This window comes from Crassostrea angulata, chromosome 7 (genome assembly GCF_025612915.1).
Source record: "Crassostrea angulata isolate pt1a10 chromosome 7, ASM2561291v2, whole genome shotgun sequence".
NCBI classification, from domain to species: Eukaryota; Metazoa; Mollusca; class Bivalvia; order Ostreida; family Ostreidae; genus Magallana; species Magallana angulata.
In genome coordinates, this window is record NC_069117.1 from 10,315,069 (window position 1) to 10,440,308 (window position 125,240).

The 125,240-nt window shown below is 34.2% G+C and overlaps 5 protein-coding genes and 1 long non-coding RNA gene across 17 annotated transcripts; 2 read left to right on the forward strand and 4 right to left on the reverse strand.

Annotated features, from left to right (window-relative positions):
* Nucleotides 1–6,862: 6,862 nt before the first annotated feature.
* On the reverse strand, nt 6,863–7,359 carry LOC128192546 (uncharacterized). Its single transcript, XR_008244554.1, has 3 exons — nt 7,303–7,359; nt 7,126–7,198; nt 6,863–6,951 (listed from the first exon to the last, which is right to left on the reverse strand). It is a non-coding gene; the product is annotated as an uncharacterized LOC128192546 (long non-coding RNA).
* A 168-nt stretch (nt 7,360–7,527) lies between these two features.
* Nucleotides 7,528–8,827, reverse strand: LOC128191610 (uncharacterized). Of its 2 annotated transcripts, XM_052863767.1 has the most exons (5): nt 8,621–8,827; nt 8,336–8,410; nt 8,177–8,233; nt 7,876–7,971; nt 7,528–7,694 (listed from the first exon to the last, which is right to left on the reverse strand). In XM_052863767.1, exons 1-5 carry the CDS (start codon nt 8,639–8,641, stop codon nt 7,626–7,628), a joined length of 318 nt encoding a protein of 105 aa, XP_052719727.1. In that variant the 5' UTR covers nt 8,642–8,827; the 3' UTR covers nt 7,528–7,625. The 2 variants fall into 2 exon arrangements, with proteins under 2 accessions (XP_052719727.1, XP_052719726.1); XM_052863766.1 differs by lacking the exon at nt 8,621–8,827 and having other exon boundaries at nt 8,336–8,614.
* Nucleotides 8,828–19,294: 10,467 nt separating this feature from the next.
* On the reverse strand, nt 19,295–64,695 carry LOC128155525 (ovarian cancer G-protein coupled receptor 1-like). 11 transcript variants are annotated; one of them, XM_052817279.1, is made up of 4 exons: nt 64,466–64,694; nt 55,200–55,298; nt 43,797–43,854; nt 19,295–20,890 (listed from the first exon to the last, which is right to left on the reverse strand). In XM_052817279.1, exon 4 carries the CDS (start codon nt 20,884–20,886, stop codon nt 19,690–19,692), a length of 1,197 nt encoding a protein of 398 aa, XP_052673239.1. In that variant the 5' UTR covers nt 20,887–20,890; nt 43,797–43,854; nt 55,200–55,298; nt 64,466–64,694; the 3' UTR covers nt 19,295–19,689. The 11 variants fall into 11 exon arrangements, with proteins under 11 accessions (XP_052673239.1, XP_052673237.1, XP_052673247.1 ...); XM_052817277.1 differs by lacking the exon at nt 64,466–64,694 and adding an exon at nt 60,985–61,121; XM_052817287.1 differs by lacking the exon at nt 43,797–43,854 and having other exon boundaries at nt 64,466–64,695.
* A 4,967-nt stretch (nt 64,696–69,662) lies between these two features.
* LOC128156818 (MPN domain-containing protein-like) lies at nt 69,663–79,285 on the forward strand. Its single transcript, XM_052819122.1, has 15 exons — nt 69,663–69,738; nt 70,219–70,442; nt 70,691–70,837; nt 71,410–71,514; nt 71,822–72,003; nt 72,286–72,320; nt 73,027–73,177; nt 73,827–73,923; nt 74,119–74,191; nt 74,388–74,464; nt 74,597–74,765; nt 75,213–75,283; nt 75,559–75,648; nt 75,766–75,858; nt 76,198–79,285. Exons 1-15 carry the CDS (start codon nt 69,735–69,737, stop codon nt 76,282–76,284), a joined length of 1,605 nt encoding a protein of 534 aa, XP_052675082.1. The 5' UTR covers nt 69,663–69,734; the 3' UTR covers nt 76,285–79,285.
* Nucleotides 79,286–87,620: 8,335 nt separating this feature from the next.
* Nucleotides 87,621–92,835, reverse strand: LOC128156079 (peptidyl-prolyl cis-trans isomerase FKBP2-like). The gene is made up of 4 exons (XM_052818071.1): nt 92,353–92,835; nt 90,814–90,965; nt 89,639–89,769; nt 87,621–87,947 (listed from the first exon to the last, which is right to left on the reverse strand). The coding sequence occupies exons 1-4, from the start codon at nt 92,598–92,600 to the stop codon at nt 87,780–87,782; spliced, it is 699 nt and encodes a 232-aa protein (XP_052674031.1). The 5' UTR covers nt 92,601–92,835; the 3' UTR covers nt 87,621–87,779.
* Nucleotides 92,836–108,318: 15,483 nt separating this feature from the next.
* Nucleotides 108,319–118,736, forward strand: LOC128155278 (homeobox protein Mohawk-like). Its single transcript, XM_052816906.1, has 5 exons — nt 108,319–108,682; nt 111,446–111,771; nt 115,518–115,925; nt 117,832–117,889; nt 118,120–118,736. The coding sequence occupies exons 1-5, from the start codon at nt 108,600–108,602 to the stop codon at nt 118,208–118,210; spliced, it is 966 nt and encodes a 321-aa protein (XP_052672866.1). The 5' UTR covers nt 108,319–108,599; the 3' UTR covers nt 118,211–118,736.
* Nucleotides 118,737–125,240: the final 6,504 nt, after the last annotated feature.

The following is a 125,240-nucleotide window of genomic DNA, read 5'->3' on the forward strand; positions in this document are numbered from 1 at the left end:
AGAACAACACAACTTAGGTGTGAGCCAGACGAGCTTTGCGGGCAGCTGGCCTTTAATGATAATACATCATCGATATCATGTGTACATAAAGTGTAACAAAAAATATAATTCCCCATGAATGACGTTAAAAACCGCCCAGGAAAAACCATAGATAAAATATTTGAAAAAAACGATGGAAACCTGTGTCCGAACGCAAGTGTAAATAACGTCTAGGGGCGAATTTCGGACTTATTCATACATTATTATAAATATTATTATTAATTACGGAATGCTATATAATTCACTAAATATAGTGACATCAAAAAACTTAAAAAAAGAATGTAAGCTTCGTGCGCTGAGTGAAACTGGCTAGAATGACCTTTACTATTACATGTAACTCTGACCTTTTATACTGGCCTTCCTATGGCCCCGCCCTGTATTCCTACGCGAATCTATTCGAACACGTTAATATCATACAACCTTTTCCCGCTATTCTACGAAACGCGGGAAAACTATAGTATAATATACACTTATAAGAATATTTCCAACACATTAAGAACAACACAACTTAGGTGTGAGCCAGACGAGCTTAGAATTAAATGTTCAAAAGTAAGCAAAGTATGAAATATTATGCGATATAGTTTAAGTACTGAAAAAAAACCCAACAAAACAAAACATGTAACCTGACTGTCTTTTGTTTGTTATCATAATCCCAAATTTTTTGAAACTGAAAGTCTGCTTTCTAAACTGTCTTTTACATAACCGTCTTTAGACGAATCTGATGCCCATCGTCCGTGCTTTTTCCAACATCGCTCGTTTACGTTGGAATTTGCTGCTGCTGTCGCGCCTCCCGTTCGTAAGGAATGAAGACCAATGTTGACATTTCCCATAACGGATTTAAGTTTTGATAACATGCACTCTCTTGCTCGTGTGTAACTCAGTTTTTTATTTTTGTATATTAACTTTAAACCCTCCTTGGATTTAAACACGGACTTAAACAAAAAATGATCAGAAAAAATGTCTATATTTCCTAGCGATATATAACGTTGCAACATTTTTACCGGACAAGCCGAAGTAACACCCGCTGAAATTAGTATTTCGTTTCCTTGTCTATATTGGTCAGTTTTGCTTTTGTTGATGAAAATTTTGACGTATCCATCTAAAAATTTAACATCTGAATAACGAAGTGAACTTAGTTCCTCGTAGCTGAAAAACCTGCAAAGGAAAGTAGAATCATGCACATATCACGCACTTCCAACAAACTGGAACTATCTGCATAAATATCACACAATAATACGAGGTCTTTAGTCGTGACGACTTCTTTTTTGATAACTTTGGCTTTGTTGTTGCGTTTGGAAGCTTCTACTATATTTTTAATGAATGGATGTTCTGTTGGATCCTCATATCCTAAAATGGAATGCGCCCACTTGATAGCGTACACAGCACTGGATATAACATGAAAAGAACATCCGATATTCAACAAATACGTTAGATAAAGAGCGTCATGCATGAATTGGCTGGAATAGCTGATTTTCCTTTGTTCGTAATGAATTTTGACCACCTATTGAATGACGACATAAATTTTTGCTTGTGTTTTCACTTCTGGATTTCACAATATATTCACACATTTTTTCTGCTAGAGCTGCATTGTCCGCTGATGATGTGTCGATGCCCGCTAAAAATAAACTGTTGTGTACTCTCTGTTCAATGTTTAGCTCTGGAATAAAAAATGAAAAAACTGAACAAGTTGCATTTAATATCTAAAATTCCAAGCGCAATGCTACCATGTCGAACATTTTATGACCCCCAAATATGCCGTTTGCCCCTCTGCCTCTTTCGGTTATCAAAGAATTAAGTTTTTTCACGCCCTTAATGAAATAATCCCACTTTTCCGCTTTGCACAATAATGGCCAAAACGGGGCCGATTTCCACTGAGGAATAACAAGGGTACCCTTACCCTTATCCTGTTTTAATTTATTTATTGTCTTGCAAACCAACCTTGGTGGTGGAACTAACCAGTTATTATCGTTACCCCAGAATTGCTTAAAAGCGTCTATCCCGCTTGTGTTTGGACACCACCATCTAGAGTTAAATTTGGTACATTTACTATTATAATCTGTAGCGAACCTATCACAAGTGTGTATGCCCCAACATTCATCAATAATTTGAAAAACACTGTTTTTTATTCCCCAGTCGTCACTGTCAAAACACCTGCTAAGTGAATCGGCTTGAATGTTTTCTGCCCTTGGTAACCACTGAATGTCAAAAATGATATGTAAATTCTGTAATTTTTCAAAAATTGTTACAGCAATTTCATGTAAATACGACTTTCTGCTACCGACTTCCAAAATTCTGCAAACATTTTTGCTGTCGGTATACCATGTTACTTCTTTACCCTGAATACTTTTTCCTATAGTATTCAAACACCTGTTAATTGCCTCTAGTTCCCTCCAGATGGAACTTTTCATGGATTCCTCTCCAGTCCAGAGGCCTACTACATCTGAGATCTCAGAATTTTCTACATAAGCTCCAAAACCTGAGTCGGATGCATCGCTAAAAATTTTTAGTTCTGAAAGTTCTTTGGAAGTCTTTATTTCTTTGCCATTTATAGATCTTAAATTAATCTTCCAAAATTCTAATTCTTCTAAAGTTTGCAAACTTAAAATCAATGTAAGAATTCCAACTGAATCTTGACAATATATCTTGATAAAGATACATAGTTTTGAAACTGACCGCATTTCCTATAGCGTTTTCCATAGATATGATTTGACCTGCTATACTAGCAATAGATTTCACCCGAAAATGCGAGCACCCTGATTGACTTTTCAAATACACTTCTTCAGTGCAACTGAGTAGCTTCCTAACTCTCTCTTGGGTTACTTTTAAAATACCGTTACTCATATCCCATTCGAAACCTAACCACACAATATTTTGTTGTGGGAACCAAACACTTTTAGACTCTGCTATAATGAAACCCAACCCTGTCAAGTCGCGTTTGATAACCTCACTGAGTGTAGACGCTTGATCAAAATATTCGGCCCCTGCTAAACCATCGTCCAAGTACATAATGACCCGATAACTCAAAGATCTCCAATACTGAACCACCTTTCTCATAAGTTTTGTAAAAATAAATGCTGCAGAAGAAATGCCAAAAGGTAATACGTTGAACACAAAGTATTTTTTATCCCCTTTCATCTCCCATCGAAAACCTAGATATTGTTTATGGTGTTCAAAAATTTCAATGTGATGATATGCTGATTTTAAATAAAAACTTATCAAAAAATCGCCCATCTGAAAAATTTTTCAAGCAGTTTTGACATCTTCCATTCTGAAAACGAAATCGTGAATACAACTATTGATATGCCTGCAATCTAACATCAACCGAGGTTTACCTGTTTTATTGAAAGCGAGTGTCAAAGGATTCACAACAAAAGGAACATGCTTGACCTCTGTTACGCAACCTTTATCAATGAGTTTTTGAATCTCAGAACAAACTACTTTGACATTATCCCTAGCAGATTTATTGTTGTCTAAACACACACTTTTTGGAATAGTCTTAAACGGAATTTTGTATCCATTTTCAATAACGTCCAAAATATACTTATCTGCTTGTATATCTACCCATTTAGTCAAATGACCTCTCAAACGTCCAACTGGACTGACATTTTCATCTATTGTGGCCACAAAATGGCAGACATTATTTTTATTCTCTGAAAAGTGCTCACTCATGCATGCATGTAAATCTTTGCTCTGAACAATACACATACTTTGAACATTACTAGCTAAAGTACTTAACTTAGAGCCTGTCTCTTTGTTGTTGTTGATGGTGGTGCAATTCTTTGCCCAATGACCGGGGAAACCGCATTTGAAGCATGTTCCCGATTTTGTTTACTGTTCTCGTAGGACTTGGGCTGGTTCTGCACGCTGCTGGCTCGCTCCGGGTATGGATTGGTACGCCTGGCCGTCCTCGCCTTCTGTATCCTCTCCTCCTTTAATTTCTTCGCCGCCCTGATTTCAGCTTTAAAAATTCGTTTTTCGTCCCCCTCGTCTGACGCTAATTCATGCTGTGTATATTCTTGCACTGTTCGCCAACCTGTTTTGGAAGAGTCTGCTAATTTAATTAACTTTTGTCTCTGATGAATAAGCTCTATACCTGATTAAATGCTGTTAAAGGCGATTTCTGGTTCCCCTTCGCTTAAGCTGGTGTTGGCTTCTATCAATTTTTCTCTTACGCTGTTGTTGAATTTGTACTGTGCTTCGTTTCCCTTCCTCTTGAAAACGAACGTCTTGTCGTTTGTTGCCTGAATCCTGGACAATTGCTGTTCGTGTTGCTGTTTTTAGCTCACCTGAACCGAAGGTTCAAGTGAGCTTTTCTGATCACCTGTTGTCCGTCGTCCGTCCGTCTGTCCGTCCGTCTGTAAACTTTTCACATTTTTGACTTCTTCTCTAGAACCACCGAGCCAAATTTAACCAAACTTGGTACAAAGGATCCTTATGGGAAGGGGATTCTAAATTGTTAAAATAAAGGGCACAACCCTTTTTAAAAGGGAGATAATTACGAAACTGCGAAAATTGGGTGGGTGTCTTAAAAATTTTCTTCTTAAGAACCACTGCACCAAATATGCCAATATTTACACCAAAGCCTGTATATATAGTGAAGATTCTAAATTGTAAAAATCGCGATCCCCGGGTCAGTACTGGGGTCCCAAGAGGGGTTCAAAGTTGATTAAAAAAGACAGATTTAATATAGAAATATATGGGGGGAAATGTTTTTAAAAATGTATTTACAAGGACTACAGTGCTAAAATTAGTGAGAATACTATAAAAGTACCCTAAGATAGTGTAGATTCCAAATTGTGAAAACCATGATCCCCCGACTAATACTACGTACGGCTCCAAAATATGTTCAAAGTTTAACATAGACTTATATAATGGGAAAATGTTTTTAAACTCTTCTTTTTAAGAATTACAATGCTTCAGTTTGTGAGATTACTATGCAATCATTCTAAGATAGTGCAGATTCTAAATTGTTTTAATCATTTTTTATTAAAAGAAGTATTAAAAAAAAAAGAAATTTCCATGATAAGTTTATCATAGTTAAATTATATTATCTGGAAATACATGTGTATGTTTATCGAATAGTTTATTGGTTTTTTTTTTTTTGAATTTCGATCCCGACATCAATTACTCACATATCAGGATCCAAATGATCGGGATCAAAGATCAAAAATTCAAACAACTTTAAAAAGGTGTGGATCTTAGTGTTTACGAAGTTTTGATTCACAAACACACAGTTAGGAAAGATAAAGGAACAAAAGATAGAAAATGGTTATGGAAAAAAAGTAGGAATCATTGATAGACTTCATCAACTATATATAGACTTTCCATGTTTTTTGAGTTTAGTCTATAAGACAGATGATTCATGAGAATGCAAAATCTAACATGCCTAATGTCCTCATCTCACCTGCAATATTTTTATTTTATGAATCGATAAAGAAACTTTTAATGATTGAAATACAAAACAAATGCCAATATCATCTTTTAATTATTTAACGAATATTTTTCAATTTTTTCAGTGAAATTGGATTTTTTTTTTTTTACTGCAAATGGGTATTTAAGAGCTTAAATTCAGTCTCATTTGATGTGTAAAATAACTGAATAAAAACATGCCAAAGATAAAATTGTTTCTTTTTTTATGTATTGTTTAATATATGGCAAAATCTTGAAATATATGAGTTTTACAATATTTATTCAGAGTTCACTTCATAATAAACCCTTTCGAAATAAAATGATACAAGGACTGTTGTTCAGGTGAGCGATTTGTGGCCCATGGGCCTCTTGTTGTTGTTTGGATATCTTTTGCTCGAATGAAGACAGTTTGGAGTCCATTATTTCTGAAACTCTTTGTAAGAATTCGTCATTTGGTGCCGCCATGCTGCCCGCGATAAAAGAATGTAAGCTTCGTGCGCTGAGTGAAACTGGCTAGAATGACCTTTACTATTAACTCTGACCTTTCATACTGGCCTTCCTATGGCCCCGCCCTGTATTCCTACGCGAATCTATTCGAACACGTTAATATCATAAAACCTTTTCCCGCTATTCTACGAAACGCGGGAAAACTATATTCCCATTGGTTCTATCTAGAATGCAGTTCGCAATTCAAAATTTAGAATTCATATTTGGGGCTCGAAATTTTCAGGGGCATCTACTGGTGGTATACCACTCCACCATGGAAATTTGGTGAGGTGGTCTTCTTTACTTTTTGAAATTTTGGCCTTTTGGCAATCGAATAGTGAACTGCGTTCTGGAGCGCAGTTCACAATTCAAAATTTAGAATTCATATTTGGGGCTCGAAATTTTCAGGGGCATCTACTGGTGGTATACCTCTGCCACCATAAAAATTTGGTGAGATGGTCCTCTCTACTTTTTGAAATTTTGGCCTTTTCGCAATCGAATAGTGAACTGCGTGTTAAAACGCAGTTCGCAATTCAAAATTTAGAATTCATATTTGGGGCCCGAAATTTTCAGGGGCATCTTCTAGTGGTATTTCACTACCACTGTGAAAATATGGTGATGCAGTTTTCTCTAGTTTTTGACAATCGGGTTAATATGCTAATGAATAGTGAACTGCGTGTTAAAACGCAGTTTGCAATTCAAAATTTAGAATTCATATTTGGGGCTCGAAATTTTCAGGGACATTTACTGGTGGTATACCACTGCCACGGTGATTATACGGTGTTGAATCATCTCTAGTTTTTGAGGTTTGGGCTCCCATGCAAATGTAATTCATTTTCCCTGAAAGTGTGGCATTTGAAGATGTATAGAATATATGTAGATGGAAGATTAGTATTTTTTAATGAAGACAAAAAACAAGAAATCGAAAGCAGGAAAAGTGCTCCATGTTTATTTTACACAGATGTTTCCGCGGAAAATCTCCTCTTTTATCTCTTGGCGAATGAGACTCATTTCCTTCTGGAAAAAATACAGGACATGAATCAATTAATAATATCTATAATTTATTTCGATGTTGATTTTGATACGTGCAACGAGAGTAACATTTCTGTATGAATTATTGAGAAGTATAAAATAAGTTAATGAAAATATATATGCGTGTGTGTGTGTGTGTGTGTGTGGCGTGTGGCATACCCGTTTCCTTATCTGCGGGAGTTGTAAAGCTTCATTCTTCGCAACTTGGAGAATATACGGGAGGTTTGAATTTCTTCAAGAAAATTTTAAGCAAATTAGATTTATTTACAATTCTTATGACAAACTTTCAAAGGAAACAATTTACAACAGAAAATAAATAGCATGACAGACTCAAACCTGCTCTAATGCTTTGTTCCTCGATGCCACAATTTTATGTCGAGGCAGGAAGCGTCTGAAAGTTTTGATAAAAAACATTTAAAAATAAGTGCACCTAAGAAAAGCAAACTGTAATGTTCTGTTCAATTTTAAAGTGAATACCATGTATTTAATCGTATTTGAATACCATTAAACTATTTGCTTATGTAAACAGTTGTGATACCAGAACATACCACTAGTCCCCAATGTGCAGGTTTGTGTACAGGGATTAGCAACACACGTTTGTGTTCCAAATTGTTTACTTTTCTGACCTGCATAACCCCCTTTTTTATACAATGTGGAACTCAAAAGGAATCCATGAATGTTGTGTCGTTTGTATATGACTGTATCATATACAAATAGGAATTTACAACCTGTTGGAAAATAACAGCTTACTGTTTGAGACAGCTTTATAGTCTGGCTTTAGATAGCAATAATACAAGAAAACATTATTAAAGCATCACAGTTGTAATATATTAGATCAAAGTTGTAATATCTTATCAACAGAAACATACATTCATTTATACAGCAATAGGAATAGACTGTATGATTTACCTGGTCGGTTATCCAATTTGAGCCGTCCAAAGATTTTATATCTTCAGCATTCACTTGGTATGGGCCAATCAATGCGCTTGTGAAACCCTCTTCTTTCTATATTATATAATTTTGTTATGTACTTGTATATAAAATTATAATGTCATTACGTATCTTATCTATGCTTTGTGCTTCGTATTTCTAATTTGTCAAAGTATAGATGCATTTATATCAAATTAACAGCGGTGTGCAAAAATTACCTAAAACTAGGTTAATATGTTCATTTGCATATAGTTTAAGAACATTTTACTTTAAATCTTACTTGCACAAAATCTCTGTTATCTTCTAGATCCTTCCCTTCGACATCCTTTCCAGAGTTCTTTAAATCAAAGAATTAATTAAAGAATTAATATCTACTGATAACTTAAAGTTTAAAACGCAAAATTCAAAGATCATGATTAAAATTTATTTGTACTTATACCGAAGATGCATCCATTTCTGTGAACTCTTTTTCTCTTTCATCTTCTCTTTCATACATCAGAATGTAGCAGTTTCTCTGAAATTTAAAACGAAAATTCTTAAAAAGGTAGTTCCTGGTCATATCTTCAATTCGTAAACTACTTTTAAAATCGTATTTCCCTGTAGCATTTTTATCATAATTGGATACTTATCATACATTTATGATAATAAAAATACAGGTTATTGGAGTCTTCAGAAAATCAAAAATAGAATAAGGAGGTTAAGGCATAGAATATCTAAAACTTACTGTGACAGCTGGGTCATCCATAAATCTCTCAGGTTTTTTACGCACATCAGTATCGTTACAAACAAACCAAGTCACGCAGTTCACTATTCAATTGCATATAAGCCCGATTCTCAAAAACTAGAGATAACTGCATCACCATATTTTCACAGTGGTAGTGAAATACCACTAGTAGATGCCCCTGAAAATTTCGGGCCCCAAATATGAATCTTAAATTTTGAATTGCGAACTGCGCTCCAGAACGCAGTTCACTATTCGATTGCGAAAAGGCCAAAATTTCAAAAAGTAGAGAAGACCACCTCACCAAATTTTCATGGTGGCAGTGGTATACCACCAGTAGATGCCCCTGAAAATTTCGAGCCCCAAATATGAATTCTAAATTTTGAATTGCGAACTGCGTTCTAGATAGAACGCAGTTCACTATTCAATTGCATATAAGTCCGATTCTTAAAAAATAGAGATACCTGCATCACCATGTTTTCACAGTGGTAGTGAAATACCACTAGTAGATGCCCCTAAAATTTCGGGCCCCAAATATGAATTCTAAATTTTGAATTGCGAACTGCGTTCTAGAACGCAGTTCACTATTCAATTGCGAACTGCGTTCTAAAAACCGATTGCCAGGAAACTCTTATAATACACATGAATTACATTTCTCCAAAATAAGTCATAAAAACATATTAATCAGATAAAAATATTCAGAAACGTTTTCTCACTATTCTATGGGAATAGACTTGTTACACTGAATGCTTGGTGAGATAATGAGACATTGACATCGACTCTGTAATTTGAACAGAATAATTCTAAAAATAATCTAATTCAGATCTTATAATTGACCAATATAATCAAATATCTGATCATCATAAAATTACATACAATTGATTTGAGAATCAATTTATACTATGATAAATAAACTAAATATTGATATTTGTAATCAATAATATATTTCATATTAAAAAATATCTTTTATTACATTTCATTCATACTCATTAGTTTGTGATCATGGACTAATGTTTTCTGCAATTTATAGGATAATCAATTTTATTAATAGTACATGTAAGTGTTATAGGATATTAATATTTGAGTTAACTTACCAGAACATAGCAAGTTCTGGTCCTGAATTCAATTGGAGTCAATAAATATGTATTTAATGTCTGCTCTGGTCAATGTTCAGACAAAGATCTGACTCCTCCATCTCTATTTGGAAATACCTTGATTTTCAGCACAGAAAAAAATATGTTGCTAGAGGAAGAGAGTCTTAGATCTCAATACGTATGAAAGCATAGCTATCCTTAATCGTCCTGGAATCAAGTTGACAATAGTCAATACAGGGACGTTACTATTCATCTTCCTTCCTGAAAGGAACTTTGTTCGATGAAAATGGAGAGTGTGGTACACCTAGCTATTAGTTGCTGAATGTGGATTTTCACTTCATCGATCATTGCTGGTGAAATCCTTCGATACGTCTATTTGAATTGTGTTGTATCGTACAACTCTATCCGATGTTTTACCTTATTTGTTGTTCCTATATCCGTAGAGTTGGTAGAAAATATATCAGGAAAAGTCGATATCAGGAAATGACGAGATCGGGTCCTTGCATTGATGCTTTTCTTCTTACGTCAATCTGGAGATATCCTGGTCTTTTCAAAGATGCTTTTCAGATCTGGACTAATAGTGGAACTCTCAGGCAACATGGTATTCAATATCTAAACAAGTTCGAGTCCACACAAACCTTCTCATTATAGCACTGCAACTACCCTTGTGATAACGTTGCATATCTCCACAAGAACACTGGAGTTAAAGAGATGAGTGATGTTTAGATCTGTTTGGATAATGGATTTCTAAGTAAGTTGAAGCATGACAAAGACCTTTTGGTATGATAGCTTCTTATCTATGTATCTCTTTCATTAGGTTGAATAATAAGTCTCTGTCACAGCAGATTTTATGATGCAAAGTCTAGTGCTATGGCGATACAACGTGCTTTGTCTCAATGCTATACACTTGAATGCCAGATACCATGGTGTATGCAGTTTGGCATCTTGCAGATACAATGATTCTGGTGCCAACTAATCACGAGTTACGAGGGCCATTCAAAAAGTTTTGCCCTTGCCAGTATAACATTGAATGTAGAGCCCATAAAACACAATTGTTACGAATCATTGAATTCTTTATCAACCACGCTGTCCTTGCAGATACAGAATTGCTTGAGTTTTTGAAGATTTGTCAAGCTTTGAAAATACAATAGTGATACTCTATTGTTTTATCATGGGAAAGTAAGTACAACAACAGAAACAGGAAGCTACATAAAAGCCTTATTTAACTTTAAAAGAACAGCAAAGAGAAGACAACATTTATGGAGACCTACAACCACCATATAGAACCGTTTCCAAGATGTTAACAATGGGAGAGAACGTGTTAAAGATGATTTACGATACGGAAGACTAAAAGCGATTTGTAATGCAAAAAACTGCTGAAAATGAAATAATTAGTAAAGAGAGAGGGAAGATACACTGTTAAAGACTTACTCTAATTGTAGGAATATCAATGGGAACAGTTCATACAGGAAGATTTCTGCAAGATGAATACCTCATTTACTGAATGAGAAAGCTTACCATGTTTCATGTGCGAAAAAATAAAAAAAAGTCTATTTAAAAAAACGAACAATCGACTATTTTCAGTGACAGTAACATTAGATAAAACGTGGGTGCATTATGGTGCAAACTCCTGGCCCCATTTGACTGGAGTTTAAATGAGCCGTCTGGTGAGCAGACTAACATGGTAGCACATTGCTTTGTGTTCATTCTAGTGTTGTTTTTGTCGCAGCAAACACAATTCTGATTACTTCGGCAAATTTGCTTGCAATTCCCATATGTGCTCTGAAATCCCTTTAATTCATGTTCAAATACTATAGTAGTCCTAAATAACTGTTTAATATAATATTATATCATTTGAAAAGTTTGCACTAACAGATAAAGGGCTATTTTAGTTTGTCTTGCATGAGCTTAAAATCCAAAAGACATGTATTATGAATGATTAGATAAAAATGTTATCTGAAACTAACTTGCTTTTTTAAAGAAAATAATTTCTAACTTGTATTATTTAATTTTATATTATGTCCCAATACCTTGTTGGCTGTCCTCTTTGCACAGTGTCTCTTTGGGCTCCCACCATCTTCGCTAGATAAGGGTTTCTGATCCGCACCGCTCCTCACGAACCCTTGGCTGATCGTATTATCAAAAGTCGGGGTTTTTTGTTATATGATCTCTAATGCTATTTTTTGAATAGGCCAAAAAATGAAAGATTCCACACTTAAACGTACCTGGAGCAGAAATGGCAGCCTCTTTTGACATTGATATTGACAAGTTGGAAGAACATTTTATTGCCCAGTGTGTTCAATAAATGGGAATTATGTGAATTGTTATATATAGATCGAATTCTTTAGAAGGGTGTAAGACTTGGGGAGATATAGCCTCAATCTACGAGTGCATGCCTCTGTTGATACACAATCAAGTTACATACTATTGCACCATTCAATGATAAATGCATCATGAAGGCTCAACCAGAAAGAGTAAAAAAAAGATAAGCGGTTGGAGATATTCGTGTTAGAGACACTAGTAAATAAGTAGTACGAAAACATTGTCCATTAAATCAAATGTTTTGTATTTTTTTTTATTGGTCGAACGGTTTCAGTAAATCACAATCAAAATCCAGGAAAAAAACCCCGATTTTTGATAGCACGATATGTCAAGGGTTCGTGAGGAGCGGTGCGGTTACTCCCTCTGGATCTTGCTTTGCTGCCACGTCTCTTTTGGCTCCCTCTTCATGTACTACACACAATTTTACCACTATATGATATTAATGAAATCACAGATAACTACTGTCTTGTCTCTCTGTATGTACAGTCTTATATCTGTCTTCGTCAAAAGTAAGACAGATCTGTTAAATAGCGATGACTTGTATTAGTTTGAAGAAATAATATGTATATGGGCACCAAAAGGTAAGTTATTATAAGTGCAATATAGAAAGAATGCTTTTACTGATAAGCTCTTCTTACAAAATAATGAAAAATTAAATAAACATGAAATTAAGATAGATACTAAAAATATAAAAAAAAATATAATAAACAAATTCTAGCATACAATACGAATGAAAACTTAAAAAAACCAAAAACACAAATGAAACATTTTACAATACAAATGAAAATTATCCAGTACATATGTAAAATTGTACAATTCAAATGGAATTTAAATAATGCAATTAAACAAAAATTTATACAATGGAAGTAAAACATTACACAATACAAATAGAAATTATAGAATACAAATGGACATTACATAATATAAACGGAAAATTATAGAATGCAAATAAAACTTATTCAATACAAATAGAAAAAATTGAATTTTGCAACGTTTGACATGCAATTATTTCCCTACATGTAACTTTTTGAGCCACTTACCCTTGTTATACAGTATGTTTCCTGGAAACGATAACCAAACTAGAAAGCAAGTTTCTTGAAACAACATTAGATGTAAAAGATTGTGCCACTAGACCTGTAGCGTTTATTATACAAGATCCATATGCAGTTACTGCTCTTTCCACAAGCTGAGTAGTTTTGCAATATTCGGCATTATTGATGACAGTTATTACTGCAATGTGATTTCATGACGTCCTCTTGGAATTAAAAGTCAATAAAGAAAGCTTTTAATGAACCATTTCGTATCAATATTTTAAAACAATACAACATTTCACAATTTGTAATGTACAATTCAACGAGCAATGAACTCTCGGCCGATTCATTAGCTAGCTCGTCAGTCGTAATGAGATCATGTTGACAGTGACAGCTTTTTCCGACCTAACGAGTCTACTGAATAATCACTGCGACAGTCCACGATCAGTCGCGCTAGTGGGCGTGTATACGGAAACTGACCAACGACACTTGGTCCGTAATGAACAGCTTAGAGTCTTTAATTTTGTACAACTTAAAAAAAAGGCTCCATAAAAAAGTTCTGATTGTGTTCTTTGTTTTTTTTATTGTATGAATGTAAATGACAGGCAAGAGCAATGGTCGCGTATTTACAACTTATTGTTTTATACATTTTTTAACAACTCTGATCTCCTTTATGGTTTATTTTGATCTAGCTCATTTGAACAAATTAATTTGTTAACTAAAAAACATTTGGGTTTTTTTCCTGATTGCCAAGTTTTGCAATGTGTTTGGGTGTATTTGTTGTATCCTGCGCATTTCACACCGATGGAACCGAGGCTACGGTACGTTTACCCCCAAAAATGTATCAGAATTTTTAAAGACCCGAAACATGTCCTTGCGTTTGGAAAAAGGGATGTTTGATAAACAACATTAACTTTGATTTTGTTGCTTTTATTTTTATCAACTTCTGACCTTGTGGTTACAATTTATACAATGTAAATATGTTCCTGGGAACAGATCCATGCTTTGATCATCATGACTTTGTTTGTTTACATCTTTCAGAAGCCATCTGTTGAACTTGAAAGTCGAGTACAGTTGTAGGTGTTATTTATCTATAGCAAAACGAAGAAAGCTACCTTGGGCCAAAAAGAAATGCTTCTCTCAAGTTCCTTAATATTTCAAAATACAGTAGAACGGTTTTAGTTCAAAGTATTCCCATTGTAAAAGATTTTGGACTCGTTAGTCAATTTTTTTTCAAAGATTTTCGTAGCTAATCAAACTGAATGTTAAATGTATCTGGGAATACATGTAATATATTATGACGGAACAGCAAAGTAAGAAAATATCACTATTTCAAAAAAGTTCTTGTCAAAATAAGTTTTGATTTATGTAAATAGTACCCAAAGTCAAAGAACGAATGTGCTTAACTTAAAGGAATAAACTAATCTTACATGAGGTATAGCGCCCTATTACCATTATTTCGCTACACCTGTGTTTGAACGGTAAGTACCTTAATTTACTAAAAATAGATACATGTACGTATATGTCGCTGAAGAATTTTCGAAACCTAGATACGGTCTTATATCATGATGTCAGTAACGCGAACCACAGAATTGACATAAATTCAGGAAACCTGTATCGAGAAATGAATATACAGAACTCTGTATAAAGTCAGTTGATATTCAGAACCGTGATTACTTCTAGCCAAAAAAAGCAGCTGAGTGTAAACAGAAGAGATTTGTTTATATTGGATGTGCTCACACTCACAATTATTCATGAATTTAGTAATATGTATTCGGTCGAAATATTTTGGTGAACATTTCTTGTGATTGTTGAAATATTACAAATCAGACAATTATACCGTGGAAACGGAAAAACTACTTTAAATCATTACACATTACCTTGTCATCATTAGCTAGATACATTTAAGTAAAAATTAAAGGTTTGCACTCCAAGCTTTATCATTTTTCTTTACCATTCACTGGGAAACAAAGCCGGTTACACCAAAGATTTTAGGTGTTAAATAACTTACAAAACAGATTTTAGCATCAGAAAATCAATCATCGGACATGAAAAAAATAACATTATAAGAATAATCTATCCTTGTGACGTATTTGGAGTAAAAATTTTGACATGAGTTTGAGTAAAAATATACATCATGTTTCTTATAATTAGACGTTTCACAAACTCTGGGCCCGTAAAACATGTTCTTTGATTAGGTATTTGTCTCTAAACTTTGCTACACGTCTGATGAATATTAATGTGATCCGCCATTTGTAACGCCTCTGCGCATGAGTGCGGGAAAACTTAGTATTTAAAAAACACGATGGAAGAAAAGTTTGTTTACAAATTGGAATCACGTTTATCATGTTTTAAATTAGATAATTCTTATATCAGATGATACCCGAAGCATTATTTTTCCGTCATTCATTAATGTAGAACGATTTAAATTGCTAATTATGTGTAATAAAGATGAAACACGATTTTAGCATCAACGACACAATAAAATGAGTGAATACCCCCTCTCCTTGAGGGATGCATGTACTGAAAGTGTTTATTTATTCTTTATTCAAAAATTCCTCTAAACGAAAATCCACTTGTGGTTTATAAATTATGAAGTAAAAACATAGAACACAGGAGCACGTTCGAACCTGACTAGCAAACTAAAGCCCCTACAACTTCATGAGAAAAACTTAAGTTTAATTCGGCTTTAATTCCTATAAGGACCGTTTGGATGACTGGAAACCAATTTGATTTACCCTTCTAAATGTTTTTCTTCAATTCAATCTGAATTAATTTGGTCCCACTGGTACGCAATGGGAGGTGTTTTGTTCGGACTCTGTTGGGTCATTGTGTATGAATACAACAGAGAGAACCGTGCGGTAAGCACGGCACGGAATCGCCCGGAATCCGTCCTTCCAGCGCTGAGTTTATACAATACAGACGTAGTCCCCGACACGGAAGGCGCAAATTAAGTTACAAAGTTGCAAATTGTATCTGAACATTGTTAAATGATAAGAATATATGGCTTTCGTTTAGGCTTCCGTTGTACAGAGCTTCAAAGCAATGGACGGTTAAGCTGATAAAGCGTGTTACAAGGGTTCGTATGATACGGACTATAGATAAAGAGATTTCAAAATATTTAAGATGAATAAATTGTGTCCCTTTATTTGATATTATTCAACATGTTTTTGTGTAGAATTAGCTGATAACGAGATGGGATGGCAATCAGGAACAATCGAGAATTTAATTTGTTCAATTTTCCCGTTCACGTGATTTTTTTTCTCAGACGACATTCAATATGGTAGACGCCGGCCGGTCAAATTTAATGTTAGTCAAGAAACCAATTATCTAGGGAGAAAAACAGGCAAACGAACATAATGACCAAATACACCTTGGTTTGTGTGTGTTCTCTATCATAACATCAAAAGCAGAATGCTATATTATAATAATATGCTATGAGAGCGTAACAGTCTGAATCAAAACTTCGAAATACTTCTATTATTTTGTAGAATAAATGTTATTATTGATAAAAAGTGTGTGAAAGTCGTTTTGGCTGGAGTTGACCTGGACCAGGTGGCCCTTCACTGTAGCCATCACTGACATTCTGTTCATGTATAGTTATATGTAATGTAATCGGAAACACACTATAAAGAGTTATACAATTACAAGGGCACAATCAAATCGAGGCAAATAGTTACAAGGTGCTGAAAATTGTTTGTGGGAATTGGTGTCCGGCAGTCGGATTGCTTGATTTGTTCCGATTTTCCTCCGCCTCTGCAAGAAATCATCTGTCTGAAGTGGTTATTGGCCGGAAATATAATCTTGCACTCAAGATTTTCTGTTAACGAAGCCATCGTTCGTCCACACTAATGGATCTGGTTTCTGCTAAATGACAAGGGAGGCTTGTGGTCGTTTAAAAAAGCGATAGGATGACAAATCGTCTACCTAAACCCACGTGATGCTTGCTTAGATAGTCTTCGTTTCAAGTGAAGAATTGCAAACGATATCTTTATCTGAGAAAAAAAACCCTCACAATCATCGCCAACTAAGGGTAATAACTAGATGTCATTCTTATATCTCAATGATTAAGTCACATGTATATCCTTTGTATCCTTTACAGAAGAGTTAGGGTTTGTTCTGTCAACTGTGCAGAAATATTCTTCTTCAGGTGTTAAACGTCGTCCTCTCATCATATTGCATTAACATTATATTATAACATGCACGTACATGTATATTGTGAAAATTGTATCAGGTAGACCCTTTTGTTTCGAATTAGGTTAGCATTTAGACATATCAAAATTAATGCATGTATATGTGTTTGTCAATCAGGAAAAAAATAGTACTTCCACCGTTACTGTAAATTGAAGAAAAACGAAGAAAATAATTATCTCTTTTTAAAATTACATCGATAAAATGATATGTTGTAGCCAACGATTTCTTCGATACAAGTCAGTAAGAGTGTGTTGTTTTTGTCTGTGATTCTCACTTCGTGTCAATATTATCAATTTCGACTCTTTATGGCATACCAGATTTAATTTAGTAGGGAAACATCTAAAGCCTAAACAATAAGTGTCATAGATTGAAGTCAAATCTTGTATTGATCTCATTTCTATCCTGTTGACATTGTAATTATCTGATATGTTGACTACTTAAATCTTCAATTAAATCATCATTCAACCAATCAATTATCTTACACTGACTCTATAAAAGTTCAAACAAATGTGACATTTTGACAAACAATACGTGGCACTGCACAGAATCTACTGAAAAATAATCGAAACAAAGTTTTATCTTATACAAAATATCTCTAACCCGCCTATTTCATCATTCTTTATGTTTTCCTTTTTAACTGGTACACCAATTAACAAACATAACTCATTATCGTTCTGAATGGTAAGATCTCGTACTTTTATTCAATGCCCGGGTTTGAATATTCGCATTTCTTCCACTTCATTAAAACCATATTAATACAGTAAAAATTTCTTTTTTTACTTTTTACTGATGAATAATGCAACATAATAAGGTATTTAATATTGTAATGTATTGTGTATCATTATTCACTTTCTAATGAGTAGTTCAAGACTTATTCTAGAGAGATAAAGAGATGAGTAATCATAAACATGGACGCTGTTATACTGTAAACCTATTACATGTATATTTAGCGGCTACGATATTTGACCGAAAATCATTTCTCAACAAGTTTATAGATGGGATTAAATTAGCGGGGTTTTTTTTTTCAAAACGTGCCTATTTTTATACATACATGTATATGAATGGTATTTAGCAATGAACTTGATTTAGCGGAAGTGGCTTTCCGTCAAAAACGCTAAAAAGAATACACAGTCAAATGTACAGTAAAACACGGTTATAGCGAACACGCTTATAATGAATTGACGCTTACAACGAAGTGACTTTCATTCCCCGTGACTATATTACATGTTGTAAACTTGACGGATATAACGAATTACGCTTATAACGAAGCAAAATCGCCCGTCCCTGGTGCTTCGTTATAACCGTGTTTTACTGTAATACGTTTACAGATCCTTAATAAAGCATTTATCGTTGAACAAAAATGCCATCAACTTTTGTACATGATGATGTTTTGCACTCCATTTAATAGATTTCCTTTCATTAAATCGCTTGATCAAAAGTTATAAAAACGCGAAATCCCTGTCATCCATGTAACTAGAAATTAAGCGATTTGAGCTGCAACTTTCATGTCGGAATTTTTTACTGTAAAATTGTAAATTACTTCTAAATGACTATAAAGACTATGCTTTATAAACTTTTTTGGTCATATTTCTGTAGTAAAAGCTACTTACAGACCCATTTAGCAAAATTACCATTCTAGTATTGTCGTCGTATACAAAATAGTCATTAATAGAGAAAAAAATCATTTCATAAATTTATACAGCTCATATTGGTTTAATTGCAATGTTGAGCTTATTTTTAAAGCAGGCAATGATAGCATAAAAAAAATTAAAAGGACCACATTATCTTACACATGCACAACTTTAACTTTAAATTTTAAGTAAATATATATATATATTGTTAATATACTGCATAATTACCGTAATACATGTCCGATTTAACACCTTTTCAAAAACAACGCTGTATTTTGCAAACAACCGTAATCTATTAGCTTGATAATCCTTGGTTTTTATCGGAAATAGACGCGTCTCATAAATCACACTTCATCCACGTAAAACATAACTCTGTATCGTAAATAAATGAATCACACACATCAATGAATGGCTTAAGAAAATTCATTCACTATAAATGAATGTAAAATATGACATTTGAATCATAGTTAGTTAAAAATTAAATTATATATTACGATAATTAAAGTAATGTAACAAAAGATTAAAATAAATTGAAAGTTTTCAATGGTTAGGGGTATTGCACGAATACATGTAGTTGTTCATTCTGAAGAATATACATTATTCGAAATTACAATAATGTATCATTATTTTAGATTTTCTATAAACCGTGTCATGTTTTCATAAAGAATTAATATTAATAAACCGGACATGAATAATAAAATGACAATATATAAAATGTGTTACCGTAAAATATAATATTAATTATGCATAAGAGGGTGCCATAAAGGGAAAAAAGTCTGAAAAGTTTAGAATTGAACACATCACATTGCTGTACTGTTTTCGTGTTTGTTCGTGTTGTCTTTTGTTATCATTATATACTCAGGCCTGTTGGCCGCATAGTTTCTTCCCTTGTCTGATTTGATGATATTGGCATTGTCTGTGGTCACAAGGGTATATTCCGACTTGCTAGTTACTGTATTCTTATCTTTCTCTGATTTGAAGAATTTCCAACAACATAGTTTTCGAACCTCCTTACGGAAGCTTTCGCCGGTTATATAGTAGATGAAGAAATAACAAGAATAGTTGGACAGACATAACTCCTCCACGATTTTTCTTATTGTCATGTACTGTAGGTATCTCTTCCAGACTGGGTCTGCCGCCATGGTTTCCATATCAGCCGTTTGTCCGGGTTTAATTACTCCTTGTAGTGCAAACACAATGGACGCCGGAAGTAGTGTACATATCAGGTAAAAGGAAACCGACAGAAGTGTGATGGTGGACGTATGGCCGCCGCATCCCCGCGTCTGGTGGGGTAGTGCACTTTGATATGTAATTCTCCGAATTTCTTTGATCACCAAAATGTTTACCACAAGAACACAGACAGGGACAAACATGAACAATATCAGCTCGGTTGTTAAGGTCCAAATCTTTTCAAAGTTTTCCACCTCGTACGGTGGATAACACATTCCCTCTTCCGGATGGTAGCGCCAGATGTAGGTTTGTAGAGATGCGATTTGCAAAGAAAAAATGAGCAAGCCAATCGAGACAAGGATGGCCCGTTTGACCGTACAAAACCTCTCCTTCACAAAGGGATGGTTCACGGCAATGTATCGTTCCACTGTAAAGGCAAGAACGAGGAGAGGAGCGTAGTATTGCGGTACATAGATCGCCATGTTGAACACCTCACACATAACTGACATCCGGGTGTAAGAACTCACTCCCCAAGCGTAGTTCAACTCCTGGATAATGTGTAGCAGGAGAAAAATGGTATGAACAATTGATAACACTCCGACATAAATGGCAGACGAGTTGTTCTTGCGCATTTTTCGGCTGAGCCATATTTTGGTTGTGATTGGATTAGCGGTTAGTCCTATGATATAGAATATGGGTGAAATGACGCGGTCTATGATAGAAATCTGGGGAGCCAGTTGATCAAATATTTCAAAAAATCCTGGTGATAATTCACTGTAGTTCATTGTAGTTGATGATAAATCACTAGAATACGTCGAATTCTCCATGATTCTGAAAGATAAAAAACCGCTTAGTTTTGGTTTTGTTAACTAATGACAAATTGATCAATTCTACCAAATCTGCAAATCAAGAAAGGTCTTGATATGATGTTTCTAAATGCAAAAATGAATTCGTGGAAGTTTCAAAACTCCACATGACAAAAACCTAAACAGAGATTGGCAATATTCCCTTGGTATTCAATAATTAATTGCTATATTGTTCAAACCAATTGATAATGCCTGCTTATTGGAAGAAAGGATGTTAAGTAACCCCAAGATTTACATTTTTCCCACACTAGTAACTACCAGAGTTTTCACACAGCCACATTGATTTCTGCGTACAACCACATCTTAGTTATTAAAGAAAAGCTTAAGAAAACTGTATGCGGCGTAAATGAATATTGATAACGCTGGTCCTGAATTCATACCCATATTATTGGAAAAGCTTTGTAATGTTTCCTGACATGCAATCTCAATTCAAGGATTTTTGATTCTTTAGAAAATTCCTAGCAACCTTCAACAAAATACAAAGTAGCGAGGAAAACTCAGTCCGTTTATTCATGAGCACAAAATTATCGAAACTCTCTTCATTGACAGGACATCCTTCATAAAGCAGCATGTTAGAGAAAAACCGAAATATATCCTTATATAAACTGATAAGAAGTTTACGACTATCAAGACACATTCAGAAAACACTGAATTTCTGTAACATCTACATGTACAATGTACAAATGTATATCGGTTGTATATCTACATGTAAAGATATTTGGAGACAACCCTACATGTAGTTCAAATACTGTTTTATCAAAGAAAACTTGTATGCTTGAAAATGCTTACATGCGCATTAGTGTAACATAAATAAGAATGTTAAAAGTTTTTGGAGCACTATCGATAAAAGGTTGTCTGTTTGAGAAAGTAATGCCGATATGAAAATTGTATCGATGGAGAAACTGACGTTACTGCATGCAACATCGATGAATTTCTAGTGAAAAGAGTAATCGTAGATCTTTATGATTTAATTACTGTCACATTAATGAGATGTAGTATATTTTAAAGCCATTGAATGACATCATTAAAAATTGATTTCGAGGCTCTTTATAGTCAAAAATTCCAATCGTTGTTTAATGATTAAATATCGTACAAGTATTATTTATGAGTGTGTTAGATGTAAGAACCGGTACGAATTTGACTTTGACCCATCTCCAAACGTAGTCATTCATACTGTTCGCATATTCATTTTTATTTTCACAAGAATATATCCCCCCCCCCCAAAATTACATATTATCAGCTGAACACCCAATGGTTGTTAGTATAGTTTGGATATTAACCGGTATATGTAAAAAAGAAGACTAAATATATTACCGTAACATCGATATGGTGTATATATCCCTGTATTAGATTACTGTACGGCCATCGGTGTTAAGTGTATTTTGAGGCCTTTTTTATGTTGCGGGCAAAACACATGTTACATGGGTTTCTGTTTTAGAAAAGTAATTATGACGGAATTTAAAAATTACGTCATAAGTTTGATTTGAACAATTTAGTAAACATTTGATTATCATACATCTCTATCTATTACTGTATGATTGCCAAGATTTGTTGTGTTAGTTTGAATGATAGCGGTGACAGTCAGTGAAAAACTGAATTTTCACACTTTAACCTTTTTAATCAGGATTCACGATTTAAAATCTGAGAAGAGAGCTTCCGTTCATGTCAAAATGAATTCCAACACTCTTTTTCATATAAACTAAATCGGGATATTGGAATAATCTTGTTATTGATCATATTGAGAATTAATCTAGAGAAATGAGGTGGGTCTAGGTTTCACGAGTACTTTTTTATTACTATGTACCGGTTTGTGTGAATGAAAAAATGGGGAGCAGCGGACATCTATTAGAATGGGATGATGCATTTCAAGATGGATATCGTCTAACGCATAGCAACGCTTCATTCACGTCAAATAAGCCGTATAATCTTATCAGCATCAATAATGAGGGCAAAATTATCTCTCATTAAATCCAACAATAGTAAATTTATCATTTTGGTTATCTGTGAATGACATTTTATCAAAACGTTTTCAGGATGGAGATAATTCGGGTAGGGCGACCGTAGTTTTACTGGTAATCTATTGGCAATTGAAAGCTTTTACAATCGGCCCTAATAGTTGTAATGGAATCAAACTTTTCCAAAAACGGTTGGTGTCGATATTAATTGCTCTTAAGTATTCATTTACACATTGATTTTTCGTTATCTTTTTTTTTAAAGTAAATATTTAAAAAACTATTAATTTACATCGCAAACAAAACCTCGGGACATTAATTTAGAAAAAAATATAATGAAGTGTGATCTCTTTTTTTTGGTAAAACCACGATGGAAAGATGTTATTTATTAATCATTCAATATTAGCTGGATTTATGTTCAATACACATGATAAAAATCCATCCCTAACAAGTTCGAGTAAGTACACCGGATAATGGACAAGCTATTACTACATAGTTATCAGTGCTATTTTGTATCGCTAAAAAAGGAAAAGGGTCATACAACGAGATTCTCTCTCTCTCTCTCTCTCTCTCTCTCTCTCTCTCTCTCTCATTATGAAATAAATCAAACTCTTTAATTGGAACTCAAGCACAAAAATACTCGACTATCGTGTTAAATATTTTTGTTTTTGTAGTTTATTAAAATGTTTGGAGAAAAAAGAATCTCAGGAATTTTAAACACGTGTCTCACTTTAAATGTACTTTTAAATGTTTTTAAATACAAATTCACATTTATATTAAATGTGAAATTTTATAACATTACAAGCTTTCCTCTGAAGCATTTTATCTTGCAAGCTAGCTAATGCATGGAAATAAAATCAGAATATGATTCACTGGAAGGTTTTGTTTCGTGTTTTTTATCCACTTTTTTTTAAGCTCCAAACAGTAGTATATTATCACCGAGCCACATACTGTGTACGATTTCCTTAAAACTTTATGCAAACAACTTATTTATCAATGCGTTGGTGTGCTTGTCAGTTAAAGTGCCTCATTACTCAAAGTTTTCTAAGCTTAAATGATTAATTTATGCCCAAGCGTCTGGAATATGAAATTATTAACGTGTACTTCACAATTCATACACTTTCTCACATTCCTAATTTAAAGAAGCATCTGCCGAAAAAAAGAGAAAGATTTTTGTTCCAAATTACCCTATTTGCGTTAAGTCTAGACAAAATAAATTGAAATCAACTGTAATCAATGTCATATCATACAGAACACCTACAAGCTACAAAATACAATAGAAAAAGTATCGGCAAAAAATGTTAAAACTGTGAAAAACATTGAAAGGGAAAACATGCGAATCAGGATAAAGTAACACCATACTGTCCAGATTTTCCCGGCTACATCGCTCCAAGCTTTCTCATTCTCCGATGATGCAATATTTAGTGGGAGTTCTGGATTGTATAAAACAATGCATTGTGAACAATTCGCTCTTTTGTTCTAAAAATACGAATGAAATCGCAAAGTGTCATCGGTCGTTGATTCTTGTCTCCAACACACGAATCTTGCTCCAATTATTCTTGGAACTTTTGAGGATCCAAACAAGTTGCCAAATGTTATCATAATCTCCTTATAAAACAAAATAGAAGGTAACAGAATACACGTGCATCGTTCTGTTGATTAGCATTTCATCGTCAGTCGTTAATATTTAATTAATTATCCATTGATACAAAGCACAGGGGTTGTAGTTTAGCCGAATTCTAAAGACATTGAGATATCGGTGAGGTACCGCTTTACATGGTTCTTATTTACAATTTCGATTGATCTGCATTTTGTAAGCTCATAACCATTTATTTTGGCTATTTACAGATCTTACATTTCTGTCTTTGCTGAAATATTTTTCGGTGCGTTCAATTAATGAAAACTGTCTGTTGAGCTTTACAACTTTCGTTACATGTACGGGTGCATGTTCAAGGAAAAAATTACACGGCGAGTCTTGTATTCTTGTTAATAAATGCACCTAACGGGTACATCCTTAAAAAAAATATTTGGATACTTTTCAGAAACAATTTTTAATTCATCACAAAGGCGTATAAAATATATCAAAGTACTGTTTGCTGATTTTGACTTATCTTTTCTATAATCATTTTGTAAAATTAAATGTATGCTAAAACTATTTTTCCTTTACTGAACGGAAATCATCCACGAAAATTTTGTAAAAAGCAAGCAATGTTAGAAAAAGGAAAAACAAATAACAACTCTGTTTCACGAAAGGAGTTTTATCGTTAACATGATAAAACAATAAACATAGTCTAAACTAATAATCGAGCAGAATAAAATTTAAACGCATTAATTTTTTAAGCAAGATAGAATAACATAACTTTTCGTAAGGTCTCAAATTTTGCGTCTAAGATTCTTACCTGATTCCAAAATCAGAAAGCAAAGTGAGGGACTGACAGACTTGTGACACCGAGCGTTCGCTCTCTGTGTGTTTCCTAGCAGGAACCAACCAGATCCAATGATATATAGAGTTTTGTATTGATCTGACTTACCAATAATGCGTCCACATCTGTTTAGTTTGCCAAACATCGGTAAATCGGAATGCAGTATTAAAAAGTAAATATTCATTGATACTGTTTACTTATTTACTAAGTTTTCAGAGTATCACTATGTCACTTTGTGTTGCACAAGAGGATTCGGCAGGTACTTATAAGCTGAAATGTTCGGGTGGGGGCTATACATGTAGTTGAGATGAGTCAACCCCCGGGAAAGACGAAGCGATTTGTACATAGCTCTAGAATGACAGAATCTATAAATCTAATGGCCCGAGATTCATTGCTAGGTAAACAGTCTATAAAAGGTTTGTTTAAAAAAACTATTATCTGTATTACTTAACTAGTAAAAGAATTCAATGAAACCTGTTACATTTAAACTTCGGTTTATCAGATAGCAAACTTCATTAAAAGGGAGCTTCAATACAGAGAGAGGTAAATTAATCGTCTACGTAATTCAATACCCATAAATTGAATGTAAATTGTCAAATTAATTTAATGAAATTAAAGTTGAATAAAAAGCATAGGGCATAAACAAACTTACCTCGTCGAAAAACTATCATTCGAAGCACTGAATCGTTTTGTTATCTTTTAGAGAGAGAGAGAGAGGAGATAGAGAGAAAAATGTGTATCAGGTGTTTATGTTCTCACACATCATTTAAGGCCCAATTATAACTAAACAGTTGGTCTCTGTATTATCTGGATTTATCAGCTGATACAATTTCAACACTGTTTAAACACCGATTGTTTTGTGTAACTAAATATATATCTTTGTAACATGCATGTACTATCATCATAATAACATTAGGAAACATGCACCACGTCTTTCATATCTCGGCATGTTATGATTGAAAAAGAGGACTGTCAGTTATTTCCGAGATAATATAACGTTAGGCAGATTAAGGTACTTCAATACACCGAGACTTATACTTTTTAAGACACTACGTCACAAGATGGCGATTTAAATGTTTTGTTAAACTGTTTGTATCAATCGATTCAGGTGAATATCGTCATAACTCAGTGAACTGCAGATCATGAGTTCTTATTGTGAGAGTGATAGTGGGGTGAAGCAAGAAATGTAACCGTCTTTCATAATTATCTAGGTATATTAGTGCCCTCTGGGTCAAGGTCAAACTTGTACGAATGACCTCCTTTACAGTCTACCGTGTGTCTAAGGTAACTTTGGCATCACGTGTTTATTGAGTGTGTGCATGCGTCAGATGTTTGGATTGAACTGTTTAAAAAGATGTTTTAAATTCTTACATGTACATCCATTGACTAATTTCTCACTTGAGTATATAGAAGGAAAACAGATTGTTGTTTATCATATATGAAATAACTGTTTATGTACTTTTCTCCTATGTCAGCAATCCCTCTACCCTAGTAGAACCTTTTATTGTTTAAAAAGCCCTGCTATGTTAAGAATTTGTCTAACAAAATATGCATTCATACTAAGATATTCTCGAAATCAATATATCTTATTTTAATATTTCATTCAATAATTATCTTTCACAAACTACTTAAGTTACGGAGTTGTTGACATTGTCGTGATCGCGGAATTTCATTTACTCATGTTTCATCTTGTTTCATTTAAAGCTGATAGAAAATTAAACTAGCAACAAAGGAGCACCAGTACTCTTCGTCCGTATTCTAATTAATTAACCACTATCGACAAACTTTACCCTTGCAGACATTGTTTTCAAACTAAAGAATTCCTAGTATTCAATTTATGTTTTGGGCATTTTGCTTTAGACAACAAGTCTATATTTGAGACAATTCGTATGCGTTTTCCTAATCGTCTTTCTCTAGTCCAAACTTCGGGATGATACAAATAAGAGAAGGTTATATATGTGTCTTGGAGATTGGTCCTCTTTGGAGTCAAATATGCCTTGAAAAAATTGCACGTGATTATGCATATTTTCTACACAATAATAAATATTAGTTAGTTCTACAACATATTTTGGGGTAATCACAGACGGATCAAATTTAGATAGGGAAAATCTGGCGTCAAAAATCTGGCTTTGAATATACACCTTTGAAGAAAATATTTCTTAGAAAGACGAGTGTCTTGAATTAATAGGAGCCAATATACATTCTATAAAAACAAATCAAGTGCTTAAAGAACCTCCAGAGGCGCTGGTTTTTATCATTATTATTTTCCTCCGATTTCCTCTGCATCAAAGATGCGTTTTTCTGTTTTGATTTCCGTCATTAGTGTCGGTATTAAATACAACCAAGTGAGAATATAATTCAAACGCCAACTGGGAATCAAGATTGATTCAACTCTATCTGCCATAAAACAAGAGCGTGTAGATTTAAGTAGCTGCACAACTTGGTAAGAAATGTATGCATTATATAGTCTCAACGAGGCATTAAGCCACACGAAAATCTCAAAACGGAATATCTACTGACATATTTCATAGACAAATCTGTCTATTGAGAGCATTATTAATATCCACTAAAACTTGGTATTACATCTGTGTTAATAAATGCGACTCAACCCACTGGGGGTTTATTTAGTAGTAACCCCATTCGTCATCTTTTTTTAAACCGTGCAAATACCTGAGCTGTTTCAAACTAGATTGTTTTATAATCATAAACTGAAAGTTATCATGATTTCATAATTTACAATATTTTCATTTTATAGTGAAACCACCGTAGATGCTATACTGAAACATTCGAAAAATACAGTAAGAAGTATGTACAACATTGAAGTCAGCATACACCAAGAACATAAACCATTTGTTAAATCAAGTTACTTGCGTCTGAGAGAGAGAGAGAGAGAGAGAGAGAGAGTCTAAATATATTTTTCATTAACAGATTAGTGAATGGTCAAACGCTCCGTGTCGACACTGGTGTTGATTTAAAGGGACTTTTAATTTAAGGTTGGTTTAAAAAAACCTTTAAGTCGCTTTCTCGATCGCAGTAAGAATTTTCGGAATTCGCATCTAATGCTAAGTATTTTTTCATATTTCGTTTTTATATTATCATACGTATGTTTTATTTTATGACACGACTAAATTATCATCATTTAAAAGGATCTGTGAATAGCCCTAGGTTTTCGAACGCTTGGGAATTCATCATTCAAAAGCAACGTGGTGAAAAAAGCAAAATCAAACCGAAACACAGCAGGTCTTCGTTACCTTGTAATTATGATTGTGTTTTTAGTGTAGAAGAAGCTGAAATGAAAGAGAGTGGTGCGGAAAATTAATGTAAAATTTATCAAGTTATGCAATCTTTTCGCTAGCTGAAGCTTTTTGTTCAATTTACAGAAATTTATAATAGAGCTGCCGTATGTAACCAGATAGGGATGTGCAAATGACCTTCCAGATTGCGTTGCGGTAATGTATATTAAGTTCCCAGTCTTTATTAGATTAATTGGCAGTCTAGTGAATCGAAATTGTATACGGGAGGAGAGAAATCAAATGCAATGCAATTAAGGCATCAGAGGGTTTATTCACAGATGTCCTGAAAATAGTCCGGAGATCTGATTAAATCAACAAAAACGGCTTTATATGGTTTGATTGCAGGAAGTTGCTATTTGAAAGTGGGTTTTAAAAAGTGAGCGTGCGCATTGGGGTTTTTCGATCTTGTTCTCGCTTCTCACTTCTTTCCCCTTTCAAATTCTCAAATTCTTAAGATATCAAGAATATTTCAATCGGATAATATCGCAATCAAAAACATGTTATGGGTACGATATATTTTCCGGTAAAATCTTAAATCTTTGTGATTCAATCGAGAGACTCGGTTTTATGTACATTCTAATTATTCTGATATTCAATTTCAGTTTGGGCTAATAAGCAAATGGTTACCGATCTGCATGGCCAAATTCTAGCTTTAAGCATAACAAGTTTCCTTCAAGTTCTTTAAGAAAGTAAATCCACTTAAAGCCAATTGCTTCGGAAGTTAATATTACTTCAGGCCCCTGTAATTTGCTTTGTTCTGTGGTTCAGAATTCTAATGTGTGAAATACCAAGAAAATCGTTTTCAATTTAGCATAGTATTGCTCAAATCAAGGATTCTCATTGGTTTCTTTTTAGCAAGCGTGTTGGATTACGGGAATCTAAGCTCATTAAGGGTTCCGCAAACGATAAATTCCTGCCGTAAGCAAAACTTGCGTGGGTTCAATTTGCATTGAACATCAGTTGGTGGCGAAACAGAATTTTCTGAAATTTGATTAACGGGGTTGAAATTTTAATTAAAATCTACAGGTATCCGTCATAGTATCGTATTGTATTCAACGCTAAATGTGTTATTTAAGTGGTGCTGACACATTATTAAGGTCTTCCGTTTCCAACGGAAGACCTTTCTATTATTGTGCGGGAAAAAAATTAAGATTATTCTTATTTTTCTTTTTTTTTTTTTGTTTCCTAGACGCGAACTTTGAGGCTTCATATCTTGCTCATTTCTGAACGGTTTTTGCTCAAATTTTCAGGGCTAACGTACTTGACAAAATACTATCTTAAGCAATTCATAAAATGTAGAATTCCCTTTCCGTTAAAGAGTTATTCCCTTTTAAATTTTTTTAGGGCCTTTTGTTTCCAGACAAAGGCTCCGAGACTATGATAGCTGGGAATTGGAATCCAACGAATTTGAATAACAGAGACATTGTAGTTGTGCACATCTGTTTTTGTTTTAAGATTACGTTTTTTATTTAGGAAAAGGTAGGGGGTCAAAAAACAGGATTCAAAAAAGTGCGAAAAATCAGACATGTTTTCTTTTATATCTTTTAAACGAAAAATATTTTGATAAGACATGTAGAATAAAAGTTGTGCAAAATATCAAGGGCTTTCATTCGACACCAATAAAAAAGGGCTGGCCCCTTAAATTAAGGGCCAATGGCCCCTAAAAAATTTTGCTTAATAACTCAAAAACGGTTAGGATTTTGATATGGCTGTCGCTGGAAAAGTTGTTTGTTGGGATCTCGTGAAGGTCGTTTCAATGTTATTTTGTAAGTGATTTGTGTAGTATGAGTGTAAAAAGCTTTACATGTTAGCATGTACCTGTTTTTATTTGACAAGTTAACGAAAGACTTTGTGCGTACAACTGGCATGAAGTTACCGCAGAAAGTATGCTGGTTTATACAGGAGGCATTAATTCATAAGAATTTTTTTTTTTTTTAGAATACATGCTTTTTTTAGGAGTTTAAGTCATTGCTGTTAAGTTTTTATAATGCACAATCCTTAAAACGGGATTTGGAAAACAAATCATTGTTTTTCTTTTCTAGTAAACCACAAAATATGGAATTAAAAAAATCTATGCATTACATTTTCGTTATTAACTCCATGCATTTAAAAATATACCTTGAATCAGAGCTGTGTGTGTGTACCATTACGTAAGCTCACCCTCGTCCGCGGCCGAGAAAATCGGGGCACGATAGTCGCGGCTTGAATACCTAGCGGTCAGCGGTTATCTAATACACAAGAGTTGCGTCTCTCATAAATGAGTTTATTTATCCGCAAACTCAAGAATTGTTTTCGTTTTGATTACACATATTTTTTTATGAATTAAACAATTTGGTGTCAATTAAGAAATCGTTCAGTTAATTAATAAAAGCAATGTCATTCTCAATCTAAAGCAATAATAGACATAGATCAATTATGGGTTTTAAGTTTAAAATAAATAACTTCTATTTGATAGAGTAAGGTCATTATACGGCAATCATTTCAAAGCTTCCTGGATTCTGAGCTGTGCGGTTCTGTGCGTTGTACCTTTACGTAATCTATCGTTCACCCACGGCCGAGGAGATCAGCCACGGCTGCACTACTTAGGCCAAAAAAAATTAATCATTAGTTTCTCGGGCCAAAATTTTGAAATTTTGATGAGGCAGGCAGGTTTTTTTTTTTCTTTTTTTTTTTTTTTTTTTTTAAGACAAAATTTACAATGACGTTAACCCATATTTTATGATTTATTTGTGTACTCATCAGCAGATATTCATCAAGCTGATACATTGGCAAAGTTTAAATATTTGTTTTAATTTGTTCTTTTTAGCTGTTTCTGTTTCCTTTTCAAAGGTTGAGTTTTTGTAATTGAACAAACATGACAAATGGTTTGTGCCCCTGCTTCATTTTGTGGCCCATCTTTCCCCTCCACAGTAACAACACAAGTCTGAACTGAAATAGGGGAATTTCTATGGCATTTCACTAGTTGAATTTGCCATATAAAAATTTATCAAATAAAGCATTCATTTGGGGTGTTTTCTTATCAATCTCCAGTGCCTTGAGGACAGAAATCAAGAAAAAGTAAATTAGTCATCATAAAATTCTCAAACAATACAATTGTCCTTTATTCCTGCTACTAGGCAATATCACAGAGGCCTCAATTTCTTAAGATAACAGAGAAATTTCAGTGGTAGTGTTAACAGGGACCAACCTAGAGCAAACTTTCTGAAATTCTCCCTCACAGAAAAATAGGGAGAAATTTGAAATTTTGAATTAAAAAAATTAAAATCTTATCCATTTTTTTTAAATATAATTTATTAGGTGTATTCATACATTTTGTAGATGAATTTTTTCGTTATTGTTTTGGCTAAATGACAAATGAAATCAGTCTATGTGTTTCAGTGTATTTTGGAGGTATTAGTCCAACCCTTTGACCCAATTACAACCGTTATATAGTTGGATCTGTTTTATTTTAAAGATAACTGTAGACAAACGGTTTTAAGATTATCTTAGCACGAACTTAGCAGAGTTATTAACGAATTACTAGTTACCAACTAATTGTATTATCAGCACCTAAAGTTATAAACATCGGTTGTAATTTTCAGTGCACAGTATGAGAATGCATCAACCGTATCTATAACCTCTAAAAATAAGACAGTCGCTAGTTATTAATCACAACAGGATTTAACTTAGGCTATGAAAATGTCTTTTGAATTAGATGATTATCACTTTATTGCTTTTGGGGTTAACTTTCACGATCGTAAACTCAGAATACAGGGCAACTTCAACCTCTCTTTCTGAGGAAATTCTGGCGAAGTAACCGACCATAAAGCGAGTACTTATATTTACATAAACTTTTAGTTAGCCCAAGTAGCCCCCTAGGTTGGTCACTGGGTAGATGTGTCAGATAAAATAACGTTTTTTACTGACAGAGACAAGCCTTTATTCTGAGCGTTTGTTTACATTGATTTTATAATAGAGAAAACCGATATTGATAAGATATGAAAAATCCGGAAAAATAACGATAAAAAAGTTTGATGCGGCGATGATTTTACTGATGCGGCGGTGCCTGAGAAACAAATCATTAATTTTTTTTAGCCTTAGCGGTTATTTAATACACAAGATTGGCACACCGAGACGCACACTTCCATGCATATGAAGGTGTTTGAGTTAATATAGCCGTAAATACAAGAACTGTTTTAATTTTATGTCATAAAAGTTTGTTCATTTTGGATTTATTTAATTAAATTTGAGTGTAAATGAATATTAATGAACGATATTACTCCATGCAAATCGGAAACATCGTCAGACAGAAATTAATGGTTGGTTTGTTTATGTAAAATATTTTATAAACTGTACAAATAATGTTTTAAATCAACAACAACAACAACCCCTAAATATTAAACATTTAAATGATGATCATCCATCGCACATGGCTGAGGAGATCCGGCGCGAGTGGACAAGTGACCCGCGGTCGGTTCGTGATCTTCTACATGTACCTTATCACGCGCTCATGTTTCAAATTTTGCACGGACACAACTATATTTTGTTATGTTTTCAACTATTATATTGGTTTTATATGAAAAGATAAATTTATTTTACTTGTATAGTTGATTAAGCATTGATGTATACGATAGCGTACAAGGTATAGTTTAAAAATCAAATCAAATTATAATCAAAGTTCCATGTTACATGTTTGCGGTAGGTGCTAGCACGATAAAAGAATGTCCTGAGTTGAGGCATTCGATGATTATTTAAAAGAATATTCACATGAGTTTTAAACAACTTTAGATTAGATTCTATCGGTCATATATTAATCACTTCTGTAGTTTTTCTACATGTTCGTTTCATTGTGGAAGCGAACTCATTGCTGCCCCCCCCCCCCCCCCCCGCTGACAGGAGCTCGCGCTGTATTTTTTTTTTAATTGGCGAAAAGATATCAAGATCTGTCGAAGTCATTTTTGGTGGCTTCTTCTTATGTGTAACATTTTGTTTCACTTTCCCACCCGTTTGTTTATTCGGTCAGTCTGTGTTAATTCAATCGCCACGTGCGACCGAGAATCGTGTGTCTCTTCAGCGCACACAGCTCAGAACATATATAGCCCCGGGTTATCAATTGTTATGTAATTGAGTGACAGTTGAAATGGTGCGTTTACTACATAAAATAATAAATTAAAAAAAATCATCCAGAAAAAAGGTTACCGTAACTCAATAGTCAATACCAAAAATAAAATCCGTATGATTACAAACTTAAATCGGTTTTTCAGTATTCGACGGGATTTGATTTTTCTTTTAACATTAGTATTTTTATTGGTTTCAGAGAATACGATGTAAAAATACAAATAGTAAATAAATCTGATATTATTTACATTGATAATGTTGAAAAATATTTAAAATTAAATTAGTCACATTCGTTAGAAAACAATGTTATACAAACATCCGATCATTTTTTCCTATGTCGTATCATTTGCGTAAATAAATATATATGGTCTGTACATATTCATGTAGCTCAGAAAAATTCAAATGATTTAACAACAAAGAAAGTTGTAATTACTATTTCTGATTTTTTTTTCAAAGTAATTTAACATGGTATTGAAAAGAACAAGAAATAATAATGATTTAAATTTTTGACTCAATATTCGTATATATTACCTATGAATCGTATGGTTCTTGGTAATAAACAATACAATACAATACCGGCGCTCCTTACACGTATAACGGCGTACAGTGTATAGATTATCATGATCTATTTGAATTAAGTACCATACGTAAAGATTCCCATAATGATTAATTGCATGACTCTGTAGATTGTAGGCAAATCCCTGTGCGTTAATTACTTCTAAGACCTCTTGTTTTCCGTTAACAGTGGTTTAAATAATTAGAATAATTACTTGTAAAAAATATCTAGAATCGGGATTCCAAAGAACTTACTTCCTGCAATTCATAGAAATGATCAGTATATTTTCTTTCTATGTTTACATTTAATTTTGTTCAAATAATTAATAAATTTTCTATCATTTAAATTGTGTGCTTCATCAAATACTGATTCCGATTACCTTGAAGTCATTAATTTTTCCATTGGTTATTGACCAAAAAAAAGAGACGCTTGACCATCCAATGAAAACAAATATACAGAGTTTGATTGACAGGTTCAGTCAGGTCTCACCCGATGTCTTGTAAGTTAAAGTTGATTAAGGCTTGTTCCAACAGAAATCATGTTTTGCTAACTGTATTTAATATTTTTTTTTATTTTTAGCGAATTTTAATATTGTACAGTCATTTTACCGGTAACGAATCAGTATGCGGTTTCGTCGTGCATGCAACTATTACTATCGGAATTCCAAATGTTTTTATTTTTTGTTTAAATCGCGTTTCTTTGTCCTTCTAAATTGTAGTATCAAACTTCCGAAAATATAAAGGATGAATTACGGAGACAGTAATTTCAACACCCTCTCCATTTTCCTAGTTTCGTATTCGTTTCCCAGTATCGAATTAAGCGCCCTTTATCACTTCTGACCGAATATTTTGAGGCGAATTGATTTCAAAAATATACTAGAGGTACATGTTAATGGACTTATAAATGAAGAAGGAAAAACAATTGTGGGAATATGTCATTTAAACAAATAATATGATCTTTATTTTTATCATACCGTTTTCCCGTCAAATTGAAACTGGACTTGAACAGTTTTCATTTGCGTTACTTTATAATATTGAGTTTTCATAAAAACACTTTATAATAGTAATTGATGATAAGTAGTTGCCATTTTCCTTTGTTTTTCCCGTATATCTATCAATATATGCAGCCAAATAATACTTCTGTCGCAATGAACCGAAACTAGGAAAACTACACGTGGTTCAATCTGATACTGGCAAATACTCGTTACCGGTAAAACGACTGTACCAGTACTGAAACATCGTATTAAAACGTTATATATACATGTACTCTGTAACTAGTCGTCTTTTAATACATATACATGTACCTTTCTTTTGTTTGTTTAAAATAAATTCAATTTTGTAAAAAGATAAGTATTTCATTTCTTCTAGATTTTTTTTTCATGAAAATACATACAAAAGAGTTTTGCCAATCACAAAGAGTTTAAAGTACATGTAATGTAAAACACGGGCGCCATTTTGAAACAAATTGTCAGAGAGTTCCGAATGAAATCTGATGAACGTTTCACATGGTTCTCGCACGCTTTGCTCGAAACGATTTACACGCTTTGTCCGAAACGCTAAACGGTTTACACGAAACGCTAAACGATTCACACGAAACGCTAAACGGTTAACACGAAAAGTTTCTTGCACGTAAGTCACACGCTTTTTTGGTGTAGTAGTACGTTTCAGGGTCTGTAAATTTTGTCAGCATGCAACAATTCTAAATTGCACATTGTCTTAAAAAATTTAGAAATATCTAAATAAAGAAGTTATCTTAGAGGAAAGGTTACATGTTTTGTAAACGGGTTCGGTTTAAAAAAAAACACAATTCCTGACATGACACATGAGTACATACTGTTTATAACAATGCTTGCTACCCTCTGAAAATTTAACTCGCCATTAAATATCTCATTTTTTAAATAATGTTTGTTACGATTACATAAACTGTGTGCGACAAATAGTTTTCCTGAAACATTTTCTTATTTTCTTTTTCAAAACACGTTTTATATGCCGGCTTTCAATCACAATACGTTTTTATAACAAAAGCAGAGCTGAAAGTTTAGTAATTATAATCGTTTGACACCATATCACATATATTTTCAACTCGCAGCAACAACGGAAGACCTACTCGTGGCTTTGCCACGAGATCTGCTCTAGTTCGTTCACTGTTCGATAAACACTCAGAGAGATAGAGACAGACATACATACAGACAGAAGGTTCTAACAGACAGACAGAGAGATGGACATAGACAAAAGGTTCCAACAGACATACAGACAAAAGATTCCAACAGACAGACATACAGACAGACAGAAGGTTCCAACAGACAATGAGACATACATACGGACAAGATATTCCAACAGACAGAGAGACAAACATACAGACAAAAGCTTCCAGCAGACAGACGGACAGATGTATTAATATGGCGTATGATGATTCAAAACTGAAGAAAATGTATGAAATCAATGAGTCTTACAAATAGACGCTCTTTTGTATCATTTGAGAGTTTCCATTTGTAACCATTATTTCATGTAAAATTCATGTTCTCTCCATTCTTTGCTCTAAAAATTTTCCATTCAGATAAAAAATAAGATATTTATAATAAATCGCGGTGAAAAATGAATTTATGCATTTACGTATATAGTTCGTTAATTTATGCTTTTATATTTATATATTATTTGTGTTACAATTACATTTACAAAAATGCGCGAGAGACCTGTGCGTCAATATTATACAGTAAACCCTTACACAATATCAGGTTTATTGTCAGAAAGTTCATTAGCAGCATTTAGTTTTTGTTGACATCTGAACACTGGCAGAGCCTTGCAAGACTCGTTAGCAAACTCGTTACCGAGTAATTGACATCAATGAGTTCCACAAAGACGTCACATGCCGAAGTACAATTTGCGTAACAATAAAAAAGAGTTCCCCGCTACTTTCCATCTTTTGGAAGCATTGTATCCGGTGAGCCACGCATCTTTCTCATATGTTTCATTACTCTTTTTTAGAATAAGAACTAAGTGCTTTCTATTGTGTTTGCTGGAATGTTAAAAAAAGAGAACAGATATGGGAGATTTGTTCATTTCCGGCTTCAAACAGGTGCTGTTAGAGTTCCATCTAAATGTACAGCCCAACTTGACTTCTTCATATAGATATCTATGCATGGGATTGTAGGCATGGGAGAAAATCAATTGTTTTAGACTGTGGACATCGTCATTTCCACCTACTTTTGTGTTAGAAATAGTCTTCTGAACTGTAAATGCAAAGGACTTTACCCTCCAAAGATTGAATGATATACAATGTCCTTCAGCTGAAATTAGATCTTTGAATCTCATTGAGGAATCTTTCATAATGTTACTTTGCTAGAACTACAGTAAACAGTCACAGTACACTTTACAATTCTTAATGGTTGGGGATCAGAAATGTCTGATGCAATACTGGTGTATATATATACTAGTATATATATGAAACAAATGAAGGTTTTTCTTCTTATCAAAAGCCAACTTGATTCTGATAGATCTGTGTATGATTAATTGATTAAAGTAACTTTTCATTCTTGTATACAAAATAATGTTATCAGGTCTTACTTGCTTTCCTTTAGATTTTAAATTAATTACACATACAATGTTGCAATGAAATTGCGGAATTAAATTCAAGGCCAAAACAAACAATACACAATTCTTCTATATAAACCTTGACATAGTAATTTGAATGCATTAAAAATAACCGAATCTTTTCAAAAAAATCCACGAGAAAGTTCAACTTAAAAAGAAAAGGAAGTGGCCACTTTTATTGACTCACAGAGAACTTTTTCTCTATTTTACACTTGGAGATATATTAACATTATGGTCCGTGTCATCCGACCCTGCTTTATTTATGCAAGTTTGTATTGTAACGATGAAGCTGAATTTTGTTGTTATTGTTAAAGCGCATCAACAATCATTCATTTGCGCGAAGTTATTTATAGATTTTGTACTTTGATAGATCCTGCGTGTCACAATTGACGCCTATTTATCTATTTGTCAAATGTTATCGTCATTTTCGCTAAATGTCATTAATTGTTCTGGGTTATCTCATCCTTTTAAAATTTCAGTCGTATATTTTTCTCTCTGAATAGAACTACGGTACATATTCTTGTAAATCACGAAAAGGCAAACCGAAAAAAAACCTCACTAACACGGGGATTTCATGTTACACAGGAGACAAATGTTGTAGAAATGTGACCTGTTAATGGCAAATTACAACTGCAATTAGCATTTCTTTGATATCACAGAGGAAATTATCGTGCAAATTTATACAATGGAAATGAAATCAAATGTCAAACTTATTAGAAGTGCCTTGTTCAACCAAACTATTCGATATTGAATAATTCGACACGGGATGTTAAACCTCCACAGTGACACCCAATCATCAAACGTAAAGATGCAGAACGAGCGACATTAAATAACATTAAGCCTGGATTTCTTGTTGTTTGAAATGGGTTTTCTTTCGATATCGTACAACCATTAATATATTTATGGACAGATTTTTCTTGAAAACAACCGAAAATTACAGCGATTATCATCGACTATTAACAACACTCGCAAACAACTTGAATTAGTTATCTTTTTTGGGGCAAAAAATATGTGATGCAAGATACATCGGCGATGATAACCGCTAAAAAAAACTCGATCTTGTTAGAATACACAATAAAGTTGATCAATTTTTATAGTCCCGTTAAAATCAAAATAAAGAAAAGAAAAATCGATTTCTTGTTATTCCCCCAATTTAGTTGAACAACTTCAAATATATCCATAAAACAGAGGACGCGAATCTAAAGATAATTTTCAAAGGTAACGCGAATGAAAATCTTTAATTATCATCAAATAAATATCAGCATTATAATTTTCGGTAAAAAAAAGAAAAAATAAATACTTACATCTAACAGAAATAACTCGGGTTGTTTTTTCCATCCGAGAACAGAGAGAAATTGATTCCGGATTGTTCAACTAGAATATGATGTATGCACCGCTGACACGGTTTCTTTGCGCACCATCAATAGCAGTGTTATTTAATTCGATAAAACGGCTTGTGTTACAGAAACCTACCACACTAGCACAAAAAGAGGGGAGTCCCGTATTGATGGGGGGTATCATGCGTTGGACTCACGCAAACTCGCCACTCGTCCGAATCATAATTTATTTTTATATCGGGATTAGTTATTGTTAAATGAAGGGGAGGGGGGAGGAAAGAGAGATCTAAATCACCAATTGAGGTTGATTTACTACCGGTAAAAAATGAACAATATCTGCTCATTATTAAGAGACGCATTTACTTTGGCATTTAAATTTTGTTTTCATTACCAGATTTAAACACTTTTTTTTTGTTAACAAAACGGCCTGGGCGTATTAATTATTTTCCGGGTAACTAGCTTTCTATCTATACAACTTAGTAATAAAAAATCCATCGAAATGAAAAATAAAAATTATTAAAGATTATAAAAGTGCACCGGGTGTCTCGCTCAATGAATTCAATTTTTAGAGAGAGAAAAAATAAGTCATTCATATCAATTTTTAAAGAGTTCTATATCGGGTGAAAATGAAAAAAACTGATGACACTCTACGAGAGTAAATGAATTATAAAGTTTAAGCCAAAAAAAATGATCCTTCGGATTTTCCTCAAAAGCATTATACCGACATACAGTCAATATCCTCACCAAGCTTTCGTTCAAAAATATACCTTGATCATCTTTTTTGTTTTAGAACCTTTTTAGAAATATAATAATCCATCATATTCAAAAGCTATATAAACTTCAAAGCTTTGTTTCATGAAAAAAAGAGACCACGAATGCTACCGGGTATTTTTTTTTCAAAGCACTGAATATATGTTGGTTTAATTGTTTATTCCCCGTATTGACAATATTCCTTGCCATTTGCACATCAGTCATGCGTTTTGATGCATTCTCTTGGATCATCGTAGAAGTATGAAAAGATGCGAGACGGAATGTGACTTTGACATCGCTTCATTAGTCCTTTTTTCACTCTCCCTCTCTCCTTTTACGTTCAAGCAGTCAAGTGCGCTTACTTTTATCGCGCGTTTTGATCATGTAGATGTAAACCTATGCTTTTTAGCCGAGTATATTAGCTTTCCGTGTTTCTGAACACTAACGTATTTACAGGAGCAAAGATAAAAAGCAAAATTTTTTTTCAAACCTAAATATTCTATGCTCTACAGTCTATTATCAAATTGATCCTTTTAGAAAGGTACAAATTCATAACAAAATCATTATTTGACCTGCTTTATCAAACTATTGTTTTTCAAAGCATCTGTTTTATATTCTACTCAAAGAACAATATTTGAATCTGCTTTACCCCTAAGAAGTATACAATGTTTTCAGCGTGCAGCTACACACATTATTTTGTATCCAGAGGCTCGCTTTGCTTATACAACAAATTTTGACATTTGAAATACAAATTGACTGCAAATAACCGTGACAATTCGTATTACATGTAAATAATATAAACATTGATACTATACAATATTTCGTAGGTGAAGCCATAGTCGAGAAGGTTGCGTTGCGCTTCAGATATGCATTCCATGATTAATGTTGCAGGTAATTTTATATGCTTATTACAACAGTTGAGAGTAAAAAATCATGGGCCCCAAGAGCGAGGGGGAGGAAAATTCGTTGTTTTGAAATGCGATAAGAAAGTATTTATATACCCTTGCAAAATTTATCGCGTCAATTGGAGAGTGCATTGGTTCAAGTTTCGATGAAACGAAACGGCTACGATTGCAAAGGGAAATAGTTCTAGAGGGAGACAAGGGGAAAGATAATAGAGAGCTCGTTCCGAGGTTGATAATATCAAAGTAAAGCTAGTCAGGGTTAGCGTAGAGGTCCTGGAAATACTGGCTTATTGGTATGCAATGCGACGTTGATTCGACAGCAATGCTTCAACGAAACAGAAGGACAGCGCAAAGATTATACAGCGCGTCCGGATCGATACTCATTACCCAAATATATGCTGTCAAGACATATTTATTTTGGAACAATGTTATCTATTTTCTCGAGTATATCAAATAAATCACAACTCGTTCTTTGGGGACCATCTCTGGGCGGTCATACGTACATTATTCGCATGAAGAATCAGTCCAGCAGACTGTCCCCGAGGCCATTGGTCTCGCCTACTATCGCATCGTACATTATCAGAAGCAGTGGTCAATTCGAATCATCACCGGAAAGGTTAATAAACAAACGAGTCCATATATACTGCACTAACCCACGTATTAAAAGTCCCAAGTTCAACAAATGGCATTGATTTGCATTCTATGGCAACGGAATTGAAAAAAACCTTGACTTTCCTTTGACTTAGAAGTCTATAGTGAAAAACCTGTTTATAATTTTGTACACTCCCCTCCATCTCCACACTCATCGATGACTTGCATGATTAAAGAGAGTACTTTGTCACGTCGAAACCAGCATAAGCATGTATAAGGGGAAACACGTCCCTTTATTTCGTGTAGCCAAAAGTTCACGCCCATCGAAGAACTGATTGAATCGAATATAATTTTAACTATTTTAAATGTTTTGAGCGCAGTGCACCCAGTTGTTTTGTTACAAACATGCTAAATCCTTGACGGCTGTGGATGAATTGACATTAACGGTTTGATAGAATAATAGAAAGTGGAGTTCGAGTTTGCGTATTTTTATGCTTAGTCTGGGTCAGTTATGACATAACAATCCTGTTTACACTATCATTGGATAAAATCATCTGAAATCTTGTAAAATCAAATGTGTACACTAATAGCCTTCTTATGAAAACGGTATCTGATAATCAATAATATTGAAAGTAAACTCTTATTTCGTACACGCATGTAGAATATCACAATTTTTTTTATATAGTACGAGTTGAAAAGTACAGCAAAGGGGCTTACATGTATTACTTTCCATATACATGTATGCCACAATTGTTCTTATTTATCGTAACGCGCGACTTACATGTACATGTATATCAGCTACTGAATACATAGGCACAGCTCAAATATTATCAAAGCAATCGTTTTGTAGATCAACATCCCATGCAAGATCAAAATGTTGTAGATAACAATTGTAACTAAAAAATACATGAAGTTTGAAATGTAAGATTTTACGATACAACTTCAGCTCTGCATAATAGGAAGAACTTTCCAGCTTTAGGCCATTGAATAAACAATGCGTAACCTTTATTGCATGTTCACTCTCAAAAAGTCTTTACCAACATGTTGTCTTTCCGAAAGTAGTCTTTTGGGGTTTCACTCGAAAGAAAAATCATTGTCTTTTATTTTCACAAAAGAATGTCAAAATGAATTAATAATAATTATCATCCGACCCACCGACCGTGGTTTCCCCCCACATTTCATGTGTTTGATATTGAACTAAATACCCTACATGCTATAATGCATTACATCGAGTTAAATTCTAAACAATAGAGTAAAATTTACATCGTTCTTGATACCGATATTCTTACATTCTCATAGTAAAATGCTGCCAAATTTTTCTCGTTACTTTTAACTAAAAAAGGAAGACAAGACAGGAGGTTTTATCGTTATGGGGTCGTTTTAACTTCATGGTGGATTTTTTTCCAATTAAGTTTCAAGCCTGACAGATGGAATTGCTAGAGAAACGCGTGTCTGGGATATGAAAGAATTCACTGTCTCCCGGGTGGCGACGTCATCACACGAATGTCAAATCTCTTTAACAACATCATCTCGTGGCAGTTCAGCTATCGAATATCTTTTATTTTGCATTATTTTCTTAGGAATTCAATCATTTGCACACCAAGATTTATGCTTTCTGAACATGTTTCTCTCGCTATCAGCTGTCAATAGGAGACTCTTTCTCTCCTCAACAAGTAGAGTTGTCACAACTTATTACAAACATAACAACTTTTTTGGCTTTTGCGTAGCGAAGCATTAGAATGGGGTCAACAAGTGACTTATTCTTGAAAGGTGTGTACCATATTTATTTGGTGTTTTTATTGAAAGGACCCTGACAGGTCGCATCTTTATATTGATCTGCACCTAATAACAGCCAAACACAGGTAAACAATAAAAAAAAGATAAATTCTACTAATACATATCATACAATTTTCGCAATTTACAGGTAGAGAAAGTACGCGCCATTACATTGCATTAATATACTTTATGGCCGATCAATGGAACATTAAAAAAGTCAGCAACTTAACTTCATGACATTCATAAACACAAAGTTTTTTCAAAGATTATTTAATAATAAACATGGGTGTTTTGATTTACAGTATGCATCAACTTCCTGGTTTAGAAAATTCATAAAATTGAATATTAACTCGAATCTCAAATTAAATTGAATGTTAATATACCAGACTTAAAGCTGTGTAAACGAAGCATTTAGTGGCAAAGCCTGGTAGATTAGCTTAATTAACCAGTTATGAGGAATTACGCAAGCTGTGAACTAATTCAATACATAGTTTCAAATCAGCTTACCAAGATATCGAACCAGCGAGGCATTTGCCAAAAACAAATCAGAGGTATTAACTTTCTTAAAGCCAGATGTTGTAAATTGTTAGTTTTTGCTAACCTTCTTCGAAGGATGGAACACCAACTAGTCACGACTCGTAAGGTCTATCAGTCTTGATCTGCAAAGTAGAGAGAAGAACTTATTGTTGGGGACACGCTGAGGAACCCTATGTTATCTATTAGCTTTTTTGTCGTCTACACATAATAGAAAGGATACATTGATGTATCTCTAAAATCATTGCAAGCTGTTATTGACAAAAACAACCTTGAAAAATTGAGAAATGTTGTCATTTCTGTAAAACTATGACAAGGGCAGACGTTTTTGTTTTCGGGCCATTCGCCTGTTCCGGGTTAGGTTGTTAGGGTTTTTCCCTAAGAAAGAGACAAACAACAAACCACTGCCGTTTTCAATGATATTATATGTTGAATATTTTTTTTAAATTTTTATCAAAAATAATAATGTCATAGCAGCATAATGTCATAAGGGTGAAATATGAATGCAAATGCACCAAATACATACATGTAGCATTTACTCGAAAAAATAGCAAGCACAGATAGTAGCTATATTTCAAAATTTTGTACGAGTCAGGTGTTTTGTGTTCAAAATGTTGCTTGGCGAAAGTTCCTCTGAAATAAACATGGTTTAATTGCTTGTCGATGAAATTGATAAAATGTTTAAAAACAACGTTCTCTACAGTCCAGGATGTAGAATCGTACATGCCATTCATAATCTCTATCGAATCTTCTAAAGATGATGGAGTCTTTCCGCGAAACCTTTAAAACCCGAGAGGTTGCGAATAGTACTGTATAATTATCGTAAATTGTCTGGATACAGATCGAGACAGATGTATTCGCGAGTCCGGATTTCGCACACGTCGAAATGCACAGTTAATTAAACCCATCTTCAATAATAGATTTACTGAAAAGATAGAGGAGACTGCTTTAACAAAACGTGACACTGTATTCAAATAGGCAGTCTCGACATATACAATATATACAGCATATAATTGAATGATGCATTTTGAATAATTAATAGATTTGAGTGGAACCCAAGTATAGCTGTGTATAATTTTTAAACTTATCGGAAATAGATTTCAATTCTAGAATTAAAAATAGCAATTTGGTAATGCTTTTAGGATATCTATGGTATAGGTTTTCATCATCCCAATCACATTTCTAAATCTTGCACAACCATTTGACAAGGGATCCGAATTACATTTCGAATAAAGAGAGATATCAGATGTTAACAAAATTAACATTTTACTCGAAAATGAAATAAAAGTTCTAGTAAAATGCTCAGCTTTGCATGTTGAAACAAATATTTAACATGGATTTACACCAACTTGAAAGGTTTTCTACCTAGACCGGTGCTTTCGAAAATTTCAAGGTCACCTCTCATTCTAACATAACGCATAGTTTTGGTAAAGGATTAACCAAACTTGGCCTATGGAAAAGGAAATATGCTCTGGACAAATAAAAATCGGACTTTTCTCTGTACATGTATGAAATTGGTAGAGTAAGTTTTTGACAGTACATGGGTATATTGTTTTATAGATTCCAGAACTCTACGTAAACAAATGTAAGGCCAATGGCATCAATGAGGGAGCAACGTATGCCGCGGGCACAGTTTTTTCACCAAAACCAAACACTGCTAAATTAATCCCTGCAGCATCAGTTTCTTCCTGGAGGGATTACTGTTTTTGCAGCAATGCCAAAAAAATTCACCGAAAACGAGTTACTGGTATGATTGACTGAAGAATTATTTTCTTTCCCTTTGAATAAGATTGATTGCTATACGTATGAATAACCCGTACATGTTCGTCTTATACCTGGTAAGAGTGGATTTGGACGTCCACATACATAGAGGATGAACTTGATATAAGAAATCTTTTTTAAAATCGTTACATCAAAAGGGCTCCTCTGAATTCGTATATTTTTTTTTCTTTTGACCTTTAAATTGAAATTACATGCTCACTTTCGTTTAGGTTCAAATTTAGCGTTATAGGCTATGATATAATTCGCATGACATAACAAACTTTAACAGTAAAATCGCTTAACTTTACAAACATATGCATGGATCCAGAGCATGTTTAGCCCCCCTCCCCCGCAAGCCCTTTAGACCCGTGCATATATAGATGTCACATATCAAATACAATTTTTTAAGACTTATTTTTATTTCCATGTAAAGCTTTTTGACGAATTTCATTTTATCATGTTTTCGTGAATTTGTTTTCTTACAACATCTGATCATTGTGATCATAAGGATTAACATAACAAGGTGTCAAAGTAAAATGTTGAATAGAATCGAAAGCACTGAAGAAGGCAAGACCAAAAGAAACAATCAACAAAGTTAAATATGTATTGTAAACAACTTAATATATTGGATGTTTGAAGATCTTTTTTAATAAAATTATGCATTAATTAAAATTTATGCATGAAAAAGAATGTCATTGATTAAAGGTTCGGAATCAAATCAAGACAGAATATCCATATCACCATTAGTTTGAGCATGCGTGTGATGCATATCTTCGAATCTTTTAATTCGTTTTGAATGTACGATATAATCGAAAATGTTTGCATGGCAAACAGCTGGATTTATCAAGAGAATTGTGATCAAATCAGATAATAACAATAGCATTTTATGTCCATTCATATTTAACTGAAAGAAGTCATAACTTTCAAATTTAGTAATTGGACCCAATACTAAAATGTTTACGTAAATGAATCTAACTCCTTCTTTTTTAAAAACAATTACTGTAAAAATTACGCCACATCTTGGCGGGCCATATTGCTTCAATTGATCAAAGTTTTGTATAAAATTGCTCACAAACACAAAGTGAAGGATGTTGCACGCAGAAAGGTTGTATTGACTTATCTATATGATCCCTTTGTCATCTGTATCCTCTGACGTTCACTAAACCCTAAAGCTCGCAATCAATTTGTTGAATAAACAACACATCATCTTACGGAATATATTACTGTCATCCTTATTATTATAGTCTTGGTAAAATTTGATTGATAGCTTTTCGCGCCTGCTAGAGAGCGAAAGAAATTCCAAACCAAATGTCGACTTTGTCCGGTTCTTGAAAGAAGAGGAATTACGAATAGTAAAGTGTATTACGCAACCAGCGAGTGTGCGATTTGTAGTGTAAACATCATGCTGATTATGTGCTGCAAGTTGAGAGAGTTGTGGCTCAGATGGTGCAAGGTTCAGAAAAGATTTCTTATATCGATTTGTATGAACGGTTCATATTTTTCTGTCGTGAGTAAAACGTACATCAAAATCCCAAGCCAATCATTGTGTAAGCCCTGGCCTGTTTTCAAATTTTGTTTTTGCAATTCGTACACGTGCTGTAGGAAAAAAAAATGATTATTGAAACATTTTTATCTACATATTTTCTTTTTTTTAAACGCATGAAAAAAAGAAAACTACTAGTATTACCAAAAATAGAACACTATTAGCATTACAAAAAAAATCACAGATGTGATAAAATGCAGAAGTAATGCTGGAACACAAATTAATAATGAAAACTAAAGGATATCTCTATCTTGCAGTGTTCTTCATTCATAACCAGATACGATATGCAAATGATAAAGCAGAAACATTGTCTACGACAGGTGTTAATATTACGATTTAGTTTTATTCAATTCCAGTAGCCCGGACGTACAATATTCTACTTCCAATGTATAGTGAAAGATAGATAGACGCGACTGCCTGAAATAATCAAATATGGTGCCAAAAATTGCTGTAAAGATGACAACTGGGTGTACGCAGTTGTGAACTTAATAATTCTTTGGGGAGTTTCTTTTGTCGATAGCTGAATGAAACCACAATCCGCTAACGTAAAAATGAAAGTCACCAGTAGCGGAATGGTAAGCACCTTCCTACTTTTATGGCATACTCTAAAACTTGAAGTAGCCACGATGGTGTTGCCTGGCCCCTGCATCGACCAAACCTTTAAAAATAACCTCTTGGCCTCAATTCAAATACAAAAAACCCATTATAACTCTGTTATTTTAAAAGATTTTCATTGATATCTCAATGAAATAAGAAAAAGAAAATGTGTCGGCTTTTACTGTTTGACAAATCTTTCTATAAAAAAATACATGTACATCTATAATGTCTGACTGAATGAATATTTATTTTAGTCCAAGTTTCATAAACAATGCCTGTGGCATGCATTGAGAGTGAATTATGACTTATACTTAATGCAGTATAAATGTTTTAATTATACAAATTATGAATGAAAAATTAGGAGTCTACACTCACACAGTTTTTTAACTTTAATTAATGACTTTAATTGTAATGTAATTGATAGATCTATAGCTCTAGAAATGATCGTTAGATTTTTTTGGTTGCAAATTAAACAAATCTTTGAGATCAAGCTTTGCCAAATTTAAAACCGAAAGCACAGCCAATTTTACGATCAGGTTGTGCCGATTTTAAAGCCAGGCTGAGCCAATTTTCCATGCCAGATAGTCCGGATTTTAAGATATGCCACCTCCATTATAGATGATTGCAATGCAAATTGTGAGGAAGCGTTCAGTCTACAATGCAAGTGTATCCGCCACGACAAGACAGCTACAGATGATCCCAGTTTGATTTGTTTAGTGTTCTACCCCAAATTAAAGAAATCGACAAACCGGACTCACTAATTAGTCGTGCAATGATTCTGAAGGAGACCGAGGGCAATAATTCTGAACATTGGCGACATTTCCTTAATTGAAATCTGGACTTTATGGCTTCCCCCGTTGCTTTGGACTTGACATATAACAGTCAATCAACGGGTGTTGCGACGATTTGAAATTGCTTCTACATATACTTGTAATTAGGTTGTTGAATAGACACTGGTTTGTACTATCAGTTATGAAATATTTAAATCATCTTAATAAATACCGAAATATATTTGTTTATTTGTTATTCACTTGCCATCAAACCTCTGAAACTATGTCAGTGCCAGGTAGGTATCCTTGCACCCATCAAAGGTGCATTTTCGGTTTAAAAAATGATAAAGAAATGTCTCATACGATAAGCCCTTTCTTTGAAAATATTTATAATATCCCTTGTTATTGCTCTGTCTCACATCGCGATTTTTTTTTAATTCCATGCTGAAATATTTGGCTTTCTGTTGGAATGCAGATACGGAAGGATATGAACAAAAATACTAATGAATTCTATATTCCCGAAATTTACACTTTCCAAAGAAAAATACTTGGCCGAATAAAAATAATAAATTGGATTTTAAGCAAAACTTTTAAAAATATTTAGATACATGCATGCATCCCTTTAATCTTGAGAATTATTTTTATAAAGTTAATCTCCACAATCAGGTTAAAAAGTATTTATTTCTTAAACAGACGATGGTGTTATTTCTTCAGATTCGAAATATTTTTACAGTCAGTTTTGATACATGATATTAGCAAAGTACGAAACAGCAAACTCTATAGTTTATCTATAAATCAGAAGAAAAACATTATGTAATACAATGCGTTTCCCCTCTACTTCTGGTGTTTTTCAAAATCATTAGAAACATTAGCAGCCGGAATAATTGATAATATCTTGACAAATATCTCGACAAACTGAAATTCCCTGTCAGCTTCTCGAGACGGGGGTCTTTAGATGTTAGGAATAACCACCAAATTAATGTGTGTTTCTCAGTAGGATGGCAAGAAAAAATAGAAATAGTTAAAATTAAAATGAAATTAGACCTCTATCGGTTTTTTTCGGTAAAAAATGTGACTGTAACTTTTTTGGAAATGAACCGTTCAGATATTAATTCTTCTTTTGACTTCAAACCAGTTGTGTGGTCACTAATTCACCCAGTAGTTTCCTATCTAGAAGAAGCAATGGATTCTGTAGAACATATGAAGCCTTGCACGTATTACAGCTGTTAGAGAATAGCAATTACTAGCACAAATGAAGGTTACTTATTTAATCAATTCATGCTTGCATGGGTAAAACAGTTATCAGTCAGGATTGCCCGAAAGGTATTTTCACGAGAAGACAAAAACTAACTGTAATTACAATGCACTGTATGACTACTATCCTGCCTGCGTTGTGTAAGAAATACCGATACTACTCATTTCATTTGTTGGACACATCACAAACAACAGTGAAACTGGTGAAGACTCACATTTATGTATTTTAACAACACGTTGGTGGTAGAGCTGTAGAGTATAGAAAACATGATGCTGGCAAATTGTCCATTGCTGTATCTTAAACAAAGTAAAATAGTTTTTCTCGAGGTCAAACATTTCTTTGAAATTATCGAAACTTAATACATAGTGTATCTGCAGCAACTCCACCACGGATGGGGTTTTGCCAATAGTGTTGATTAATAAATCGTTTTCTTTTAAATTCTTGCACTTTTTGGCCGTGAATAAAGCTATAAAATAGAAGCTGCGTTTATTGAGCAGATAATTTCGGGGGTTTTGTTTGTTATTTACTTGTTTTTATTCTCCGATTCATTCATGTTATATGCTGATGAAGCGTAACATTATAAAGATTTGTAAAATAAAACTGTCCCATTCCAACTTCAAAGACAAAACATTAATCAAAAGAAAATGTGATGACGTCATAAGGACTAACCCTAAACCTTTTTTTCTCCATCATCAAGAGTCCGATAGATGACATACAATCCAACAAAAACAAGGATATAAACCAATACATTGATGGATGGTCTGGACTTGTAGATCCCACTAAAGTGAATGTTTTTCTATTGTTGAGAGAGAGAGAGAGAGAGAGAGAGAGAGAGAGAGAGAGAGAGAGAGAGCGCAGCTATTTTCTTATCAACATGCCTTGTATCCCTTTTTTGCAACATTAGCCGTGATTTGCGTCGATACATCATACCGGCTAATGGTTAATTTTAGTTATGGAATGTGTATCCCCCAAGTAGATAGCGGGAATTAGAATTTATGACAATACAATATGTCTATAACAAAAGATTTTTCATTTCTTTCTCGTTCAGTTAACGTTTCTGAACGCCCTGACCGCCACAGTGTAACAGTATTGTGACTCTGATGAACTGACAAACCAGATTTTTCGATCTATTTCATCAAAGCTTTGGCAATTGTAACGGTTTTACACTAGCTAAAATAGCTGATAACCTCATCTGTGAGTAAAGCCCACTTTACAAAATTTATCGTTTGCCCTTTACTGACCAACTGACGGACATGTATTTATCACTTTACTTACAACCTGAGCCATACTTCCTTTTAGAAATCCTGGGTCTTTTTTAAATTAAAATATTTTGTGCAACTTATGGCAAAATTTCCCTACCTATAAAAAATAAATTCCAAAGTAGTAATGCTTCAACTTGAGGTGTTGAAATACAATTTAAAATACAATTGTAATACAGTTTATATAACTATACACGTTGTGTAAGCATTTAAATGATAGCATGAACACAATATGGATCGAGTCTCATCCAGTAGGTGTCGCTATCAAAAATAGATATTTTATGCCCAATATGAATGATAATCAAATTAAGTGTCGAATCGCAAATGCATTATTTATATGTTTTATTTGTCAGTGTTAACATAACAGGAAGTACGTAGGTTGTTTTAATATTCTCCAAATGGTGCATTTACACACACAGATATATTAATACACCATCATGGATAATGTGGCTGATATCACTAAACCCATATTTTTATGAGTTTTACAAATTGGAAAATTTGGTTCAAATCAGGACACTGGGGATGATGCATTCCAAAATGGGTTCGAGATAGCCGAATTGAAATATTGCGTCCGTATTTTGGTTATCAAGATGACTCTCTTTCAAACTGATGATAAATGACCCCGCTAAGACAACTGTTCGCCTGACTTAGTATCATCTCAGTTTTGTTTTCCATGTTAACATTTACCAGGATGCCCTCATTGCTTTTCCATCGGGAAATTTTAGGTTTACAATTGATGGTTAAAATTATGGAAATTCACAAACATGCACAAATGAAACTATTAAAACCTAATGCTGTTGCGCCCAGGCGCTCTCTAACCTCACAGAAGTCATTTTTCTTCCTCCCTACGTCAGATCGAGTTATTTATCCTCTTTTAATGGACGGTCGGTGATAAGATTCGAATGAAACAATTAATCTGTTTTCGTGTTCGAATGTTTATAATTATTAAATGACCAGTTTGATAACCTTTGCTCTCAATCTTTCTGTGTCTCAAACAAAATTGCTAGAAAAGATATCACGTTTTTGCAATTAGACGCTGGACATAGATACAGAGATTCCGTACTGTGGAAAATTGCAGTAATTGGATCTTTCCACTTCGCATCTTTTCTCCGTTAAAAGATCGCTGCCATTCATTTATGCATCACACTGCCCCTAGTAAAGAAAAATACCAGTAAGCTGATTAACTTGTTCAAGTAAAAACAAAAACCCTGATAGAACCTTTTGCAATTCTCTCTTGAGATATAATTAAGAAGTTAAATCTTCACCTATCCAAAGAAGTGGAATGGTGCTCTCTTAACACCGACTGCACTCGAACTTTTCACAGTTTTTCAAGTAGAACAAATTTACGTGATTCTATTGTGTTAATTTAGAGAATAGTTTGCTTTGAAACATCGCAGAAAATAGTTTCACACTTAATATTTTATTATAAACGACTAATCAGTATTCAAATTTCTTTTGAAGTTTGAGTAGCGTGTATTTAACCATATATGAGCAGACCTTACAATCAAATTTCATCGCCCCATTTAACGTTTTAATAATTCATCTTTCAACTTTCAAAATTATTTATTTAAAATATGCGTCATATAACCATTCTTCAAATCAGCAGGTAAAAACCCCGGAAGCATTAAGATCATTTATATGAAATTTTAATTAATTGCAAATCTCGAACAATAGGAATCTAATTATTTCAGGTACGTCCATATTGCTGCTGACAAACGCCCATAGTGGGCCTGAACGAGAAAGTATGGCTTGCTATTGAGTGTATGTTTTCATTTAAACAGAAATAAGTTGCACTGTGTAGAAACAATGTTATATAAGTAACTTCCTCTTTACATTTTTCTTGTAGACTTGAGATTTACTGAATTGTTTTCCTTATTTTAAGTACATCTTCTCAAGTATCATAGCGCACTCTTAAAGATATGACATATTTCAAACATCGTGCACTGCACAAACAATTCACATTTAAAGGGGCATGGTCACAATTTTGATCAATTTCAATTTTGCTGTATTTATTATTTACAATGCTTTAGGAATGTATTTCTAATGATCATGTGAAATTTGAGTAAGACGTAGAGTTATGAGCAAGATACAAGGCTCACAATTCTTTGTCATGTAAACAAGGCTCGTGTCCTGTTTTTGTTTACGTAGTTTCAATATACCAGTAAAAAATCTTTTTTGAGTGAATTGTCTATCTTCTTATTCATTTTAAGCATAAATTAACAGTTCCTATCGTTTCACACATTCATTTTAGGTCTAAAACTGGAATAATCACTTCAACATTCAAAATGTAAACAAAAGCAATGTTTACATAGCAAAGAATTGTGACTCTGTAACTCGCTTATAACTCAACGGATGATACTCAAATTTTAGTTGCCCATTAAAAATGCCTTACTGGAGAATTGTAAACATTAAAATCGGACAAATAATTGTTGACCAAATTTGTGACCATGCCCCTTTCAGGTTCAGTTTTTGTGATGAATCATTCAGCTTAGTATAAATCATGATTTATAATGCGAGCAAAAGCATTCTGTATTCAAGATTTTGAAAAAAAGGTTAAGTTTATTATAAACTTAGTAAATTTTATACATCGGACAAGGTACGACATCCTCCCTCCCCCCCCCCCCCCACACACACGTGCACACACACACACACCCAGATGGACACCATAGGCCTGTTTGAAAGAGCGAGCGCTCGCCAAAATTTGTGTTCCAGGTATATGTAATTCTGTGTGGGAGGTTTGAAAAAAATAACATTTCAATGCTAAAAAATATCGAATACCTTGCAATTTTTGAAAGTCTTAAATTTCCACCAGCATGAATTCTTAACGCTTTTAAGATTGTTTTTTTTTTTTTATAAAACTTGATAAATGCAGCTTATCTATTAACGATTTGCAAAAACAAATCATTGTCAGTTTTTCCTTTGCTAGACAAACATACAATTATATGCGGGCTATATACAGAGGCATTACGGACGAACGTTTACTCACCATATTAATTAATGAAAGTACATGTACATTACTTTTGCTGGATGTTGGATGATAATCAAATTATCGAAAGGTCTAGAAAGGTGCTTTTATACATAATAGAGTCACATCAGGAACAGTTTTAAAAAGACATAGTCTGTGCTTATAACTGATGAAGCAATTTCAAAGTGAATGGGACAATTATATCGATAGCAATGTAAACAGTTCAGCATGTCCTCTACAAATAAATCATAACTAGAGGACAGTTTCAAGTTGTTGCACAGATGCGTCTTCATTCAAAAATCAAAGTACAAATTCTACAGCAATTGTATCCTTCAATATGTTTTTTCTCCATGAAAGCCAAGTTTCGCCGTAAACAAAATCCATATATATCAAAATAACTACTTGTGTCCGCATTGCTGTGTATTTGAGTTTTAAACGCGATTGATGAACTGCATCTAAATAGTTATGCCGAACAACTATTTCATTCCAGTAACTACAAGCATGGCAACATTTCTTTTTTGATGAAGATTACTTTTAATAATGACAACCACGCTATAATACTTGACATTAATTGGAAGACATTAGCAAAAGGCTGTCTTAACTGGACACTAAACGCTCATGTTTTACTTGTAAGTCAAGTCTTAAACAGCATCGAGTGTCAGACGTCGTTTACAAATCCATTAAATGCATCGATGTTCGTGTCAGGATCGGTTGAAGATTGTTGTTCAATTTTGACATTTATCCTTTTTCTCTCTTGGAAAAAACACTGGATCTCAATACGACGATTCGGAATTGAGTTTCCTTATCATTTATTATTCATTTATGTTATATGTGTTCTTTTTGTAATCGAATTTTTTTTTTAATTTAATTTGTGTTCATACAATTTAAGCAGGACTCCGATTTAACTTCCTTGAAAATAGGAGTCTTGTTTTAATGTTTGTTTTGTTGTTGTAGGTAATTCCCGCGAGAAATGAAGCAAAGCTAGCGATGTTGTGAGAATACAGCAGCTCTTCACATATATTTAGTCAGGGATCTCTAAACAAACGAGTGTTGATGACCAAGTGGCCCTTGAAAACATAATACAGTAAAACACGTTTATAACGAAGTGCCAGGGACGGGCGATTTAACTTCCTTATAATTATAATTCTTTATATCCGTCAAGTTTAAAACGGGTAATAAAGTCACAGGGAATGAAAAACACTCTGCTGTAGGCGTCAGTTCATAACAAGCGTGTTCGCTCTAACCATGTTTTACTGTACACTCCTATGATACAGTATGTTTTACCAACATTTTTTATTAGCATATCAGCAGCGCTCTTACCTTGTAAGCAGCTAAGGAAAACGAAGGATCCAATGCAACTCAGGAGGGAAGAAATTTGACCTCAAAAACTTTCCCTAATTATTTCCGTTTCGAATTAAACTGAAAAAAAATATACAATAATAATCATTATTTTGTTTCTGTTACTGTTGACCAACTTTTATTCGCGGCAAATTAATTTAGCGCTCTATCTATGATAAACATTTCTCTGTTTCGGGAATCCGACCTTTAGAAAATCTGAAACCAGCATTAGACTCGCTGTATAGCCGAATCGAGAATCCTCGTAAACATCACATTTCCCCACACAAATAAACGTTGTTTTCAGTTCCGCAGTATTTATGCAGGAAGGGATGCAATACTCAAAAATATGATTTAAAAATGAATATGATCATCAAAACAAGGTCTTTTGACTTAAAAAGACGCAACCCATTAAAACTCACTTGCCTTGATAAGAGGAAATGGGAAGTAAAATAACGTTTGATCTTGGTTATGAAACTTCAGGATGTCAATACAATTTCTGTTAATTACAAAATCTTTAGATATTCCCGCAATCCTATATGGTTTATAGCAACGATTTGAATATTTTCGCACAAGCACTATCTTTCGTGAGGTAATTTGCGATAATCTGTTTCTGGGGACGATGAAATATAAATGGGCAACATAATTGTAAGTAGGCCCTTGTTCTAATATAGCAATGATCTTCAATATCTTCTGACAAAATATTCAAGTCTTTCACAATTTGATGTCCCGTGACCTGCTTCGCGATAAATGGAGTTTGTCCTTATCTTGCCTTTCTTTTACATAATGATACGGAGATGCAAATTGGGGACTTCGCTGGTGCTATCTCATGAAAATATGTGTGTTCGTTAGTAGACTTCCGGAAAAAGCGATAATTGCGTCTCATGACGTAATGGCTTTCTCGGCATAGTTATGCTGATCCAATAAAAAATTATAATAAAAACCTTGGAAAAACAATCAGTAAATGCCTTTATATTAACATGTTACACAACAGTGAATATTCAGCCGACTTGGGGCTGATCTTGATAGCGTAATTTCACTAACAAGTTCAGTGCAATCATACTATCATAGACTGTTCCGACCGCTTCCTGCTGTTGTTTCAGCTTTCTGCTAGCGACTTTGACTTTTGTCAATATGACACGGAATCGATATATACAAAGAGCAAGAATAATATTATCTGTTACAAATGTATATATAATGTGTATATATAATAAATTGCCTTGTAAGCTGTTGACAACACCATTACCTATCAGGTGTATACAGTCGTACTAAGCAGGCTGTAGTCTTCAATCTCCTTTATCTATTAGAGTCAAATCCTGCACAAAATGTCTACATCTGTCAACTTTTTAAAAATTATCATTTATTTTGTCTAATGTCCATTAACAAGAGTTAAAAATCAATGCATTGAAATACCCGAGTTCAAGTTGTCTCCCTTTTACAAACTTTCAATGATTTATGTTTATCTAAAATTTTGGCCATACATTGAGGTTATATATGGCGTTAATCTATTTACATATGAAATTGAGTTCAGATTCGTAATATATAAATATATTTACATTTTCCAGTGTCTTTGCCTATGATAACACTACGTATCGATTTTGTACTATATAACCCATAATACAAATGACGCCAAATCGAGGCGCCAACGGGGTTTGCTTATTAATATTTAAATATATAATCGTACGATTATATAAATATAAGTAATAAGGAATCATTCTTTGAATATTATGAGATGATAATTTCGGTCGGGGTGTGATCAAATCTATCATAAAGCCCTTCGGGCTTTATTGGATTTGATCACGCCCCGACCAAAATTATCACCTCATAATACTCAAAGAATGATTCCTTATTCCTTATATATATACAATGCCATAGTAGTTTTGCTCCTATATCTTTATATCTTATATCTTGCTTTTGATCTTGCTTGTTTGAACGGGAGATAGCGTTTTCAGTATCACTACACTTAGCGCGGGAAGGAACAGCAGATACTAAACTGCTAAAAGTGTCTAAATTTTAGTTTCGTAATTTTTCTTCCGTACTTGCCTTCAAAATATTTTTGATCTTTTCTATAAATAACACTGTGCACGACAATAACGTTGCATTTTTGCACCCGCTAAAGATGCAGTTTCGGAAAAATTCATATGTAATAAATGATAGTCCGCTGTCTAGAGTGTATATAACCACTTTTGCTTTTAGTGCGTTTTACCTGACGGGTGAGATATTTACCTTTAAAATTTATATCTCATAGGAAAAGGATAATTCTCATAGGAGAAATGATTCACCTACAGAAAATATTGACAATTTTATAGAATTTTCTAAAAATCCTATATGAATTATATTTCCTTTAGGAGAATGGTATTTCCTTTTTTTGAATTTGATTCAGACAGGTAGTTTTCCTGTAGAAAATTAAGATTTCCTATCGGACTTTATCAAATCCTATCGGAGTTGAAATTCCTATTGGAAGTTTTTGTATTCCGATAGGAAATTTCAAATCTCCTATAGGAATAACGTTTTTCCTATTGGAAAAATTATTTCCTGTAGAAATTCAATTTTGAAAGGTAAATCTCTCACCTGACAGGTGAGAGTCGGTGAAAACAAAGGTGGTTGTTAACTCTTTAAGCAATGGTTTATCATACTGAATCACTTTACCATATTAAAGGCGGAGTTATTCAAAATTTCGGTTTATTCTGAATCGGAAAAAAACAAATGAAGACACAATATCATTCTAGGCAAGTTGTTACATGAAGTTAATTATTTCTTACCTACCTTCACATGCTTTAAAACTTTAGAAAATCATATGAAGTAAAATTTGGTGTGTTCGTGCGAAAATAATTTGATTTCTGTATTCATGTAATGGTATGGTGAAGTGAATTCAAGCCTTGGCCCGATCCCTCTATATCGACCTTGCCTTATCGTCGCAAGACCTGGACAAATGTTTTTTTTTTTTTTATATAGTTTTTTTAGTTCCTGGATTAGGCTGAGTTAAGTATAACCAAGATCACTCGTTAAACAAAGTGACCAAGAGAGAAGAAATAAAGACACATGTACATGAACAATCGACGCATCGGCATGCATGAAACGTTCTCGATGGGATATAAGCCAACAAAACAAAAGTTGGCGAAACGAAATGATTATATTGATTCGCGGACAATGAGAACTCTAAATATTATCTCAAATCAAAAGTTGCAGTTGAAACACTGCGTATATTTACATGTGTAATTCCTTTGCTCTTGTAATATACAAATTTACCTCAAACAGGCTGAGGTAAGTGAGCTTAGCGTCAGTCTGATAAAAAATCCTTTTAGACAGTATATAACAGGTCTGATATCCTTCACCTATTGGATTTTCAGGAAAGTGAACAAATTTATCAAATAAAATAGTTTAAGAAAATGTATTCCTCATACACGTTTTTTAAAAATATCAGGTTTTTTGGCTCTAACGGGCCTCAAAGACTCAAGATTTTTTTAACATAAAAAAACTGTTTTCGGCATATTCAATACAGAATGATTTAAAGAACCCCTTAGTATTAAAAGAGGGGTAATTTATATCATGTCATTCCTTGAAGGTTAAAGATGCATGTCCTCTAAAGATTCAACGATCTTCAAATTACATGTTTTAATAATTTGGCCTTCATGTTGAAATAAGCATTTATAGATATTTAAGATCTGAAGTACCATTTGATAATAATTAATTCAGAGATTTGGGCTCTTATCTGACATCAAAGTCAAATGTTCTTCATTTCAAATTTCCGTCCAACCGACCAATGTTAAAGAATGTACAATCTGTTACGATTGGTTCAAATTGGAGTATTTTCCTGGTTTGCTATTCGGTTAACCAGAAACCGTATAATCCATAAACACTTGGTCAAAAACACATATAAACGATAAATTACGCAATGCATTATTGATTGATTTGTAATAAAATGAGAATTCTATCATTCTTTCATCGTCTACAAGAGATTTCTCGACCCTTTCATCAATACAATGATACAAACCTCTTCAGAAGCAAGGCTACAAATGGCGAGAAAAATTATTTAATTGCGTTTGTTGAAATCAGGACAAGAAATCACAACATGATAAGAGGCAATAAAGTAGTATTTATCGCCCTCAAGGAGTTTGTCTAGATTTGTATTGCCCTGTTGCACCTTTCTGCATCTGTTTACATCCGTTCAAAACAGGTGCTTATTGCGCAGTTGTGCATGGTTTTGTTCCGTGTAATACATATTGCATAATTCTTTTGCACCTAAAGTTGATCTTATTAGTCACGTTTGAATTTTTTACTCTATTAACTGTTTCATCCGGGTTCAAATAATTATTCATGCCTAAGACATTTATATCAAGCATCTCTTATTTTGTCTCATTTTGTTAAAAGACATGGTGACGCACAAACTCGTGATTTACTAAATATCGAATTTTAACACAATTTCCACATATTTTATATATCTTTAAGATGAACCTGTGATTATGAGAAATTACGGTATTCAAAAATAAATAAATCGAATTAAAAAAATGAGAGAAATAGAATTGTTCGTTGGGTCAACACATAAATATAAGAGTTTCCCTTCCGTTCAATAGCCACGCAAACGCAGGGGAATGTAAATACTTCAGCGTGGCATATATCATGAGCTAATGGCCTCTCTATGAAACCTGATTATATATTTATAAGGTGCACTCTCTATAAATACATATCTATTGCTACAGACACTGAATAACTTAAAATTATAACTCTTTTTCCAATGCGTCATTCCCACATTTTTAGACAGCAATCGCAATCACGTGACACTCAAAGCAATGTCCAAAACAACTTTGTTAAGACATGCAATTCAGGATGAGTTTAACAACTTGTAAACTCATAGGTGATGCATACTTATAATGCGTAAAACCTTCCGTATAGTGAAATTTTGCATATTTTTTTCACATTGGTCAAAAAGTAAAACATCTTTTTAAGTTTTACAATACTTCTACCTTGTTGCAAATAAATGTATGACTTCACTGATTTTAAAAAAAAAACATAAACGCAAAATGCATACTAGCATTGTTAATTCTCAGTGACACATATGTATTTTTAAAATGTATATAATTGTATCCTTTATCAGATACATTGTATTACGTTGCTAATGGCACTGAACATCATAAACCGTGCATGATGTTACCTGATTTTAAATTGATAGGGAAACGCAGGTTACTTCAGATGTCACAACTGCAAGATATGTGTTCAACGAAACATTTAGTTGTATGTCTTTGTGTATATTTAGAAAGGAGAGTTTGTGGTAAAGCAAATTAGCTAAAGATGTTCGATGTGCTCAAGATTTCAAATTATCCAAATTGTACATGACCTTCAGACAGATGACATTGAACAAGACGACCTTGAAAATCATGTACATCAGAAAAACATATATTTGTCAAATTAACAGAGAGGAGGACAAACAAATAAACAAAAGGTAAATGATTCGATCTTTGGTCACAAAATGTTACCCCGATATGATCAATAAAAAACAGAGATGTCGAAAGTTGTTTACTGGTTGGTTGGTATTATGTTAAGATTTAATAACCTATTTAGTTGAAGTTTAGTCATATATCACGAAGGGATTTGTATCGTTACGCTCAATGTCTTTCTCATGATGTTTAGTTAAAACCCGTGTCTAAATTAGGAGCAGTCCGTTCTAAAGTGGTCTCTTAATTTGTACCATAACCTAGTCACCACCTCACGATTATTCACTGTTCGGATATTACTATTTAATCTGTAAAACAATAAAAGAAACGTAACGTACCTTCTAATCAGGGATGACAACAGATGGAGACTAATAAGAGCTCTCTTTCTGTCTAGCTCCAGGTTTTAATATAATGCATTCCGTGCTCTAACTTCCTCGTTTGGATGAAATAGTATAAAGTGTGGACTACAATGTGAAACATCGAGTTTCAGTTATAGGATTGTTTTTAAAGCTATACAAGGAGACATGGCAGTTTAGTGTTGCTGCAGAAATACGATATTTGAAAGCTGTTGGGTTGAGGGTTGGCCTTTCATACAATTGAACATATCCATCTAGTTTTATTTGTAAATTATTTATGACGCAATACAGCATATCTATTCGAGTTTGTTCCAATGTCCATTTTTAATTATCTCTTGCTCTGGTTACAATTAGATTTTTAAGGCAACCTCTCGCAATCAAAAAGATTGTCTTGTTTTTCAACTTAAACATTGTTTAATCTTCCAACCAATGGTGAAATCGTTTTGATTTCTGGGTAGGCCATAGAAATTTCAGTTAAGTTCGATATTTAAACGACATAAGAAACTTCTAATAACTTTGATGAATACAGTTAGTTTCCTTTGCGAGTGCAGTTTTTTGGTACCATTTTGCATCCAATACACCAGTCATGATAATAAGGACATTAAAAACATTTCAGCTGTTTATATCACTAATTGGCGCTGTCGCGTATTCATATTTTTTGCAATTTGATATCTCAAAGGTCAACATGTTAAGAGGAAGAACGAATGGTCTTGGGTTGCTGAGATATTGGTTGTATGATAACGATTGAATGGTAACCAATTTTTACTGTTGATGTTTTTAAACTAATCATTTGGCTAAGTAGATTTATATATGGTACATCGAAACAGTTAAATTTGTATCTAAAGCTATATTCGGATCAGTGCTTTACCACAACCGATGAAAAGACCATCTTTAGCAAAAGTGACAGTTCGTAAAAGTATATTTGATCAAGCGTTGTTTCCAATCCATTCGAGATTATCTTACTCATTTAGAGGGAGATACGTGTAAAACTTTAGGTAATCAAGAAAACATTGCTCAAAGAGAGGTAACATTTTAATATGCCAAAAAAGGGGGTCCATGTTGATAAAGTACCATTAAACCAAAAGACCCGTGGGCCACATTGCTCACTAGAATTTTTCTAAGTGAGTTATAGTGTCTCTTTCTACATGTGTATATATTGCATAGAAATTGTTAAACTTAGGGAAGGGCAGGATTGGGGAAGTGGTTTTAAAAATTGAACAAACAATATATATGTAAATCCGAATAGAATGCTTGATGTTGAACTTTAAACTCCTGCTGGGGGGCCTCCGATAGGTGATCATGGTCTGAACAATTTAGTGTTTAATTTGATAATAAAAATTTCCTGTTTATTTGTGCAAACAATTTTTTTCTGTTATTAACAGTGATGTTTTTGCATCAATGCGTGTACAACTAACCATTACATTATGAAGAATATTAAATTTAAAATATCAACCCAGTCAAATGTCTCTTTATAAGTTTATGAGGTTAAAAATTTTAACATATTTTCTGAATAAAAATTTGCACAGACTCTACTATTTAATGTCTAGTTTCAGTAAACGTTTTTGGATTTGTGATAATTTTTGAAATTGTTTTCTTTAAACGAAACCATGTAATGTTACACTAAGCTTTCAATATTGAAACCGTCCTAACATGTTATGGTTTAGTCATTTTGCTTCAAACAATGGTTGAATAAGAATTGCAATATAAATCAAATAGGTTTGAACCCCCTATGTTTTCCCTTTTGGAAAACATTATCGTAGTAAATTATAGTTTTTGAAGGTGGTGAATTTTGAAAAAAAATCAATTAAAAGGCTTTAAATAAGAAATCAAAGAAAGAAAGGGATTTGGTAAAAGATTATTCAAGCGAACAATGCTTAAGTAATAATGTGTGACAAATTACAAAACCATAGGCTTTGAAATAAATGTAGTTAAAAATGCTACGAATGAGATCTCGATCTCGATCTCTCTCTCTCTCTCTCTCTCAATCTAGCAAAAACAACTGATGTACATGTATTACGTCAGTTGTTACAAAAAGGAATACTGTATTAGTATATGTAAATTACCTTAAAAGACAGTCGTTTCCAAATTGTCCCTTCGCAGCCTTACAAATTCGATAAATTCTCTCGAACATGTTATTGTTATAACCTACTCAGACAGGCTATGTGCAAAAGAAAATAAGACATTGCAAATTCCGCGCAAAGTTTTTAGAGGTTTTTCGCCTGCAATGAAAAGGCAAGAAATTATCGTTTCACACTGAAGATCAATCGCATGTTAACAAAAATGGATAGAGCTTTCTTTCATTCAAACTTATTACTTTTTAAGGGAAAAATACAAAGTCATTGCAAATTGGTGATCTACCGATGCGTGTGTGTTTTTCCATATTTCAACTTCCAGTACACAGGTAGAGAAGAGAGGCTTTCTTCTTCCTAAAGCGCAGTCGATCGTTAGCTAATTGTTTTATTCCTTGCTATAATGTCTGTGTATTACTGCTCATGCAATAAAGCCACTCTTCAAAGTTGCTATTTATGTTCGGAATAATAGTACAAACGAACTCTTCAGTACTCACTATAGTGCGGTAAACTTGCATCTGAAAGTTTCAAAGACGCAATGCAAAGAGATCAATTCACATTTCCTATTATACTCTGTAAGGTTGAACACTATCTTGGATCAACAAAAGGCACTTTAGTTATTTATAATTATGACCTCTGATCTGACCTTGACATTTTCCAACTGCAGCAATACATTTTGTCGTCTGTTTATTTAATTATTTCTTCCTGTCACATATTTATCGCAGGTGACAAAACATACCGAGACGAACCCCTCTTCTACGTGTACCTCCTCCAGAGAGAGAGAGAGAGAGAGAGAGAGAGAGAGAGAGAGAGAGAGAGAGAGAGAGAGAGAGAGAGAGAGAGTGTTGTGCGGTCGAATTCTCTTCCAAATAAATTAAATTGCTAATAATTTTGTTTTGACGAAATATCTGTTCTACCCAGTCTTAATTTGAGGATGAATTGTGACATATCATGCGCAAAACGTTTTCCCGGATACGTGGTCGAGTGTTTTCCACCTTAACAAGTCAAGATTGTTTGATGAGAACAATCCTTTCTATGGAAATGTTGCACTGTTTAAAAACTCCAAAAGCACGAGTCGGAAAACAGTCATTATCGAACGCCTGCTGTCTTTAAGTCTTCGGCTAAATACTGTGCAGTGTCTTAAGGCCCACTTGAATTTTTTGATTATCGATTTTTTTTTAAAATGGACCTAATAAATGTGGTTATTTTTTCTTGAATAAACATAATTGATAAATATAAAAGTACAAACCTTAAAGCTTTTAGGGATGTTTTCAGTAAATGCCAAAAACTCCACAAAACAACACTTGATGTATCACCCAAAAAGAAAATCGCTTTGAGGCAAAAAGGGGACATAGAAATATATCAGGGTATAATCATTAAAACTTCATACTCACCAAGCGGAAAGTAAAATCCAACTCTTAAACTACCAGACGGTAATAATTCCATAATCTCGACTCCGGTCTCGAAAGTGGAGCAAGCGATCTTTTTAAGCAAAATGGATTCATTTTGATGTTTATCAGATAGTTTTATACAATATTATAAAACACGAACTGTTTGGCGCTTTCTCTTGTTTACTGACGTAAGCTCCAAAGATGAGCGGCCAGGAAATTTCTGTCGTCTTCCATCATTTCTTCTTTCTCTCTTTTTAACGGTTGGCCACTTTCCAACAAAAATTTGAATATTGTGTGTAATAACGACACCTCTCCCTCTCTCCTCTCTCTGTGAAAAGATCACGGGTCCCTAATAGCTCACAACCTTTCTTTTTCCTTGGTAGTTGACAATGATTGAGGAACTCAAGAGGTTTGTAATTGATGGTGATTTTGATTTCGTCTGTTAATTTTGTTATATTTTTATTCAAAGGAAAATTGGATGCTGTTAAAATGTCACAGGATGGGTTTTCCGTTTTATTTTTACCACCTTTTGACGATGTAGCTGAAATAATTGCCCATGATTCTGTGTTTGTATGCACATGTTGAAAGACTTAATTTGGCTTTTTGGCTTTTAAAATACTGCTTTTTCATTCAAAAAACCAATGGTTTTGTAAGTTAAAGGGTGGGTAACGTGAAAGGGGGGGGGGGTATATTAAAAGAAACATTTTATAGGTTTTCTTTTGATTCAATAGTTGTATTGAGAGTTTTTTATTTGAATTTTCTATGTCTTACTCTTTATGTCTTGATGCTCTTGACATGTTTCAAGTTACAAATGTTTAACATACCAATTTCATTTTTTCTGCTAAAAATTTGTTTACATCGTGTAAATAAGCACAATAAAAACAAACCTGAAATAAATCCCTTTGGCGTGGTTTTCGTCAATATGATTAAGTCGTGCATTTATGATCAGAAAGAAATTAAGTTGTTGTTCTAACACTAATTGCACCTCACATAAGACGCAATATTCAAACTCTCTCTTTCTCTCTCTCGTCATTATTTTCCTCCAGGAACTTTTCTTAATTATTCTTCGGACTTTTTGTGAAAACGCTAAACACTAATTACATGCTGCATGGATTGGAATTTTGAGCATGCTTCAGATTTATTCCCCTTGATTCATGATTATCCCCCTTGAATTGCTCTTTCTTTCCTTAATCACCCTCCACTTGCTGTTTAGATAACAGACTTTTATGATCTCTGTGTTTTATTTCCAGACTCTGCGTCTATCCAGTGGGATAAATCTTTTTCTTCCCACTCTTTCGTCGTATTCGTCAACAGTCTCAGGGTTTATCGTGGGGAATTTTTATTTCTTTCGGTCAAATTTAGCCGAAGTGGCTGCATGGGTCCGACTCAGAAATGCTCTGAATAGGGTCATTTTCTTGTCTTTTTCTATTCATATGAAGGAGATAGTGACCTCTAAGACTGTTGGCACTCGTCTTTATTGCAGCAATAGTCTAAAAAGAAATATCCGCAAAAGCTCATTCCCTTGGTCCCTCTGTCTCATTATGAGGTAAGCACTCCAAGACAGGGCTTTTGTTAATGGCAGCAATGACAATAAAAGCGCGTTTGCATTAAGTACTCGTGCTTTTTATGCCCTTTGACAGTGATTAAAACTTCATATAATCTGCCCTAGCACTCGAAACTTGTCGTAACCACAGATTAATTTTCGTCTCAATATCTGATATGAGTGATATCCTTTACGTACGTAAGATGGTGAATATTATCCATTTACGATGTCTTCCCTGTATGTTGGTGTTTTGTCAATAACAAAAACTGTGGCAATGTTGACACAGATACAAGATACGGTCATCTAAAGATTATTATAGATCTCTTGTAGTGACAAAAGTGATTAAGATCATTGTAAGATGATCTAAGATTTATCGTAGTGACGAACGTGATGTCTAATATCTGTGGCCCTGTCCTTTACAAGGAATTTGAATCTTGAGATTCAAAATTTGTGAATGACAGTTAGAAATGAATATGTAAAACATACATTAGCACTGTTACCTGTCCTTTACAACAATTTAGATTCCTGATGATCAAAATTTCATGACAATTTATTTTTGCACTAAGAGTTGAACTTTTTAACTTTACCAGTTTTATTTAGTTTTTTAGAGTTAATTGTAAACATAATGTTACACAATATTGACGAAATGTGATGCAAAAGAAATAAAATTGTGTCAAATTAAGTATGATAGAGGGATTGATCGTGACTATATTTGTAAACAAAGCACTTCTGGTAAAATTAAACAGATATATATATTTGATTATATGATTAAAAAAAAATGGCGCCGCTTGCAAAGTAATCTTTCAAGTTGGTGTGTTCCAGGGCAATAATTTTAATCTTACAACAGCATATGTTATGACACTTAAAAAAAAGATTCCTGAAAATAGTTGTAATAGATTAACGCCACTCAACAAATTTTGATCAGCCATGGTTTTATATGCCTTACTTAGTATAAAAACTAATTCTTTATGTTTTAGAGACAATCGGTTACCTAAGTACATTAATTTTGTTTGCGGATAACCAGAAATATCAGTCGAAAGTACAGGTTATTTTCATCCTCATGTTTAATTTTTGTTCACACTGTCCAATGAGCGATATAAAAAAATATGACGAAACTGCCTACAGCTTTTAAAATTGACTGTGTTCGAATAACTACATGTACATGTACATGTACATGTATTATCGCTAGAAGATTAATCAAGCTGGTGAAGAAGTATTTTGGGGTTTCTTAGCCACAAACGTGCTGTTTCTCCAGTAACTGACGTTTGATTTTGTTTTGTATCAAAGCTTGGAAGAGATTCTTGTTTCTATTACTTAGACATTTTCCTTAGCGCTATAAAATCGGGATTTATAACACTAAAATTACACCTCGTATATTTTTAAGCATGTAGTCGTAATTAAATGCACTCAGACATGCCTATATGATTTTTTTTACGAAAAAAAAACTTCTTGTCGTGTAGGCTCGCGGAAGTCAAAGAAACGAAAAAAACTCCAGTTTATTTTTTCAACACAGGGGAATGCTATCCCCCGATGAACAATATATGCTTGATTTGTTTCCAAAATATTCGGTATCCCCAACATCTGCCACAGCTCCCCGGCCGCTTGGTTTGTTATTGTTGAGATAACGAAAGGTTTCGTCTTTTTTGTAGGCAGAGAAGAATTCGCTGGAAAATTGGTTTATATTTATCTTTCTATCAAATTATGCAAATTCTCATTGGGGTATTCACTTCATGCGGCGAACTGCATTTAGGAAAACTGTACAAAAACATTACCCGACTTCAAACAAATCATCGTTTCACTTGAGGATAATTGTAATACTTTACATGTATCCAATATCTATAAAGTGAATTATTAAGATTTTAACTATTTGTAATTTTCAAGTTGACTGGAGCATCATCATTTGTGTGCTAGATATCATACATGTGTATTTCTAGATTATGGTAAACCATTTAGTTTTTGTGTCAATGAGGTTTTAAATTATTTCAGTATAACGATATAGACTCAATGAGTCCCTTTTAAGTTTGATATAAGCACTAATTAATTAATTTAAATGAAGATGTGGTCACCGTGGTTTAAATAAATGTGGTGCACTATAAAAGTGTTCTTCTTTTTAACCACATAACCATGAATATCTCTTCTTTTTTTTACATAAACTTCCTTATATGTTTAGTTTTGCATATTATTATAAAATTCAATTAAGTTCAATCATGACCAAAAGTGTCAGAAAGTGCCCCTAATGAGTTTACAACCGGGGGAAGGGGGTTCAATCTCGTAAAAAAAATTCTGAGGAAAGAGGGGACAAAACTGTTACATTTCATACAAGCATGCTATAATGAATAATTTTAAGAGTTCTGCAAGGAGGTTGTAATTATTAAAATCGATATGGAAGCAACCTCATTTGAAGGATTTTTTAATTATTTTTTTATACTGTAATTGTCTGGAGATATAAAGGGGCAATGATTGGAAAGGGCTCCAATTTACAAATGTAAAACAATATAAAGAGAAAAATTTCTGAAGAATATAGTGGCTAAAATTTGAAGATGCTCATTCGGTTTAGTCGTGAAATACAATTTTGAATTTAATTTTTTCCCATTAAATCTATTCAAATATGGTATATAATAATAGAAGTGTGACGAATTTACGGACTTGAATTATTTTTTTCAAAACGTTCAATTGTTGGTATACAAAATGATATTTTTATTGTATAGTGGGTCTTCTCTCCACGTTTTTTTTAATTAATATTGAAATCAGGTTTTTTTTTCCATTATAGACCTAATTCAGATTGTGAGAAAAATATGGAGCACCCCCCCCCCCCCCCCCCCACTTTATAAAAGAGAGGCCTTGAAGTTCTAAAAAATGACACTATTTGGAGGTTTTCATATAAGTCAACATATTCCGAGTATTGAACACATTTGAGGGGTACAAATCGATGACATGTTAGTGTTTTGAATAATTTTGTCCAAAAAATATTATATGTTCTTTGTATTTAAGTAAATAAAGTGAGGTCGGGGGGGGGGGGGGGGGGGGGGGGGTCTGATATGCAGTTAAAATATACACAATACGCAATGCGAGACAATCCAATTCCACAAAAGTCACCCAGGCCAGTTGTACTGATAAGAAAAACTTGAACTCAACTTATTGAATACAGACACTTGATTCTGGTGTATACAGATTTAAACAGATCTATACGTTGGGATGGGGTGGGGGTGGGGGGGGGGGTGCATGCTTCATGTGTTTGGAAGCCATGCAAGGAGTGACACGTATGTACATTATAGAATTCACATGATCAAGTTAAAACATCATGGACTCTTATAGATTCTTTTTCTGGTCAATAACAACTTAATGCACAAACAAGCATGACATTTCAATTTAATCAGGATTCATTATAACGGACTAGATTTTATACTTTTGTTGGAAATCTGCTCGAGTATATTTACGGATTTTAGGAAGACATCGGAACGCTACAGTTTTTTTTATAATGTGTATGGCATTCAGCACGGCTGTTGATCCAGTAATTTTCCTCATAAATAGGGAGATATCCCCAGATAAAAACTCATTTAGTTTGATTTCAAATTCTCTCTCTTTTCTCCTCCGCAATTATAACACCCCCCCCCCCTTCCCCATCTTATATTTTTTGTCGGGTTTGGTATTCTTACCGTATAAACCGGAAGCACATGTAAACAAAGAAAGTTGTTTACAAATTGAAAAAATTGAACAAGAACGCTCAGAATGGGTAAACTCTTATTATTTCTATTTGATATAACCTAAAGATTTTATTAATATGTATTTTTATACAATTTCAAACTCACAACAATGTCTGAACAGTATAAAGATAATACATTTTGTTTTCATCCAAAAAAGAAAATATGTACTTGTAGAAGTTTATGTCTTCAAGTCTGTAAAAAAGTCTTCAAGCCAGTAAAAAATGTCTTTAATACTTCACACTCTTGCTTTTTTAATCTGTCGTTATATGTACAGTACAACTGACTTACACTTGCTTTGCTATAGTAATTGTCAGTTGGCTGTTTAGATATTGCTTTAGGACTTTTTGTACAGTATTCAATCCTAAGTTTTAATTTTTCATATACTTTGATTTCAGTAAATACATTGATGATTGAACTACATTTAAAAAAAAAGGTTTTTAAATATTTCATGATACAAATTGATTTGTTGGTAATATTTACATTACACAATACATCTGTATCTACTTCAGCCCAGGAAGCAGTTGACCAGAAGAAAGATATGGATGAGGAGGATGAAGAAGATCACGATGAAAGCATGGAAGATGATGAGGATTTGTCAGAGGAGGATATGGAGGAAGACAAACAAGGGTCGCTAGCCAAGGCAGCCATCACTGGCCGCAGTGTCACATTACAGATGCTAATATCAGAGAAAATCATTGAACCTGGCCCAGCATTGCTCTCTCTGAAGTACCTGGTAAAGGACTATTGTGTGCATGTAACAGTTACAATCTATTCTGTGACAGGAACCCTTTATTGATATGATACAGTGTACCATCATGAGTTTGATATGACGTTTTTGAAAATGCCTACAAGTATAAGTTTAGCTGCATAAAATTATATTGTCTGTAATTTGTGTTAAACTATGATTCCAGGAGTTTTTTGAAATATGACTCTACCAAATGAATCAACTTTTGTGTTTTTACTTGTTTTGTTTATTTTCAGGGACGAAGGTTCATTGCTGACTTACTGCCTGATGGCAAAATTCAGATGCCTGGAACAAAAGAGACTTTTACTTCTCCCAGTGCCTGGGCCATTCACTGCAAGAAACAAGTCAACCCTCACAAAAAGTCAGGCTGTGGGTGGGCTTCTGTAAGCAGCTGGCATTTTTTTGGATTAAATTTCAAAACCAAGACATTAAACTATAAATAATGAATTCTATACTTTACTTGCATACGTGTATACTATTACAATGAATTAATATATGTGTGAAATCGCGAAAAGCACATCACGCAAATTTTAAAATCTCGATTTTATTTTTGGGACATATGTAAACTTCACGAAACTATGATAAAATTCGGTTTTCACAAATTCATGTTCCTGCGATTTGATTGAAAACAGTTGAATCATGGAATTGTATACTCACGGAAAATAAGCAATCTACAGTAACTGAAAGGTGCGGTTTCAAAATCCCTATGTGGGCATATGGTCTTTAGTGTTTTGTGTTGCAGCCTTAAACATTAAACAAGGCTCTTTATTCACATTCTCTCAGTCCACCCAACTGAACATAGATACTGTTTTAGAAAAAATATCTTCCCATTCAGAGTGAAGTTATTGATTCTCATTAGCTAAGAACCAAGCACTTAAACCAGTGTAAGCTCCTAAGTAGAGTATTTAACATAAAAGCTACACACCAGTATATTTATGTCATACTTATTGGGTAGGTGATGTACAAAGAACGAAAGCTTGACATCTGGAAGGCAGCGTGGTTTCGTAAACACAGATCATCCAGTCCCGCACGTAATAATCCAGAGACTTCAAATTCCCAGGTAAAGAAATAAACATTGTAATGCGTATTGGAAATACACATCTTATAATTGTTGAAAAAATGTTCTATATATTTTCAAACTTGTTATCAGTTTCATGATGCCTCAAGGCAGATTTAAGTGTTAAAAAATGGAAAATTTGAGTTCCGCTCTGTCAATATGCTAGTTTAATAAAATTTACAAATGTATGCTCTATTATAAAATGTTTATCTTTAATTGTTCACATGTTCACATAAGGAGCATTGTATAAATTGAAGTTAAATGTATTGTGTAAAAGTGGTCCTTTATAGAAATCTCCTACTTTTACCAGTCTCCCAGGTCTCCATGGAGTGTACGGGAGGACACAAATGATTCCCGCCCAGAAACAAACGGAAAACTGTCCATGACACGCTTGGCTGAGGAGAGACTGACGGAGGATTCTCAATCCTCTGGGATGCCCCGCCCCGCTCACACCAGTACACCCAATCAGAATGGAAAAACGGAGGCGAAACGGTAACATATTTCACACTTGTAACCTAACTTTGAAATGTTTCTTTGAAATGTCATGTATTTAGTGTCTTTTTTTCTATCAAAGTCAATAATTATTGCTCTGTCAATATTGACTCTAGCGTACAAGAACCTTAAACTGTGGTTGTGTAACAGTAAATAAACAGATATACATGTAGTAACTTTCACTTTAACCAAAGTTGTTTCCCTTTGTGGAGTTACTACCTTAACTTTCTGTGGCTATGACTGAAAAATTGCTTTTATGATATGATTTTGTGTACATTCAAGGCTTCATGGTGAAACTGTTGGATTTCAAGAGGAGGGTAAGTCAGATTTTATTAGTCCAATTTCTTTATAATATATATACAGTTGAACTTTGATATCTCGAACACTGATATCTCAAATACAATGAATATAACAAAGTGATTTGGAAGTCCTAACCACTTATTTAAAGTATTTTTCCCTCATATCTTGAATACCCAGATATCTCAAAGTTTTTAAACAGTCCCTTCTAGTTCGAGATTAGGAAGTTTGACTGTAGTTAATCTATTTGAGACATTCTCTGTTTCTCAACAAATACAGTAATTGTTTGTTATCCAAGAATTCAGTCAGTATGTCAGAAAATGTATAGAAGCCCGATAGTGTTTTCTGTTATATGCTAGTAATTCCTTATTTTCTGATTGTTAGTACATGTACTTAATAGTTTTAACCCATTCAGTATTTTAACACAAATCTATACTTTTTCTATATGTTCCATCATAGTTCAGCGGAACAGATACGCTCTTAAAGTATGTAAAACACGGAACAGTGTTTGGATTTTTTAACAGAAAGATTACAAAACTTTCAAATTTGATAGTGATGGAAAAGCAGACAACTAAATGTTATTGCATATTCATGTACCGACAATTTGATACAAGTACCTGTTCAAAAAGTGACCTTTATGCTCCAAAAAGATACAGATCGAATTTCATACTGACAAAATATTGTGGAAGGAATATTGAATGATATGCATTTCTGTTGACTTTCCAGCCCTGAATTTATCATTAAAGACACCCAAATCTCCTCCAAGAAGAGATTCTCGGAACAACTCTGAGTCTGAATCATTTACCGAGAAAAATAATAACCACAGCGAGAGACAGTGTATCAAACACGCCTCTCTAAAGTCTCGCAGTCAGAACATGTGAGTAGCAATAGAGCGACTTCTTGTTACTTATATGGAAGATCTTTCATAGGAAAAGGTGCTTTAATAGGAATTTGAATTGAGAAAAGAAAAATGTGCAGTCTGTATTTTGATTTGGTTTTATAATCCAAATTGTCTATCTTGACCTGGGACAGTGAAAAAACCTTTAAGAAATCCAAAGATTCAAGATAAAAAGGTTAAAAAAAACCCAGTGCATAGGGATTTTCATCAGATCTACCTAAAAATTTTAAGATATGGTTAGTTTAGCTATAAACTATTATTTACCATAGTAAAGAAAAAAAACATAAAAATGTAAGAAAATGCCAAATTTAAAATGTAAAACTTTGGGTACCGGTATTTTCTTATATTTTATATAGAGATCTCCTTCTAAAGAAGATCAATACAGTCTTAAAATGGCCACGACCATCAAGCCCTCTTAACTCACTTTTTAAATGTCCATGGTATCTTAATTGTTATTGTTCGTGGTTCTGAAGTTCATTTGTACATGTACTTGCAAGTTTTGTGTTTCTGTATATTATTGACTGAGTCATGGTAATGTACATATGAAGGATGACATTCCTTTATTAACCATATCATCCAATATTTGATGAAATGCCTCAAAGATTTAAATGTTTTAATCCATTGACAGTGATCCTCAGACCCTTGTTGAATGTGAATCTTTCAAGGAGATGGAGAAAGTTCAGCCTTTCACAGTATCTATTGCCAGCAATGCTCTGCTACTGATGGTAAGCGCTAAACAGACTTAATTACAAGACAAGGGCTTGCCCTGCTAACATGGCAGGCTTTGTCTCCAGAGTAGACTCTCAAAATATTTTTTTTATGAAAATAAGTATCGAAACAGTTTGAAAATGATGTGCTCATTCTGTCTTTTAATGATTTTTGAGGCATCTCTGCTTAATGCTAGACCTTAAATTCTGTAGGATTTCCATTGCCACCTGACTACCAGTGAAGTGGTGGGGTACCTCGGGGGGAGGTGGAACCAGAAGACACAGCGTAAGGATGATTGGGAATAGGGCTTTAGGGCCCTTGGCTTAAAATAAAGTTTTGGAAAAAGTAGAAAAATACATAATAATAAAAAAAAAATGTGTGACATCCTGAAAATTTTTGCATAATTGAAAATGGTTTGCTGTTTGATTATTTTGCTTCAGAATCATTGTAATTGTGACTGTTTTTGTTGCATTTTTTGTAGATTTAACCATTGTTAGTGCCTTTCCATGCAGATGTAGACTTGCCGATAGCAAGAAGGCACCCATGATTGAAGAAGAGGTCAGATTTGTTCATTATTCAGGCTTCACTCAAAAATGTTTCTGGACCTTCATACATGTAATACAGAATTACTGAATTTACATTTTAAAAAATTGCTTGTTGTTAATAAGTGTTTATATTTGAACTGCACAGATCCGTCAAGCCATAAGTGCCTCAGGCCTGATTCTTGTGGGGTGGTACCACAGTCATCCCTTTTCTCAGGCCAGCCCCTCAGTCAAGGACATAGACTGTCAAATGTCCTACCAGCTGTGTATGAAGGGCTCCGGCTCCAACTACTTCCCCTGTGTAGGAGTCATCATTGGTGAGCAGTGTTTACAAAACATATACCAGATATTTATTCTTAGATTAATCATTGTATAGGGATAATTGTTGAAGAATCTTAGTGTTAGCTGTGGAACTGAAGCTCTCCCAGAAAATCAGACTGAGTTCATAGTAACTTGATTTATACAACATGTACTGTACAATTCATCAGTCAGAATGAGGGTGGGTCTTAATATGAAGTCTGTTGTGCAGCAAGAACTTTTGGATCATTCATACTGATGAGTCTGGTTTAAAGAATATTAGAAAAGAAACACGAAAGTGCTTTCTACAGTGGACATGTGTTTCAGTGAATAAGATTGTGTCAATAATCTTTGGCACACAAGAAGCAATAATATCGGTAACTATCATGTTATTTTTGCATACTCGATTGTATTGTTAAAAGTTTGATAGGATATGTTATATTATTATAAAATTTGTACACTTATAGCTCCTTACAACAGAGAGAGGACAAAAAAAGAATCAGCTTGCAGAATGTACATGGTCATGCCGCCTTTAGATGTAAGTCTTTAAACACATTGTGGATTAAAGAAAATTCTTGATATCAATCAACCCCTTACACCTTTAACATTTGTACAAGAAATGTACATGAATTAAAATTCTCTCATTGCTTGATTATTTTTACATTTACAAAATGATTCCAAAACATTGTAGTTCATGATAAAATATGTACTTTATTTTCTTTTCTTTTGGAACAGCAGTGGTCAGTGCTTTATTTTTTTTTAATTGCGAAATTAATAATAGATATAACAAACAACTTTTGGTTTCTTCATCAGGATCAGCCCTCTGACTATGGCATTCCGATGATCGTGAAGTACTCCTTACAGAAAAATCTCTCCGTGACAGAGGAGCTACTTAGTGAAATGGTCAGGACCCTAGTAATACTAAAGCAAATTAAGTCTCTATACTCATTTCACTATATAAAAAAGGACAATGTTTGAAATTAATGAACTCATGATAATCTGTGTTTACATGCTTTACAGAAAGCTGTGACTGATTTTTATCATGGTGGACCAGATTGGATAAAGTTTCGACAGTCTTGGCAGCCCACGCTTACCTACCTAGACAAATTAAAGGTAAAAACAGGATGCATGTTTTATTAAAGGGTCATGGTCACAATTTTGGTCAAAAATTATTTTTCCTATTTTAATGTTTATTATGCCTCAGTAAGGCATTTTTAATAAGCATCCAAAATATAAGTGTCATTCGTCAAGTTATAAGCAAGTTACAGAGCTTAAAATTATTTGCTATGTAAACAAACCTTTTGTTTACAATTTGAATGTTGAAGTGAAAATTTAGACCTAAAATGAATGTGTTAAACATTAGAAACTGTTTATGTATGCTTAAAATGAACAAGATGATAGACAAATTATATTGAAAATTATTTTTTACTTTATTCTTTATATATTTTCCAGGGTTCCCTGGTCTCTAAACTCCCTGAAGATCAGATGGAGAATGGAACATTTTTGGAATTTGTTCAGCATTTAATTCTAACAAAGTAAACTGAAAATGGTTGGACATAAGCTTATGAACCAAATCCGAGCTTCATTTGCAACAAGGTTAGAAGGACTATGCAAAGCACTGTGGAAAATTGCTATTTATTGAAAAATGATTGCATGAAAATGAGGAAGGTTCAGAACTACATTCTGCAGATCTTGATTATGGTGATATTATAATTGAAGGAATAGCTTCCAATCAAAATTTAAACTTTTGTGTTGTATGTAAATGTTTTTTATTAATTTTGACATGCATTGTGAATAGATCTGTCTTCCTTTACACAATCAACCAATAATATTGTGATAGTCTCAGGTCATACAAAAAGTTTTTGATTTTCCGTTAAAATGGGCAATTAAACATGTACGGTACTTATACTGATAGTTCAAAGTTTGCTGTTTCTCAATATCATTGTCTTTCTCTTCATGTGTTTAAATGAATTGGTCTTCTATGCAAAGAATATATGAAAAGTGTTCAATAAGAAGATTTATACCTGATTTATAATGATGATACATACATAGAACATTTAAATAAAAACAATTATACATGAGATATAATTATATGTACGATATACCCAGGTATGACTATGGCATACAGGAAATATCTGTATTTCGTGCAGTCAAATATATTTATTGAATTATGTTTTATTTATTAACAGCCATTTCACGGCAAGAAGTAGACTTAGGATAGTACCGGTAAATATATCACAATTTAGAGTGCATCGGTTTCATTAATAAGCTACTTGAAGTAAGGAATATGTACTTAAATATGTAATATCCCTTTATACATGCATAATCATTATTGTATGACTAAGTTTGAATCAAAAAACGTCTTAAAACCAGATTTTGATATTCTTGAAATTAATGTTTGTTGAGTGTACATGTATTAGTACATTTTTTGGACAGAAATGAAATGTGCACTTTATGTGTAGATTTCCTTTAGATCTGTGTTATTGTTTTCTGTTTATATATACCAATAGACTTAGTAGTGAGTTTTCATTTTTTAACTTAACTTTGTATAAAACTGACTATTGAATGAACTTATGAACTCACCATTGAACCTATTGGGAAATGCTAATGGCTGAGTGGATAAAATCAATCTACTGATGAAAACATAGTGTATTTATAGACAAAGTTTCTATTTTGCTACTTTTTAAAAGTATGACTGTAAACTATCAAGGCAACACTTAATTCTATTGTTAACAAAGGCAGCAGACATTTACCTGGTATTCAGGTTTTTGGAAATAGTTTTAGAGGTGATATACATGAACCAATGTGTGATTTCATTACTGATTTCATCACTGAGATGTTAACTACGTTTCATTTTTAGCTCACCGAGACGAAGTCAAGGAGAGCTTATGCTATACCCTCGGCGTCGGCGTCGGCGGTGGCGTCGGCGTCGGCGTCGGCGTCCGGACCTGGTTAAAGTTTTTGTTGCAGGTCCTGTATCTAAGCTATTACTTGTCCTGTCTTCACCAAACTTGCATGGATGATGCATCTGGACCTACTTATGGACTTGAAAGACTTGGATGCTGAATCTGGGTCCTAAATTTCAGATGCTGGAGGAGGTTAAGGTTGTTGGACCAGGTTAAAGTTTTTGTTGCAGGTGCCCTTTGATAGCAATATCTTAGTTACTGCTGGTCCGTACTTCACCAAACTTGCATGGATGGTGTGTCTTATGATACTGATGCACCAGACAGGTTTGAGTGCTGAATCTGAGCTATAGGTTGCGGATGCTGGAGGAGGTTAAGGTTTTTGGAGCAGGTTAAAGTTTTTGTTGCAGGTGCCCATTGATAGCAATATCTAAGTTACTACTGGTCCTAACTTCACCAAACTTGTATGAATGATGCGTCTTATGATACTAATGCACCTGACAAGCTTGAATGCTGAATATGAGCAATAGGTTTCGGATGCTGGAAGAGGTTAAGGTTTTTAGAGCTGGTTAAAGTTTTTGTTGCAGTTGCCCTCTGATGATTATATCTTAGTTACTACTGGTCCTAACTTCACCAAACTTGTATGGATGGTGCGTCTTATGATACTGATGCACCTGACAAGCTTGAATGCTGAATCTGAGCAATAGGTTTCGGATGCTGGAGGAGGTTAAGGTTTTAAAAGCTGGTTAAATAAAGTTTTTGAAACAGGTGCCCTCTGATGATGATATCTTAGTTATTACTTGTCCTTACTTCACCAGACTTCCATGGATGGTGTGTCTTATGATACTGATGCACCTGACAGGCTTGAATGCTGAGTGTGAGCCATAGGTTTCAGATGCTGGATAAAGTTAAGTTTTTTGGAACAGGTCACAAGTTTAATAGATGATAGTACTATTTCAAACTTGCATAGTTGATTTAACTGTAATATGAATGAATCGCAGAGGTAACTTCAGATGCAGAGCTTGATCTCCATTATCAAGGATGCTAAAAAATAAATCTTAGTTATTACAGGTCCTAACTTCACCAAACTTGAATGTATGGTGTGTCTTATGATACAGATGCACCTGACAGGCATGGATGCTGAATCTGAGCTATAGGTTGCGGATGCTGGAGGAAGTAAAGGTTTTAATTGCTAGTGCCCTCTGATGATGATATCTTAGTTATTACTGGTCCAAACTTCACCAAACTTGCATGGATGATGGGTCTTATGATACCAATGCACCTGATGGGCTTGAATGCTGAATCTCAGCCATAGGTTTTGGATGCTGGATGAGGTTAGTTTTTTGGAACAGTTCACATGTTTTATAGATGAAAGCTTGCATAGTTGATTTAACTTTATTATAAATTAAACGCAGAGGTTGCTTCAGATGCAGAGCCTGATCTCCATTATCAAGGATGCTAAAGAAATCTCCTACCTCACTCAAACCAGCTTGATAGATAGATGTGTTTGTTGATAAATGATATAACATGATTCCTATGATATTGTATGATATGAAACAATATTGTTTGATATGATACAATATGATATCATATGTTATATTATAAAAAGTTATACGATATGATATGATATTGTATCAATTTTTGTGATATTTTATGATATGATATTGTATCATGATATTGTTATGTATAGTATTGTATATTATGATACAATATTGTATAATATTATATTGTATTTTTAATGTATTATTTTATTACATGGTACAATTACATAAGATATTGCAAAATATTATATTGTATCCTATGATACAATATTGTATATTCTATAATATTGTATCATACAATATTGTATAATATGATATTGGTTTCAGTAATATAGAATTATATCACATGAAATTGTATTATATGATATTGTAATATTATATAATATTGTATCATACGATATTGTATGATATGATATTGGTTTATATAATATATTATCATATCACATGAAATTGTATTATATGATATTGTAATATATATTATTGTGTCATATGATACTATATGTATAATATAATAATGTATTTTATAATATTTTACTTTATCACATAATATTGTATCATTTGATAAGATACAATGTTGGAATCAAATTATATTGTATTATATGATATAATATCATATAATGTATCAAATATGTTTCAGTGTCCCTCAATACAATATCATACTATATTATACAATATAATATCATGTTTCAATGTTATGATGTATTATGTAATATGATATTGTAATATAATACTATATTGTATTATATTTTATGATATTGTATTATGTGATCAAATACAATTAGGTATAACACAATACAATGTCATATCATACGTTACAATATCATATCTCATTATTGTTTATTACGATATTTTATTGTATTATATGATATATATTATAAATATGACATGATGCAATATTTAATTTTATATCATTGAATTGATTAACATATGAACATATGATTATCATAAAAAAATTTATCAGATGATATACGATATTTTGTCAAAACAGAATCCATGAATATCCAAGATCATAAAGTATGATTTTCATATAAAATGATAAAGGTGGTCTTATGAAGGTGATGTCTCATAAGGGTGATGCTCCGTCTCGGTGAGCTTAGTAATCTATGATTACCTATGTTTTATTTTTGTTTTGACATATACTATAAAACAAGGATTTAGCAAAGTTCTGGGGATGTATGGGTTCACTCTACTATAGAAGTTATTTTTATATATGTTGAACAAATTTGTGAATTCTCAATACAGATGTTTTACTTTTTTTGAAAACCAAAATAGGTAATTGATTGCATTTAATTTAAAACCAAATGTTATATCATTGTAAATTATAAGTATAATTTTTTATGCATTTATAGGATAATTCTTGTCAACACTATATTTCCTTTATATTAAGCCTAAAAATTCATTAAAAAATTTGTAACAGATTATTTATTGAAAAAAAGTTCGGAACAGAGCTGAAAGCCAGCTCATTTCAAGTCTTTTCTAAGTGTAATATAGCTGTATAAAAAGCATGTTTATTGTTTTTTAGTTCTAAAATACAATTTAAAATAATAGAAACATTTCTTTTGAAAATTTGCTAAAAACCCTTGAACCCCAGCAAGACACAAAATTAATTTGTTAGGCCCCCTATATATTAGTTTATTTTTGAATCAGGAGTTCATCATTATGTAAACTTTTTCATAGAAATTGTTCAGAGTTTTGCTGGGGACCCCAAAACATTGCCTTATCAGTGATTTTGCTTTAATTTGTATGTACTAATTATGTTTTACTATTTTTATATTTATCTACATTTATCTATTTTGTTTGGACAGTGTACAATTAACATGAGAACACTAGTTTCTTTATTAATATCACTAAAGCCCTTAAATTTATATGAAGAGATTTTTATCAAGGATGGTATTCATAAACTTGTGTAAAGTTAATTATCAATGGTTTTAAGTGCAGTAGATAGCTGATTTAGGCATTAGGAAGTACAACAGACCAATCCAGCATCGTTTCTCTGTTATCATCAAGTGCCATTAACCTGCTATTGATTAATACTTGATCCAGGGGTTCAATTTACTCACAGTTTTCTATTTCATCCTGTTTTTCATGTACAATTTACTAAAAACAGAGAAGATTGTATTTACGATTCAAGCAGCTGTATTTGATGTTTAAACTAAACTATGATTTCATAGTTCCATATTTCATAGATCTACATGTACAATATATTATTATCAAAGTTGTGCCTTTCTTGCATTGATCAGGTAAACACGATTGTGATTGGATTGGATATACTGTTGAAATTAATGTAATTGTTATAAATGAAATTCATGTAATTTTATTGCAAATTTGTCTGAAATTTTACACATGTATTTGTATATATTGTACACACTGCTGACTGAATACTGAAATCTATGCAATAAATTACTGGTATGCATATGTCCCCAAGTTTCTAGTACAATATTGTGATTATTGATGAAACTTTACATGGTAGTTTTCACAACTACTGTCAGCTTTTGACTAATTGTACTCTGTTTTTGGAAAATCCTTATTATCTCTTACAAACTTACAAAGTATTGTTGGTACTTGTTCAGTAGTGTTCATACTTGCTTACTGTCTTATGCCGACTTAAGTTAGGTTTAAAGTTGCACCGTTTAGTAAAACTCGCTTGAGCGCTCGGCAAGTTTAATGAAACGGTGCAACTTTGTACTCAACTACAGAGGTTACATACATGTACATGTTTTGATTTTTATGTATATATGTATATCAAAATCAGGTGATGACGTAATATATCAATTCATGTGGTCACACCAGCGTACATATATACGCCGACGTTTGAAATAAGGCAGACACGCTAGCTTTGAAAATGTTATTGCTTTCAGCTCATTACGAGAAGGCAGCAGAGCTGAGGTATTAGTTGTCGTACGACTAGTTTGAACCAAATTTTGGTGTATGCCAAAAATTTCAACCTTTGAATACACAATAGAATATTTTAAAATAGTCGAAAGTTGAGTGATTGCTACGTGTACACGTACGTGTAATGCAAGTTCATGCAAAATCATGGTTGTTTTTGTATTAACTTACGCATGCAATTTGTGGGAAAATTGTTTAGCGTAAATATAATTAGGGCTGCTCTGCAGGTGCCTTATAGTTATCAGTTTTTCCATCAATCCTTTTGTCCATCTGAGATCACTTGTCCAGTGTGATACATGTATGTTCTTTCCCCTTGGCTCAATCTGGCTCATACTCATTTGGGTAAAGGGTATGCCGTGTCTTTAATCCATGTTTCTAGGTCTTAGGTTAAGATCAAAACAGAATTATCTGAAAAATCTTTTTCCGGATCATATATTCTCTCCCCTTGGTCATGTTTCATACTTCGCCCAAAGAGTGCCTTTGGTCAAAGTGTTTGCAGTGGCCTTGAATAACGTTTTTAGGTCAAATGTCAAGGTCATGTCAAACCACCCCAACATTTTTGTAGAGCATGTTAATCTTCCCTTAGCATTATCTGGTTCATACTTCATATAAACAGCTTTTTCGTTAAGGGTGTGCAGCGACCTTTAACCAAGTTTAAAGGTAAAATGTGAAGGTCATAGCAGATCTCTTTAAAATTCAGTTCAAGACCACAATTAATTCTCAGTGGCTTAAGCTTGCTTCTATTAAACCTTAAAGAAGTCTGTTGGTAAGGGTTAATGAGGTTAACTAAAAGTTCAATGCCAACCTGAAAATTCCTAAGTAATAGGTCAATGTGATAGCAAAAACTCTGAAATGCTTTTATCCTACATGTATTGTCGGGGACCTTTTGAGATGGTCACCATCTGAATAATGTCTAGTTTGTGTCTATTGAAATAGAGCATGTGAAATAATATCTTGTTTAACTTTTATATATGGAAAACTTCAGCACGTGCAAGAGTGCTTGAAATATACGATTTGTTCTTACATGTTACAATACTTCCCTTTCCTCAAAACTATTTTTCGGTCATTTGAGGATTAGAAAAATTGACAAACGACCGTGACATATATTTGTAAGAGTTAATATATTTATTAATTTGATATTTCCTAATTGCAATATAATCAAATTTTACAATTCTAATTCTGCTCCATGTCCAGGCGTATTTTATGATGGCGACATATTCGAGAGACAAAAAAAAAGGAGAAAATTTGTTCACAGCGAATTTTTTATAAAGAAATTATACATTACACAGGCAGATGTCCTTAAAAACCACCAGAAGATGTATGTGTACAATGTGCACAAGTTACGTCGCTTTCATTAGTCAAACCATCTCTCTCTCTCTCTCTCTCTCTCTCTCTCTCTCTCTCTCTCTCTCTCTCTCTCTCTGTGTAGAATAAATCTCTGGTCAATTTAAATTAAAAAGTTGAAAAGGTCACAAGAATGTAAAATGGTGTGAGTGGATGAATTCCTGTACACTTTACGTACATGGTAGTATGGAGCCTGGATTCTGAATATCCTTGGGCGCTGTGCCGGATCCGGCGGCCGCGCACTAGAACTTCTTCACATTGTAGTGCTGACAAAATCCTCTTGAATAAAAACATGATTTATCCATCCATTTGCTCTCAGCAAAAAATTCATGAAGATAGTCTAAAAGAAGAATTTTTATAAGTATACTATGCACATACACGAAGTTCATCCCGTGCTGTTCTACCATTCTGTATTTTTAACGTATCAAACGATTTCAATGACTATGATTTCTCCAGTGAGATTACAGGCTCCATAAATTGTACAAAACATTGTCAGTCTTTTTACTTCAATGCTTGACAAGCTCGTGCATTTTTCCTTGATGCAAGGTGTTGTTCAAGTGTTTCGCTAACATCGTTCATCAAAATGAAGTTAACGGCGTTTTGAATTTTTTTTAACATTACAATAAAAAGAGAGAGACAGGCTCTAATGGTGTTCAATTTTGTCATTACCTAATCACAGTATATATCTATTATTCGAGCATGGCACGCAAGTCACGGAACATATTTTTAAAATAATCTTTTCATAATTGCAGTGCGGCGTCAATTTCAAGTACTACGATAAATTCTAAAATGTTTTTCCCCACAATCACATAATATATAACTAATGTTTGAATACATGGGGCCAATATCATTTGTTGGCATACAGTTGACAGTGTATGAATCAAGGTCCCATCACATACTGTTATTATCAATTAGGTCAAGGTCACTACAATGTTAACGTTGTCAAGACAATGGTCCTCTCCTCATTGACCGCAAGGTCACGGAAACTGTGTCTATGTTAGCGTATCACAGTTAGCAGTGGAAAGAAAAACAAAGAAGATGGGGTATCATTAAATATTCTTTTCAGTTTTTTTGTTATTGTCAGCACGTGTGAAGTAGCTTGCTTTTGTAACCTCATCTTCTCAGCTAAGCACACGTTGTTCTATGCGTGATGACTTTTTTGCACTGTTTGAGTTCATTATTTACAGATGGCGTGTTGTTTTTTTCAGTCTGTTTTATTTCGCACAATATGATACTTGCACATACTTGTGAAAACTTAAAACTGTGACACATTAGAGTAATTTTGGGATGCTTGTCGTTACCCGGGTGTTCTCGGTTGGCTTCCCTCGCACGAGGTCTTTCAAATGTCCTTGTGCTTTCCGACATTTCCTTGTTGAATTTGCTCATGAGGAAGACAGTTTAAAAAGAACAAACACATATCTTGCCTTGTTTTGGCTCAGTCTCCATGTCAATAAAAACCGGAACATTAACTAACGACGGGAAAACACAATAGGCCTCTGAGCTGTCCTGAAATATGCAATCAATATCAATATCTTCTCATCCTTTTTATAGCTCGCCTGAGAGGAAGTCTCCCGTGACCTAGTTTGATCCGATACCGTCGCCGTTATCCTCGGCGTTAACTTTTCACATTTTCATCTTCCTTTCTAGAACCATTGAACCAATTTAAATTAGAATTGGAACAAAGTATTTTTAGATAAATTTTGTTGAAACATAAATTATATTACCGAAGGAGATATGCTGAGTCGTAAGGAGAGATGCATAGTTATATATTACAATGGAAACCAAAGAAATCAACAACAAAAAATCTTCGTTGTAAAATTATTATATGCAAGTATCTTGTGTATGAATGAATGTATTAGGTGGATTTAAGTTTGTTTAAACCTTGACCCCGTGTCAATAATGTGACTCAATAAAAGATGCGTATTTCAACATATGAAAATCTTGGGGATATCTTTAACATCTTTAAGGATCCTTATGTGATAAAGTTTTATTCAAACTGCAGTGCTCAGAGTAATCGGCCACTAAAAGAATGCAAATGAATAAAAAAAATATATAAGGACATCATCTTCAAACCTATGGGGTTTAATAATTATTAATATTTAGAAATGCTTTCCTTTATACATAAATGTTTCAAAAATTGAACCACATTCCTTCTAGCCAAGTTGTGGCTACAATGGATTTTAAAATTATTTTGATAGGAAATATTGTTACACAGGTGAGCAATGTGGCCCATTTATATTTATATATTACAATGGAAACCAAAGAAATCAACAACAAAAAATCTTCGTTGTAAAATTATTATATGCAAGTATCTTGTGTATGAATGAATGTATTAGGTGGATTTAAGTTTGTTTAAACCTTGACCCCGTGTCAATAATGTGACTCAATAAAAGATGCGTATTTCAACATATGAAAATCTTGGGGATATCTTTAACATCTTTAAGGATCCTTATGTGATAAAGTTTTATTCAAACTGCAGTGCTCAGAGTAATCGGCCACTCAAAGAATGCAAATGAATAAAAAAAATATATAAGGACATCATCTTCAAACCTATGGGGTTTAATAATTATTAATATTTAGAAATGCTTTCCTTTATACATAAATGTTTCAAAAATTGAACCACATTCCTTCTAGCCAAGTTGTGGCTACAATGGATTTTAAAATTATTTTGATAGGAAATATTGTTACACAGGTGAGCAATGTGGCCCATTTATATTTATCGTGCTTAGCCAAAATTCAACTAACAAGAGCAGACAATAATGGCATTTTCTCTTCTCGATAAAGACCGTTCGTGCAAACGATTTTATTCAACAAGAAATCAAATTCATTTTAAAGACAAACCTCTCAATCAGGCGTCAGACACAAGGGGAGGGGCAGATCTACCCCCAGTAAATCTTTAAAAGCAAATACGTATGAAAAAATATATAATAATCAACGCATCTTTGCCAAACCTACAATACCTAATAAGGGGAAGGCAGTCTGTTTAATTATTTCAATATGGGCATTTTAAGGGGAAATTATTATAAAAAGTGAATTGACCATCCCCTCCCGGTCCTATCACTGACCTTGTGGCTACATGTATAAATACGAGACTGTAAATAGTAGAACACTGCACTTTGCTTTGTGAACACATTGTCAAGGGGTCCAAGGACTGATTAAAAGTCATTGTTTAATGGGTTGTCAAGAGCAGAAAATTTTCCAATTTCATTTTCTCGCTGCGCGTTTAATTTTTTTTTTCGAAGAAAAAGGATGGGGGTTAGGGGGCTTCACGCAGACTTGTGAGATATATTTTGCGTCATTGGTAATACACGTCGATACTTCCTATGGTGGCTCTGACCCTCGGGCAATGAAAGAAAGACAAGATGTAGATAACAAAGGATAGGGCTCTACTCCATCTCTCTTTTAGGAGGAAGTGAAGTTATCGCTCAGGTTGCCACTTCCTGTGTATCCGCGGAAATGGCTTTATTTGTTTGATGATCTTTCTGAAGTATTGTAAAAAGTAATTAGCTCTAATAAATAGAATTTTCCAAGTTAGAGATGAAAGCCTTAGTTTGAAAAGAAATACACGTTGTCACAAAGAGTCCAACCTTGTGGCTCGCCAAACAATACTGAGCAGCTGAATGCAGTTATTACTGACTCCCCGACAGTCTATGATCTCAATTCAAATTGGTCATTTACTTGCACGCGCTATCATTGATATGATTAATCATTTTTATAACAGATCAAACTGTACTTCTTTTTATTTTACCGAATGTTTATGATGTCTCTATAGTTGTATATTTACACTTTCCAGTGTCTTTCTCTGTGATAACATTACAAATCGATTTTGTAATGCACCTCATAATACTCTACGAATGATTTCTTATTCCTTAAGTACATTGTACATGTAACACATATTGTTAAGTTTTTCGCGTGTGTTAAAGATGCGACCTTGGGATAATATGACAGTACAAATATGCCGCGCGTCAAGTATCTGCGTCAAATTGCATTTTGTCTTAAATGCATAATCATTATCTCAGCAAAGATTACTCCAGAATGCACTCGAGAGCAAGCTGTCGGGGAAAGGCAGCTAAGGGACCAAATGGGAGGGGTTATTAAAATGGGACATAATGTGCGCGTCTCGGTGACACAGAGCCCCCATAACCTAAATAAAATAAATGCCACTTGCATAAGGTGAAGGATATCATAACAAACGACAATCTCTATTTTTGTGTAAGTCTGTATTTGATACATTACTAAAGTAAAACACCCGCTAAACCAGTTTAATAAAATGTCACAATAATTAAATGGGAGACCTGAATCGGCCCCTATCACAGTTTTGTGCTCCCCTTCATTTGAATGATCCCTCAACTTCATTCTACAGCTCTTCGTGTTTTGGGCCGCTGAATTCTTCGTGGGAAATTTTACCATCTCCATTTTTATCCTCGAATTTAAACAGGTTGTCGAGAACTTTTTCCTGCTGCTTTGCCGCCAAATCAACAGGGATTCCCTGGGCATGCGCTTGTCTGGCAAGGTACATACTCATCTGCAATCAAAACAAATGTTGGATAATGAAAGGCAACGCCCTTGGATATAATATGATAAGCTGCTTTTATTTTACGAAATACGCTACAATAACAAAATGTCCTTGAAATAAACAAACATGGATGGAAAATGAGAAAGCCCAAAATTCCAAACCTATTAATTCAATATTGAACTTGTTGATTGCAATTTAAAAACATTTAAAAAATAGGTCATGTACAAGAGTGAATTCAGTAATACATATTTCAACATTTTTGTCATATGAAACTGTGAACATCTATTATTCATTTAGAAAGTAGGCCAATATAAAAACTAAAAAAGGTGATATGATGTAGACCCTCTGTCGAGTCGTACAGATGGCACGTAATATTGTCATGAATTTCTTAAAAGAGTTGTAACTTTATCTGTTCGAAGGAAACGCAAAGAAAAGACGTTTCCTCTGTAGCGACACGAATTGCACTCTGGTTTCAGAATCCTGCTGATGCAATTGCATTTCCTGGCTCCATAAAATACTTAGTAATTTTCAATAATATGGTGTATGGTAATAAATCTGCGTGTGCAAGGTTTTTTTTTTGTTATGTCATCTTGGTTAATATAGCATTGTGAAAATACGAATACATGTACCATAAAAGATTCCTAATGTTTCTCGCGGATTGAATAAACTAAACAAATGACACACTCTCTCTCTCTCTCTCTCTCTCTCTCTCTCTCTCTCTCTCTCTCTCTCTCCAATATAAAGGCCACAAAGAGGAAAAAACTTTATTTAGATACGCAATCTGTAAACTTTCCAGATGAAAGATATAGGAAACGAGGAATACATCAAAGAGCTTAATGGCTGACAACCAGATCGGGTATCAATATCGCAATGACGCTGCAGTATTTTTGTTTGATAACAAGGGTTTCTTTTTTTACTTAGTTGTAATTTATTGTCCTGCTTCTAAATTTGAATACAAATGCAAGCTGTGAGTATATTTTCAGTACAACGATTTAGGAAATCTGAAACTATATTTTCAGACTTTAAATTGATACCTGCATGTCTGATGATGAAAAAAATCTTCCTTGAAATAGACGAAAGGTCCAACATTCATGTCACCCACCCCCCTTTTTAAAGACTTTTTATATTAACATTCTACTTATTTATATAACTGTGTACTTTATATATATACATGTAGCTGAAGTATGTACATGTACTTGATATATAGATGTATGTAACTCGCTATATTAATCATTAATATGTAAGCATATTTGAGTAAATAACGAGAATTTGTGTTACCTTTGACAATATTTTCGTCCGCCGCAGTCTATATCTTATTTACAATTTATGTTCGTCGTTAAATTTTACTTTCATTTATCTTACTCATGATAAATACAAGAATCGACTCCGTTTATTCCATGGAATTTAATACTTAACAATACCTAATTCACGAATTAAAGGGACACCATTTATTTTGATGTAAGTTATTTTGGCTTTTTCAAAATTATACACTATATACGTAATCTTAAGCTGGCCACTTCAAATTTTGCAACCCTATTTGTACGAGTATTAACCACCAAAATAAGCAAAAATAAGCAACCCGCCAAAATAACCCGCTTTATGTATATACGCATTGTAATTTTTGTATGGAACTACCGTATTGCTTAATTTTAATGTGCCCCGCCCCCCGATTTATTATGATTCACCGATGAGTTTCTTACCTCGTCCTTGGTAAGGTGGTCATCGTTGTCGATATCGATCATCTTGAAGACGTTGGGGGGTTTGGGACCGTCATGTACCTGGATCAGCTCCACCTCAAAAACCAGATCGGAGTTTGGCGCAATAACGGGACCTGGAAAGTCAACGTACAACATTAAAAGTGTGTCCTTCACTCGAGGCCATATTGTCTGCAGTCCCCGTTTAATTAATCATCAAATTTCTAAATGTTTTTATCGGGTGATGGGGTGGTACATGTAATGTTGTTTTGTTTTTGTTTTTTGTTTTTTGTTTTTGGCATTTACCATATAACTCTGGTAGATAAACCATGACATTCATTTTCTTGAACATTACATAAATTAGGACGAACCAAAGTGTTATGTAACTAAATGATATCCTTTTAGCCTTTTATGTTAAGAAACCTAGTATAAGAGTAAATTGCCATAGAAATTCTGAAAATTCTACTTTGAAATAAGTGCGCAATACCTTTTTAAAAATTAATTCCGCAAATTAAAAATGAAATGATATATTCCACTGAGACTTCTTTTTTGTTGTACATTATTATTTTATTACTCATATCCATTAGCCAGGTATTCTTTGGGGAAGGGTAAATATAAGATAAAGGAGCACATTTGCAAACTGTGTACGAGCACAAAGGCTGTTGCTAATTTGAAGAGTTTTCACCATTATTGACTTGGATCTAATTGCAAAATTACACGCAATAAAAGTCTGTTGCCCCAATTCACTTGTGACGTTTGTGATCTATATATAGAAATTAAAGTATATACTGCCATGGATATGCCGATTTAAAAGTTCTCGTTACCGAGGAATTTCCGACTAATAACAGTCAAATGAGTGAATTACAGAATTACGATGTACTGCTTGAAAATGTCAGAACGAGGCTTTGACAGGTGCTTGAGGAATTCAAATGTCATCGAATGCTCAGTGGGTGATGCGTGGATGATAATATGAGGCAGGGAGTTGATAGAATGAAAGATATACAGGTTGACCCGGTCACATTGATAAAGTACACGAAGATTGCGTTAAGAGATCATTAGCCATTGCGTGTGTGTAGTGCTTCACTTAAAGTCTCTCTGATTCTATTGACGCGATCAGCTCTTTGCATAGCATCAATTTTTAACCAGTTAAAATGATGACAATATTGGAGTTGGAGTTGTACCTGACCCATGCTCCCCGTACGCTAGCTTGGACGGCACGAACAGTTTCCGCTTCTCCCCCTGGCACATCTCTAGGAGGCCCTTCTCCCAGCCTTGGATCACCTGTCCTACTCCCAGCTGGAACTGGAAGGGAATGGCTCCCGGTCGGTCCCGACTGAAACAAGAAACCAACAATGAAAGTATACATTAAATGCAACAGAACTCGAATTTCTGTCATCATTTTTCTCGTCATTATCTTCAAGGCTGAAAACGCAATTATTCTCAAATTGGTATGCTCCCCATTAAAAGACAAACATGTATGGCGGTTTTCTATACACATATATTCCGGTTACTAATGTTGTCCTTCTTTTACTTTAAAATTGTTCAGTAATAAAACTCCTGACTATTTAGAATACCTAATAGTGTCTACAATATGTGGCTTGTTCTGAAGCCATTCTATCTCGAAGGTGCATCATGTTTATGTCATAGATTGTATTCCAATGAACTAGCTTTATGGTTTTTATCTATATACACTAATCTTTACTGTCGGCACGTAATGTTTGCCTCTAAACTGGTATACCAAACTACATGTACCAGTAAACTATGATAAAAGTTCACCACTAATGTTTCTGATTGTAAATTGGTAGTTGTTTAGTTTTGTACAAAGAAACACGCCTTGGATGAACCTCAAAGCTAAATGAGAGTTAAGGGTACTAAGCTTTGAGGCGTTGAGTTCATGTTGTGGTGTAAAGTTTACTGGTAATGCCTAACGTTTACCAGTAGTGTAGTTGTAAATTTTGGTGGTTTTTACTTATTGTTCACAAAATGTCCACGGTCTAATATAATATGTCTTTATCCATCTTCGCTAGCCAAGGATTTCTGGTTCTTGAGGAGCGTTGCGGATCAGAAACTCTTGGCTAGCGAAGATGGTCTTTATCAAAGCAAAATATTCCAAATGGAAAGCTTTAAATTACATACTCTAGGATTTCCTTTTCGAGTGGGAGGTTTAGAGTGATAGCATACAGTTACCAAAGTGACAAAGAAAAAAGCTCATGTTTACAACATCACAAGGTTTTCACTAATTTACATTCATAAATTTTGCATTGCATTTCTAAGATTAAAATGCACTAGAAAAGTGCTAATTTAGGTTTTTGGTTAAGAAACCGAAAATCCCCTCAGACATTTAGAAAATAACTTGACTGCCGCTTTGCGGAAGTGATTTGAAAACTTGCTTACAGCAGACATTTTGCGGTTTGTTGATTGAAGTACGTGAATGTATTCCAGTACAACAGCAGACGACAATGATTCACATCATGATGATGTATGACGTCGGTGTAATCTTTTGACTAAAGGTCTTTTAACAATATATATTTTTTGTGCAAAAAAATGAACAAAAACTAGGAATTTGAATTGATCATGCATCATGTTATGAAGACATGCTATAAACAATGCGTCAACTGAAAGTTTAAATTTACATTAATCTGGTGTCAGTTAGCGTCACAAGTTAAACAAAACTGGATACTAATAGAAAGATATACCACCATTGCATGAATATGGTTTACCTGGAATCGAATTTTGTTCCGTTGTCATAGAATCCTTCATAGTGAATTACTAAAATGTCGGAGTCCTTGGATTTCCGGGGACAATCCGTTGCGTGGATCAGGACCTCAATCTTCAAGTGGGGTTCCCCGGCGCCCTGGTTGCTTGGGTCGGGCTGTTGTTGCTGCTGCTGTTGTGGTAGGGACAGACATACGGACAATAAGTTAAGTCCCAAAACTGTCACACAAGCACACTTTACAAACAAATACATGTTAAGCTTTTTGTCCCTCGTGTCGACTCAAACTGAACTGTAGAATTTAGATACGCTCGGCTAATGTGATTGGAATATAAAGATGGTCTATTTCACGTGGCCTTATAAGAAGACGTCCACGTGTACTAGTTAGGTTCCTAACGAGGAAGTGATCAGTAAAAATAATAAGTGATGCAATAAATGCCCGAGAGGCTACACAGGCCAGTCGATGTGGAGACCCCGGGGCAGAACATCCTTACACACGACGAACAACATGCATAAAAAATATTCACATTTATTGCTTGCAAGTGTTTGTGAATAAAAACAGCTTGAGATTGTCGGTTTGATAAATCATTGCAATAATTAATCAACAATGGTTGAGTGAATCGCCTTGCTTAACTCCACTGATCGCCTCAAACAGCATGCATCTGCTGAAAACTGCTTTCTTTTTAGGTGATCAGTGTACTCTATATACTCTTATGTGATGTGGAGTAAAAATTTAATATATGTTTAGGATATGCATTTGTTAATGACATATTAGTTGTATCAATTAACAAATAATTAGTACAAAACTACGCAATATACATATTATTATATGCTCATTTCGAAACCTTGAAAATAGTTAAAAACTCATTTAAAATAAATAAAGATCTATTCTGTCATTTAAATGAACTCATCTGTTAACTTAATTAATTCATTAGTTTTACCGTCGGCTTCCAAACGAATCAATTCAAATAAGCATTTATGTCAATTGCAGCGAAAAGAATTATCAATTATGATTAATTTTGGGCAGACTAATGGAACCAGAGTTCCGGACAAAACAAGAAATTGTCAAACTTTTAATGTCTTTGTTTAAACAGTGTATGAATTCAGGAACTGGTTTTTATCCAGGGTTTTCAAGTGACTTTCTTTCTTTTGAATAATTACAAATGCATAAAACTGAGAGATACTCGCAAAGGTGTTTGAATACTAGAACGCATGCATAAATGACCAACAGTGCATTGCATTATTTAGTTTTACTCATGTATGCCTCTGTTATTTATTTAATTTTTTTTAAATCGGCCATCGGCACCAATAACTCAGCCATTCTACGTAGTATATGCGCTTAAGTTTCATGCACTAGAAAAACTTATACATAATGTATCTATAATATCCTCAAACACAGACTATTAAACGCCGGGTTGATGCGTTAAATAAAGTCGAGAATGATAATGATCTAAATGGTTCCGTTCAGTGTAATAGTTCTAATGAGTTTTGTTATATTCTCAGCCATAATGGATCTTGGATGGGGAAATCAGACCGAAGTAACCCCTGAATGCACTCTCAACCAGTCACTAACTCAGCCAAAACACACTCTGTTTCAGAACAATTAGATACTCTCATTATCTTCAGGAACATAGTGTTTTGAACGCTTTTCCACTTCGTGACACAAGCTTGAAGTTTCAAGCTTCGTTTTTAACCCGCATGGTGGCCAAACAACCTTGCACTTCATTGATTTTCACCCGTAAAAAGATTCTACGTTCATTGTGGTTTTAAACTGGTTCTGTTCATACTTAACACTTTTTTTTATAGTCACGAAAATATTATTTGAATTTTCTTTATTTTTATTTCTAATTTCATTTTCAAGATACCTTTTATACGTAGGTATCAGTTGTTACTTTTTCTGTTTATTTCAAATTGCTGTTCTAAAGTGCAATTGGATTATAACACCGCTGGAGCTCACAACGGAAATAGAACTTAGAACTGAAAAATTACAAAAGCGATCAATATAGCTGTGTAACTTATCCTCTATTTTTAGTTAATTCAAATAATGTTGGCCAAAGTGTTACAAGCCAATGCCCTGGTATGATATTTGTAGTTACTACAATGATTTTCTCTCTTGTGCGTTTCGGTTAGTTACAACCAAGTTTACTAACCTTTTCTGAAGTGAATATAATTTATTGTATAATTTGATTTAACATTTTAATGAGCTTTAAATTTGGAAATGCAAGCTTTTACTGTTTGTATTTATCCGTGCCTTTCCACTGAAAGTGTCTTATGGCATAGTCATTTACAATATGGTTACCCTTTCTTTCAAACTTACAGCCAAATGATGAGCATTGATTGCATTTCAGTTCGTTTACACAGTGACAGAATAATATGTTTTCAATCGGTGAATACTGTTAGTTGAGAATATGCTTGGAAAACCGTACATATGAATATTCGCTCGGCCGACAAATATGTTTCCATTTACAACCAAGTTTTTACGCATACTGAATAAAGAAAGTAAAGTCGCTTTCAGTGAATTTGCTAATGCTGTCATTTAAGACGTTCTCATTCTTTTTTATTAATCACGGTTGCTAATGCAATATTTTTCACAAGTTATTTGAAATAAAATAGCTTTCGTTGAATGCACATATATCATGACAGAAACAAACAACAAATATTTACAACAGATAATACGAACATAAACATCTTCCTTGTGTTGAAAAATGTTTGCATTAACGAATGAAGAACTGTGGCGTCGATAGGGCGTCGGTGTGTAATTACATTATTCCTGTAACAGGTAGCTAGATTTATCCGTTTTCATGGAAAATTTACCGTTGGTAGCATTTGACACGAATATTCTACGAATTTATCGAATATCATAGCCAGGAACAATGGCAATACCGGAATGGCTTCAGTTTGCTGAGTCAGGATTTATAGAAAGAAGCAAACGCATTTAGTGATCGTTGTTGTACGTGCTTAATTGCAGGCGCTAATACCTACGAAAGAAAGGTTAATTAAATTTGGATGCGCCCAATCCCAGGTTATGCAATGTTTCAAATTAGAAAACCGTGTTCTGAAACGATATGACGGAATAAATGCGACTTGTTAGCTTTTGTTTAGCTATAGAACATGCATGTGCATTTTTCGATGCCAAGAAACGTTTTTTAGAGAATTTTTTTTGGTCGACAACAACCAGAATAGACAAAAGAAGATTATAATGTTCTTCATTGGGTAGTGGGAGCGGGGATATGTGCTGATTTAGATTGTTAATTGTTCAATTTTGTTGAATAACTCAGAGAACAAAAATTTTTCTCGTTAAGATTTTAACTTAGTCATGGTAGTACATAGCGATTCTGGTTATGTATTAAAGTATGTTATAGTGCAACATTATTTCAGTAAGTCATTGTACAATGCATGTTGATTGTTTCTCGTAGAAGGTATGGGGTCAGTGCTCGGTCGATCTTAAGTGTATGACATTGAACAAAAGATGAGATTGGTGTATGTACCAGGATCTCTGTGTACAAGGACACTTGTCGACGACAAGTCACTTCTCTCGGATCCGGAGTCAGTGACGAATTTAGTATTCAACTGAAAATAACAACACTTTTAAGTTTACATAGAAGTTTCAATATATAACGCTCTCTACTTAAAACCGCCGCGGCTTCAGAAAGGGGAAGTGTTTTCTATTATTAGAAAAACAGCATCGTGATTAACAAAATAGGGCGTTTTCATAAAATTGTGGACTGATTACGTTTGGTGGTATGAAAAAAAAAATCACAAGTGCATTTAAGGTAGCACATTGCTCCTATGTAGATGCAATGTATTTGTCAACAATTAATGTTAATGTTACATCTTCCATGCAAGTTTAGTTTGTTCAGGTTTGCTAAGAAAGCTGAAATTTTGTCAATCCCACGACACTTTGCCGAGTGCGTTACGTGACAGTGTTGGGTTCACGGTTTTTTTTTTACAGGTGCGCGTTATGTAATTATTAATGAGATGACGAGTCCGATGGCCTTCAAAACTGAGGAAACATTAGGCAAGATTTAAAATAAAAGGAATGGAATAGATATAAGAAATTCTTACAGAAAATATGAAGCATACACTGAAATCCCACTTTCTAAAAAAAAACATACAGAGGATAGCGGTTTAGATAACAAACTTGTGAAAAAGAAGAAATCTTTAAAGTCTGACACCATCAGGTACGATTGCATTGATCTATCTCAGTCAAGGTTTGGATTGATCATGTTTATGCTCATGAATATTTCATTTTTATCCAGAAATTATTGCCTTTCTTTTGTTCCTTGATGGTCACATAATTCACGTTATGTGCCGGGAATGTTCCATGGACCATACATGTTACTGTTCCGGAAAACTTATAATAGTCACTAGTCCAATTCAATATGTTTTATTTGATTAAAGGTCACCATTATTGGGTTGATACTCTACCATTTTCATCAAATTTCCACTAATCACTCGAACGTTACTACTATCTTAATAACCCTAAAGTCAAGAAAAAAGGTTGTGCCCAAGAAGTTACCGTCCTTGTGAACGCTGATTGTATGCAGTGGTAAGCACGCAATAGGCTTGCAAGGACTTTAAACACCAATCAATAGCAATGGAATCAATCAAAAAGTGATATTTTAAATGTAAGATTGGGATTCTTATTGCGGTTTATAAAGAATTACGTATACACACATAATAATTCTTATGACAACATACACAGCAGCAGCCCCTAAAAATCATAGGGAAGCTTAGAACACAATGCTGTGTTCGGTCAATGACACTGCAAAGGGTGTTGACTAATTTAATACAACAAAGCAAGTTATATTTAATGCAGCATAGAAATGGAGTTAATTGCATTTTACTTTACAATCAGTTTTGCCTTGCTCCTTCTAAACATATTCATAATTCACAACTTTGTCTTCGCTTACTTCAATAATAGGTAGATAATTATCATTCAAAAGCAACACAGAGATGAATACATTACTTCCTTCAATTTTTTTTTTTAATTTTTCATAAGCTTACCTTTAAAACTCAGCCACAAGGTATACATTTATATGGGTCGCAAGGTTATAACAAAGTGTGTCGCATATACATTGTATAAATCAATTTCATCATATCACTTTCATTTATAAATGAAAAAAATTCAAACAGCTTATGTTTTGATTTAATACAAGAAATAAATTATTGAATTTCCTTTTGTTTTTTGACTGAAACAGAGATATGCTTAGCAGATTGACTATGAAGATACAAAATGCATAGAGATTATTGCACATCTAGTAATATAAAAAAAAATACTGTGTTGTAATTTGGTTTTGAATTAAATCTTTAATTTCTAAAATTCTGCAGCAAAAATATTTTAAATGCAAAATGAAGTTTATAATCCATTTAAAAGAATGCAAAATATCTTAACATTTTTTGCATATAATGATTCATTTGTTAAATACTCTAGCATAAAGGTTTTGCCAGAGCGTATTGCATGCAACTTCCAATACATGTAAACGCGTTGTTTCGTAGGTAGTTAAAAATCTGCGCATTTAAATTTCAGTGAATGTATAAAATGTCAAAGAATAGACACATTTTATAAATGTCATATAAAACAGATTAGAAATTTTGAAGAACCAGTTTGAAAATACTTTATTGTCTTTTAAGAAACAAAAGGGAAAGACGGCAATTTTTCCAAGTAGGACCCAAGCAAAGAGGAGTTGTTCAGAGGGAGGCTGTCTCTCTGTACATAAAGAAAGGACTTTATCAGATACAATAGTTTAAAGTACTAGTTTTTGGCTTATCATTTCATCTAAAGTACATTTTCATCTGCTGTCCAATCTTAACAGATCTACAATGATGTATGAATCAAATCAAGCCACCAGAAGATGGTGCCTCACGTTGCAGTGCTACTTTGATGTGATTCTGGTATGCGTTATACAAATTAAGTGGTCCCGGAAACTTCATTTGAAAACTTTAATGTAAACATTTAATTGTCATTTGACCAAGAACAGATCTTCCAAGTGCATCAAAATATTATCTAAAATTTCTAAAGTACTATTTGTCTGTTTGGAATCTCTCCCGGATCAGATTATGTTGCATGAAGTTCTGGGCACTTTGTCTATACCCGCAGTGCCAAACTTGCATGATGCTGTTGGAAAAGTTTAATGGTTTCTTATTAAACACTTTCTTCAGAACTCTGCATTTACCAATAATTGATCAAATACTGCTAAGTTTTTCCGTATTCATATATATTTGTATCATGATTTTAACGTTTCTGAAAACATTATTGAGTATAGTTGGTTCTTATTATTGTCTCTGTGTTATTATTGGTAGAAGAGAGTATTAGGATTTTAGAGAAACGTTGCACTTTTTACATAGCAAAAGATCATTTCTCAAATCATCAATTATTCAATCTATTCATGAGAGTTTACATTGTATTATCATATACTTGTAATTGCAAAATTAAGGTTGTTTGATACTAGAAACTTAAAATTAAAAGTATTGTTTGGGAGGGGGTGGTTTTGAACATTTTTAAATCTACACTAAACAAGCTATATTGATGATACTGGCATTTCTGGCACATGCAGAAATATTTTGTGGGTTTTTTTTCTTCTTTTAATTAATAATTAATAATTACGACCCTTGATCTTTAAACTGCTTAATTTTCATTCCCAATTTGCCAAGTTTGGTTAAAAATGGATCATGCCGTGGCTAATGTGAGCAGTTTACAAGTTGCCGAAGTAATTGTAGACGCTGGACGCCTGAACATTACCGGGTAGTCAGGATAGGTTTTTGAGCCTACTGTTCAGGCGAGACAGAAATTAGAGATTTCACAGTGGCAGAATGGGGGGGTAAAGCCTACAAAATTAAGAGGAAAGTTAAAGGTAGATTTGAAGTCTGATAGGTAATCTGTTGATCACCCAGCCTTATTCATAAGCCTCATTCATAAAGGTGTTCAATATAATGCCACTGATGAAATTGCTTTTTTCAAAAACAAAAAGAAACAAAAAAAAAGCAAAGATATCTTAACTTGTGATTAATGAATTGCTTCTCAAAAAATCTCGCCCTTCCTTAAAAAGATGCTCTTATTTGAGAGAGGGATTGGTCATTTTCGAATTCTACACGTATTAAAATAGCATTCTTTTTGCTGTGTTGAATTTAATTTTTAGAAGGCATTGCGAAATCTCAAGTTTTTCATTGAATGTTTGCTATTACTATCAAACATTTCACACAACTCTACAATGCCACACTTTCTCCTGGACCTATTTTCTGTGTGGGTCGTTATTATAGATGTGGCGGATTTGGAACACTTTGTCCACATTTGCGACCGGTAATTGTATAATAAAGTGTAGATCTCATGCCCAGAACAGGAGTGTAAACTGTTAAATCTTAGACAAGTATTATACATAGATTTTTTGTTAATAATCGTTTCTTTCATAAATGTCATTAAAATAACAAAACATTTCTTAAACCACTCAAAAATACTGTTCTTGTATGAAAAAAAGATCGGGGTCCTGTATAGAAATTATCATCAAGAAGCTATCCACTTGCATTGCTGAACGGCGATTAGATTCGGTGGCAAGGACGCAATATCAAGGCTTGAGAAACTTTAAACACTAAACTGATAACAAAACCAAATAAATTAAAATGCTTTTGACTTTTTTTTAATTGAAAGTTTGCATGAAATACGATATTTTTCATTGCAGTTTATTATGAATTATGTACACATGCATTATAATTCGTTGGGCAGCAAACACAACAGAGGCACCTAAACTCCGTGAGAACAATGACATTGCAAAGGATGTTGATGGTTTATTACACAACAAAGCAAGTTTTATCTAACGCTGCATACCTCTATGTACGAAAGAGAGTTAATGGCATTTAAGTTTACAATCAATTTTGCCTAGCTCCTTCAACACATTTTCATAATTCATAACTTTGTCACTGTTAGCTTCGATATTAGGTAGATAATTATCATTCAAAAGCAACAAGAAAGGTTGGATACTACATACAGTTTTTATTTTATTTTTGTGTATTTTTATTTTTCATAAGCTTACCTATAAAACCCTGTCACGGGGCATCATATACAAGGTTATAAGAAAGTATGTCGCATATATAAATTCATTTCAACTCTTTCTCTTTCATTTGTAAATAAAAGGCTTTCATGTTCAAACAGCCAATGGTTTAGCATAATACAAGAGAAACATTATTGAATTTATATTACTTGTTTATTGGCTGAAACAGGAATATGCTTAACAAATTGACAATGAATGAAGATATAAAATACACAGCAGCTATGATAAATTACATAACTTACCGAAAGTGTTGAGTAATGTAGCAAAACTTGTATAATTTGCTTTGAATTAATGCTTTGAATATTTTTTTTCTTCAAAAACCTTAAGCAAAAAATGATTTCAAAAACAAATAGATGACATGCAAAATGAAGTATCGTATACATCCATTAAAAAAATGCAAAATATTTGAACATTTTATGCATATATAAATGAGTCATTAGTTTAATGCCATGCTGTAAACTATAAAATTAAGTTAACACTCGATTGTATTGCATGCAACGTTATCTCTATATTTTGGAACGCCACACATGTAGCTGCCTTATGTGGTTATCTCCTGAGAAGATGGTGTCTTATGATATGATGATGGTGCTTTATTTTATGGAGATGATGCTTTTTTTATGAAGGTGCTTTTTTATACATGTATGACGGTGCTTTTTTATATGATGGTGCTTTTTTATGTGAAGGTGGTCACTCATAACTGCTTTTATTTTTGAAGACTGAGTTTAATGTAAAAAGCACTATAATATAATAGGGCACTTTCACATAAAAAGTACAATCTTCATATAATAAAGCGCCATCTTTATATAATAAAGCACCATCTTCACATAATAAGCACCATCTTCCAGTAATAAAACACAATCTTTACATTAGATATCCACATAAGGCACATATGGCGTTCCACACTTTATACTGGTTGTTTCATGAGATACTGATGAATTCTATTATTAAAAACATTAATGGGTTGTTATAGGGTTTTAAAAATTGAGAAAATGTGAAAGAATAGACAGTTTATAAATGTCATATCGAAATAACAATAAAAATTTCGACAAACATGTTAAAAAACTGTTTTCGAAACGAAAGGGAAAGACTGTGATTTCTTCAACTAGAAAACAAGCCGGTAAAGTTATACATATGGAGGCTGTGTTACTATGTAAGGAGAACTGGGTCAGATATAATTACTTACAGTACCGATGAGACCCAACCTAACACCAGAGTAAACCCGAACTAAACCCCGGGTTTACTTTTGGGGTTTACTCTGAGTGTGCTTTTTAAAAAATTGGGTCCACTTTGGGTTTACTCGGGGTCTTTGGGGGGGGGGGGGGGGTTACTCGGGAATTACTTTTGGGGTCAACTGTAAGCATTTAAGTGTGAAGCAGACCCGTCTGTTATCTTACCATCTTACTGTCTGTACACATAATTCCTGCCCCTTGTACATTCCGAATACACATGTAGCGTCTGCTATCAGGGGTTTACTCTCTGTGTCCACTCTGGGTTTACTTTGGGTTTATTCTGGGTCCACTATAGTAAACCCGGAGTAAACCCAGAAAGTAAACTCATGTTTACATGTAGTTGGGGTTAACTTTCTGTTAGGTTGGATCTGATCGGTACTGTACTAGTATTAAGCTTGTCACTTCCTGACTATAGACAAATATATCGGGTTGATCCGTCTCATAGACGGCGAGAGAATATATTTCTGAAGTCAGTCAGTAGCAAATCTAATAAGTGTTTTGGTTTCCCAAGGACCATCAATTGAGACATTTATTCACAAAAAGCGATGATCTATGCAAATCCATTTTAAAGTGGCCTTACATCTCGTCCATTTTATTCAATCAAACTCTTTAAAAATACTATCTGAAAGTCTTCACTGTACCATTGTGTAATCACAACTTTGTTGCTATACAATTTTAAACGTTTTCTCCCTCCGCAGAGGTCAACTACTCTAATTTTAAAAGAAATTCCAAAGGGCAACTACTCCAAATATTTTAAGAGTTTAACGTAACGGAGCGCGGTTTGGGTATTAAATATTTTGAAATGTCGTGCGGAGTAGGCAAGCGTCGACCATATTGCCGAATATTAATTCTCACCAGACGGTTATATCACGTGTCGTGTTTAAACCAATGAAGTGTAACATTTCAGTCGGAGGGAAAACAAAATAGTTTAAATCATTAAGGTACTAGTTTATGGCTTATTATTTCATTTAAGGTACAATTTCATCTAGTTAAGGCTGACCTTATAGACAAATCTAAGTAAAATCAACCCTTCAAAAGATAATGCCTTGAGTTGCAGTGCTGCTTTAAAGGAGATGTTGTACAAATTAACAGATTCTGAAGCCTTCATTTGAAAGCATATATATATATACCCAACCAATTTTATGAGGGGGTTCAATAAATAAACACAGAATTTCCTTTTCTTAAATAAACATATTTTGATTAATGAATTGCTATATTTGTTTTCAAATCTTGCCCCTTCCTTAAAGGAACTTGGACACGATTTGAGCTCAAAATTTAAAATTTTATTTTTCTAATTTTAATGTTTAGAATGGTTAATATGGGTACTTTTAATGCTTTGTCAAAATTTAAAAGTCAAATATTGAGTTATAAGCAAGATACAAAGTTTAAAAATCTTTGTTTTGTAAACAAAGCTCGAACTTTGTTATTGTTTACATATGTGTTTTATTGGTATAATTCTAAATCAAATGTTGCTTTTTTCTGTTTTAATATCATATGACATTTATCTATGAACACATTAAATCAGTTCATCTTGTTTGCCACGAGTCATTTGGTAAAAAAAAGAAGATAATTCCATACTTTACATTATTTGTAAACAAATATATAGACTCGAGCTTTGTTTACATAACATTGATTTCTTCCTCTGTATCTCTCTTATAACTTGACTTTTAACATTAAATTTTTTTTCATCACTTAAAATGAGCAAGTAAACCATTTTATACATAAAATAAAGAAAAGAAAAATTTTGATCTAAAATCGTGTCCAAGTCCCTTTGAAAAAAGTTATCAGCTATTTTCAAATCTCACATTTGTTAAAAAGCATACTTTTTGCTGCGTTGAATTTATTTTTTTAAGGCATGGCGGAATCTAGGTTTTTCATTGAATGGTTGCTGTGATATATTGTTATCAGGGAAGATAACACCACACTACCCTACAATATCTTCTTTTCTCCCGGACCTATTTTCTGTGCGGATTGTTATTATAAGGGTGTCGGTCAACTCGTAATCAATAATAGAATTTAGACAATCGTTTCTTTCATAAATGTTTTGATTAAACGTGCATAAATATTCAAATTGGGTCAGAAACTTTCCTTAAAGAAGTCTTCCTCTTACCGGTATTTGACACGTGCCTCAGAAACATTCATGTATTTCTGAGGAAGTTAACATATAGTTATTTCTTTCAAACATGGCATTGTTTGTCTGTTTGTTTAGCCTGCACTCAAGTGTTTACATAGCCTGCATTTTCAAGATACTCCATGCAGTGCACGAAAACTATGCTTTGATCCGACAAAATGTTGTGCAATTCTGACAATGCGTCATACAATAAAAAACCTCTTATTATTTTACATTTAACCGACATTTTCTTCATGTGAAAACAAAGTGCATTTTTGTAACTTCATGTCTAGATCTTCTTTACATACCGACTCAGATATTTGTGCTTTTGTATACATGTCGATTATTAATTCCTTGAGGTACACATATTAAATTGGTTATGATTTTTTTTTTAAAGAAGCATAACAATCTTCTTTAAAATCTTTAAAAATCTATTTGCGTTGTTTATTAAAACTCAATAAAAAAATACATCTCTCAACTTTCTCTTTAATCATCATGAATAACAAAAAATATTAATTTGGTGATATGTTTGGTTTGCACTTTTAATATTGCAAATATCTTGCATTCGTGGGCAGCTTACTAGCATTTATAATAGTTTGGTCACCGTCGGTTAATCATATTAATATTTATCCCGCTATATCGTCCTTAACATTCGTTAGGTTTCAGTGAGAAGGGTTAAATCCCTCAATCGATAGCGCCCAGGAACAATTGCAGGAGACTGCCAGATATAGCATAGGCTTTTGGACCGAGAGATTCTGGAGCTGGAAGCCCGGTGAGTCATAGACGCTAAAGACATATACAAGCTGGTCGTTAAGTTCAATAAAATCCATGGAAATCCAATCAACACATCCACACAGGGGTTTACAGGACTTTGCTGAGCCAGCAGAAAACAGGACACGGTGTGACGTCAGTGGATGCCAATAGCCGGCCCGGGTATCTACATGTACTTTACCTGTCTGTTTTCAGGACACTGTAAATGGACCTAGTAATAAAATATAAGCTTTCTAATGCGAATATGATGCTTTGCTATCGGTTAATTGAAATTCTGTTAAGTTGATTGTTATATGATACTGCACTTTCGCTTCAGAGAACCATCGTAACCAAACACGATTATACGTGTGCTTGCGTGTGGAAGCGGGTGAGGAGATTGTACTCATGACAACGACGCAAAAATTAAAAACCCTCTTTCTAGAATGACAATACTGAAAGCTTGACTGGAACTGACCACTTTCTGTGTAACCTTGGGGTTGAGTATTTAACACCCCCCCCCCCCCCCCTCCACACAACGCGCGCGCACGACAGCTGCTAGGTCATTTTAACTAAAGTTTATCACAGCATAAATGTTTACGTCATTACTGGACACTTAAAAATAAATTTTAATAATTTTCTTTCATATAAACATAAATGCACATATGCATATATACACAACTTTCAGTAAATGAAAATGAAATTAAAATCTTCAAATTTAATTGAGTGTGTTTATTGATTTTATTATGCTACACTTGTATGTAATACAGTGTACAGACTTCATATTTTATTATCATAAATAACGTCTTTTCTCAAATCGAGTGTAACTGGGCACCCTGCGTCCGTGCAGTTATGAGTATATTTCACCGTGTATTTTTACACTAAGCATAGATTGTTAAAGATAGTTTTGAATTCTTCGAATTACTAAACTTTACTATGACATATAAACTTTGTAATTTGCCTCTAGAGGGAATGATTTTAGACTGTATATGCAACTCCCATAGGCGAAGAACCTCGTATAAAGATATAGGAATACATTCAAATAACGCTAAAATATTCTTGTTATTTCCTTACTAAATAATAGTTTATGCCCAAAATATCATATCTAAAGTTTAAGGGAGATCTGATCGTTAATTTGTTGACCATTTAGCCTCCTTAAAAACATGTTTTATACAATAGATGCAAATGTATCCAGTACCCTAACATTTACCTCACATTGGTGGTCAATGGTGGACATATTTTACAAACGGTCATTTCCTGCCTACATTATCATGACTGTTCTTTCATACAAAATTGGCTTTTCCGAGCGTCTGATATAGCCAAGTTTCAGACTGAGGAAATTGATATTAGTTGTTTTCTTAAAACAGGTAATCGGGCTAGCAACAAGCAAACCGATTACTGGTAACGTGAAGGGGAGGGGGGGGGGGGGGGTTGCGGTTTTTATCTATATTCTAGGTGGGTGAATTGGGGTTAAATGTGATGATCCTCATGAACTTCATGCATGGCGACTTTTGGAGACTTCTTTGTGAGCGTGTGTAATCGCTGTAAGGTTATTTTCCTATTCAGGTAATATTCAAATAAACCTGTGATGTAACATGGTATTGGATAATAAACGGTTTGATTTTTTTTGTTTCTCTCTCTCTCTCTCGCTCTCTCTCTCTCTCTCTCTCTCTCTCTCTCTCTCTCTCTCTCTCTCTCTCAAAAATTACCTTTCTGTAAACCCTTTCCTATCCCCTGCTTCTATTCACGATTGATCTCCCATAGTATTTTAAAATCATATATCTTAAACACCCTCCCCCCCCCCCCACCTAAAAGGGGAAGTTTTCCACAACGCAAAACAACATCTGGATAAGAAGGATGAGTGGAATATAGGGGGCAGAAGACTTTAATCCTATTTACTCCGGAGAGGTGTCCGCAATCCCGATCGTGTCAAGGTGTTCTCTGAGGAGCGTGTCAACTGTTCTTTATACCTTATTGTGCATTAAATGAATCGTACAAAATCTTGAAAAGGTTTAATTCTATGATCTTAAGCTACACATTAGCAGCAATCCGTTCAGAAGAATTCCGATAATTTAAATTGTGTTCTGCTGAGTCGGACTTTTCCCGATCCTGTCGCTACGTGCAAAAGGTCGTCGTTGAAATAACTGGCCTTTGAGCAATGCTTTACTTCTTTGCACTATTCTCTTTATATGACCATTTTAATATTTGAGGCAAAGCGAACATGAATATGCGCTCATTTATTTCCTTCAGCGTGTCATTCATTTGTTTGTAAAATGTAGAAGTATAGAAAAAAAATTACAACATTTACACGCATGAATTAAATTGCTTTTTTAATTTTCGGGGTTTTTTTTCGGCAAGGCCGCGTAGACAATAGTATGTAACTATGCATCTCTGATTGTTTTACCTTTTACGACCAAGTATAGACGACATGCATGTATATTCATTGAATATGCCAAATTATTAATTATTGTAAACAGCTACAGCTCTCTCTCTCTCTCTCTCTCTCTCTCTCTCTCTCTCTCTCTCTCTCAGGATCTCGGAGAATCAGTCGTTATTGTTAATTATTCACCACATACTTGTATACAGCGGTGTATGGACAATAGATCAATATAATGCAGGAAAATAGCACGAGTAACATATTTGTATGTAATATTGAATTACGTAAGACATTATTGATTATAATACAATAAATACTCTCTAGATTGGTATAATTGTTTCGACCTTCTGGTGATCATGAGAGAGAGAGAGAGAGAGAGAGAGAGAGAGAGAGAGAGAGGGAGAGGGAGAGAAAGAGAGAGAGAGAGATTGTTTATGTTTGCCCATGCATGTCATTGTCTTGCAGCAACTTTTGAATTGTAGCGATTATCTCAAGAAATCAAATTTATTATCAATTTTTGTAAACAAGGAAAAAATCCCAACACATATCTATATGTACATTAAGGGGCGGCATTCCATAAATATGTATAAAATGTATGGGCTTTGTGATTAGTCTCTTTTTAGATCTCAATCATTTATTAGTTTTATTGATTTTTATTCTCTTTTTACCCTTTCCACACTTCCTGGTACAAAAATTAAAAGGAAAATTGATGGATATTCCTTGGGAAATAATATCACAAAGGAAAATCACAAGCTTTTTTAATTCTCAAAACCAGACTTAGAAAAAGAAAAAGATTGAGGCATTGTCATTTTATTGAACATCAAGATTTGTCGAGAAAATTGTGCATTAAAATTGTAATTACCATTTGAAAGAGACTCCTGTGCTTTCATCTTATACAACAATATTGTTTTCTTGAGAAAGTGTACTCGGTGACTGAGGAACCGGTTTAGTTTCAGCATACACATTCTAAACTACACCCGAGTGAAGTTTTAAAGTCATAATGCATATAGGCTCCATAAGTTTATTTAAGAAAAATTTCTCTCTAACTTAAATTTTATTTCTTACATGTAATTAACAGTAAGAGCTCGTAATATTTAACAAAAAATTAATACGACGTACGTTACTAAGTTATTGAAAGGCATGAACCTAAATCATTGTTTTATATCTACTTACGCTTTATTTAGTTTTTAAAAAAAGTAACAACTTCAATGTTGCAGTAGAAAGTGCATGACTGCAATGTCAAGGCACCTCCTCCCAAATTCGATCAGCACACACGCATGACAATTTGTGTGTATTCAATAGAGTCGCTCAAGCATAATCCAACCAATTGAAACGCCTCTTACAAAGACGACGATTGCTAAGCGGCTGATTTTCTTTGTTCCTCGCCGACGTTTTAAAGTACGAGCTTTCCTATTAGTCGATAGATCGCAGATCTAATTATCATATCACTTACGGAACACATGCACCGAATGCAAACTAAGCAGATTGGTATAAACATAGCTATCGTAAACCGCTGAATATTTGATGGCAAAGTCGTGAACATGTAAACATCCGAAGTTTAGTGTTAGTATTATACACGTGTGTCGGGGGTCTTTTGCTATCGCCCGTACCGCGCAGGAGATATTATTAGTGTGTGTGTAAATGGAAAGCTCTGTGACAGTGCGACTTATGTGTTTGTTTTCTGTTTAACAGATTAGTTTTATTATTATTTAGTAATTATTTTGTAAATCGTGAATTCTGTACACAATGGATACTACCAATGACACGGGTACTGATACGGGTCCAGGGGACAGGTCGGCGAGGCGGATCCTCCGGGAACGGTCGTCCAGGTAAGAGGGGGAACCCCTCCAACTGTTTCACGTATTATGTAATTAGGTCACTGTATTATTTAAGAGTTCTGACATTATTATATATGTAAGTATTTAATCTCTTTAGGATTAGCGGGAATCTTTAGCGTGTATATCAGAGCCAGGAACTAAACATAAGTCACCGGTATGGCAAAACACTTGTTTCGCAAATTAATTGGTTGTATGGACATGAACTCCAGTAAAACGCGACATGAAACGTACGACCATCTCACGTGGTGTAATTATTATATAGATTTTCCGGCAATGGTCTTAATTTACGTGCCTACATGTCAGCATGTACCTATGTGTCAAAACTTGTGGAAAACCCTTAATTTACACGTATTTCTCAATAACGCAATTTTAAATAATATGATAAGATAAATGAAAATGCTACAACATTTTTTTCATTATTTGAGACCCTGTTTCCCTTAAAATTTTACGAAACATAAAAAGAAGTGGTGTATGGTTAGGCAAACAAATACTGGCTGTGTTCACCGCTCGTATCGTGGTATTCACCCATCGAGGAATCCTATCACACGAATCAACTACCGACAAACATCTTTTGACTTGTGGCTATATTCTACAGCTGTTTTTCAAAACTAAGTTATGGAACGAACGTCCCGTTGTTGTTTTATTTGCCCGCGAGCTCTAGTATTTGTAGTATGTTTGCTGTGACTAAGGACTAGGTGTATATAATAAAGAGGGCTAAAACTGGAAATAGTGCGAGGCCACTATCTCCTTTGGTCCCGCAAGCCAACTGTCTCCGGGGCCGATTTGGTGTGACCTTGAGCAAAGCTGAAAACTCAAGGCTACGTACATATCACAGATTAGATACGGGCGAATTCCAGACCACTAGCTAGAGTAGATGATTACTTTGGTTTGCCAGATTACCTTTGTTTAATAAGTGTACTCGAAACATGACGAAATTTTGCCGGTGGAAAATAGATTAGCATTTGATGCAATATATCCAAATGCGCGGGCATGACGAAGGCTTTTCCCCCTCATACATCTTGGGATGTGTCAATAACATTAGAGATTTTGATGAAGTTGTGTAAACATTTGTACATGAAAACATGTTTTGCACTATTTTAGTTGAGTCTTTGTTCCGACACGTTTATGTCTTTATTTTTAATTTTGTTAATTTTTTTTATCGAGATTGAGTTTCATACAATACATGTATTGGAAGAACTTTAAAGGAAATGACAACGTAGAAACTGGTATCTGGGTTATTTAATGAGCTTTTGACATCACTGGACAGTATAAATCTGTATGTTGAGTACATGTCCCTCGCGCTATCACCGGTCGGTCACTCCTCTACTGTGTTCATTTATATCTACAGTGCGGTCACTTCTCTATAACTACAGTTTACATAACCGCCGGTGACCGGATAGCGGTGTCCGCGCACTCGCTATGCTCATAAACAACATCAATACGTGGTCCTGGGTCGTTCACATCTTTATATTGACCAACCTTTTACTCGGCATGGTTTGGAATTCTTTAAATCCTAATCCTAGAATTATTATTTTGTTATAATTTAGACAACTCAAAGAAATTCGTATAGATTATAAATGGTGACAAATTATAAAAGATTACAGAACAAATACACGTGATCAATGACTAAAATAGACCAAACGTATTGGCGATTATCCTCGCTATTTCGGTTTCTGTTGCAACAATTGATTGTTTCAGCAATCGCGCGATGCAACACGTCATTTTCAACATTAGGAGATCCCCAGTCGCAGGTGTTGTCGGGTATTTTCTGTCGACTCAGCAACCCGATCATCGGCTCTCACTCCGATCGATCTCTGCCATATTCCATTGATTAAAGTGTTGAACGGATCACTTCATAGATTACAGCAAGCAAGAAATAAATAGATGAATTATGGTTACCTAGGTACGCATCTTGTAAAATTTTGCGTGTAGACATCACAGCCGCTTTTGCCTCGCATTTGCATTCGGTAGTAAATAAAGTCAACAAATGCTAGTTTTGCTGTATGTTTATGCTTGAAACTCGTGTAACGGACTGAAAAATTGTACTCACGTTAATTTCCAACCTTGCATTCTTGTTTCCAAATTATCGACCGCAATGAGAGAGAACTAATTAACATGTGAATCTCGGTTATTTTTCACGCTGTTCTAGGATGGCAATTGGAGGTTCAAAGTTCTCTATTTAATTTGCGGTTGCCTTTTTCCTCTGAAACATTTCGGTCGTGCAGTTTCTAATGTGTGGCTAGGGTTGAGCCGAAGTTCAGCATTTGTTGACAAGACAAGTCAACTCTATTTACTCTTGCCGCTTCAGCATTTTCTTTGTTGTAAAAATGGGATCGCGTTCGATGGTTATTATGCAGATGGTGCACGAATTAAGGATAATTTTTGACCATAACAACATGCCCTGTGACCTTGCTTCTGTATTTTAAAATGACCTTCAAATATGTTTCCTTTGAAAACATATGCATTGGTAAGCGTTTGTAAACAACGCGCCGATATCCTTGAGGTATTCATAACTATAACTTAGGTCAAATTACTAAAAGCGCTCGCTTTTGGAAACACAATTTTTTTAAGGTGACAAAGCAGTTTGACATTTTGTATAATTCTCCGTCCTCTCTACAATACATGCAAAGTCTTCCGGGGCTCAGATGGAAATCTTGTGTTTTCTTTAAGTAAACAAGTCTAATAATTGAATTATACTCATAAAAATGATTTTTTACATTTTCTTTTTTCTATAAATTTCGTTTTTCCTTACAGACGTCCTCTTCAATTAAAAATACGACAGAAAAGGCAGACGATGCAAAACATGACTCGGCCTCTCAAACAGTGGCTGTGCAAAAATCGGGACAACCCCTACCCCTCCAAACTGGAGAAAGACATCCTTGCCCGCGAATCTCAGATGACGAACACCCAGGTCTCAAACTGGTTCGCCAACGCGAGGCGGAGACTGAAGAACGCAGTCAGGGGAGACAACATCCCCTGGTCCAAGCGGGTCAAAATGTACAACAGCAGCGTGCCTGGCAACGCAGAGTTGCTAAGCATCAGTTCTGATGATAGCAGCCTCTTCGATTCGGATGATAACGGTAAGGATTGGCAAACAGGTCAGAAAATTATGCAGTAATCTGATTGAGTGATATTCTGGATTCGCATAACATATATGGGGTTTTACCATTCTCATTAGTGTGGGAAAGGAATTGTGATGGTCTAAAATAGGTACATCACACAGAATTAAACAGTTACTCTGTCAGAGCTGTGGCCTGTTTTTATGACAAGTGTTGAAATCGACGTCATTATCTAATTTATCCGCTCCAGGAACTGATAGTTACGTCACATCTTTGGCCTCCATTGACGAGCTTTCATCCTTAAGGTCTTGCACTACTCCAATAAAGATTGATTTAAAGATGACCTAATCAAAAGCCAATAATCAGCTACAGATGAAGAAAGAATCGAAAACCAATGATTATGGGTGGTAAAATAGGTCAGAAACCTTATTTCGATTTGAATGGGTTGGTGCTTTATGAGATGTACCTAACATTTCTTTGGATGTGGTCCAAATGTGTCTGTTTCTTCCGTAAATAATTTCTTGAAATTCTCGGTTCACTGTAGAAATCTCTTGGAAGATCAGCAAGGAAAATGACTTCCCCACATCAAGCCAGATGAAAACAGTTGTACCGCCAATCACGGACTCTAATTTGATTTGCCCCATAGCATTTTGAAAAATTGAAATTATAGTTCACAACCATCTGTCTATGAATAGCTAAAATTAGAAACACTTATCAAATGACTATTGTCACCCTTACTCATCATTTTGGACAGGAAATTACCACGTATTTAAAAGAGCCTTTCTTCACCCCTGTAGGAAAGTAGACATAAAGTTACCAATTTAATTTAGCCCCAAAGAAAAATTACATCATCTGGTGAAAAAAAAAATATTTGTTCACCGAGTGGGAAAAGGGATAAAGTTGACACCGGGGTCCCTCTGGGTAAATAATGATCTTTTGCGAACGCCCCACGTCACCGTGTGTCTAATAGAGCACAGAACGCCCGGCCTTGACTAAGATAAGTTCCATACACTCGGCCTGACAAAAGATTGATATCTTCATTTTAAAATCCCTCACAAAGAAATACCTAATGTCAAAAGAAGGAACGATAACAAAGATAACTTCTCTTCTTTGTTGATTCTAATTAGATTTGTTAACCAAGAAAAAAAATCTATGTTAAACTTGTTCTTTGTCCATACACATATAAATTCTCTCTCTCTCTCTCTCTCTCTCTCTCTCTCTCTCTCTCTCTCTCTCTCTCTCTCTCTCTCTCTGTACATGTAATTGCTATTTGGTCTATTTTATAAAAGTAAACACATGGGAATTACAAGAGCTTTGGATCAGTAACAAAGCTGAGGAGAAGACAAAAGGCAGCCACATTTCTGTATTAGATGAGTCACAATATGCATCGCCAAAGATAAACTTTGCCTGTTGTTTATTGTGAATAGAAAAAAACCCTCCTCTGGCTCTCCAAGACAATTCTGTCGATAGCGGTCCACGTGAATGCAGGCAAATCACGTAACTCTCCAGTTTGTTAACAGAAGGTAGCCTTCACCTCTAGATGATCTCTCTTTTGTGAGGCAATAATTTTCACTAAGTAAATACAATTTCTAACAAGCAGGAATGTTCAATAGATAAATTGTTTAGAGTTTTAGGTCAGGGACTGATGGAGAGGGGGGTGATAAGAGGCCTCCATTTTACGCGGGAGTGAAGGTGAAAGAACGGGAGGGACAGCGACCTGTGTGTCGACATGCACATCGGGGTCCTTCGTACGGGACTGAGCAATATCCGCATATTTGTCAAAAGACTTAAATCTTGCACTTATTAAACTGCATTTGCATAATGGCAAAGACAAAGGCCTGTATATTGATCTTCAATAGAACACGTGTGTAATGTTGCAAAGATATTGGATTAGGAATAGTCCAGGGGCACCTACCATCGTCTGGTTGGATCTTGCAGATTATATCATGCGGCATGACATATTCAAAGTCAAGCGTTCGAAGGAACAGATCATTGACTTCAAGTGACTACAACATATGCCGTGACGTCAGCTGTGATCTGACCTTGGCTCCTGTCAAATAAAAAAGGTTACTCACACAGCTTCTAGTGTGTCCAATTAATGTAAAACACATGTAACTAACGCTTTAAAGCTTTTATTGTGAGGAGAGTAAATATTTTGGAAAACATTGTTTCCTTGAAGGAAATTGAGTGAAACTAGAACTTTTAAATGGCTCTGACCATTTAAAGTGCACGTGTTGTCCTGTTACAAAAACGTGAACTGGGGGTATGAAGTAAGCAGAGTTTTTGGAAACAATCAATAGGGCGTGTTAGCGGGTATACCTTTATGACAAACAAATCTACTGCGCTTTGTGGCGTTGAATGTGTACAAGGTAACGCGCCTTTTGTGATCATTCAATGCTATGAAACGTCCTAGTGCTTAGCCTTTGATTTTTTGTATTGCACTGCTTGAACATAAGTGGTTATTATTATTTTTTTTTTTTGCTAATTAAAAATTTCCGTTTGTCAATATTTATGATTTATGAACAATTGAACACTATTAATTGGTAAGACACAGACCTATATAAATATGATCATTATACCTTTCAATAGGGTGCTTCAGTAAAATTCGCGGGAATAAGTAAGGGAGGAATGTGGTGACAAAACAGGAATGTAAAGATAAGATCCCAATGTTTACTGATAAAGGGGTGGCAGGTTGTGCAACGGGAGGGCAAGACCCCCAAACAAGGCCAAACCAACGCCCGAACATTGACTTATCTGTATGAGGAAAGAGGCTCATCAGCTGTACAAATAATACTAATCGCTTACATGTACACATTGATAATAAACATATACACAAGTCTCTCTCTCTCTTTCTCTCTCTCTCTCTCTCCAAGTCACGTGTTGATGCATCCGTTCGAGAGCATCATGGCCCTTGGGTACATTGTTATAAATTTGCGTTGTATCTCTGTCATAAATCTGTTTACGGGGACTTTGTTTAAGAAAAGCTCTCATATTTTAAATGTCCTATTTACATGTAATTGATAGTGAATGTTGTCAGGTTCATTTTCTTTATATAATCCCCTTTATTTGATCTTTTTGTATGCTGTTTTAAAACTGAGCCCTCCTATGTAGGTATTCCAGCTGAGGGCTTCATAGGATCGGGAAATATACATTTCTGCTTAGGTTGCATTTACTGACGGCGTCTAATTACACGGTCACAGCCCGGTTTATGTATTCCGTTCTGAATACGTTGACCTTCCGCGCAGTGTGCCCTGCAGTAATATTTCCGCTGTGAATCACCTCTTTGGCCACGCTCAAGCATACATCAGCCATAGTGTCAACCTAGTTCGATATATCTATAAATTAAAAGCGAATCTTCCATCAAATTACTCCCAATCAATTCTGAATTGGAGACTAAATTCTCTTGCGTGCCTCGATAAGATTAGAGTCAGACATTGGACAAATTAAATACTCGAGAATGTTCCGATGGTATACGGAAAATAAAAAGAAACGATACTGCATTAATAGATAAAAAACCGGTTTGTTTTTATGACCATAATTGATTTACTTGAAAATGAAATTCTCTCTTGCATGAAGTGTAAATATATTATCAGAAAGAAATCCATGATATCATTTTAAAAAGTTCCTTATTGAAATATTAAAAACTGACACCCAAAAAGGCATATTAAAGAAGACAAATCCTCTAACGTTAAACCAGTTAATCCAGTGTGGGCATGCAAAAAGTGATTTCTTTAAGTCTCATTTGAATATTTCTTTTTCTTTTTCAGAAGATTCAGTTACTTACACAGCAGACGAACAGAAACCCTTGCCTAATTCGCGGGTAGATTTCAGTCCGGTAGCAGACGACCCACCCCCCTCTGATGACGTGGTTGTTCCTTCTAGATCTCAAACTCCTACCAGCGGATTTTTCCCGCATCCGGGGTTGGATTCCGATTTCCACAGACCTTTCAGAGAAGGGACCCAAAATAAGTTTAAACAGACAATTCTACAGCGTTATTTGAGTGACACATGCAACCAAACTTCGGGCACACATGTGGACATGGAAATGTCAGCTTTCAACAAAACTCGATCTCGAAAACCATCAGGGTCTATTGGGTCACGTGACTACGAAGAAATGTCCACAGCCTCTGGGTTTTCTTCTGCTGCTGAGAGTCAATTTTACTACCCCATGGATGGTAAGAAATTGTTGTATGTGAATAAAAGTACATGTACACGCATTTAAAGTTTATTTCAAGAGTTTAAAAAGAAATTGAAAATTTAAATTGATCTTTACAGAAAGTCCGTACGATATGCAAGTACATTGTAATTGTGTATGTTGTTCGTTAGGCTTAATTTTGCCGTATCATTGCTCTTAAAGAGGATCAGACAAGAATAAGGATTGGGCATTTTTAGTCAAAATCTTGAAGGTCAACTAACAAGAACGTGGGTCTTTGTTTTGTTTGACAAAAAACGTAAAAAGTGCACTGACATTGCGCGTTCTTTTCTTTACCGTGCTCTTGTTCAATTCAAACTCAAACTTCTTAGTGCAATTTTGTGTGAAGCCCTCGCGTTTCACGCATATGATTATTCAGTTGGATATACTATCAAAACTTTCCGGCAAAGCGTCTTCTTTGGTAACCCGAGATTGGTGAAGGACTTTGAGAAGGTTATCCTGTAGATAACACCTCTTGAACTCGACACATACTTGGTTCAATAACAGAGCACACAGTCAGTTGATCCCTGCCCCGATCCTCCACACAATCTACATGTCTTACAGCTCTGGGGGAGGGCTGCTTTCTCTATTCAGAAAGGTTGTTTGTATTACTTACCTTTTTAATCCACTACGGATTAAATATTGACAATGTCACGAACGGACAACACGTGATGTTAAGATATTGCCTCTTTTTTCTATTAAACACGTGATGACATCTTTTGCGAATGCAAATACCTACGGTATTTGGTAAAGTTGTTATTGTATACTGTGCAACATGTGCAGAGTTTGGCAATTGTTCCCACGATTAGTGCATGATCATGGAAAAAAGATGCAATATAAAGTGTCAAGGCCTATTAAGATGATAAGAATATGCGACCTTCACGGGTGCAGATCTGTTATATTGCATCATGTCCAGGATATAGTACTCTTGTCGATAAAGGCTGTACAATCTGTGCTGTACGTTTACCAAACACAACACGAGCTCTTCAGTTAAGAGGGGAAAACTTTTTGAAGAGTTGTTTGTTAAAGTCAGAATGCATTAGCTTTTATGTACACGCCCTAATCGACTGGGAAGCGAACATGAATCATACTTGGATTATGATATCAAGAGTGAAGATTTTTTTTTAAATTCCATCAAGTCAATTAGACCACTGACGTTAAACTTCCTTACTAAAGACTGGCTTTCAATCGCCGAGTTTTGAGGAAACACATCCAGATTAACCAAGGTCAAGGACAGCACGTGCATGATGCAAGGATAAGATCTATTATCAACTTATTTATTTCCTGCAATTTTACATCATTCTCGGTACAACCGCCAACGATGTCAGGGGAAATACAGTATGCTGCCAGCCTGAGCCAAAGATCGAAAATACAATTTTCCTGGTCCAGTTCTTGAGCTCTTTTTATAATCTTATTTAGATTAAAAGCTAATATACTAGAAAATTTTGGGAATAGTATATAAATCAGAAAAGGAAAGTAATCACAGTTCTATTCAGACATGAAGTTATTATTTGTTCGCATAGTGTTAATGACAATTTTACTCCATTTCGAAATTTCGATGGTGTTATTTTTGAAGGAAAAATTATTATATTTTAACACATTTTCAAGTTATGATCCTTTATCGAAAAATCAACAAAAAGGCATAAGAAAATAATGCACATTAGCCTGTCCTTGGGCTGCAATTATTTTAGCGCCAATATTTCATATTGACTTTTAATGGATGAAACCAATGGTTTGCTGCAATAAAGAAATAGGATAGGGAATTCAAGTGCCTCAGATTTATGATTTGTCGGATGTTTTGAAAGAAAATAGAACTTATCCTCTTTTAAAATCATATTAAGTTAAACTTTGATCAGAACACACTCTTAAAAGGCCTTTTTCAATTTCAGACCCGATTGATGATTTGGAAGCCGCCGCTAGGAGGCGCAGGATCTCAGGAGATGTTAGGTAAGGGTCTAGTTTAAAATACAACAATCTATAATTTGCACGCATAAATCCACGAAAAACAGGTCAAAAGACAGACTTTTAGGTGAATTTCACTTAATCAATTTTTGTAGTTTTTCTGTGTTCTTCAACTCTTTAGTGGCGCCTTTCTCCAAAAATAATTTATAAAATTGATGATCATGATTGATTTAAAAGGATTTGAAATTTTTATTGTCCTATTTAATGAATTTCAGACGCCAAGAGGATATTCACTGGAAGGAGATCAGCGCTGCCATGGCTCTGACGTCACTGGCACGTGGTTCGAGCCGATACCCGTTTCATTAGATATTTCGCACACATTGTACGGGATCCTTTATTTGATAAAGACGGCCAGTGTTACCAACCACAGTGATCTCCCCTTGCTCGAAGCTGATCGAGGAGTGTTTTTACTTTTACATTTTTTTCCTTAAATATATTATCTCAAATCTTCAGGGACAGAGTTTAATACTTTTAAGTGTTCAGTGCAAGTTTTTGTATAGAATGAGCGATCGGATGACTGGTTTTTTTTTATTCCGTGACTCGGTCCTTCGTCAAATGGCAAAAGTGACTGTGTTTTTGTGTACAGATATTCCACATTATTTTTAATCATTGTTCATAGATGATTTCATTGCCATGGTTATAGTAGTTAGTTGTAAACGTTTACAAGATGATATATTTTAAAAACTTTTTAATTGTTATATATTATATACTACTAGTGTATGGACCTTCGGGTTCCCAGAAATGTGGAGAGCGTGGGCGTTGTAGCCGTCAGCAGCGCCGTGTTGGAATGGAAAGGGACATCTAATAATTCTATAAATATATTTCAACACAATTGCCTTTTGTTGTTATTTACTTATGTATACTTACGGAGACATTTGGCTCTTCAACCCAACCATCAAGGTTTTTCCGAATTCTTCACAAAGTTTTCTCGATAGTATAAAGAAGAATCTAAATTCTTGAGGTCGCAGTGATTCATTTTTCCTAGAACAAAAGTGTAGGGACACAGAAGATTGGCCTTTTTTGATTTGGTTTGAATCTTAATTTGTAACCTACATTTATAAAGGAAAATTCGTTCGATTTAAACACGATTTCCAATATCCGGGTCAAGTTCTGAGAAATTTGGTAATTTTACCTACATACCAGGTAAATGTGTATATTATGGCTTTGGTTGGGGCCGGCATGTTACGTAACTTTAAGTCTTCAGTTCCTGGAATTAATAAAGAAGGCGTGAACTCGATTTAACCGTAAAAATATGTTTCATTGATTCAGTACCACATGTAAATACCTAACCCAAGGCGATTGTTGCAGAATACCTATGGCCTATGTTGGCCAAAGTTGAACACCTTAGTCCTTTTGTCAATCTCCCCCGGTTTAATGAACTTTTAACACTGTTTGTCTATATGGACCCTGCCTGAACTATGGCCCCCTTAGTTGACTAGGCATTGTTTTGATTCTTGCGTAGTTTTTTTTAAAAATCTGAAATCTATGCAGGTAACTTTACCTGAAGCAAAATCTTTAGAAGCATTTAAAATCGGATCGTCGAGATGAAAATTTAATCTGCAGAACTGTGTCGTGTTTCTTGTAAACCGATATTTTACGGGCATTAAGCATCTATTTTGTAATTTTGACGGCGCATCTGGCTACCTCGTCTAAAACGTGTATGCTAATTAACCTTTACTAAATAACCATGATGTATGTCTCTTGAACAGAATTCTTCAAGGTAATTAGAAAACATTATGTAAACGGTTTTTAATGTACGCCCACGTTTAATAAACATGCATTTTGTCAAATTTAGAAATAGACCAAAACTACAATACTGCCCCCGGGTTCTGTTTTCTGACTCAGCATTGCACTCTTTCGAGGCGTGAAAAAGCGACCTTGTCCTGTGTTTTTTAAATAACAAAAAATACCTTTCGGTGAATTTGATACAGTCAATATGATATAATCAATATCATCACAAGGAACATGTTAAAGGCCAAATATATAGTACAAAAATATTATTTAATCAAACGAAACAGAAGTAACGAATGCCTTAAGTGGTCCCATTGTCTGGGTGAAGCTAAGGGAACGCCCTAGGACCGACAGCAGCTGTGCCAATTTTTCTCTCCGTGTAATTAGAGGTTTGCTGATCGAATGCGTGATGCTGGGTGGAGGTTGGGATGACCTTTCATGTGAAAAATGAGGAAACGACCATCAAAGGATATCGCTCCCGATTATTACGAGCTCAGATGTACACTGGCAATGGCTTTTATTTTGCAAAATGGCATTGGTGTTATTTTTTTCGTGGGGGGGGGGGGGTATTTTGGAAGATGACAGCACACAGCGATTGCGTGGTAAACCCTACAACAAGGTCGCTATCTTTCTTCATAGGTTTATATTGCTGGTGTAAATTGGACTTCGATCTCAAAGTCTTGGTTCAATGTGCTTGCACAATTTTAACTCTTTTCAACGTCTCGCAGTCTTTTTAACAAGTTGTCCCAAATCTGCGATATTCAGTTTTTTTTATCATGTATGAATGTAAAGAGCTCTCGAAAACAGATTCGTATAAATAGACATGATCCGAATATTTAAACTTTAGAGATAAAAATACTAAATTAATTTTGGTGTGTATGTGTATTTTAAATTGAACACATTATCAAGGCAATTGTAAAAAAATATGTTTGCACACATTTCGTTTTTGATTGAGGTTCATTTCATGGAACATTCTGATACCAAAATACATAGATGCATGCGTGCCTCAATGAGAAGAAAAGTTCTCGTAACCCGCAAAACTGCGCATTAATCGCAGATTCTGCACACGTAAATCAGCCGTTTCGGGTTGAAGTTGCGTAAAACTCTGGCAATTTTTTGCTTTGCTTGTTTTCCTCCTTTAAAAAATAACTCTTTAAACCTCTCCATGTTATAACCCGCGACGATACTTATTTTTGCTTTTTTTATCTTAATACACAAACATCAAGAAGCTAGAACATTTTTGTGATTGTTCAATGTCAAGGCCAATCTTTATGTATCCCCTCGCAATGAATCTATAAAGGGTTTACCTGTGTGTTAGTGATAGGAGAGTTGGCACTTGCGTAATAAATATTCAACTTTTTATGCTTGTCAAGGGAATTGCTATTTGAAGGAACTCTCAGCTGCTTTGCGACGTCTTCTTTGAACTTGGTTTTAATCCAATACAAATTCATTGGATTAAAGATGTATAAACAGATAGACAGTAAGGAAAGTTGGGTAAAATTGAAAGTTGCTGTTTTAAAATTACTTGCGTGAAGAAGTATTTATAAGTCGACGTTTTATTCAAATTAGAAGAACAATGCAAAATTATGTACCTGAATACATTATTATACAAGGAAAACATATGTAAACGATTTTAGTCGATTTCCCTCAACGTGACCAATCAAAGTTGTTGTTTTCAGATAACATGATTAATATTGCACTTCCGTCCGATATTTTCCCCCCGACTGTAACGGTTAAATCAAACTTGCTTACTCAGAAAAGCAAGCATTTAGCGACAACAACTTTATTTTTCTTTCTACCAAGGCGTGTCTCAATTCAGTTCTTGCGTACAAATACTTCTCGCAGGAACTGGGAAATTCGGATAGGAAGATCAATGAATTTCTTAGTTTGTAAGCAAACAAACAGTATTGATGTGTGGAGAAGTGCATACACCTAATTCCTCAAACATTTACGTGGTTCTGTGTTACTTAACCACTAACAGGTTGTAGACCAAGAAAACATTCACATCACATATCAATTATGATATTGCTATGCATGATGCGTTTTTTTTTTGAAAGAGTTTGCACAAGGCTGAGGGGTTGATCAATGTTTTTGCATTTCAGCACATCAAAGAAAACCTCTGAGGGTTAACCCCCTCCTTTCTTCTGATACATAACAGGACGAGCACGTTTTCCACCCACAAATTTGGGGAATCCTAACAGTTGTAAAACTCTCCCACCTAAGATAAAAAAGCCACCAATTAAGTAATGTTGACTGAGTTCTTTCTGTTTGTAATCAGTGAAATACAGCTGTAGTACTTTTAATGGTTGCACTGCCCCTAGATGTCAGGTACTTTCTGAAAGTTTCTGCTAGTAGTTTCTGTTCGTAATCAATGAAATAGTACTTTTAGTGGTTGCATTGCCCCTAGATGTAAGGGTCGGACTTTGTTTGGCGATCTATGGGTCCAGATTAATGTTCTTTCAGAAGAAAGTATACACACGTCAATATTGAATAGATTTTTACAAATGAGTGGAAAAATACAATTAATTTTCTGATTGTGCCGCGCGAGCTTGTCGGGTAATTTTATGTTGCATTTAATAGTCTAATTTTTTAATTAATAACAAATATGAAAAGTGTATGATCGTTCAAAAACGGCGTGAAATGTACTGTGCTTAACCAAAGGACGTACAAGGCACGAATCGAAATAATTCTTGATCTGAGCGGAAAACAGGCCCTACTCTAATGATCATACATTATGTCAAGATATTTCCGTTCCAATCTTTCGATAATTCGAAACGCAGCATAATATTTTCCACTGTACGAACATGTACACATTTTATATACGCTGATTTTAATCAGATTCATTAAACGTATTGATTCTTCAATTATTCCATGGTATTTGGGCATAGCCTATTTTGAATCTCTATTTATAAGGTTTTGTGAATATTTGATTGAATTAAACTATTTACAGCGTTTTAAATTTTGCATCATAAACACCTAAGTATATTGGTTTGCAATTAAATCGACTTATTATATCTGTTTTTACAATGGGTATCAAATGTAATCCAGATCCCCTTTTGTCCAATGTACAACTTAAGACTTATAAAAGTTTTTAATCTATGTCATGACCTTGAATTTTAATTTTTGACAGAGCGTGGGAACATCAAAGCTGATCAATTACTTATTTATCTGTGTAGGTTGTTAATGTATGTATCAATTCTTGAGAGTGGGCTACAATTTGGGGATGGGGTTGGAGAGGGTATGGGAGGGCTCAAACAGTGTAAATGAGGATCAGACCTTTGATTATGAAATTTGATTTAATGTTTGTGATTCAAGAACCATGTACTGTACCGGGTTTACTTGATATTATAAATGTTTCCCGGTACTTCGGAAGTGTGAGAGAGTTAGGAGAGGGAGAGGAAACGAAGTTAAATGTAGCCTTAAATAAACGTTTTAATTTCAGTTGTGTCCTTAATCAAAAATAAAAATGCAGTATGCATAACAACTGACACTGAATCATCAATATTTGTATAGTTAACTCCCATAAGTAGCCTGACTTCTTTGATTCTCGTTGAATCTGCGCATACTTCTTGTTTCTTAATCATCACCGTTGGGGGTTTCATAGAAGAGTTACGCGAAAGAGGTTTTATTGTTATGCAATTATCAAAAAGAATAATGGATTTTACCTTGAACAGTTTTGAATATTTAAGTCTTCTGAACCATTTGACGTTCATTTTGAGATAAGACACAGAGTGAGAACCTAGTAAGTTGCAAGAACTTGTGTTCGAACCCTTTGTATATTATATATACAATAAAATATGTTCAAACCAGATAATTACAGAATAATACACCAGCAGCTTTAACAAGTTCTATATTTTCTCACTAATGACTGACGCTAATTATAAGCAATTCCATCGATGCATATACTGTATATATTGAATAATAACAGAATATGCAGAGCATGCAACCGAAGTTTAAAATGTTTCTGTTCAATAAGCAACGGATTTATAATACAGTATTTTTCCCTCCTCTCTCTCTCTCTCTCTCTCTCTCTCTCTCTCTCTCTCTCTCTCTCTCTCTCTTTAAAAAGTAAACTCAAGTGAAAATACATTTCTTTCTCTTCAACTAAAATCATCAACGTATTTGTTTCACTAATAGGTTATGAACCGACTCAAATTCATTGAGAAGTTATCTCAGCCTTAGTATTATCCTTTTTCATACTGTTAGAACTGACTGTGCATGTAGATTTTAAATCATCATCGATATATAGCGTGCTCGTTTTTGTTTTAGGCGACTGGGTGTGATGGCAAAGAAAAGTAGGTACATCGAATAAAATAGCCCACTCGAAATTACTTTCTCTTTTTGCCAACTTTGTTTACAAAATGATAATGCATTTTTTTGTGTAACAGTATTAAATAGATATATATCCTAAGATGTCAACAACTTTTCTAACAAAATATGCTAATTTTTTTTTACATATTTCAGTAGAAAGATGGGAACGCTATTGTGATTGATCAGGCATGGAAAAACCTGGTGCACAGGCCGTTGATGTGTGACTACGCTTACTCTTGTTTACCTCTCACTGTGACCATGACCTTCATTTAAATTCGACATCTGCTACTAATTTACTAAAATTGTTACATTTGCATATTCATGACGCACATTGAAATGACCAGATTCGGATATTTGTTTACGTATCAGACTGTTCATAACATTGAGAAAGAAAAAGGTGGAAAATAAACGCACGCTGATTTCCTTTACATTGGATAATTATACATCTATTCTTCATTCATAATTCATAACTGTCCAAACTTGCGTTTTAGTAATTGATGTATGCATTGTATTCTCAGAAAGAGATGCGCCCGTCTTAAGACGTGTATGGATAACAATAACGTACCGATAAAGGCGGTGTATACACACAGTCCTACAGTAACATTAATCATTTCAAACAATAAAACTTTCAACGGATGAGAAATTGATGTTTTATCACCTTTAACAAATGATATTATTTGTTCCAAAGATGCCATGAAACTTCTAGATATTGCTATAAAAATATGAATCTATATTATAAAATTTATTTCACGACCACGCCTAAAGTCACAAGGGAGAAGACAATTGTGTGTAGCTGAAAACTCTCAAAGACTGTTAGCTTAAATATTCTCTGTGAACTAAAAATAACGTAATGGTTCATTTTTATCAAAATCTGAATTTGAAAAAAGATTTCATTTGAACAAAGTATGTTTTGTGCAATATAATAGCATAATTAGTGCTGTAAGAAAGTTTGTTAAAGACTCAAATTTTTCAAAGGAGAACTATGTCAATATTGTTGGTCCCTCTTTACCCTTTTACTGTGTTGAATTACTTTTGTACGAGAAATGCACTAAACCTATTTATAATTTAATCAATAAAATGTCCAATATATTATTCCAAACTCAATCATTCGATGGAATTCAAAAATTGTCATGAGAGGCTACTCCGAACTAATTTTACAGGATGTTTTCAAAGTATGTTTCAAAGTTACAACAGATACTACTGAACAGTGGCTACAATATAGAACTCTACTTAGAATTCTTCCTGTAAAATCGTATCTAAAAAAGATAAAAATAGTTGATAATGATACATGTTC

Coding starts and splice junctions, on each gene's coding strand:
- LOC128191610 (XM_052863766.1), bottom strand. CDS start 8,455: ATGACCAGGAACTACCTTTTTAAGAATTTTCGTTTTAAATTTCAGAGA. Junction 7,972..8,176: donor ATAACAGAGATTTTGTGCAA/GTAAGATTTAAA, acceptor TATATAATATAG/AAAGAAGAGGGTTTCACAAG. Junction 7,695..7,875: donor CAAATTGGATAACCGACCAG/GTAAATCATACA, acceptor ATTTTCCAACAG/GTTGTAAATTCCTATTTGTA.
- LOC128155525 (XM_052817287.1), bottom strand. CDS start 20,886: ATGGAGAATTCGACGTATTCTAGTGATTTATCATCAACTACAATGAAC.
- LOC128156818 (XM_052819122.1), top strand. Junction 70,443..70,690: donor TGCTCTCTCTGAAGTACCTG/GTAAAGGACTAT, acceptor GTTTATTTTCAG/GGACGAAGGTTCATTGCTGA. Junction 72,004..72,285: donor GGAAAAACGGAGGCGAAACG/GTAACATATTTC, acceptor TGTACATTCAAG/GCTTCATGGTGAAACTGTTG.
- LOC128156079 (XM_052818071.1), bottom strand. CDS start 92,600: ATGTATTTGTTTGTAAAGTGTGCTTGTGTGACAGTTTTGGGACTTAAC. Junction 90,966..92,352: donor GGAACAAAATTCGATTCCAG/GTAAACCATATT, acceptor TTCTTGTTTCAG/TCGGGACCGACCGGGAGCCA. Junction 89,770..90,813: donor GTACGGGGAGCATGGGTCAG/GTACAACTCCAA, acceptor TTGACTTTCCAG/GTCCCGTTATTGCGCCAAAC.
- LOC128155278 (XM_052816906.1), top strand. CDS start 108,600: ATGGATACTACCAATGACACGGGTACTGATACGGGTCCAGGGGACAGG. Junction 115,926..117,831: donor ATTTTACTACCCCATGGATG/GTAAGAAATTGT, acceptor TTTCAATTTCAG/ACCCGATTGATGATTTGGAA. Junction 117,890..118,119: donor AGGATCTCAGGAGATGTTAG/GTAAGGGTCTAG, acceptor AATGAATTTCAG/ACGCCAAGAGGATATTCACT.